We start from the raw sequence: 144,179 nt of genomic DNA, 5'->3' as shown, positions 1-144,179 counted from the left end.
ACAAGTTAATCAAATTATTAGTATACCGTATACTTGTCTTTCTTGTGTCCTCTGTCTAAAGAACTCACAGACAGTAGGAGTTATCTGCTTTTCTTTCAGATAAAAAAAAAACATTATCCAGCTCCACCTGCTATCCTCTTTATATTTCGCTGTGTGTTTTCCGTTAGAGATGCAATTTGTTAATCAGCCAGCAGTTGGCACTGGTGTATATACTGGTGCTTCTTAATAAATACTATGGGGGTGATGTAAGAATACAGGCTAAACGATTTGCGGGTGCAAAACTCCCATAATGCTGCTGTAAATCATGTTTAGCAGCCATAAAGTCTGATTTTACTGGCCGCTAAAAATGTGGTGTATACAGATAATGTTGCTCAAATAAAGAGCATGGAACTGGGCAGGATCTGGATACTAAGTGGGCACAAACATTATAATGTGATGTAAGGATTTTGTCTTGCATTTAAACAATTGCTGACCCTCCAAAAACTTTACACCTCTCCTTACAAGATGCAAACCATTGTAGCAGCGAGTAACTAAGAGCTGTGTAGAAGCACACACCTGCAGAGACCTGTCAGTGGCTTCAGGGTAGCTGCTGTGGTACACTTCCTGATGTGGCGACACTTGACTCTTGTTGAGAGACAGGAATATGTTCAGAGGAGAAGGACAAGATGAAGAAGACCTTGCATATTTATTCCCACTGTCACTTTGTTTGGGATGCTGGAAGATGCACTGTTAAAGTGTTATCGTCTCACTCCGCAGGTCATCTTTGACCTCATGGCTAAATTCAGGGATGAGCTAGACCCTAGAGTCAACCTAGGGAACATGTGAAGTGCTGTGTTCTCTGCAGTACTCAGCCTCTGGTTCCTTTCAGACCACCATTGAAATGTCTGGAGGGATAGCCCAATCCACCTTTCCCAGAGTGCTAGGCAAATTTCTAGATGGCATGCTAAAAAGGGCAGGACAATACGTATAATTTCCTAAGGTTACTAGCATCAAATGATGTTGGCTGAGGCTTTTCAAAACAACTCAGTTTCATGTTGAGTGACCTCAGCTGTAATGCGCCAAGAGGACTGTGCTGCCCTTCCTCTGACATTTCTGTTTGGTTTGTATTTTTGTGCTCCATTTAAGACACATCTATCATAAAGCCCTTAAGTTATGACTAGTAAAAAATGATGTCTCCCTAGGGTAGCTTTCAAATGCATGTCAAGTTATTTATCTACACAAGCATCATTATAAACACCTCTTAATATTATAGCTCTGCATTAATTCCAGGGGTGTTAAACATCTATTTTGAATTATAAGTAATAATTATTAAATGTATTTACTCAACTAATAGGCCTATAAATACATTTAGGCCATAATAGTATTCTACTCATGTAAAATAGGTTGGTGCTGAGCAAAAAATAAATAAAATACAAATAAAATTCTTCTGTCTGCAATCTCCTTAAGGCATTATTAAAAGATGAAAAAGGAACAGTTTGTTGAGTCAGATGGTGTGATGATTTATAACCCCCAGGCACATTTTGCATCACAGAGTACAGTATTTCTGCCAAACTCAAAACACATCTACAGCAATATTGTCTGTAATGCAAGGTCGTTGAGTCGAACTGGCAAGTATTTTTTTCTAAACATGACAAAAAAGTAAGAGAAACATCTTAGGATCAGCTTACCGGGATGGAAGCACAGAAATGAAGCTCTGGAGCTGCAAAAGGTGCCAAATGTCTCAGTTATGTTGTTGTCACTTTATTAACCTTACAAGTTTGCAATATTCTGTGAACACCTAACACAACTTGGCATTTATAAACCTTAACATGTCTTAACAATATAATAACCAATATTAAAAAAAAAAAAAAATCATTTTGTATCATTTTGTACTGGGTACCTTCTTTTTTCTTTATTTGTATTTTTAATATTTGAATTTCGTCATTTTGCTATTGGTAAATGTTGCTTCTGCTTCGTGGAACCTACAGTATTAATTAATGTGCAGGCTGTCCGTCACTTGTAAGATAGATGTAAGGGGGCACTTGCCCCCTCCCCCAATCTGAATTTACAAAAAAACAAAAAACATTAGTTGTACAGTGTTTTTCAGGAAAATTAATAGACTGATCTTTAGGTCTGTGTTGCATTTTTTTAAAAACGTATGTTCAGTTAACGTATGTTAAGTTGCATGACGAATCATTACAATTTTGCTAATTTGCACAGGTTTTGCGTCGTGTTTTGTAACGTTTACGGCAGTGCGCGTGAAGATCCCAGCGCCCAGAGTGAAAGTAAAGTTTGCTTCCACGTGTGTGTGTGAGTGTGTGTGTGTGTGTGTGTGTGTGTGTGTGTTGAGATAAATATCAAGCTAAAGTGTATGCACCACATGGACTCTGAGGTAATGGGCTGGCAGCTCACATAGCAGGGGTTGCTGTGCTGAACAGCTAAAAATATTTCCCTGTCTTCATGCTTTCTCTGCAATACTTTAACAGCGCTTGCAATAACATTTGCCATGCATCCTATAGCTGTCAAAATGCAGGGCTTCAAGAGGTTCATTTAGGTTGTTTGAAGGGATAGAGTTTGAAAGGGTCCAATTTTGTAAGACATTCTGGGGGCACGATAGTGATTTGAGATGCAAATATGTGATTGTATTTAAACACCTGTATTTTGTTGCCCTGTCCTCAGAAGGAAATACTAGAAACATTTTTTTTTTTTTTTTTTTTTTGTTCATATTTATTTTTATCCCCCAATTATACAAATAAAAATTAATGGCCAATCCTTTAGTGTAACTTTGCCCAATTTAACTTGACTGTTTTGGTTTCTATGTTAAATGTATGACCAGACACAGTCGTTTTGTATTGTGTGTCTTTCATTACATATGTGATGTCCAAAACCAAATGTGAAATTGAATACAATACAAAATGTAGAACATTCAATTGAAAAAAAAAAACTACATCTTGAATGATTGTGAGATCTGAAATAGGCTATACAAATATATTAAAAAACATATGCAAGTAACTTTTGTGCTCTATGCCCTTCAAGGTTTTGTATACACATAAAACATTTAATAACAGCGTTGTTGTTAAAATGTAAGCACTACCACTGCGACTGTATGACTTTGGCACAGTTATGCCATGCTGCTGTAGTTTATAAAAAGAGCTATGTTTGAATATCCATAAGGGAAATTAAACAGACACTAAAAAAAGCACTATCCATATGGCATCAAAACCTGTGACTGGTAAAATCTTTTCTACATAATTAAAACTGAAACATCAAAATCTGTGTTAGACATAAAAAAAAAAAAGTATTTACAAAACCATCTTTGATGTTGGGAATATTTAAATAAGTACTTTAAAGTCATAACATTCTAGCTTGATTATCTGATACTGCTTATGACTGGGAGGAAGCTGTGTGAAATGGAATCAGTTCATTTATGTGCCTTCATGCAAAGCAAACATTAGGGTTAATGAACTGGTGTTGCCGTACAGCTAGACATCAGTTTAGCAGATCTGTGCAAATCAGAAGCAAGGCCCTAAGATGTGAGATAATTGGCTTAAATGTAGTCGTGGAGACATCCCAGGGGAACAGATTCCCTTCAACATCATCTCAGCCCGTACACAGAACAAAAATATTGAAAGATGATTTTCTTAATATATTTCAGCAGAATTGGGGGGTATTTATTTAATTACTTTTCACAATTTTCTTTTACAATCTGCTTTTTTAAATTGAGCTAGATGTTGTGTATTAAACATCCATTAGGAGGCATTTGGTATACTTAAGCAATAGATTCCTTCCTGATCACAGATCAATACTATCTGCTAGTTGATTGCGTCAGGAAGGTAAGAGCAAGAACTATTGGCAAGGGCGCTACCCTGCAGACAAGATAAGCCCAATAATTATGGTTTTATTGCAATCAGTCATTGCTTTTATTGTTATTTTAAACATTATTGCTTCCCTCTTCTAAAGCTTATCATTCTATGTTGTTCAGCAGCCAACTCCCTTGTTATTGTATTCTGGCATGGCTCTTCCTGATTGGATGATGGAAGTTCTGAGGTTTCTTATTGGCTTAGTTCTGAGTGTGTTCTTTTGCAGGTCAGTGGTTAGGGAGGAAGATGTGTTTGCATGCATGTACGGTGTCCATATTAAGACATCTTCATACATCTGGCAAAAAAGGGTCATTATGTGCTCCCTCCTCTGTTACTCCCTCCTCCCTCCTCTAAAACTCATTGTGTGACCCCGAGCAAGTCATTTAACCTCCTGTGCTCCGTCTTTCAGGTGAGACGTTGTTATAAGTGACTCTGCAGCTGATGCATAGTTCACACACCCTAATCTCATATCCTGTGGTCCACTATGAAAGGCGCTATATACAAATAAAGATTATTATTATTATTATTATTATTATTATTATTATTATTATTATTATTGGCTGATCTCTTCAGACAAGCAAAAATGATTTGGAGAGAATAGGGAGCATGGAACATGACGGAGGGAGGAGGGAGTTTCAGAGGAGGGAGGACACAATGACTTTTTGCCTGATGTACGAAGATGTCCTAGTATGGACACTGTATGCATGTGTTTTGTGCAAATAAACTGTGTTACTCCAATGTAGCACAAGATCATATTGTATATAATAATACCGCACATCAGAATGCTTGATCGCATTTTATATATTAGTACCGCATATCAGAATGCTCGATCGTATTGTATATAATGATACCGCACATCACAATGCTTGATCGTTTTGTATATAATAATACCGCACATCAGAATGCTGGATCACATTGTACATAATAATAACACACATCAGAATGCTTGATCGCATTTTATATAATAATACCGCATATCAGAATGCTTGATCGCATTGTACCGCACATCGGAATGCTTGATCGCATTGTATATAATAATACTGCATATCAGAATGCTGGATCGCATTGTATATAATATTGTATACATTGTATATAATAATACCGCACATCATATACACTGCAGCGGTACTGATCCATTTGTATTATGCACTGGCTTTCTGCCTCAAGATTTATGTTTTTTTTATTTTTTTATTTGTAAGAGCTAGTGGAATTGTGGAGCAGGATTATGCTGCTGTCTGTAATAGGATTGTACTGTAGACTTCATGGACCGAACTGGCTGGTGTAGCAATAACGAGACCATTTGTATTCAGCATGTTCAGTGGTTCCTCTGGTAAAGTGGCACTGCTGCCTCAGTCGCGCTCCTTGCATTACAATGCTTCTCCCTGAAGCTTCATTGCACGTCAAAGGTTAGATTAGCCAAATAAAACTAATGGTATAAAAATAATCCTTACCTGGTTTAAAAATAATCGTGCACTTGTCAGTCACACACAGTGCTCATCAGCTGTGAGTGGATTGACATTACACTGCAAATGGCATGTTTTTACCTATTGTTTAAAAGTGTGCTTTCAGTGGTGGGGTGTTGTTCTGTGCAAAGCCATATGTCTGATATAATGCTGGCACCCTTCAAAAGACTGCCATTTACAAAAAGTGAGGTATCAAGTTAAGACCATTAAACTAATTTCTTTCTCGCTCTCTCTCTTGCTCTTTCATTATATACCTACATATATATATATATATATATATATATATATATATATATATATATATATATATATATATATATATATATATATATATATCATCATCATCATCGTCAGCCTTTTTCAGTCCACTGCTGGATGAAGTCCTCCCCAAGCTCTTCACGACCACCCAAGAAGACATTTTCAAATGTCACTGGATTGAGAAAATAAGGGGCTGAAGATCAATGGGGCCTACTTGAATCACCTAGGATTTGTTGACGACATCCTCATATTTACAACGTGCCCTCAAGAATTACAAACAAGAATACAAGAACTACACAAGGCTAGCATCAAAGCAGGTTTGAAAATGAACCTGAAGAAGACTCAAGTCATGTTTAATAAATATACCATTCCATAAGCAAGTGAAGTCAATGGGATCAAGCTTGAAGAAGTCAGTAACTACGTATACTTAGGACAGTTAGTTTTGGCAACGGAGAACCAAATGTGCGAAATCAACAGAAGAGCAAAAATGTGCTGGAGTGCCTTTGGAAGATTAAGCATGGTTCTGTAAGGGAAACTACCCTTATGACTCAAAAGGAAAGTCTTCAACCAATGCGTGCTGCCAGTGCTAACTTACAAATACATACATATGTACACACTGCTGTCTTAGACATTTTTGACATTTTGGAGGGGGGGGGAGGGGGGATTATACTACCATAAAATCAACCTGCTTTAATAATACTATAGAATCAACCCGCACCATCTACAAAACGTCATGTCACATATACATAAAAAAAATAAATAAATAATAATAAAAAAAAATGTTTATTTCCTTCTTATCACAGTCGAGGCTGACAGTTAACATTTACCAGGTCCAAGCTGTAGCTGCTTTGTAAAGATAGCGCTGTGCTTCAATATATTTTCTGTCATTCACACCAAATAATAGATTTATAAAGTATAACAATCCTTGCTCTCACCAGAAAATCTCATGCCATTTGATTAAAGTTTCAGAGTGGATGCGTTCTGTATGTTAGAGTGTGTGTGTGTGTGTGTGTGTGTGTGTGTGTGTGTGTGTGTGTGTGTTCCACCTTCCCTTATCAGATGCACTGTTCAACACAGTATTGGTGTTTTATGTTTTCAAGGCATTCTGAAATGCTGCAGTATCATAATTTTAAGTGCTAGATTAGTGTGAACGTTCAATGAGCAACTGGCCCCCATATCGTATATTAAGGTATTATTGGATCCAGGCTGCATGGAGCCCTAATAATCACCTTCATTGAAAGACACCCACATCCTTTCATGAATCATCAAATACTGCCCTTCAGGACAGCTAGTAATGAAATTGTAATGTGATTTTACTGGCTGCAGACAGAACGAAGCAGCCAGGATTATTATTGAATGTTTCATATCCTGTGGCTTCCTGTTGTCTGGTTTGTGGGGGATGCAGGTCCACAACCTGGAGACACCCCAGGAGAACTGATAACAAGCCCCCTTCTTGTTTATTGGTATGAAAGGTTTGCAAAATATTTTACTATCATATATGTCCATTTGATTCTATTCTCCAGGGGCTTCATGTTGGGAATAACACAAATAAATTAAGTGCTAAATTATGGCACATGAACAGTAGCATTTGCATCCTATATTTAGTTTCCAGGATGTCAGCTCTTCGATTTATTACGCTTCTATACTCATAATCAATATACAAGGCCAACATTGTTTTCCAAAAGTCTATAACAACCCCGATTGAATTGTACTTTTGCTGTGTTTTAGTATTGTTTTTTTTTTTCCAGAATAACACCTCATGCCCGGACAGCAAACAGCCCTGAATTGTATAAATCAAGCAAAGTTCTGGAATGAGAAATGTTATTGATCTGTTTGAACAATGTGAACATTACCCAGAGTTGAGAATCGCTCTTCTTTCGGCTTCCTAGTTTATTTCTTCTAGTTTCTTCTAGTCTCCAAAATAAAACAAAACTTGTTTTCAGAGAATTAAAGAGTTTTCATCTAGTCAAAGCCTTTGAATAATTTATGGCAGTGGCTTAATTGCCTAGACAAAAGTAATAGTTTTTATTTCCAAAATGTTTCACAAACATCATGGGATTTGGAACAGCAGACATGCATTTTTAAAGGCACTATTTTTGGGAATCAAACAAGCTCAGCTGTAACTCCAAAAAACACAAACCTTAAAAATTACATTTTTACAGTTTTTGATTACTTGTTACATGTCAAATCCCTTTTCTCATATTTTAGTTTCATTGAACTGAATCTAGAACAGGAGTGAATGTTCTTATTGTTTCTGTCTTTTTTTTGTGTTCCTAGTAGAGTCACCCAAGACATACACTAAAAACAAGATTAACTAAAGTGGTCAGAGCCATGCAGCACCACCCATTACAGATTGACTTAGTGTATCTGGTAATAACTCCAACGGTTTTCAATTTGAAATTGCACAGACAAATTATTTTCAGGGCTCCGTTTGAAAGACATTTCAGAAGTATGTCTTTTCTCCTTCTTGAATTAAACATGTCATGTGTGATTTCATCTTCAACACCATTATCACAGGAATCATTTTTCAGAATGCTTTTCCAGGTTGTTTGGTGCACTTAGCTTAGTTCTCACTGGCCATTAGAGTCATGTTTCAAAACCACCCCACATCTCAGCACAATTGGTTAATTTAGCAAAATAGGACTGAATAGCAGGGAGGATTCATGTGATCATTAATGTTTTTGGAAAGCTATCAGAAGAGGCTTTCATGATGTCTGCCAACACAATGCCGGGACCAAATATACATACTCTTTTTTCCATTGTTCTTTTTTTGCAGCGCTCAGAATCCCAGAGCCTACATACCCCTCAGGGCTGAATGTGATGCCGTTGTGTTCTTTTCTGTAGCAGATATTTGATGGGAACACCTTGTAGAACATCCCATAGCCACATTCTGTTTCCTGATACTGCTTACTGTACAGTATGTTCTGTTAGAGTGGCTGCTTATATACATATTCACTTAATCTGATTTTAAAAACAGTAGCTTATTATTCTGTATGACGCTTACACTGTACATGTAAAAATTGCTAATGCTGTCTGAAGGGAACAAAATGTGTACTCTTTCAGTAATGATATAAAGAGAGACATGAGGTGAAAGTCTAACTGTGTTATTATTAATTATCCAATGAAATGCAGGACACAAAAAAAGCAAGAATGCTTCCTGAATTAAAATGACTTTAGGAAATGTTCCAAAGGCTTCTGGTAAGAGAACAAGCATGAACATTCCACGCTTACTCACTTAGCATCCACAAAAATAAGATGTAATAACACATAGCAGGCAGGATGCTCTACTTGTGTCTGGATATTATCACTTGTGTGTTTATAGACCTCCATGTTTTCTTTTGGCATGCCATCAGAGTTTACAAATCTAGGAATAACGACTGCACCTTTTCAAATCATTTTATATTAGTGGCTTGCTATACTTTTTGGAAAGAGTCAAGCCAGGGATATATAGGGATTTCTAATTATTTTCAAAAATACTGCCTGATTATCAATATCATTCATAACACAGCCCAGACAACTACACCGATCTCTCATTTCAAGCCCAAATTTCTTCATTAGTAGTCTGTACTTCACAAAGAGGCAGCCACTGCAGTAGTCATTAATGTTTAAACTGAATAGTTCTCTTTACCATTGAGGTCCACAGAGTGATGAGGTAACAAAAGACTAACAAAGCAACAACACCAGCATATTTGGTTCAATTAAATTCAAACAACCAAATTATAAAAGGAAGAAAACAAACAATGCTAGATAATAAGATGTGGTAAAATAATAAACAAATACAAGCTGACAAACTTTTTGGAGAATGCGTTCATCAGCCAGTGATGGAAAGTACTTGTTTAGGTGAACAAAAACATCTAAAAATAGACAAAAAGAGTCTACGTCTTCCCTTCTAGGAAGAATCCTATTTTTTAAACAGGCCCTTGCACAGTCTGAGAGGGTAGAGGGCTAGTTTGCTGCTTGCTGCAGCACCACTTCGTTTGCACATATTTCTGTAATATTCATAAGAATTGAAGTATTCTTGCACCCGCTTGCAAAAGAGCATTTCATCGACTTCAATTAATTAGTTGAATTAAGTTTTTAGTTTTACTGGCAAAGACAGTAGTAAAGATATGTTTTAAGTATATTAGAAAGTTCCATTTAAAAGAGACCATAATGAATTTGAGCCCTGATTTCCAGAAATGAAAGACAAGAAAAGCTAACGAATGAGCCCCCTCTGCACCACCCAATTGCAAAATCAGACATGGCAGTGCAATCATGTGTGAATAGAATGGCACAGAATGATCAGAGCAATTCTAGGAAAACCATTCATTATCGAATAGGCATCACCCGGCATCTGTGGAAATGTGGATTTTATGATTTACTGAGAGAAGGCAACTGAGTTACTAAGTCCTTTATTAACCCAGCCAGATGTTCTGAGAGATAAAAACAATACAGAATTGCTTCAAACGGTTGTGAGGGTTCCATCCTCTGGAGCAGTGGTGTGTTTAACATAATCTTTGCAAGCATCCCTGGTACGAAAGCGAACTCTGGAATAGTACAAGTATGATCATTTTCCATGGCAATAAGAATCACATTTCTGTAACATACAGAAGAGAGAATATTAATGTCAAAAACAGTGAAACAGATACATCCAAAGAATACAGAACCTTCTCCAGGCAGTTACAGTAATCAAATTAGATTCGTTAAAAATGATCAGTACATAAATGCGAACCTCTCAGATTAATTCAATTTGTTTTCCAAAAACTGTTGCCACAACAGACTTTTAACAACAAATGTGTTTTTTTTTTTGGTTTTTTTTTACAGTGGATGTAATAGAGTGGGTTTAATATTGATTAAATACACATCAGCCTGCTGCTGCCTTTCAGCTAATAATTAGTTAGACGGGTTGCTAGAATGGATGAGCTGACCTTCCTTTCAAAACCATATTAATATTCGCACACTGTTGTACATAAAGCAGAAGGTTTGGAGGTCTGTAGATCTAATTGTTTTTTTAAATTAACAGTACTTGTTTGAAATGTTGACCTAAAAGAGACTTGACAGATAAGGGAGTTGTTTCATTTTAAAGATAGGTCAATGTCTATTGATGACTCTGATAGCAAACAGGTGTCTTTATGTTTGACTCATTATTTTTTTGGCAGCAATGATACCAGCATTAGTGAATCACTTTTAATAGACAACTTCCAGGCAGATGTAGAGGAAAGTACATTTTTATCTGATCTAAGGTAGTACATTAAACATGTTGACGTCTTGCAGGTAGGTATGCTCCAAATCGTTGCCAAAGAAATAATCGGAGAACTCCACAAAATATAAAAAAAGACTGTGTGACTAGGTTGCTAAGTCTTTAAAAAAATAAAAATAAAAAAATAAAACACTTTTAAAAACAAACCTGTGGAGTATTCAAAAGGTGCCCATTAAAATGTTTTAAATACACATAATAGGCTAGACCATCTGTACTATACATTCCAAGACCCAATTGACCCAATTGAGGTGATATATATATAATACTCATGCAATAAAAAGACAGTGGATTTGAATTCGTCATTACTGAATAAATTAATAAATACATACAATAATAACTGCTCAGCATTTGATTTAGCAGTATTTATATTTTCCTAAAAGGCTTTAACTGAACCTAGTTTTCATTTAGCCCCTTAAGAAAAGCAGGCTATGTAGTCCAGTGATTAAAGTCCAGAGGTTATAATCACAAGGTCACTGCTTTAAATCCCACCTCTGCCACTGATTCACTGTGTGACCCTGCGCAAGACACTTATGCTCCATCCTGTGAATGAGATGTTAAATCAATGTCCTATTGTAAGTGACTCTGCATAGTTCACAGCCTACCTCTGTAAAGAGCTTTGTGATGGTGGTCCACTATGAAAGGTGCTATATAAAGATTTTATTTATGAATGTTCTGCATTTCATTCTATGTTTTTTTTTTTTTTGTGATTTTGTTTTATTAGAATGTTTTAAATGTAGCTCTGGAGTATAAGCTCACTTAATTTAGAAGAACTGTTCCTGACCAATGACATTTAAATATCACAGAGAATCCTGTAACAGTGATTCATTCTTCACTTAGCTGAGCTACTGCTATTAATGTTGTGCTTTTTATAAACTGTAATAAACTGTAGGAGTGTCGCACATGTAGAGCACATGTATGGCACTGTCACTGTTCTTGTAAACATTGTATTATCACTCACTGCACTGACCCAGTATCTGACAAACTGCATGCAAACCTGTTAGGCTGCTGTGTTTACTCAGAACAGATTGACATCAAAGTTTTGTAACGGATCCTTTGAGCAAGCCTGGATAACCTTTTCAACTGTCTTTCCACAATTGACATGCACTGATGCCATGAGAAAGGTTAGCAAGTCTATCCTTTATGCATCAGTGACTTTTCAACTGGAACTGCTGTACAGTCAGGCTGTGTTTAAGTTCAAGCTAAAACAAACAACTACAGGCCCTGCAGACAGCTGCTAGTTATCTGTATTTCTGCCAGGCTCATGCGAAAACATTATGTTAGTCCATTCACAATGTATAAAGTATTCAGTTTTGCCACATTTGGCCGGCATATTTTAGAAGTTGTTAACAATACCAATAACAACTACCAAGTAATATCATTCAAGTTACATACCAAGAGTAAAATAACTACTTACGCATTTGTAGTAATTTTAAATAATATTATTTGAAATACTAAATTATCAAATTACTTACAAATTACTAGATTTATGTATTTGAACTGAGTAATCAGTAATCTCTTTCCTAGTCATATGTGTTATTTTCTTTATTTGATATTAGCAGCAGCTGCAAGTCAATTAAAATAAATGCATGCAATTTGTTGTCATTTTCAGTTGTTTGCATTACTTATTTTATTTATTTCCCTGTAGTCACTTTAAACCTTTTGCTGTAATTAAATCAGCAACCTAGAGAGGAAAAGCCAAATAAACCACTGCAAATCAACTTGGATCGTAAATTAGAATACTAATGTATAGGCTAATTGCTTTAGTTATATACACAGTTATAATGGAAACAGTAATGGAAACATAGAGGCACATCCTTTATGGGCCGGATTGAATAAAAAAACACAGGGTCACTATAGTATTTTCAGCGGATCAGATGAATGTGTATATAAGAGGCAAGCTGTTGAAAAGAATATTTATTTTGTACAATAAAGTTGCTCCTGAAATGCCTTTGTCATTCAACCTTTATTTCCAAAAGTAATTGACAGCACCTGTTATAAAGTCTTCAATAGGGCCTTTTTTAGAGAAGAGCACTTTGGTATGAACTGAAGTTCCAATATTAAGTGTTTTATGCATCTGCTAGCTTTTGATAATCTTGTAGTATTTATATTTGAGCTGAAAGGCAGCCTCTGCCTTATTCTGTCTAACAGGGCTTGAAGTTCATCTCATGTCCTTTGATAAGCCAGTTTGCTGTGCTTCTGTTTCTTACTGATAATGGCTGACAAAAAAAGGACAGTGTTGATATCTTACAGACGTACCTTTGTTTAGTTTTTTTTTTCTAAATTTGATTTGCTTTTTCAAACACAAGTGTTATACAAAGGTACCACAGTTTTTTTGCACTGCTATCCTGTTTCCAAAGCTGAGGAGTACAGTATGGTGGTGGATCAGCCTGAGAACCACTTCTTCAGGTCAACTCACTACCGAAGAAAGACATCCTAAGACCAGAGTCAGAAAATGGTCTACTCTAAACAGTTATTACAAAGTTATTGTACCACGATGATGAACATGGGCTCTTCAGGCGATTCGGGTGGGGAAATGTGCTCACATTGTACTTTTCAGTTTTGGTATCAAAAGCTCTACTTTTTATTTTTTTGTTTCTCATCAGAGGTAGAATTAATTGAATAGACTGACTCAGGGTTAGGATTTGGGATTCAGGGTTTAGTGTTAGGGTTAGGGTTGGGGTTAGGTAATCAATATTATGAGATAGATACGATGAAGTCTATAAAGCAATCCCACGCTAAATTCAGAAAGCGATTAATAAAAGCATAAAACTAAATAAAAAGGTTAAATGGGTTGTGTACAACATAATTAGGTTAGTATGCTGTAAGCCGTCTTAATTAACATTTACTTTATTATCAGTTCTTGCAGTTCAGTCTCTACCAGTCATAATAAACTAATCTTCAGTTTCATGCTGAGTGAAAATATATCTCATTTTTTCATTGCTTTACATAATATTAAGTATAATTGATCATGCACTGTAAGTTTGGTTGAATCTATTTCCTCGATGCAGGTTTCAGCACAGGTCACTGCATAATAATGAGGTCACATTATTCTAATCAGGCATACTAATTCACTGCACAGTCTGTCTTGAAATGCGCCAGTGAATGAATAAATGCATAATGAGGTAATGCAAGAGTGTTAATCTAAATACCTCCCCGAGGGACTGAGATGTACTGGTGATGCTGGCTTCCGTTTGGTCAAATGTCTAATACACTGAAAAGGTCAAATACACTAATGGCGGCCCTTAACCTGGAAATTCACATTACTACACATTGCCATTCACTAAACATTTACAATTAAACTAGATTGCTTTGTTATTATTTGAACAGCTTATTTAACAACATGTTGTAAGTTTCACAGACAGACAGACAGCCCCAGTATACCCACAGATTATTATGCACTTAATCAATGTTATGTAGTCAGCAAGTTTGATGATAATCGGACAGAGGGAAGCGTCTTGCTGTGTTGTCAAGTTTAACAAGCTTTAAACTGAGTTTAAAATCTCTATCACCATCTCTGTCATGATAAAACAGTTTTTCTGTCTCATGCTTAGCCAATACGAATATAATGATCCGGCAGATGTAAAGACTGTCTCAGCTGCTCAGACACCACAGGGGGATACCATCTGTTTTGCACAAGACTGTCGAAACACTGATTTCATACAGATTCTTTTTATAGCAAAAGACTGCAAAATGAAGCTGGGACTCATTTCAAGCCTGTTTTGTTCTGCATTTAATGGCAAAAAAGGGCCTTACTGTATGTGCAGCGTTTTTATGATCTGTTAAATTATAAATATTGTTTTAAAGCTCTGTTGTTATGGGGGAAGCATTTTTTTTTATATAATTATTATTAAACGCAAAACAAGACAAACAAAACCCTCCAATAAAACCCACCCACTCCACAGGGAACTGTACTACAGAGTATTCGAGTTCATAGTAATATTAAAGGAAAACAAACCTTCTACGCATGTACAGAAATACATGAACATATGTGTATAAATATGCACACACATACACATATATACATATGCACACACAAATATATATATATATATATCGGAACATTGTTAAGCATATTGTTAATTTTGTCTGATAGAATATGCCAAGGAACAATACGAGTTGAGAAGATATTTCCAACCATGCAACAAAGAATAAACAAGTGTGTAACAGAAGCAGTAACTATGAACTAGTAAATTACCTTCTGAGTCACCTCTCTTGATGCAATTGTATCCATAGCAACAAGCTCCATAGAATACAAATGGCCTCTCTTCTGTCACCCCTGTGACATCATTACCATCTTACACACCTGACCTGTGCTGCTCATACATTGTAGTTTTAATAAACAGACCTTTTCATTAATCATTCATCAAGTTCACTCAAGGCATTAGATTACTGCACTGCATTGTAGTCACAGGTATTAGAAGTAGTTGTGTTTTAAAAAATATTTCACAATTGGAAAGCATTGGAACAATTTCCTTTTGCTGTAGGTTAAAAACGATACCAGTGAATGGACTGAATTATAAACGTTGTATTAAGCACAGCTTGTCCTTTTCAAGATGTTTGGACTGTATGTAAACAGTTAACCAAACGAAGCAGTGACCCATGTTATATTTCACAAGGATATTTAACAGAAATAAAATTGCTTTTCAACAGAGTTACATTTCTATAGAAAATTTATGCTAGATGTATCTAACAGTTTCTGTGCTCCACATATGGAAAGGCATGGCAAGCTTCTTCCAGATACTGGATCTGTGTTTATAAATGTCATTTCAGATGGTTAATCAACGCCCCATTAAAGATAAATCTTTTCCCAAAGCTATGGATAAAAATCCCTATTTTAATCCACAGCTGGTCAAACTGTATAAATGATTTTCCTGCATGTTTTTGGTTATAAATCATTTTGGCTTTCATCTGTAAAATGTTGCCATAAAAATATCTCAACCATTTTACCTCAGCAATGTCTGTCAAAACGTGTCAGTCATTAGGGGAAGCAGCTGGTTGGCTAACGACAAGAAGAAAGCTTTGAAGGGATGAAGAACTCACATAATCAAGATTTGGCCATCTGTGTTTAATGTTAACATGATTTTTTTTTTTTTTTTTTTTATATTGTTGAGTTGAAACACTGTGGAATTGTGATTACTTGGGTCTTCGGATGTAATAGCAATCTGTTTAAGGAATATAATAATACAATGCTGAGTAAATTTCTTTAAACAACTGAGATGAATGATTAAATATACATGTAGAGTATGCAAACTGAACATAAGCATACTATAGAAAGTGTGTTGCATTTGAATCCAGTTTGATATATACTGGTAGAATCTAGTATCTCATTGTTGCATTCATCAATCAGATCTTGGGTCTCTTTTCAGAAAGCTATTGGTTTGAGGCTTACTTATAATCAATAATTAATAGATTAAATGGAGTTTATCTAGTTCAAAAAAGGAATATGATATTCAATGTGCTACAGACCCCACTATGTCTCTTGAACACAAATGGATTTTCGGCTGAATGGAAATACACAGCAAACTGCTCTCATTTTTCCTAGAAAATAAATATGTTGTTTTTGTTCTTTTTTCTATGAATGTTGATGAGGGTGCTACAGTGTTCTCACAGAATGTACTGTAAAAAGTCAGTAAACACTCCATAACTGGAAAACCTGCGGTAATTATAAATGCCTCTTTTATGCTGTGAAGTGCTGCTGATGGCTCATAATTCATAACCTTAATTTGGATTAGTATTGGCTCATTTTAAATTTGCTGTTTTCATGGGTCTTTTGACAGCCATTGGTTAATGAACGTGCTGTATGCTTGGCCCTTGTTACCGGTTTTGTCTAGCAACAAACAAGGAAAATAACAAATAGGTTATTTTTGATCCTGGAAAGCAGTCAAGCAAATAATAAGAACTTATGTGTACAAATAATAAAAACAGGCTGTGCTGAATTGTTTAATCCAATACCCAACACAATTATCTGCTTGTGTTTTTTTTTTTTTCTTTTTTTTTTTTTAATTTTCCCATATCTGTGTCTAAACTTTCAGATGCAGTAAATTTATTGGGAATTTAAACATTTACATCAGTGCAGCATTGGAACCCCTTTTGTAGAAATTAATAAGCATTATTAACAAACCACATGAGGGCTCTTGAATGAACACACTGAATTTTTTTTTTGCATCATTAGCAGTTTCTATTGCTCTATAGCCATTAGATGAATGATTTAGTTGTTCTAACCAACCTTTTCAGATAGGATTCAAAGCTGGACCATTTGAATGTTACACCAGACTTTCCAAATGGAAAGCTAGTTCTTGTCTTCACCACTTAAACTGTTAACAGACACCTCTGACCCCAAGAACAGCTCCAGTATTTTCAGTGTATACTCTGCTGAGTCACTGCTGGTCAAGTTAGATTAGAGCGTATCAAACACATTCACAGTGTGGACACTGAAACACATTCACCGTGTGAACACTGAGAGAAACACATTCACTGTGTGAACACTGAAACACATTCACCGTGTGAACACTGAGAGAAACACATTCACAGTGTGGACACTGAAACACATTCACCGTGTGAACACTGAGAGAAACACAGTTACAGTGTGGACACTGAAACACATTCACCGTGTGAACACTGAGAGAAACACATTCACAGTGTGGACACTGAAACACATTCACCGTGTGAACACTGAGAGAAACACATTCACAGTGTGGACACTGAAACACATTCACCGTGTGAACACTGAGAGAAACACATTCACAGTGTGGACACTGAAACACATTCACCGTGTGAACACTGAGAGAAACACATTCACAGTGTGGACACTGAAACACATTCACCGTGTGAACACTGAGAGAAACACATTCACTGTGTGGACACTGAAACACATTCACAGTGTGAACACTGAGAGAAACACATTCAGTGTGGACACTGAAACAAACACATTCAGTGTGGACACTGAGAGACACACATTCACAGTGTGAACACTGAGAGAAACACATTCACAGTGTGGACACTGAAACACATTCACTGTGTGAACACTGAGAGAAACACGTTCACAGTGTGGGCACTGAGAGACACACACATTCAGTGTGGAGACAGAGAAACACATTCACTGTGTGGACACTAAAACACATTCACAGTGTGGACACTGAAACACATTCACCATGAGAACGCTGAGAGAAACACATTCAGTGTGGACACTGGGAGAAAAACATTCACAGTGTGGACACTGAAACACATTCACAGTGTGGACACTGAGAGAAACACATTCACAGTGTGGACACTGAGAGAAACACATTCACAGTGTGGACACTGAGAGACACACATTCACAGTGTGGAAACTGAGAGAAACACATTCACAGTGTGGACACTGAGAGACACACATTCAGTGTGGAAACTGAAAGACACACATTCACACTGTGAACACTGAGAGACACACATTCACAGTATGGACACTGAGAGACACACATTCACCGTGTGAACACCGAGAGAAACACTTTCAGTGTGGACACTGAGAGAAACACATTCACAGTGTGGACACTGAGAGACACACATTCACAGTGTAGACTCTGAGAGACACACATTCACAGTGTGGACACTGAGAGAAACACATTCACAGTGTGGACACTGAGAGACACATATTCACACTGTGGAAACTGAGAGACACACATTCACAGTGTGGACACTGAGAGACACACATTTAGTGTGGAAACTGAGAGACACACATTCACACTGTGGACACTGAGAGACACACATTCACAGTATGGACACTGAGAGTAACACATTCACAGTGTGAACACTGAGAGACACACATTCACACTGTGGAAACTGAGAGAAACACATTCACAGTGTGGACACTAAGAGAAACATGTTCAGTGTGGAAAATGAGAGACACACATTCACTGTGTGGACACTGAGAGACACACATTCAGTGTGGAAACTGAGAGACACACATTCACACTGTGGACACTGAGAGACACACATTCACACTGTGGACACTGAGAGCAACACACTCACAGTGTGGACACTGAGAGACACACATTCTAAGTGTGGACACTGAGAAACATGTACAGGACAAGAGAACCACTTAGGGTGTTATAATAATTTTGAAAATGAGATCCGTGCAGCCATATGGTTATATGGTTACACGGCAAGGCCCTATTAACCTATATGCAAATTACACTATAGCGTAAGGCATGTGACAGAGAAAGAATGAATCTTGGTTATAGACCTGTGAGGGCGCTGTGTAAAGGGAACAGAGTGCCTCGGACTTGATGGTCATACAATTCATTCCAAGGGTTAGGTGGAAGTCGGACATCTAGAAAGGGGGTGGAGCTACGGTAGTCGGAGTCATCGCCCCAGAAGGGAAGCGTTGAGGCAACAGTGGATTGGAAGAGAAACGGTTGCACTCGCTAACCAAGGGGACGTGACTGACGGTACAAAAGGGGACATGGCTAGGTGATCTGTTTCTTTTGTTATGGTTAAGCTGAACCAAGAAAGGAGAACTGCGATTTAACAGTGAGTGTTTTGTTTGTTTGTTGTGTCTAAAAATTTACTTGTTTGTTCTTATTAGATGGCTAACACGATCAGGAGCTGTCACTCAAGGCCAGCACTAAACCCAGACAACACTGCACTACTGCACGAAAAAATGGTATATCACCATGAGCACTTTAGCACTCACTCGGGACTTGTGATCGTGTGAGTTGTCTTTGCGTGTGTTCTAATATGTTTATTCTTTCGAACTGTGTTTATAGACCGGGATTATAAAAATAAACAGCATTGGATTGTAAACTTTGTTGTCTGTCTTTTGTTTCGTAATCAGATCACCTCTACACCTGCACACTGCAAACCACTTTGCCACAAGCCCCCAGCAGAAATGGGGCCCACACGAGGTCACCGTTTCTCTGGGAGGCCAGACCCACACACACAGAAAGAGAGGTGCACAGAAGCTTGCTTTTGGTTAATTCTATTTTTTTATGATGGTTGGCATTTCTTTCTCAATTACAGCATACCTGGTCTCAGAGTCTCTCACGCAAGCAGCTTCCTGCTAATGTACAGTACCAAATGCCACAAGCCCTCTACCTCCTGGGAGATATATGTCCCTAGTTCTACATCAGAGGCATCATTCTGCAGGATAAAATGTATGAATCAGGCTCAATTTATGCATTCATTTATTACAGTTTTAGGGCCAATTTAAAAACATGTCCTGTCTTAGATATGCATGGTTTACATTCTTTTCTTTACATTTTCTAAAGTTTCCTTTTCAATTGGGGGTTGAAATTTTTGAAAAAAAGGCAGGTAAAGGTAAACATGTACAGTGTGGGAGGCTGAAGGAAATTCAAATGTGGATGTCTGCAGCTGGCAAGGGTTTAAGTCTATAGTGTTTATTTCTCTCCCTTTATAGCGATACCAAAAGTTTATATTTATATATATATATATATATATATATATATATATATATATATATATATATATATATATATATATATATATATATATATATATATATATATAATTCTGCTACTATTGTATATATGATAGCTGCTGGACTTTCTGGTAAACTAACAAAACTAGCACTTGCTAATGCTTTTGTACTTTACTGCCTGGGACTGAAGCTTTTTTTATGTCTGTGAACCATATTGCATCATTTTGTGTTCTATGTTCCCACAGGTGTTTGAATATTAATTAAAATGACCATCAACGACAGTGTGATTTAATTATTATCACTTGCATGTGATTTCTGTTGTATGGCACAAGGCAATAAAGGTGTACACAGTTTAACAAGCCTCATGCCTGGGGTACCCTGGTTGCTGTAGAAGAGTCGGTATGTAGCTGGCCCCCAGAATATGGCTTGGTATAGGTCTCCAACGCAAGGCCAGGTTAACCAATATGCCAATGACACCATTCGCCATAATATGCGTAGGGCCCCCATGTCCTTTAATCCCGCCCAGTTACTCGGGTCATGTCAAGGCGTGCTGGGATATAGCTTGTAAAAATGCTCACACTCACAGGCTTGGGTCAGGGTTGTGGTTTTGGTTAAATGAACATGAATTCCATGTCAATTTACTGTTTCATTCCTCACTGGAGTTTGCTGTCTCAATCATGTATTGACCTTTTTTAATAAGTCTAGTTTTCTTGTATTTTTGGGAAGTTCCAGTGCTGAAGGATTTAACTGGCACGTCCCCCAAGCTAGTCTCTTAACCATTGTACAAGATGTTCGCTTGGGGACAGTGAAGTGCATGGAAGTTACAACTGACGGACCCCCTAACTATTTAAATGTATTTATTTGTGGTCATTCCTTGTGTTAATTAGACATTCTCTTCATTAAAGCACTATCCTTGGCAGCCAAGTGTTTATAAGCTATTAAGTGTTTATAAGCTATAGCGTCCTTTCTGTTTGCAACATTGTTGTCTTGGAGGTAACCTAACCTGACCAGAAACCATTCACAAGCTTAGATCTAATGGCTGCATGCTGCTCTAGGAATGCTTTCATTCAAATTTCCAATACACATATAAATATCAAGACCTGGTTTTCTCCATACTCCCAAAGACAATTATATAAATACATTCTATTTGCCAGCTGAGCAGTGAAAAACACTTATTATATCATTTTAAAATATTCTGAAATATAAGTTGTTGTTACTATAAAATGGACCATTGATGAGTTCATGTATTAAGCATGTAATACTAACATCATACACGTTTTTATGACTGAACATTAAGCTTGTTTTTTACGTTCCCTTTTTCAAAGGTTGTCCTTTTTACGCAAACATAGTCTGATCCTATACAAAACAAACAAATCATAGGAAACCTGCCTCCGGACATTATATTCACGTCATGACTTCTCACATCCAGGACGGTGACAGATGTTAATGCATACAATGAACAGTCGTTCTTATTCTGGACGCATGCTCACTCCAAATGCGACCCCCCCCCCCCCCCCCCATTATTTTTTTAAAGACGATGAGAATTGGAGTCTATGGTCTTCACTGTAGGTTCTCGTCTCTCTCTCTCTCTCTCTCTCTCTCTCTCTCTCTCTCTCTCTCTCTCTCTCTCTCTCTCTCTCTGCAGGAAAGAAGTGCGGATTAGGATGATGAGATGGCAAGCACAATTCATGCTCCCCGTAAAAGGAAATACTAGCCTATGATCATATTTATATTAATTTGCTTGTTTTACTTCGGAAGCATCTCAGCTTAGTGTACAAAAAGGTGAGACTGGTTTATTTGTAATGCTCTAGTTCTACATTTAGCAGCCGATATAGTGCTGGGTGGTATTTGCAAAGATGCTAGACCTCATTAGAACAATATGGTATAGTGATGTGCAATTTTTATCTGGACAAAATGTAATTTGTAGCATTTTCATAATGAGGTACAGAGATGGACTTTTTTAAAATCACGAACACGAACCTATCACAAAAAAAAAAAAAAAAATTTGGTCAAATTGGTCAAATAACAGTTACGGTGTAACTCGTTTAAATAGTGCATTTGCAAATATAATAGCTATGTGTGTTTATGATTTATCAACACCGACGCGTGTGTGTACGAGAAAACAACTGTTTCAATAAAATACCAAGATAATAAATAGTTTTAGTTTCTCGTAGCCTAACAATTTGTGCAGGTATAGGATGTGATCGGAATGGAAATGGTTTGCAGTCAAATCAATTGCATCTAGAATGAGACATATGTAAGATACATTGATTCTTACGCAAGAGACATTCGTGTCAGCTTTTTATCTACCAATTGTATAGACCTCAGCCTACTTTGACACCTAATGCGAATTGAATTGCTTTTCTTTCTGTATACTGGCACATTATTGATTGGTATTGAATATACCTTGAGAGTTATGTGACCTCCACTGACGTCGAGAATTGCAATGGGAGTAAGTAGCCTATGGGGGAATTCTGGGTTTAGTATTTATTTTTTGTCATTAATAGAATATTTGTTATATTGTGTATAGAGTTTAATCATATGCATATATTATTGTAGCAATAACATCACATTTTTCACAACTCTTTTATAATAACACTGTTTTAAAACACGCAAAATATCTCCATAGGATATTTAAAATGACATTACTGTGATCCTCTTTAGATTTAGGTCATACAAACACTCGATCGAATTAGAGGAACGGATTTAGCTAAGAAACCTGTTTTACTGCCCCCTTGTGGCGTTTTATATGTTTAACTTTGTACGGCACTTACAAAAGCTGCATTTTGATTTTGATTAATTGCAGTGAGTGCCTGGAGTTGGATGTTAAAAAAATAAAAATAAAAAAAGCAATTAATATATAAAGTATTAGATGAAAAAAAAAATATATTTCAAATGATACGTTGGTCAAAAACAGAACATTTTATTCATAAATACAAGTGATCACATTTTTAGTATTTGATCAAATTTACAGTAACGATGTTTTTGTACTTGTAAAGGATTTCTTTTTTCTTATAGTTGGGATTAATATTGAGAGATTTACGAGAATTTGTTTTAGATCTGAACTATTATGCATTGCAAGATCTAAAAACATCCAATTAAATACTTAATTAAAGACTATCAATAAAAGAGTTTTCAGGTATATTCTTATGGTTGTTTTTGTCAGTTGTACTAATAATATATATAATCATTATATATATATATATATATATATATATAGATATAATTTAAAACAGTTTTTTTATAATAGGAAAAGTAGATTTCCATTTTCTTTGATTTTCTTTTGTCAGTAAGACAAGATATTACATAATAAGCCCTTGATGGCTATTTATAGCATTATGCAGTAGTTAAGGCTAATGGAAAACTGGGGTGCATTTATCTGTGAAATGAACCAAATTCCTCACTGTTGTGTAAAAACCCCAAGGCGCTGGCAAGAATTGTGTTCTGTACACAGGATTCCAGGATGTTCATTAAAGTACTGTACTTGATAGAATATGATCATTTGGTTATGGGCACACTTCTTATATATGTACTTATCTGGATACATTCCTTAAGTGTGGGGTAACTACGCTGGGTAAATCATTCCCTACAGTGCCCTTTGTATTGCAGTCTGTTAAATTCAAATTAAAACCTGTTTATCTCATTAATGCGTGTTTTTTTCACATGTAGGAAAATGGACATCTCCCCCTCCAAACAACAATCTGCTCCAAAAAAGAGAGTTAAAATTCACCCCAACACAGTTACTGTGAAGTACAGCTCCCACTACCCCCAGCCTGGAGACGAGGGATATGATGACTCCCCTTCTTCAGAAGACCATGGGCTTTTTGTAGATGAAACCCCAGGCAAGAAATTGCTCAGTGATGGCAAAGGACAAGCAAGAACTTTCTTTGGCACAATGGATGCACGCTCCAAGCCCCCAGATGAACCGAAAGACAATGGAGTCAGTCAGCAGCTGCAGAGCTTTGCTGATTCCTCAATATTCAACTCCAAGATGACTTGGGCTGCCCTTTTTGGAGCCGCCATGGCCCACGGATGTGTTGCACTGATCACTAGACTAGCGGCAGACCGCTCCAAAGTTCCATCCTTGGAACTGCTCTTCATTCGCTCTGTGATCCAAGTGCTGTCCATCATTATAGTCTATTACTACCAGGAGCCTCCTTTTGGCCCTACTGGATACAGGTTACGTCTCTTCTTCTATGGAGTGTGCAATGTCATATCTATCACATGCGCATACACCTCCTTCGCGATTGTGCCTCCTAGCAATGGGACTATAATGTGGAGGGCGACCACCACTGTTTTCAGTGCCGTTCTAGCTTTCCTCCTCATCGATGAAAGACTGGCTTACACAGACATCGCGACGGTGGTGAGCAGTGTCTTTGGGCTTTGTTTGGTCATGATCCCCAACATTGTGGATGAAGACAACTCCTTGCTTGGGTTTTGGAAGGAAGCCTTTGGGTACAGCATGACCGTTATGGCAGGGTTAACCGCTGCTCTCTCCATGATCATTTACAGAGCCATCAAGGAGAAGGTTAGCATGTGGACTGCCCTTTTCACCTTTGGCTGGACTGGTACGGTCTGGGGCGCATCCACTATGTTCATTCTTCAAGAACCAATCATACCCTTGGATGGCGAAACCTGGGGGTATCTCATTGGTATCTGCATATGCTCCACTGTAGCGTTCCTAGGTGTTTATTATGCTTTAAATAAGTTTCACCCAGCACTGGTCAGCACAGTCCAGCATTTGGAAATCGTGGTGGCTATGATCCTCCAGCTTTTAGTGTTACATATGATCCCTTCTGTTTACGATGTAATTGGTGGTTGTATAATTATTTTCAGTGTCTTTCTTCTTGCAGGTTATAAGCTTTTTTGGGTGGGGCGGGGAAGGAGGCAAGATTATGAAGAGATCCTAGACTCCCCTATTAAGTGAGAGCAACGTATGGTGCACAGTGTTCCCTAATGTGCAATTGAACAGTCTTATGAATGTTTGAATCAAGATATATTTATTTTGTATTGTGCCGTTGAAAGAGTGCCAACTGTGTAATGTCTTTGATAATTATCATGTGTGAAATAAAATGGTCAGCAAATTAACGCAATGGTTTCTCCCATTTCCTTTGGATGTGATGCTATTTTATTACCAATTGATACAGAAGTGTAATTTACAAGGAGATCCTGGAAAACAATAAAAAAGAAGACAATTCCGACATATAAAAAACTATTACAATGTACAAAAAACACAATAAAATCACGTGGTTCAAACATAATCAGTGGCATACAGAGATCAAAGAACAGAATACAAAAGACATACATCTATTTGTCAATGTGCACTGAAGGAGAAGCATTGACCTTGACTCAAGAGCTTTAAGACTGTGTGTGTCGTTTCAGTTTTGTAGGATTAGATTTGTGACAGCCTTTAGCATTGACCTTTGTGTGCAAATCAATAAAGCACACTGCTGTTGTTATCAGGGAGCAGACTGGACAAATGTGGTGAGATGGAAAGAAGCCCAGACTGTACACTCCTTGCCAGGCTGCTCCAACTGTATGCCTGTGCTTCTCCTGGAACAACATTAATGACTGCTGCATCGCTCCACTCTTCCTATCCACATAAACAGTTCTGCTTCCCTCATTCCAGCCCCAGACCTAAACTCAGTCCCGATTCTTCCACCAGAAAACAACAAACAATCTATCATTTAATGCGTAGCTTAAGATCAACAAGGCAGTGAACAGGTTACTCACACAAACTTTATTAACAGAAATTACACAAGAGCATTCATGATTTAAAAAAAATAAAAAAATAAAAAAAACCTAAGAGAAATGTCAACAGCAATACTAAAAAGGTAAGTATTTGCATCTGGAAGTAAGTTATTTAAGCAAGTTTTAAGCTAGTGTTGTCCCACCTTATGTTGAGACAGGAGAAAGTGTCAGGAAGGCAAGTTGAACTTCATTACAAACCACTTCTTTGTAATTTAGTATTATTTGTTATTATTTATTTATTTGGCAGATGCCTTTATCCAAGATGACTTACAGGTGTTATAGGGCAGTACATGGTTATAATGCAAGAGTAATATTAAATACAGTATAGTATTTAAGGTATATTTACAATGACACATTAGCAGTGCAATAGTGCAAGGACAGTGCAATAGTGCAAGGACAGTGCAATAGTGCAAGGGTAATGCAATAGTGCAAGGATAGTGCAATAGTGCAAGGGTAGTGCAATAGTGCAAGGATAGTGCAATAGTGCAAGGGTAGTGCAATAGTGCAAGGATCGTGCAATAGTGCAAGGGTAGTGCAAGGATAGTGCAATAGCGCAAGGATAGTGCAATAGCTGAGGACCCAGTAACGTGGTGTGTTGGTCAAGCAAGTCCAGTGCATAGAAGGAGGGGTATAGCAAGAGGTTTTGCATTGACAGACACTGCATTGAGAGTATTACATGTAAGGGATCAAACTATGAAATGTGTTTTTTAAACTGTATGAACACAGGACTGACGCTGCAGTTACTTCACACCCGCCAAGTACACTAGAGAGCAGTTCAGTGAGACTGAATGCGAACAGGGATTTCAAGGGTATCACTGGATGTCCCACCCTGGTTCACAATGCTAGGGCAGCGCTGCTCATTTGATTTGGCTTCCTTAATAAAACCAACCATAAAGAGGGGGCAGATATATGCAGTATATTCTGAGATACCAAAATAAATAGGTCACAATGGAGTAAGGTTGACAACAAAAAAGCACCACACGTTTCCATGAGCATAAGAATTCCGATATTTTTTCGGAAAACTAATTCCGATATTAAAAGTCATGTAAACACAGTTTTCGGAAAATGTATCGGAATATTCCTAAAGTCAGTTTTCGGAAAACAGCACCTAGAAATTTCCGATTCAATTCCGTAAACTAACAATATGTATGTAAACGCACTTCTCGGAAAACTTATTACCGATAGCGTACTGCACAGGTGCAAACTTTGACCTTCATTCCTGCACGTGTTTTTAGAAAACAGAGAAAATAATAATAATCTGTAGTCAGTCTGCATGCGTCCATTTGTCTAGTCAGGGATAAAGCAATACATTTGTTAAAGTGTTTCTAATTAGATTTTATATCCTTAATCGTGTAAACATAGACAAGTGACGTTTTAAGAAAATCTGTTTTCTGATTCGGTTTTGTGAAAACATTCGTTTTCAGAAAACGCCTGTTGTCATCACAATTTAACATTGTCACCACAGGGGGGCACTCTTGTTCTTTAAAGTATATCTTTTTAAAGTATATTTCTTTAAATGTATATCTCAAAGAAATCGCTTCACCTATCTGTTAAGTGCACATGCAACACTAATGGGATTTTTGAGATTAGATTAACACATCGGATTCATTGAGAGTTTACCAATCACAGCATTTAGTAGCATTGTTCTCAATCAGTGCCTAATATAACATACTACATTTAAATGTTCACGTCATCTTGATTTACCAGTGCTACGTGGACTATCTATAAAAAAAAAAAAAAAAAAAAAAAAAAAAAAAGGAATGCATAGGCCTCCTTATTGTGAAAGGTAAGGCCAGCTTTCCAAAGCATTTACACAAGTCTGTATATTATACATAGAAAAACCCACTATAGCCTGCAAAAAAAAAAGTCTTAAAGCTGAAGAACAATATTTTTAGTAGTATACTGTATATGTATTTACAGGGAAGAAATTGTATTTATACTTAAATTGTACTTATAAGCACTGAATCAATCTCTTTTAACTAGAGTAAAACAAATATTAAAAAGGGGAATAAGCTGTAAGTGATACATGTTGTCTTTTGTGCTGAACTGCTGACAAAAGGATTCCGTCTCTGCTAATACATAACCAATAATGACACTGTAGGGGTTTCAACACTTTGTTTAGTAAAGCTGCCACATGAAAGTGCACCACTCCCCCTCCCCCCATTGAAAAGAATGGGAAAGAAAACTTTCAATTCAGTTCTTATAAAGTGGCCAGGAGGCTGCTAACCAAACAAAGGAATATAACCATTATATATTTACTTTTGACCTTTTGACATCCTACAGAACTACTGTCTGGATCAGATCTTAAACATAACACGAAATAAACACCAGCAATAAGCAAGTTGTGTCAGAACACTGGATTTCACAAAAAGCTAGGTCCCTGTGTGAGTCACAGTAATTTTTATCCAGTTCACAGTTCCACTGTATTCATGTGTATTTATTTAGCTTGGCAGGTGTCACTTTAAAACTCAGTTTGTTAATATTCATATTTTGTACACTAGGGGGCAGAGTGATACTACTAACCTCTTACTGTTAACCTGTTTGTCTCTACCTCAGAATATCTACCTTAAAAAACAGATACAATAATTATTTTTACTGAAAATTCAGACAAATATGATTATAGCACACCTCTTGTTTACATAGTGGTTATTTTATGCATCTAATTTCTGCGCGCACACGCACACACACACACACAAACCCCGCTTACCATGATTTACCGTGGAAGAACCACTGCAAGAAAGTGCACAACATAGTAACTGGATAGTAAAACCATGGTAAAGCATTGGCAAGCATGGTAAATGCAAAGGAAAACGTGTAATAAGCTGCAAAATGGCTATGGTAAACTTCTATAAGGGAAGGCTACTTTTATGCAAATATGATAACCAGTTTATAAACACGAAAAATGTAAAAATGTTTGCAATCCCTAAACCTAAACCTAATGTTGGTCGGGTATTGCCAGTGGATCACCAGTTAATTCTCACTGGCTAATCACACGATGTTCAGTCTCGCCCATCCATCCCCCCCGACCCCTACCGTGTATCGTCACGTGGTAGCGGTGTTGGGAGTGAATGAAGCATGACGTAATTTAAGAATTGCGCACGCAGCACTACCCTTCGGGAGCTCCCTGAGCGCTGCGCGTGCGCAGATCTTCGTTCTGCAGCTGTATACTCTTGGTTCAAACGCATGGTCAATTCAGTTACTTGACGGTTCAGGTCTTGAACTGTTCAACGATTGGTAAACTCACGTGGTAAATTATTCAAATTCAAAGGAGTCGAATATGCAAAACACGTTTATCCAATCTATTTCTTTACCGATGAATTGAAAGACAAAGCCAATCTCTAGATGTGAAATTGTAAAGGCTTAACCTGAGACTGTTGGAACGCAGTAAAATCGTCTGAGAGTAATTTTGGTAACACTTTAAAATAAGTGTAACTAACATGATTCCTACCGATTTCAAATTAAATTCCTATTGAATTCAGAATTCACAAGCATGAGTTCATGACATCCTTTGATAACTTTATAACATTCCCTTTAATGCACATGAAATGATCCTATACATACTTATTATTATTATTATTATTTATTATTATTATTATTATTATTATTATTATTATTATTTCTTAGCAGACTTGCAATTGTTACAAAATATCACAGTAAAAAGCATGTTTGAAAATAAATAATTTGAGCTGAAAAAAATAAACCTGCGCTCTGGTTTTCAGCTCAAATGGCAGAGGGCATCACCGCAAGCTGTGTCAAAAAGAAAAGTCAAGGATAAGGGTGTGCATATTCCCTCAGTCCCTGGAGGGTGGTCGCACCAAGCCAAGCGTGCAGGACAACGAGGTTGCGCTATCCTGCAGAAAAGCACCATTCACGAGCTCCAAAGTTAATTGGAAAAGTAAATTTTGCAAGAATCATTCCCCAGTGAAATAATCATTACCAGCGGCGTGTGTATTGTATGTCTTATACACAAACTGTGTTTACATTCTTGGTGCTAGTGGTTACACACGAGTGCGTTTTCTTTTTAAAGTCTCGTTTTTTTCCTAACGTGGCAATTAGAAAGACGGAAACAGACCCTTTAATGACATGTGCATCTGAAAGAACAGGAAACAGATTGCATCCTGCAGACAAGCATGGCCATTCCTGAGAGTTACTGCACTGCAGCACTGTCACACAGGCGCCCTGTGTCACACAGGAAGAACGTCACCTCTCTTGCCTGTTAAAGGAATGTACCAAGAAACTGGAGGTATAACTGATGCGCAAAATCTCGTAATCAACCACCTTTGATGTTGGTGATAATGATGATGACAGCAGTTTGTGGTCTTACAGTTGTGTATAAGCAGTCTTTGGAAATGCATTTGAAATAAGCTATTAACACCTGTCATGATTATTACAGTTTAGACAACACCATGCCAATGGACTTTTACAGTTCATTGGGAATACATCTAGAACCCTGCGTGTACAAAAAACTGGAATCTGCTTTTTATTTATAGTTTTTATTTATGAGTGCCATGCGTTCCATGTAATCAATCATTAGGTATTCTATATAATAAAACACTGATAAGTAAACTCGGTGTGCTCAACCAAGCGCTCTTTAGTGCACACTGTTTCTGATAGCTTGGTCCTCATAAACAAGGTCATCCTCAGCAAAGGCATTAATATTTTAACTGGTTGCATTCCATAGAATAAATAACTTAGAGACCCTTTGTAGCAAATACATCAACATGGGGTTGTGCAAATATGACTTACCTGAGGTTGTTACCTATACACTGCGGCTAATCAAGCGTTGTCATAGTTTTTGATATTTGGTAATTCTTAACAGCCACTATAAAGATGACAGCGTCATTATTAAATTGACCCCTTTAATTGGAAAAAAAGGAAGAAGGCTGTCACATACAATACAATTTTATTAAATAATAATAATAATAATAATAAATAATAAATAATAATAATAATAATAATAATACCTGTAAGTAGAGTGGGCATATTTGACTTAATTCAAGCTGTTCATCAAAGGACCAGATGCAAGGGCTTACAAAGTTACCATTATAAATCTGGCCTGAATGCTTTTTATTTTATTTTTTATTATCCAGTAATTAATACTTTATGGGACAGACCTGTATATCCTCCATCAGTCTTGAAGCGTATATCTACATACACACTGCACGTAGTTTTGATGCATTGTATCCGGCGACTACCCCATTTAGTGGTAAAGATTAAAAAGAATGCTGTTTGACTTGCTGGATACCTTTACCGAGTTATTTTGATACGCTTCTTTGCTGCTCATGACATATTGTGAAATCAGCTGTCGAATGCAATACAAATACAAAAATAATGTACTGTAAAGGAAAACTCTTAAAAAAAAAATCCCCCTAATGGAATCAAACATTTTTGCGTGGTTTTTACAGCTCAACCTACTGTTGCAGGTCTGTCTGCAACACTAGCAGAAGCTAATGCCTAATACATTTGTATACATGGCTTCTCACACATTTTCCTCAAAATAAATGTTTAATGTTAATGGCTATGAAATCTATCCCAATGTCTATAAGTCCCTGAACAGTCACCGTTTATTTTTCAAGACAGTGTGCAGCTTTAATTCAATGAAGTGTGCGAAACTGTACGCGATATATATGCAAGCAAGGCGCTACGGGTGTGTATGACTGACGTGGTGGTTACAAAACGAAAATTGCATAATTTCGAGCGAACCACCAATTGGCGCACGAGAGGGCAGGACTTTGGAAGCAAGTTAGATTGTAGAGAAAAATTAAGTGTTACCAGGAGTTAGCTTACACACAGCGGGACGAGCTGTTTGAAGAAAACTGTTTCTCTGCAACCACTATTTTGTCATTTTTAAACGTTTGAGGATATTTGCGTTTCAATATTTCAAGGACGGTAACGCCTTTCGATATAGGTGCTAAGGTAGGAAAGCAACTAATATGGTTTTCTTTGTGTTTATTTTGCTTTAGGTAAGAATGGACTATGGAATGTGAGAAACCCGACTCACTGAAATTGACAACACTGCTAAGATTGAAACTTGTTAAAGTGCTATGTATTTTTGCATTTTAAAAATAGTATTTATGTCCATAATACAGTCCAGTATATTACATTTCATAACTATAATGTCCAGTTTTTTAAAATTTTATTTAGCGGTGTATTTCAGTGGGATTTGGCGTTGCCTCGTTTATTCTAATATTAATGGAATTAGGTTTGGCGATGATGTAGTGTGCACTAGTTAATTAACGTTAGCTTGGAGGATTTTCAAAAACTATGGGGTAGAACTGCTTTGTGCATATCTTTGTTAAACGGTAAACCTTCGAAAATGCTGAGAGGACAGAACAAAGGTCCCATTCAAAAGCACACTTTGCGATGTACTATATATATATATATATATATATATATATATATATATATATATATATATATATATTACTTGAACACGCCTTTTAATGAACGTCGAGAGCTGGAGATCAAACACAAGTTGTTAAGACGGAGGAAAAAGACAGTCATGCTTTTTCAATTTTTCTGTTTGTCCCTGTGAAATGTGTTAGCAGCAGAAGCTACCCCTCAACGACTAAACACACAGCCGATTCTCACCATCACACACAAGACTTATTCAGAAAGCTTAGAATCACACAAGTATAGCAAACACACAGGCAGACAAACACACGCACACACAGAGCAAGCATTGCCCCCCACCCCAAACAAAAAGTCGAATACAGTTTAATATTTGATAACCACTGTTATTTTTTGTTCTGTAGATTACTGTTTCTTGTATTGGTTTAATTGGTGTAGAACATCAAAAAAACAAGCCACGTTTCCAGAAACCATTGGGGAAACCTTGCCCAGCACAAAGCAAACAGGCACAACTGTAAAACCGATGGGGACCAAGGTTACCCCAGTGGTTTCATCTAACTTGTATACTTGTATCAAAAACACAAACTAAGTTAGTATAAACAACTGGGGTAACCTTGGCCCCCATCGGTTTTACAGTTGTGCCTGTTTGCTTTGTGCTGGGCAAAGTTTCCCCAATGGTTTCTTGAAACTTGGCTTGTGTTTTTGATATCTCTACTTTAAATGGCTGGGCACTTTTGATAACTTGGTGTTTTTTTTCATGTTTTTGTTTCAGATATCACTTCTTTTTTTCAAGCTCTCTCTCTCTCTCTCACACACACACACACACACACACCAATGTATTGCTGTTTGGATAGGGTAAATGTAAATAGTAGCCTAGTCTGTTGAAAGGGTGAAGATGTTAATCTGGGTAGAGTGGCAGTTATGTAGTTGGAGTGAAAGTATGACCAGTTAGGGTTCAAATCCTGCCCTTTTTATGTATGTATATGCATGTTAGTTATGTGTGTAAAAGTACATGTTCAATGAAAGTGTCATTCATATCGACATTTATTTCACATTAAAAACATGTGTGTTACATAAATAAAATAGTCTGATTTTGCAAACTGTCGTAATAAGCTTGATCCTTTCATTTAGTATATTGTAACGTTTTCATGTTTCGGAAGTAGTACTCTGGGGAGAAGGTGTTGAATTCTCCAAATGTTTGTTTTATTTGAAACTACAGAGAATTCCTCCCAGAAGCCGGAATTCACGACACCAAAATAATAACCCTACGTTTTAGTCTTGGCACTTTCGCTATCCAGTCACAGCTCACACGCTCACTCAGTCGCACCCAGTTTCTCATTCAAGTTCAACACTGGAGACTGTCTCTGGTCCTCGGGCACATGCGGTTTACTTGGTGCCATGACCAGGTGCTGCGATGTTTGGCTTTAGCAGTGGAAGACAAGCGTAACCTGACCAATAAGTTGCTGCCAGTTCCATCAAAGCATTAAACACAAAAGACAATATTTCTCCATCTAGGAAAGCAACCACCAAGAAAAGGTGTTAAAACCAAGCCTCGTCCAGGACAACTGGAAGCTGCTAGAGACTGGAAAATGCTGGCAGATGTTGGTCAACGGCTTATTTTTCCACCTGAGATTGCCACCACTAACCTTTGACCAGACATTGTCTTGTGGTCTGGATCAGCATGCCTTGTTCACCTGGTAGAGTTAACAGTGCCATGGGAGGATGCTGTGGATGAGGCGTATGAGAGGAAGAAACTTCGGTATGCTCAACTAGCTGCTGAAGCGGAACAGCGAGGATGGAGAGTCCGAGTTTACCCAGTGGAGGTGGGTTGTCGAGGATTTATGGCACACTCTACAACCCGGTTTCTCAGAGGTGTCGGGTTCAGTGGCCAAGACTTGCTTTGCACAGTGAATAACTTGTCTGAAGTAGCAGAAAGGAGCAGCAACTGGCTGTGGTTGAGACGAAAAGATTCTGGCTGGGGATCTCAAGCACAATAGGAAGAAAGCCAAGCTGAGCTGAGTGGGGGATGGAGGAGGGTGATGCAGGGACACCAGAATCACTGTTGAGCCCTCCTGAGGTGTCATGGGCTAGTCGATGGAACACCAAGGATGGAAGGTGCCCACTTGAAGACCCCAGAGATGTAGCCTACTTGGCTCAATCCAGACAGCTGTCATGTTGATGCGCTGGGGAGACTGCGCTGGGTTGATTCCTGGAGCCAGCATTACACTTCAGCCATCAACACCAGACAGAAGAATATTTACATCATCTGATGGAAAGCAACAGAAATGGATGGAGATGCAGATGGATCACATTAGTTTACTGTAAAGCTACATCTTAGTTGGTGCTTATCTTGGTGAGAGCCGAGTTCAAATCAGCATGAAGTTTTAACATCTACTCTCATGTAATGAAAATCATAAAAATAAATGCGTTCCCTAGTATATTTTACAAACAAGTTAATTGTCATTAAATTTGGATTCGCTGTAGTATACATATACTGGATAGAAGTGCCTGGTGTCTGCAAAAAAAGTATGTTGGGAGAAAGACATTTTTACCTTACTTTGACTTATTTCTCTTGCTGTATGACAGGTATTGACTTTTGTTTTCTACATTTCACTTAAGAGTGTTGGGAATATACAAATTAAAAGTGAAATGGTGCTTTTGGATGATTTAGTTTTGCTGCAATTATACAGTGAAAACGCGTAAACTAGCCTTGCTTTATGAGTCTGGCAGTTCTCGTGCTTCACTGATGATAACCTGGCTTGTGGAACTACCGTTCCTCTGTTTTGTAGACATATTGTTGTATAATTACTTGGATTTGTACTGTAAAAAAACACCACCACCATCACTGTAATATCATAGGTAGGCTTGAAAAAGCCTGGCAAAAATGTTACTGTACTTGAAAAAAATCACTGCTTTAAAGTTTATGCATTAACTAATTTAGCAGCCTACATTGACTGAAAGCTAAATACAGAGCATGTAGTCTAGATTCATTAAAAATGGGAAGTACAGTGCTGTGCTGTGGGCTTTGATTGCCTGAGGTAGGAAGCTGGTGGTGCTGTAAAGTGGTGAGCAGATTGCAGAACAACTGTGTTTTCTGTCTGAATCTGATTTAAAGGCACATTTGTATTTCCTAGTCAGTTCAGTGGGTATGGCCTCTATTCATTTTTAACCCTTTGAACCATACTGTTCAACCATTCTAAATGTATTTTCTAATTCAGTGTATACATGTTCTTGTTAAGACCAAGAAGTATTGTTTAAGAAGAGATTTGAAATGCATAAGGAAACCCAACTCCTAAAACTGATGGCTTCTATTAAGTCAGGGCATGAAGTTAAGATTCATGAAGAGCAAGGCAATGTTACCTTCATTGGGTGTGAAGATTCAGGGGCACCGGCAGTTCTAGGGGGCAAAACATAAATCTAACCCAAGGGGACAAGGCGATTTCATACTCGTTCATAAAACAACAATAAAGAAATACAAATAACCTTTTATGTTGAAATGTTAATTGAAGCAAACGCAGATCAATGTTTTCTCAGTGATTCACACTAATTGTTACAAAAGTAGAATAGGTCGTTTTTCCATTGTAAAAATAGTGGTATAAAAATATCGAATTTTAAAAACAACAAACAAAAAGAAATATTCAGGGTATTTTTTTTTTTTTTTTACTAAACTCGATCAGCCTGTTAACAATAGCTAAATATAGCTTTTGTCTGTGTCCTGTAATTAAAGCTTTTTTTAAAAACCCTCAATGCCACGTGTTTCAAAATTTAGGGAAAGCAAGTTCAGCTGGATTGCATATAGCATGTTGTCTGCTGGTGAAGCAAACTTTTAAATCAATGCATTTTTAAATGCTAAAAATAGTTTTCTTTCAGAAATCTTCACTGAGAATTGGATATTGTTATTTGCTGCACTGGTTCTGATTCATGAAAATCGTGAAATCAATTCTCGCCATGAAAAAATACAGCCTTAGTGATACAGCAGTACAAATAAGCAACGTCAGTGAAGGGAAAGTTTAAAAATAAATAAATAACAGGCAAACTGGCTGAAGATTTACCCGTGGCTGGAGTGTAATAACGATAGTGGTCAAATGAGTTGTTTGGTAGTTTGCTAACCACTGTAACCTGTACAAACAATGCGGCTTTGGGCAAAATAAATAAATAAATGAAAAAAAACTCGAAATACAAACTTGGTCAGGCAATGTGCTCTGCATCACAACGATGAACAGCTGGATGTACATAATTGTAGATGGTTACATTTGAGGGACTTTATAGTTTCACAGTTCTTGAAATTTATAGTTGCAAAGGATTTACAGTTTTGTTATGGTGCGTTGCTGGATACTCGATTCAGGAAAAAGGTATACTGTTTTAAAGCATACACATTGTAACCCCTATCGTGAAAGCACACGTTGTTCTAGTTTAAAAAGCAGAACTACATAAGGTAGTGAGAATGTATTATTACACAAGTATATGAAAACAGAAATCGATCTACTTCTCAAGATTGTGTTTCCTTCACTATTATCTCTCCTGCTCGGTTCATAATGCAGGGAGCTGCTACTTGAACCATGTCATACATAGCTACTTGCTTTTTTTTTTTTTTTTTTTTTTTTTTGTGTGTGTGTGTGTAGTTTTATTTTAAAAGGATTTAGGCAAAACTAGTAATTCTCCACCAAATTTGTGTCTTCGTTTTTAGCAATAACAGAGTTACAAAACAACAACGGTCATTGAAATGTCTATTTAAATGATCAGACATGAAAGAAGTTAGAATGTGTATTGCACTGTAGCATTTAAGTATTGCAATTAAGTATAGGTCTACATTATTTGAAGGATCTTCTCGTGTATGTGAAATAACGGACAGCAAAGCATCGAAAAGAAATTAAATTGCAGCTTCTAAAAAAATGGCCTGAAAACCCTCTGCTGTTTTGGATTTTTAGTTTTTGTGAAATGCCTAAATGATCCAAACACAGTGGATTGCAAACTGTACAAGTGGCTCTTAGCATATGAAAGCACAACCAATTTCTGCTGTACTTGATGTATGTTCACATTATTATTGTTGTTGTTGTTGTTGTTATTATTGTTGCTGTCGGGGACGAATTGTTGAAAAAAGCAGTTCTCTAGTTTATTTAACCTGTGATGTGTTAATGTTGGAAAAACAAAATTGCTGCGATATGAACAACACAAGAAAGGTAAAGTCATCTGTTCCTTTTAAACACTGCAGAGGGTTATGTAACACTGTTTAAACTATGGTACAGTCCCAGTATTCTTTTTTAATGTTTTTAAGTTAGCATGGAGCTCACAGACAAAATCAAATTGACACTGCCAGTGAATACATGTGATTGAAAATTCCTGGAGGTGCAGTCATATTGAGCTCAGTCTAACAGCGCCACTCCCTCTGTTTGCTGTTCATTAACCAAAGATAAAGTACATCTTGGGAGGTGCACAGTAAAAAGAATGGCAGCAGTAATACATTGATATTGAATCATTTTTTCGCAGGATGTGATTAGACTTAATTAAATTGAATTGTGACAGAAGGGTCAGCTGATGCTGAGCATATTTGTGAATGGGGGGTTATAGATCAGATGTGCTGGTGCTGAAGGACACTGGCGACAGTGACGGGCGGGCATACAGGTAGCTTTTGCTTTTAAGTTTTTTTTTTTTTTAAATTTGAGAGGCACTGCGGCAATTGCCGTCGGTTATTTTGCGTCCTGTTTAAGTCTCTCGCACACACTGAGGTTGCTCTTCCTCCTCTACTGTGTGTGTGGCATAACTGACAGTTCGGCCATCACCATGCACACAACCACTTTACATAGTGCTGATTGATTCACCTCCTTTTCTGGTCCTGCATTAGCTCGTATCATTGTCGTTTTTCTCCTCATTTTTTTTCCACTCATTATGACATTGTGAAATGTACTTTATGGCACAATGCCAGCTTGCCATCAGTATAAATGGTGGTTTCAAAGAATGACCCAGCAGTGTTGGTCATGCAGTTGCAGTGCACGGAAATCTAGTACCCTTTTATCAAGAGCTTCCAGGAGTGTTTTAGATGTATTGCAGTTTAATATGTGATGCCTTTGGATAGAAAGTTTCATGGGGCCTTAGGGAAGAAACTTCAGCGAGTAAACTTCTTAAGATAAAAATAGTAATTGTGAGGCCATGTAATGCTTGGTAACATGTGATAGGCTTCAGTCTCCCACCACACGTTCAAAGATTGTGTGTTGACGTTTGGGTTGTTAAAGTGAAGACTTGACAAAGTAGCATGGCATGTGGGTGCAAGGAGGGGGGGCATTCTGTGTTTTTATGTGAGTAATCTAATTAAAATTCTGTCGTTTCATTAGATAGCTACTTTAATGTAGGATGTAAAAGTGGGGGAGTTCACGTGTCAGATGCAAAAGTCTCTGACTCCAGTTGATTTTCTTCAGATTGTCTCTCCACTGTTGGTGTTATACATCCCTTTTTCAGCTTCAAACCAGCGCTTTTGTTCAAAAGTATGTCATTTTAAGGTTGAAATTGATCTCGTGTCTGATTTGACTTCTTACAAAAGCAACCCTCTTTTTAGTGGACTAGGACATTGCTGTGTCAGCTGAAAATAAAGGGAGCTGGGTGACTACATAACATAAATGCTCCCACACTTTTCCATTGCAAAAGTATTGTGCCCAGTCTTGAAAACTTCAATAAGAAAGTGTCATTTTATGTGCTTCAGGCATGCATTTGTTAATTAAGTCAACGTTTCCATCTGGCATATTAATGTCTTAGTAGTTTCGAGTTTGCCTTGTGAACCAATGGGTTCATCATTGCAAAGCAGATCTGCGCAGCAGCTGTTTCTTGGTGCCCAAGTTGGTGACATAACAGGGCAGCTGGTGCAGGTATCTGCGCAGCTGAATGGTGCAGATGCCCAAAAGAAGCTGCCACAGAATCTGTTGTAATGTAAACCATACCAAACATAGTTGCTGATTGAAGCACAATTGACAGGCAGTTCAGCGAAGGTTACCTTCCTGGTGTAACCAAAAGGAAGAAGAGCAAATATATATGCTGAAGCAGTTTCCTGTAATGATGATCCATAATCATTAATGTTTTATCAGGCCATTTATATGGAGCCAGGTAAATGTGTAAAATATGTGGAAAAATTTGACCCAGGCAGCTTAAACATTAACAGCACCTAACCACTTAATTGCACTTGCAATGATCATGCTTTAAATTATACAGCGTCACAATAAATCAAGTAATGAAAAATAATGATCAATATCCATATACTTTAAAAAAAAACAAATCTTTGTCTTTTGAACTACACACTAAACAACCCGATTTTGGCATGGTACCTGATAAACCCCTTAGAATCAGAAATGGTGTAGAAATATTGCATTGGCAAGCAGTTCTTTAACTACACAGTAGCAGCTGCCATTCTTTTTACGCTGTGATTTAACACCTCTGCTCCACGGTATTCGACTCAGTCAGCCCATTCTGGGTGAGCCCAGTCTCTTGGCATGCCATTGTGTTGTGAATAATAGCTGCATTTAAAGCTCTGACCAGAGTTTAACGTTTGAGTTTGTCAGCAGTTGTTACTTTATTTTATAACCTGTGATGAGCCTTGGACATAACACCTTACTGGAAAATTTCAGCAGTTACTGTGCACAGTACAGATCTCTGAAACTGCCTTTTTGATTGATTAACTTGAGGGAACAGTGGGAAATCTCTAGATAGCCAGACTACAGTATTTTTAAAATAAATAAACTGTACTTGGAAATTCAGTAATAGCCACCTTGTTTCCAAAGTTATAGCACGGCCAATGTCGGTGTCATTTGAATTATGCATTTATCTGACTTTTTGTAAAGCAGAGAATATTTTAAGATCAGGCTTCTATTCTTTCTTGTAAGGAGTTTGCTGTTCTTAACCTTTTTTTACTGACCTTCTACAGTAGCTGCCTGCAACCTAATTAAGCCAGTAGTCAAAATAGTTGCCATAAACTTGCAAAGTAAATTTGCAAGGGCGTGTATTTACTTCTGAAAATAAATTATGTTTCAACCTAATCATTGTCTTACATCCACATTTTTACCCCAAACCTTTTAAATAAATCCTAACCTTAATCACTGTTACAATGCTAATTTGCTATTCAGGCCCCTAGCAGGATGATTGCGATATTATTCTCTACAGCAAATGTTATTCAAAGTGTGGATTCCTGGAATGTGTAGTACTGGACCGACCAGCTGACAGCCTGCAACAGTGATGAGTCACTTCACTTTCAGTCACAGTGTATTTCTGTACTGTCTAGGCTGACAGAGGAAATTTATTTTATCATCTTTTTCTAAAACAATGAAACACTTCCTTAAGTGTTTTGTCTTCAACCTCAAAACACAGATACACATGGCTTTCGTTATGTGATGCTGCCCTGACATCTTGGTGTGTAGTCTCAAGATAACAGCTAGATAATGACTAATTACGTAACTAAAATGTTTACCTTTTTCTGTTTTAAATAAATAAGAGATTTCAAAAGATGAAAAATCTCAAGGTTTGCTGCTTGTTTTCCTTTAGTTAAGGTATAAAGCAGCTTGATGGATTAGATGTTTTGTTTTCTGGTACCTAATCACTGCTTGTGTTCTGTCTTCTATTTACACCAGTGGTAAAACTTTTTGTTGGGTCATTTGGAATAGAAATGCATTGTACAGTAGTTAACGTGTTCCAGAACACCCTGCGAAGTTTACAAGAAATGCATCGCATAATCTCTGTTGTGTCCCATGTTGTCTGTATTGCAACAGTATATTTTTAAACATACTGTTGACTACTCTCTTTATATTTTTAATCTATCATCACGGTTTATAAATCAACGTGGCAATATTTGTCAACATCTAGGCTGCAGTGTTTGCCAAGGGGTGGGGGGGTGGGGGGATCTTCTATGGTATGCAGTGTACCCAGATCACGCTCCCTCCTGCAACAATGCTGGTTTTATTTCCAACATTACTGCACTCATTTCAATCCGAGCAGTAGCATTGTTGCAGGAGGGAGTATGAACTGGATACACTGCAATGTTAAGAAGAAAATAAATTCTCTTGGCTAACATTCACAAGAAAGTTGAAAAAAGCAGTTCCCTAGTTTATTTAACCTGTGATGTGTTAATGTTGGAAAAACAAAATTGCTGTGATATGAACAACACAAGAAAGGTAAAGTCATATGTTCCTTTTAAACACTGCAGAGGGTTCTGTAACCCTGTTTAAACTATGGTACAGTACCAGTATTCAGTATGTCTGGACACCTGTACTAGATTATCATACTGTAGGTTTTCATGTTGTTGCACCATACTAAATCTTTTTTTTTTTTTTTTGTATTCGTTTGTGTGTGTGTGTAGATATTGAATATTTTCTATTAAATTCTTTGTACCTACATGTTGATTCATACTCATACTTCCAGTAATTCTGCATTGATTCACACCAGGACTGAGTAAAACTGAAAGTGATAAGCTCAGCATATTTTTTTATGATGATGTGGAGGAGTTTCTTTCTAGTAAAGGACTATAAAGGCGCCCTCTGCAGCATACAAATCAAGGCAGCTGTCTGACAAATGGTGAACTTTGATAGATGGTGCTGTTACATGGCACGAAAAAAACTGTTATACGATATGAACATTAACACCTCCAAGATGGATATGGTCATTCTTACTGTTCGACTGACCAGACCTTTTCAACGGTTTGGTGTCTTGGTGGGAGGGGAGTGCATTACTTATGGTAGAGTCTGAAATATGATTTGGAACTCATTTTGTTTGTGATGATGGGGGATCACATGCTAAGTCTCTTGAGCCCTTGAGTTTAAAGGACCCTTTTGTGAATGGCCGTTAATTTCCATTTCATTGGATAGATTTGTCAAGCAGCGGCCTCCATTTTTTAGCAAGTGCCTGATTTCTTCTTCTGTAAATTTGGCTGCAGGGAAATCTGTGCACCGAGCAGCCTTTGCTGAAATGCACCAGAATGCATTCAGTAATTAGTACTTCCCGTAACCTCGCCTTGTTCAGTGAACTGGTTCCTTGTTTAGATGGAATATGTGTTGCGCAGGACGGTGCGTCTAGCTGATAAAACGAGGAGATTTGCATAAACCTCGAGGTTACTTGTCATTTTAGAATACGAATATTTGAAACACTTGACTCCAAAGCACAATGAGAAGTTGCACAGAGCTGGATTTGCTCTGGGATGTTCAGACTGAGAGTCAATATTGTCTACTGCCAATTATGAAAGACTGTTTACTTAGAAGGGATAACTTATTGTGTAATTAAGAGTTAAGGCTTTCAGTTGGTTACTGTAGGGGTCTGAGGTTGTTGGCAAGTCTACCTCCACACACTGAATACCGAATTCCCAAAAGCATCCCTGCTTTGCTGAACACACGCTCGCTCGGGACCGATGTTGCAGGGATACTTATTATGCTCTTTGCCAAGGTTGTTAGGTTCGGAAAGCATGTCCTGGTTATTTTTTCACCAAATCAATAACTGGACATTTTAAATCTAGAAGTTGTTCAAATATATAATAAACTGTGTTCCACCTTGTTTGTATGTCCTTTTTATTAACTTGAGTGGTGCTTTTTCTGTGTTCAGCATTTCTGTTTGTTTGCTATTTAAAGCACTTGCTGCCATTTAAAATGTGCAACCACTCTCCTTGCTGCTGCCACTAACGTATGGACATGTCTTACATTCTCCAAGCTTTTCTGAATGAAGAGAGTTATATTGTGCCCTACACAGCTCACATTTGCCTTTCTCCCAAAAAGTGACACAGCACACTCGCTTGCAAAAAGCAAAGACATTGCTCTGCACACGCTGGCCGCGTTGTCATGAATGCAAGCTATTACTTTTGTAGCCACTTCAGACTGTGTTTTATCTGATTGATTGCTTCTGCTAAATTCACACTCTCTCGTGCAGTTTTTGTGACGCTATACTTTTGACTCAAGTTCCCAGTTTTGCTTAATGTAATGGCAGGTGACTGTTAAACACTTCTTGTGCCATGCTTGTCCATACATCGATAGTGACGGACGTTGAATTACATTCCTGACTTAAATCCTGTCAAAACTTTTCCTTTGCACATTCGTGATCCAGAGCAATGAATTTGGAGATTGTCTTTCGACGGGGCATTTCATAGCCCGCAGCAAGATTCACAATCAGATTTTTAAACGCAGCTCCCTCTACTACACTAACAGGTCTGATATCTTGTGTGACAACATCCACTATCAGGCCTGTTATTTCTTTTGCTGTGATGCTTTTTGATTCTGAAAGGCAGCCTACCTCTAGTCTCTTCTCTAGGTTTTTTTTTTTGTTTTTGTCACTTGTTCTGAAAACGTACCTGCTGCGTAGTGGGCAGGGAGGTGTTTTTATTATTATTATTATTATTATTATTGTTTAAAGGAACCAAAGGACAGGCAAGGAATAAGAATGTAGATTTACATTTTGCCGGTCCAATAAAAAACGGTCCTTTAATGAACTGATACTTTTTTTTTTATGGTTATTCCAACAAATCGATATATTGTCCCAGCCCTACTGCAAAGATAGCTATTTTTGTTAATGACTATGTGCCATAGAGTTCAAACGTTTATAAAAATGTACCAAAATGTACATCTCTGGAGTTTCTTAGCCTTTCTGTTAAAATGTGTATTTGATGGATGGGACACAAAATTTTGGGCATGTGTGTTCTGAGGAACGCATGAACAGAAAAGCTAGCGTGACCTCTGCTGTTTAGATCCAGTCATATTACTGCTACCAAGTCACTTGTGGATGACACAGGGATATCAGAGGATTGCATTAAATTTGACCTGTATTTAAATTTATATGTTTAAACCATCGTTATTCCCGATAGGTACTAAACTTAGACTTTCCTACCTTTAGCAAAATAGTTCAGGATTGGTTGCTTGTCAGGGCCTGTGAAGGCAGCATCCTGCTGTGTGTTTTAAAAAGAAACAAATGCAGTACTACAATGCTCTTGTTGGATTGCCTGATATACTGGCGATTTTATATCTGCACGGTTCCTTTTTATGTTTTCTTTTTCTGAGCAGAAAATTACATTCGCACAATAATTCAGCCTGGAAACCTACTTCACAGGTTACTCAAACCCCTGTAACTCAACAATTGCTGTTTGAAAATGACGCTTGATTGCTTGCTTTCAGCTCCAGTCAGTTGTGTGTGTGGGGGTGGGGTGGGGGAGGGGAATGTATTTTTGGAAAGGGCTACATCCTGGGATCCTTTGAGGAAAATTCTGTAGGTATGGAACCCGAGTGGTTAGCACTTGCGTTAGAGATGGAAATAACGATCCTTTTTTTCCATCCCTGAGGTATACTGTATAGACTTAGGTAAATTGGCTTAGTGGTGTAATAACGGATTTCATAGCATTTATGTGTTTGTTTCCAGCTTTGTTCACGAGGGAAATACACTTGGTGGTTTCATTCAGTTCCACTTCTAGGTCAGTTGTTTCCATGACAAAAAGAATCACGTTGTCCAGAACAACGTTAAGCAACTGGATGCCCAGCTTTGATCAAGGATTGACTATGTTTAACATGCATGGGCGCTGTTCTACCTTCGGAACTGCCCCCCGCCCCCTCCCTCCCAAATCTATTGAATGTTGGCTGTGTCCGTTCTGCATGCTGGATACCTTCGGATTCTTTGTTGATTTCTGTATTCTTTTTCTTTGTTTCAGTATTTGTTTCCATGCAGAACCTCATGCTGTAAAATATTCCAACACCACTGAAACAAGGAATGACACATTGTGTTAAAAACCTACCTGTCCTTTTCATAAACGCTGCAGTAAATTTTAGGGGACATTTTCCTAAACACAGGTCTTGAGTGAACCAGCTGTAATTGTAATGGGGGGGGCAGGCAGATGCAATTTATTTTTAGCCAGAATGTACCATTTATGCAGGATTCAGGAGATTACTGTGTGGAGTAATTTGCACTGTAGTCTGAGTCTTGCCTTGCAGCCTGTGAATCACAGGATTACACCCACCTGAATTTCTGTTGTGGTAAATAGGCTTTCTCTCTGTTGCACTGCTGTTCTTGTTCTTGTACAAGCATGTTCAGGATTAGAATCCCCTTGCCCAGACTCTGAATAATGGCCTAGAATTGTCCTTTTTTTTTTGGTTAATTACAGGGAGTTATCCACATACCTGTTTGTTAGTTGAGGCCCAATTCCCCACTTTGTGAACAGAAACTTCCTTATGGAAGCTTATGAGAAGTGTGTGTTTATGCTGGGCACAGAACAAATGAAACATGAGATTCACAATTAGGTTAGCTGTGTAAACCAGGCTGGTTTATTATTATATTATAATATTAAGTCTTTCCCATTGTTTTATGAAAAATTCCTTCACGCATGTTGAATCTTTCCATGAATTAAATCCAGGCTTCTACAGTATTTGTGTTTCCAATATTAAGCCTATAAACACTGTTAATGTGTCTGTGCCCTTGACTTCCAACTTAAAATAGAAGCCAGCTTTCGAATGAGTACAGGATTCTGACTGAATACATGAGTGAGTTTTTTTCTGGTCTGTGCAGATCTAGAATCCCAATTCTCACTGCCTCAGGATGAGAATATTTTGCTTTCCCTGGGCCTTTCCCTACTCTAGTTTGATTCCTGGTTGTGTAATTTAACACCTTTTTACAGGTTCTTCTTAAACTTAATTAGTCTCTGATAAAGCAGAGCTCTGTGAATGCTATAGACATTGATAATGAAGTCTAGAATATGTTATGTTTTCTGTTTTGGATGCTTAACAAAATGTTTGTGGTTTTTTACAGTTGGTAGACTTGGTCATTCCCTGTCAAATGAACTTTATTGTTTACGTTATGGGCCAATAATTGGAGAGTGCCCGTGATGGGTGAAAGTGAGCACTGCAAAGGGCCGTGTTTGAGAGGTCATATCTTTCAGCGCATTCAAGATATCTTCTTGATACTCGCTGGACACACAGATCTGGTTTTAATAATGTCAACATATTGCCTATTGGTGGCCATGAATGTTAGTGCGATGGAGGCAAATGTAGAAAAATGCCCCCAAAAAATGCTGTGTTGTACTTGTGAGAACTCCTGATCCTCTGTAGTTTATCACCTTCTCTGTGGTTTCTACAGGTAATCCAACAACAACTTCGACTGTATGGGCAATGTCAGTGTCACATGGTAAATGATTACTGAGTTATGAACCCGGGTCAGGTCAGAAATGGCATTCCTTCAGCACTCAAGAAGGATAGGTAGCAGATACACACTTGTGGTTTTAATGTGCATGTCATACTTTGTCCTTAAAAATTGCACACTTTTTGTTCTCACTGATGGTATTCAAGTTTTACATGCATCTAGACAGCTAGTAACTGCTAGAACAGGTAGCAAAATAAACTGTGGTGTGGTACCTACAGTGTTATATCCAACTCTTGAGCAGACTGCTCCTCTACCAAAAGGTCTTTCTCGGGCAGTTTGAGTCAGCCGTTTTATTTTTTTGAAATAATAAAGTAAGGTTCCAGCAGTGGTAACGTCAAGCCCCCGCTAATTATGCTGTGATCTGGTTCAGTTATATGGCTCATGGTTGCCTGGATCGGGGTGAGATTGATTTTTAGTTAGATAACCAATAAATCTAGTAATTTTAAAAGCAGATTTTGATTTGTTTTCATAACTATCGATCATTTTTAGGTTACTCATTGAAAAAATAACAAACTTTATGTTCTGATTACGTTTGTCCGTTTCTCTGCTGCAAAGTTTTGAAAATGGCCATGGAAAACTTTCTTTTTTTTAAATTGGATAACTTTTTATGAAGAACGAAACTTGCATGTGGGTTGCCAAAGATTTCCCGAGAAGTCGTTCTAATGCTCGTTCTTACCAGCCTTCTTTGCTGTCAAATCTGCATGTAAATTGTCTAGCAACAGCTGTTGAAGGATTTGGTCTTTGGTTTCCCACATTTCTTTAGGTGATGATATCTGTGAAAAGAGCATGCATTATAACTTTGACCTAAATATTGTGCAACACGTTTGAGTTTTGTTAGTATTGGTGTAAGCTTGAAGGTGAACGTCCATATAAATGACTAGTTTTTTATGTTCTGTGTAAATTAAAATATGATGGTGGATGTTAGTCTTTTCACTGATCTTTTATAATTTCAAATAGCGTGTCAGTTTTGTTTGATGATAAAAAAAAAAAAAGAAAAAAAATAGATGGAATTGACTTGACAAGTAGTGGAATAAGAGCTCTGCGTGTTGGTTTTGCTAATAACCTACACCTACAGTACGATGATACAGTTTTACTTCTTTTAGATGTCGCAGTTGGCATTTCTTTTTTGGTGCTTGTTGAAGTTTAAATATTTGACCCACTTCCCTTGAAATGTCTGTGCTTTGTGTATTTCTTTTTAGTGTTCTTATGATGTCGTTATCTGCCGGCATTGTCTGAGCTGCCCCCATACCAAACAAGCTGCAGCTCATCAGTGGTTAAAGCAAGCATTGGGGGTCCATCCTCCTGGTTGGAAGCCCTTCTAAGATAAAGCTACAGAATATTTTAATCTTGAACCGTAATGTTTGAAAGAGGCAGCAGTGAAAATGTTTGGCGGGGCTGGGGGCTGCATTGAACCTTATTCTAAAAATCCCAGCACATCAACTGAACTCCTTTCAGTCTGCGTGACGTGTGTCTGACTGGAAAGATTATCGAGTATTTTCACTAGACTGATACACAGGTGTTTTCTGCTGCAATTACAGTACTGAAGAGGGAGGGGGAAATAATAATAATAAATATAATAATAATAATAATAATAATAATAATAACTTTTTTCCAGAAGAAAACCTCCAGTAAACACATCTGCATTCCAGTATTGCCAGAGGGATGAACAAATTAATTTATCTGTCTTCAGAAGTGGCTGTTAGGAAAAGCTAAACTAAATATAAATCTGCCAGGAGAAGAAAAAAAAAGGATAATTGCTTTAGAATGTGAACACTCTTCATATTCCTTTCTTGTCAGCAGTAAATAAAAGGCGTTTCTATTGTTTTAAGTGTTGTAAGAATCTAGCTGCAAATTGTTTTGCTACTGCAGTCTTTAGGCCCTTGTGTGATTGTTTTAGAATAGGAAATAAAAATGTGAACTCTTTTTTTTTTTTTGATGTGATCAACAAAGATCATTCCTGGACTGAATGGGCAGTCCATTCACTGTTTAAAAACCTTTACTCACTTACCTGAGATCCTAATCCACACCACACACAAGCACACTATATATGTGCACAACAATTGAGCTGCAGTTGGTTGCTCTTCTCTTAAAGCCTGTAATTTTAGAATTCCATGATATTTTCACAGATGAAATGAGTTGCCATTGCAGTCTCTGCCTAGACCCTAGAGGGTGGTGGTGTATATCAAAAAATCCCCTTGCGGTCTAGCATGGCTGGCAGTTGTTGCTCGAGTTACTTAATTATGTATCTAACAGCCCTGGTTGCTGTGTACTGTAAGCTTTGGAGAGGAGACTCTGGGGGAAGTCCCTTTTTAGTAAAGCACTTTTCAGTATTAGAAAAAGTATGTCACAAATAGTACAGCCCACATGTTTTAACCTTTTATAAGCGCCATTGAACAGCCACAATCTTTTACATTTTTTTTTATCCATGTATTCACAGTTGATTGGGGGATTTCTCCTAATAAAATTCACTAGGACCTACAAATAAAATGATCTAAATTCACCTGTTACATTGCTATGTGTTTCTGGGTTTAAAAAAAAAAAGTCCCATTCAGTCCCTGTATTGTTGAAACCGAGAAAACAGCAAAGTGGTTGAGAGGGACTTTAATTAAAAAGCAGAAATGTGTGACAATGTGATGTTTTGAGCGGTGGGGGCAATAAGATTGCTTCAGCAGTGCATGCAGAGGTAACAATGGCCAATTCCAGATGTACAGTGGGGGGGGGGGGGTTGAGTCGGTTATGTGAACCAATAGTCTTTGAATAAGGTACGACAGGAATCATTTCACCTTTTAATTGTATATAAAAGAAAACAAAACATGTATGGGGGGGTAAAAATCTCTTGACCAAACTATTATCAGTTAAATCATTAAGGAAGAATATATACGGGCTACTGTCTGGCGTATGTTTTATTTTTTTATCTGTTTATTTTTTTTAAATCAAATATGGTGTCGTTTTAGTATGGGAGGGAACATCTCCTATAATCCAAGAACAACAAATATGTAAATCCAACATTCCTGCAAAGACTTTTATATAAAAAAAATCTTACTTCCTTTTGAACAGTTGAGCCTTGAACTGCCTGTAGGCTGCGTTTATCCCATGACCTTCCATTGCTTCAGCTTTAGCATCTGTGTCTGTGTGGCTTGTGTTAGCATTTAAAAAGAAAGAAAAAGATAGATAGCTGCTTTCAGAAAATTCCAGATGAGGATGAGGATGTTTCGGTTCACACAGTCAGGGCCAAATGGAGCAGTGATGACCGACTGGGGGTTGCTGTTGTTCAGTGAGTGAGTGACCTTCATATTGAAACTCTTTTCTTGAATTCCCACTGCACTCTCTCGCTGTGTTGTGGTACTTTCATTCTCTGCTTTAACACTAGTCTATGCTGCAAGCCAGAGAGACACTACAAAATGATCAGTTTTTACATTTGTGTCTTGGATACACTTCAAAACACAGATACATGAACTACACTTACACTGTAGATGCCATTTGGTAATGTATACAGATCTGTGATTGTGTGGTTATTTTCCTTATCTGTCTCTGTTGTAAGAGCATGTAATAGAGAGTAAATAATAGTTCTTCCTCACTCAAAAAAAAGAAAGATCCCCTCTATGATCTATATATTCGGTTACTAAGAGGTTGTGATTTCTTGGGTAATCCAGGTTACAAATGAATAAAACAAAATGCTGGTACTGGACTTGTGATTTTGCGATGCTAGCGATTTTGAATTCTCCAGTTATGGCAGTTTCCATAGCGACCATTAAGTGCTATACCTGCACTGGTTTGTGTGGGGGAGGGGAAAGGGCATTAACATGATAAATGCCTTGTTTCTATTCTGAATACAGATATTTGGTGTATTGGACTAACTCAACACACATTCAAGTTTGGTGTGGAGTTCTTTAGGCAGGAGCATATCTCTCTTGCCATTTAGGTATGGTGTTTTATATACTATTGAAGTTTTTTTTTTTTTTTTGATTAGTATAGAAAATGAACATTTCGCAAATATCAGTGTACGACAAGTATACAGTCCAGCCTACGCAAAGGGATCTCTCATTAGCATGCTGTTTGGGATACTGACAGCACAGGCATGGAGCTAGTCATTTTAGTGTATAGAAATGATGAGAACAATTCAAGCGGTATGACTTTGTATGGCATGTGTAAAAGGAAATTGCCCTCTGCACCTGTGAGATAAGATCCATTTTTTACATTGTTCTGGCATGCTGATAGGTTGTCAAGGAAACCACTGATTTTTTTTTTTTTTTTTTTTTGTTCATTGGGGGACACATTTCTTCTGTATTGTCTTGTGGACCTGCTTTCAAAGGGAAATTCATGAAATTCAAACGTGTTAAGGATTCTTGATAATGTCATGGACTGGGTTTGTTGCTGAGAATCTGAGATCACGGTTAGATGAAGATAAGGTGCAGTCTTCAATGCTTTTCTTATTGATACTTGGTAGAAGCACCCTTCAGTTTATTTAAAAATAAAATAAATAAACTTTAAATGCTGAACTTTAAGACTAAGACTTGATAGGTACTTTTTACTGTATTAATAAGTGTTTGTTTTGTAATTTTACCTTGGTTTGTAGTTTTATGTTAACATTTTTAAATGTGATTTCTGGCATTATGGCTCTACTTTATACTTTAAAGTAAGTACTACCACTACAGTACTACCAATAACAATAAAAACATATACAGGCCTTGATTTAAACAAAGGCCTATCTTTTTTACATGTTAATTTAGGTGATTAAGCTTTTTCCTGTAACAACTCGGTAGGTGTGCAGAAAAAGTTTATTTAGGATGTGGTTATAGCAGCATACGGCATTTGGCATTCAATATCTGCATTTGTTTCAAAGTCACATGCATAAATGTCATAGGTTTCTGGGAAAATTGTCCCCTTCACGTCGGTTCCCATGGATTGCTGCAGGCAGATGGTAAAACATTTAGACATTGCTTGACAGGTGTCCAACATCTCTGTACAGATGACGCCTGTGTGGTTTGCAATGCAGTCGTGTTGCTTTTCTTGCTGCATATTGCAGTAGTTGCAATGTAAATTATCAAGCCAAGCTTTTAACACGAACAAACCAGTTTAGTTTTTGTGTCTGCCATGTTTATTGACTATAAATGCATTCGGAGACTGCTTTGCAAGGAAATTGTACGTTTTAAAATTTAAAGTCTGTTTCAAGTTCATGGGGAAAACTGATCGTTTTACTACAGTGGTCCGTTTTCCCTTGGGGGGGTGGTGGTGGTTATGTTTTTAAAAGCTTCAACGTATTGTCTGTTGCAGAGCCAAAAATAGAAACCAAAAATCAGTTGCAAATGTGTTAATGTACAGTCTCTGTGATAATGGGGTAAAGACTGACAGAAAAAACCATTAGAACCTGGAACTTTTTGTTCTACCCTCATTTTATGATCTTTAAAAAAAAAAAAAAAAACAACAATCTGCTTGGTTGGTGTGAAATGTTGTTATATGGGAGTAAGTTAATGATTTTAGTATTAAAAGAATATTATTCTGTTTTAGTGACCAATGTTGCTTTTTACATTCTTCCACAGTGTAGCCTGCTACTGTATGCACTGTGTGTTCTCAGAAAGCTGGCACATGACATTCCCAAGAATCCCAAAGGTATTTTTTAGCTGTAGGGACACAGGCTCCTCCCTCCTGATATTTGCCTGCCTGTGTCCTTCTGTGAGTGTGAGGGTTATATCCTAAGCCAGTCCATCTAAGGGCATTTTATTCACCACAAAAGAACACTTTGCTTTTTTTAAAATCCATTCATCCTTCAGTGATTTTGGTTGCTGGGATCACGGCAGTGCCCACTTCCTCATTATTCCAGACTCCTTGTCCTTTTCTAAAAAGGCACAAGACCTGTTTGCTTGTAGAAACAAGTACTGATGTTGGTTGCAATGTTTTAGTACTACCTTGTGGTTGAAATGTATTGGTGTTGATTATATAATATATGCCTATAAACTAATCTTGCGGGGTTACTGAATTTATTTTATTTATTTATTTTTAAATAAATTAACTTTTTTCCCCAGCTAAACTTTAAATAATTGTGCACAAAATGTGTTTTGCCTTTTTAGTGCAAAACACATTTGAAAGCATTAATTCACTTATCAGATGTTTCAGAATTTTTTCAGTAAGCCCCCTGGTGGCCAAAGGCAAGTATAGAGCTGAGTAGTGGATTGACAATTACCTTAGATCAGGAGTACAACTTTTAGCCCCTCCAGTCCAGATATTCGTTCCAACATTATGCATTAAATTAACAAAATCAAATCATTTAAACCTCTGCCCTGGGCCCTTTTTCAGTATGTAATCAGAATTTCAATGATACCTGTTGGATCTGGAGAGGAATGGCCCTCTAGCTGATCACCCTTGCATTGGATTTGATTTTAGATTCAAGCGGTGAAGCACACTTGCATACAGTAAGCCCACTGCTTTCCTATGGTGTTACCGTACCTGCAAACCCGTTTTAAGTGATGCCAGCAATTAAATGAAGAAAGCTCATTGAAACCCTCTGGAAGCATGTATAGTGTTTATGTCTGCTTTGTTTTCGGTTTATGGTGCTATAAAAGATTAAGAAGAATAACAACAATCAGTAAATACCAACAATTGCACAAATGCACAAAGTAGGCTCAGGAAGGAATTTCAACCCTAAAGAATAATTGTATAGCACCGGCACTGAGCATGCAAGCAGCAGCCTTGTGTTCCACGCTTGTGTTCCACACTTGCTGTCTTAGTCTTTAACTAGACTGTCTATTTTGTATGCTTTTAATACCAGTAGTTTTGGTAGATCCATTCATATCCAATGGAAGAAAGCTGAAGCCCCCTAAATAATCACTTTGCCATTTGATCTTTCTCATCTGAGTCTTGGCTTCCTGATACTTAAAACAGTGTGTGTGTGTGTGTGTGTGTGTGTGTGTGTGTGTGTGTGTGTGTGTGTGTGTGTATATATATATATATATATATATATATATATATATATATATATATATATATATATATATATATATATATATATATTTATTTATTTATTTATTTTTTTTTATTAATGTGCAAAAATCCCTGTACTATTTTCAGTACCAGTAATATTGTTGCAGCTGTTGGCATATTTCATGTCCTTGCTGCTGTAATCTTCAATGTGCATTACTGTACGTTTTGAAAAGAGAAATCCAATCTAGGTTGACATGTTATTGGCTGCTTTTCTGGGAATCAAATCTTAGAAGTCAGGATTAAAAATACACATTTTAAGTGACACTGGGCGGCACTCATTTAATTAACAACTGCGGTGCATGTTACCTTTTGTTTTGAAAGACACAATTGCGTGTTGTAATTTGTGTCATTGTTATAGTATGCAAGTCCATTTGTACTTGTACCTCCCACTGGCCCTTTTTTAATTAGAGGATACTGGAGAACTCCCTGTGAATAGTCCATCTTGGAAACTGAATCATGAAGGCTGCCTCCCAATAACAAACTCTAGAATCTCTGAAGATGTATTTAACCCCCCCTCCCTGGACATGTGTATTCCCAGTGAGGGGGCAGGGGGGGATGGAATTTTAAAATATTACTTCAAAAATGGAATGTCATGCAGGGGATTGGAAGCAAAACATGGAAATAAAGGGTGGAAGGTCAGTACTTGTTTTTAACTGTTTGAACAATACTGCAGCTTTCTACAGTCATTACTGGTAAGTTAAATCCATAAACTCTTTCCTTCTATGTGCAATGTGGAAAAACTTGCAGTAAATTGTAACATTTTTGGCCTGTGCAGAATTGTGAAATGCTGACTGATGGGTGTTGGTGTGGGTGTGGATAAATTATAGTTTCCAGTACTCTTGTTGCTGGATTTGACCATATAGAACCAGGCTTGCTGCATGTTGTTTGTTAATATGCAAACATCTCGATAGTTAAAGGCATTAACAAGGAATACAATTGCATACGTTTATTATGCAGTTTCTCTTAGTGATAAGCAGACATGGGCGTGAAGAGTTACACACTTCATTCATAGGTAAGGAAGGCAAGCAGTGAACTATGTACAGTATTTCTGTGCCTTGCATTTGCACCATCATTAACTGTTTCTAAAGCATTCATACAAGCTGATTTCTCTCTTCCATAATGCTGATGGGTAAAACACATTACTGATATATAATTGCTTCCAGATGCCTTTAGTGTACATCCCCCTTGAATCATTGAGCCACCATCATTGTTCTTGTTCTTAATAAACTCCCACTGTTTGCTGATAGCAGAAAGGGATTATGATTGGGCTAAAACATAAAATTTCTCTGTTAACCATTGGCCAAGGTCATTCAGATTTACAGCTGGGTCTGCTGTATTCTTCCAAGGTGCAGAAGCATTTCCAAATGCTGAAAATAATTGCTGAGATCACTTTTAGATCTGTATCTCCTGACCTATAATTTGCATTCGTTATTTACTGTCGACCAATTTGCAGCTGTATATTACAGAATGTCAAAGCAAACGGAACTTGGTAAATGTGGGTTTTGGGTTTCCTTTGATCACAGAATTAAGTCTGATAGCTTTTACTTTGAGTTTATTATCTCCAGGGACAATTCACTAGTGATCTCATCATTGTCATAAAAACAGTTTTACAGTTTGACACACTCCTCATCAGTATGCATTTTAATTAGTACAATAAATGAAGAAGTAGCCTGTATGACCCCCCCCCCCCCCATTTTCTGAAATCTGATGCAGTTTCTCTATTGCATGTGGTTTTTGCCCACAGACACTATTGTTGCTTCAGTTTAGTATTTACTATATTAGAGGAGGGCTTGGAGTGTGATCAAAATTGTAATCAATCATTTTAAATGCATTAATTTCAGGAACAGTGTGCGTAACATTTTCACTCTGTGATAATAAAATGTCTTTTTTATTAATAACAATACATATTAAAATATTTGCCTCAAACTGAGGCATGTTTCAGAATTTTGAATTCTCTACTGGAGAACCTACAGATTTTGAGGTAAATCATAATCATAAAGTGAATGTATCAGGGACATCATAGGTTGTCCCCACCCACCCCTCCAGGGAGTGGGTCAAATTCGGTAGTTTAATTGAGGTTTTGAAAATGGCATTGGCCAAAACATTTAAATGCTTGACTTGGTTTCCAGTATGTTTTACTGCCTTGCCTAATTGACCACAGTCAAGAAAATCGGAATCAAATAGAAGTTGGGAGAACTTAGTCACAGGAATCTATTTCAATGCTGAAAGTCCCCAAATTAGGCTGATATTAAATGTTCTCTTTTTTCAGTTTGTAGAAATGTGATAAATTTTAAAACAAGCATGAAACAGCAAAACATGGATATTCCCCGTACCTTCTATAAATGCAGAAATTACAGGAAGTACTGTTTTTGAATTTTTTTTCTCTAGCTTGTGATTTAAAGTCACATTGTTCTCAATCTGTAATAGTTTTTAAAATATATTTTAACCATAGTATTCTAAAAAGTACTATTTTACTAAACCTGTAACTGAAAAAAGTCAAAATCCTGTTGTAAACCACTTAAGGTACATTTAAGAGAGCAAGTCGTTTTATATATTTGTCTAACTCGAACTGATCTCACAAACCTAAAAAAAAAAAAAAAAAAAAAACAAAGCAATGGGACACCTAAAATGTGTCTGATTTCATTTTGTGCCGCTTTCTTAGACTCCAGATTCTGACTGTCCGTCTTTCAAAATACTAACGATTTTAATGTTCATGTGCATTGTTTACATAACACAATCTATAATACGTTTATCTCTTTTCTTTTTAGGTCAGCATTGAGCAATACACCTTTTTGAAGTGGACAGCTTTGATGTGGCACAGGTGAGAGTATAACATTCTGTAATCATTGCAAAGACTGCTTTTGAGACAAATATAATCCAATCAAATGTCTTTCTGCTCTCGTAATGTCCGTGATCTACAGTACGCCCCCCCCCCCCCCCCCCCCCCCATTTTGATTGGTTCCTTGTATTGGTGGAGAGCCCTTTTGATTGATTTCTATAATTGAGGCTCATTTTAAGTATGCATACCAATCACAGTTCAGAGCAATACAAACAAACCACAGTACACATCAACAAAATGATGTACAGTACATTACCTGCTTGTACAAATCTGGCTTGCTTGATGTCTTTGTTAGTCAGTGAAGTGCCATGAGGAGGGATTCATCCAGCTTCCTCTGTTCACCTCTGGAATGTAATTGTTATCCTGTGACTCTTACAATGCTGGAGACTGATGCCCTCTCAAGGCTGCATATCATCTAATGCAGTTATCAGTCTCTCTCCTGTTTTCGTTCACTTTAAATGTGTGACGGACTTCGAGACAGACATTTGCCTTTCCCGAATTGTCTGAAGATAATGTTTGTGGCAGAAACGTAGATTTGAGATTTGCTAGTTCTGTGTTTTTTTTGAGATGGTGTAGTACCTACTCACTGTCTCTTTAAAAAACCACTGCACTCCCCAGGCTGATTAAGTGTTATGTTTGCTTGTGCTGTCCCTGCTTGGCTTCGTGCCACAACGTGGTCAGAAGATTAGGGGGCAAGCCAGTGAGTTTGTCCAGTTGCATTGGCAAATGTCAGACATGAGTCATTTAGCTAGAGTGCTCATTTTGTCTGAGGTTTCTTAGAAATGAAACAGTAATGATTTTGCTTAAACCCTATGGATTCTGTTATTGAAAACAACTGAAACTTTGAAGTACAGTACAGGGTCGATCACCTGGAACCCAGATTTGTCCATTCATCGTGATTGTTTTAGGTTTGCAGGCTACAAAGGTTCATAACCTGGCAAGATTTTGTTTTTAAAGCAGTTACTTTTCTTAATTACATTATTTCATGTGAAATGTATCCGCACTGGTTATGCTTGAAAGAGTGAAATTCAAATGATTACTGGTACTTATTTGTATTCTGCTTAAGTTAAAGTACATGTTAACATATTTACAGTATAATCGTAATTCTCGAAAAACTACTCACTTCTAAATCTTCTGTAGTCATTTTTTTATTACTTTAGTATAAATACATGTTAATTTGGATTCATATGTTGTTTTTTTCTGACTATGTGAACGAAAAGACACACATTTGCCCGTTTTTTCCCATTGGAAATAGTGATATTTTGAAATATCACTGTCCTGGTCACAAAAGGAAAGTGTGTGGGGAATAATAGCCATTTTCTATACTTTTGAGGCATAAGCAATTAGGAAATAACACTTACTACCCAGGTACAAAAATTGTGTTACATAGTGTTATCATTAAATTCAGCAAGACTATGTGCATATTCCCCTTTAGTATGATTGCTTGATGTTGTACCATGTCCTTTTATTTGCTGTATTGTCACCTTAGGAAGGCAGCCAAGTTCCTAAATCCAAATAATTGACTGAAAACTAAAAATGCCATGCCTGCCAAAACAGGCACCATAACTGACTGTTTTCCAGTATAATTTAAATTTGAGTACCAGCTCTGTCAATTAAGAATTGCATGTCATTTCAAAGTTAAATCAACTTATTTGAGTTTTTTTCCTTAATGACCTAACAAATTAGATGACCTAAAAGATCTTTTTTTTTTTTATCCTGCAATGCTGTGAATCACTTATTAGCAAGTGGGTGTTTTGATATGTAATTTTCAAGAACTATAGTGATTTTATTAAATATTTTGCTATGGCCATAGTGCTCAGAAAGTGTCCAGATATTAAGAAGTCTGTGCATAATGGAAATCCTTTACTGTCAACAGCATGACCTGCTGACCAGGAGTAGACCCTTGCATGGATGAAACCCAGAATATGCTAGTTTGATAGCAGAATTTTGGTTTGTTGCTGACAACACAGAAACTGCGCACTCTTTGTTCAAAGAGAGAATGTCCACATAAGAGGATAAAAAAGTACTGTATATATTTAAGCTTAATATTTGGTTTCACAGTGCAGCATGACTGCTTCCTCCAAGGAATCTGAAGCAATATGAGCAAGATATAAATATCTAGTCCAGGCTATGCTTTCAGCTGATAATCGCTCTGTTCAGTGGCAGAGGAATGCTGAAATGATTTCAAGTGTTCTGGGTAAAAAAATCCAAACAAGCTGCATTCAACATTGAAGGTTTTCTCTGCCATGCCAGTCACGCAGTGATACACAACCACCCAGAAAACCAGCGTGTGTCTTGATCCAAATTGTTTATGACAGCTAGGTCAGATGACGGCATAGACCCTTTGGGGAAACAATACAGGAAATGTCACAGCTAATCTGTTTGTAGCTGTATAGCAGGCAACTGACCTAAGGGGGGGTACAGACACCACCAGCCAAAGTTTGGGGGAGTGTGACTGAACAGGATGGGATCCACAAAAGATAAACGATCAGGGAAGATGATCAAGCATTTCGTCTTTTTTTAAACGTGTATTGTGGGTATTATTTTTCCCCCAAATGCCCCTTTGTTTTCTGAAAAGGATTCATTCAGTGTTTTCTTTGTATGCTGAAGTGTCTACGTCCTTTTAAAGGGTCCTAGAATCCTGTCCTTCATAGCTGGCAGTGAATAGATTTTGCAGTGCTCCATTGTGAAGATGAATGTATTCAATTGCAAAACTCCTGGGACAGCCATGTCAAATTTGCATGCCATTTGTTTTGATTAATATTGGTACATCCTGTCATACTCTTGGCATATGTGCAAATGTGTGACTCATGTTTACAACGTTTAATTAAAATTTTATTCATATTTTAACCCTATACTAACAAATTTAGTAATGCAACATTAAGTATGTTGCACTGTATATAAAACCAACATTCCAATTACGTGACCTGCTCTGTACTTCGATCTGAATGATACCTCACCAACAACTGTTTTATAATTTGGTCCTTAATTGATATCTGTACATGAACTGGTGACAAATGTGTTTGAAGCTAAAATGCTTGTATTCTGTTTTTATATTTGTACAAACCTCATAGGATTACTAAAATATACTGCTGTAGTTTTGAAAGCATTGGGGAATGTCGTCTTTATTCAGACTAGTACATTTAAGTCAGCAGCAGTGAAAACCATCATGTTTCCCATCAATGCTGGGAGATTATGCTGCGAGATACAATCCACTGTTAGCAATAAAATTTGAGGCTGTGCATGCAAAATCTGCAACCTTTTTCCTCTTAATATTTCCTCTTCAGTTTTTGGTCTCTGTCTCCTACAGCACTCTGTTTTACATTGCCATTTTGATACTAAGTAAAACCAGCAAGTGGAGTTTAGCATCCGTGTCAACCTGCTTGGCAAAATGTGGTATGAATTTGGTCTACTGTAAGCTCTAGGGGTAAACAAAAGAGAGGGAGTGGCCTGGGTGGTGCTTCACAAGCACTTCTGTCAAAATAAATGTCAGCATTTGTTATGGGCTGACTTCTATCTGAGGTTTTCAGTGTTTGACTTTCTGTTTCAAATGAAAGCAAACCAGTCACTTGTGGATTAGCAACACTAGTGTTTCATCACAACTGGTTGGATATCTAATATGTGGTTCAGTGGTGGTCCCTTTTGAGATAACTGTACAGTAACCAGGCTAAGGCAAAATACTAAGTAAATATATTTCAATACAAAAAGAGAATTGTATCAAAATACAAATTACTTTTGGTAAACTATTTTGAAATACCAAATATATTTGTATTTTGAAAATACCATATCAAAATACAAAATATCTTTAACAAAAAAAGTAAGATTTTTCAAAGGTCAACCAGAAATTTTTATTTTGCATTAAATGAACAAATACAAAGTTGACGCAGGTATGACGAATATACAAAATAACAGAAGTAGAACAATTTGCCTACAAAGCAGCGCTTTTTGTTAACTCGGTAACACATCCAGGTATTGTGGAGAGGCAACAAAAAGGGCTAACAGAATATATAAAGAAATGCTAAATTCAAAGTCAAAGGAGATGTTCAGTGCTGTACAATACACTAGCATGATAACATCTAGAATACTGTTTTAGTTCTGGTTAAAATGGAACAAACATATATTGCAGCACTACCAAGAGGCCATAAACATGCAAGAAGAATGATTCTAGATCTGAAAGACCTGATTTTTAAAGAATTAAAACTTTTTAGCCAGAAACGAGGATAGTTTTGAAGACGTGCAACATTCATAAAGGTATTTGACAATGTTGCCCAAAACCTTCAAATTAACACAGGCACCAAGATTAGACTATACCAATGTAAATGAAGTGCATTTAAATGTACTTGGAACAGGAGGCACTTGTTTACACAAAGGGTTGTGGGTGTATGGAACAAACTGACCACACATTTTGTGAACTGGCAGTTCTGTCTCCCAGGGGACTCCATGTGCACGCATTTGCAGAAAGTAAGCAAAGAAAAAGAGGTACCTGGCAAATTTATATTGTAAGTTTAAATTTTGGAATGTACAGAGGAAATTAATTTAATAATAGTCTTGGTTTTAAGTTCCTCCATCATGAAAATGCTTAAAACAATAAAAAAAACCTGGAGAAGGCCTGGTGAAATTCAAGCAGCACTACTTAATCCATCTGTTCAGACTGGCCCTATAATCTGTTCATCTCCCTCAGTCCTACAGTGTTGTGCTTTGCTGCTGTCCCAATTTCTGTATGGTTCATGGATACTTTTGCAAAAGTCTTTTGTATCTAATTTTATTATACTTCTGCGCTGTTAGACATGCACTGGTTACTGTATCTTTTACACTCTTTTACTGTTGGACACTAAATTAAAAAAAAAAAAAAAAAAAAAAATACAAAAATCTGTTAACCAAAACTCACGTTTTAATGAGAATCTCAATATTCAGTTGTAGTTTGTTATGAACATTTAAGCGTTACGAACAACCTCCATTCCCAAGGTGTTCCTAACTCTCTTCTGCTGTAGGAGTAATAATAATACATAATAATTCAACTGCAATATGCACCATACGTTTGTTACCAGCCGTGCTGAAATATCAACGTTTTCTTTTTTTATTGTCTGTGACATGGTAATTTGAATTTGAATTCAGTGGTTCAGTGGAAAAACCACCTGTGTATTTGGTGTGTTTTCGCTAATACAAAGTACTCTGAAATGTAGTGTTTTTGATACAAAATACTTACGATAGCCCTTGAAAATAAAATTACAAAATACATAATGTAATGAAAATAAAATATGTATTTCAAATACATGTATTTTTGATATTGCCCATCCCCAAGTAACTATAGTCACAGCTTCAATTCAGTAGAACAGTTGGGTTTCTTGAATTTACACCAGGTATTTTATAACAGCATTGACTAAACTGCCCTGGGCTTAGTAATATTACACATTAGTCTGTATTGTTCAGACACGACAAGCACACCCACACGTTACTGAGTAGGGCGGTATTATTCCTTTATTCAGTGGGGGGGGGGATCATAATTTGTGTAGAGTGTTTTTAGGATTGAAAAAATAAAATGCAAATAAATCTTCAGTTGGGTTTGTGAGTATCCCTTTTTCCTCGATTCTGTGTGAAAGGTGAGAGAAGTTCAAACGCGCGTCTCAATTTAGTTTTTAGCATATTCCCTTGTGGTTTGAAAAACTTGTGTATTTAATCTTGGGAGCAGAAAAAATTGTAAACCTATTTTTAAGGCTTTCCAGCTGCCAAGTGTGTTTTCATAGACTCCAAGGACCTTCTATGGCATCATGTGTGGAAATGTGCAAACTGAATTGTAGGTTAAAGGCTCAGCTGTTTCCAGCAGTGTCCCGTATTTACCATGGGATGACTTGCAGTTGATCCTGAAGCAGTACCGACCTGGAGGTCTATGTGCTGCAGGGGTTTCTCATTCTCTTTACTGTCCAGATGTAAGAATACGAGTGCTGATACAACCCAACCTTTTGGCTACATAGACTTGTGAGAAGCCCGGAGAATCGCACAGCCTTCAAATGATTTTTTTTTTTTTAATTCACACAATTCTGTTTTAAGTTTGTTTTAAAATGCTCTCTAATTAGAAATGCAGAATGTTGTGTGCTTCTGACAAGACAGTAAACATGGAATTTTAAAGTGAAATTTTAATATGACTGTAGACATATACTGTACGTAGGGCTTGTGATTTTTGGTTTTAACGGATTAACAACCCACCCCACCCAGATTATATATATATATATATATATATATATATATATATATATATATATATATATATGCTATATATATTATATATATATGATATATTGTATATGTGTATATATACCTGCTATATATTTACGATTATATATATAACACCGGAAGAAGATTGGAAATAGTTGCTCAATTCATGTTGACTTGATCCCTTTCCCTGTGAAATAAATAAATAAACCTACAAAAAAACAAGAAAACTTTCCCAGTGCAGTTGGGCAGTGTCCCTTCCTTCTGACTTGTATCTCGCATTGATTCCTTCTGAATACTTTAAAATTTAAACCCACCCCAACTGCTAAGTGGTAGCAAATTCCTACATTTCTATTGAGAGACTTGAAATGAGATTACAAACGAAGGATTGTTCTTGCTCACGAGATTTAAAGGAGAATTGCAAATTGTGTTGAAAAAATATGCCTAAACACAAGAATATGCCAATTTTGTTGTGGAAGACAGCAATGGAGAAGAGACAAGAAGAGACAATCGAAGTCCTGTCGAGTGTTTATATATGTGTATGTGTGTGTGTATATGTGTGTGTGTGTGTGTGTGTGTGTGTATATATATATATATATATATATATATATATATATATATATATATATATATATATATATATATATGTATGTATGTATGTTTTTACAATGTTTTACAAATAGATAAACTTACATCTGTGGTACTCTCTTCAGTCCAAAACCTTGTTACTTAAATTGTTCTTTATTATTGAACTGAGCAGCCCAGAGCCTTGTTCCTATCAGGTCTTTAATTGAATCTGGATGATCAATTAAGTAATTAAGGACATGAGAATATAATGGTCTGAGAGCCCCAAGTAAGAACAACTGGTAAAAAGTGTGTGTGTGTGTGTACACTGTAGAGGGATACTGAAGAAAATGAATGTTGCAATAAGTGTTAGTAACTGGAAACCCTAAGTCCCCTGTTTCCTGTGTTGGGTGGCCGGGGTATTGTAGCTTCATTTTTACACAAAGTAACAGGAAGGCTCATTTATCACGATCGGACTGTCTGACTGTGCTTGTTAATGACTAAAATAGAAATACATTTGATGGTTATGCAACTGTTGCGGTTTACAATGTAATGTTGTGCTGCATTACGAAAGAACAGTGTCTAAACAAAAGAAAATGAGAAGCCAACACTTGCAGTCTAGAGAGAAAGACTTATAGTCTTATCGTTTTGTCAAATATCTGTTGCAATAATACAAATCTTTCATTTCACCTGTAGTTCTCCTGCATTTTGTTATGTATTTTTTAATTTAAGTTCTTGTCTGCTCCACTACATCTTTCTCCTTTCCTTTTTCCTGTTGCCATGGTTTTAAATATTGTATTGACTGTAGTGAATTATTAATGACAAAAACAGTTAATGTTCTGTCTGTTGGACTCTACCTGCATCTTGTGTACAAACTGCTGACCAGGGATGCAGGGATGTAGTGTTTTAATTCAGTGTAGACCTGCTTCAGTAAACCGCTTTTTAATGTTGACCGCTCTTGTCTGAGCACTCCTGTTTTGGGACAACCAGCAGTGGTGCATTTTGTAGGGTTGTGTTCCAGTAATTATCCTCAAGTATGACTGCACAGCACTTTCACAACTCACTGCACCGGAAATAAAATACCTCTGAGCAGGCACTGGAAATATGAAATCCGTTTACATTTAATTCAAATGCTTCCTAATGAATGAGAATCTGAATTAAATTTGCAGTACATGTTGTTGTGTTTTTTTTTTTTTTTTTCCCCTTTCAGGGGTTTTCATTATTATAGTAGTAGTAGATAATAAAACATACTTGTATTATCTAATTATGGGTCATAGTGTCATTTTTTTAACATGAAAAATGGTGATTACTTCTGATTGGCAGACGTGTCCTATATGTGTACTGTAATTGTGTGCACTGTATTGTGCTGTCGCTAATGGTTTTCTGATTGCGCTCTCCTTTCTAACAGTGCTGAGGTCAGTTGAAGATGACGGAAGAGGTTGTTGTCATCGCTAAGTTTGACTACGTGGCCCAGCAGGATCAGGAGCTGGACATTAAGAAGAACGAGAGACTTTGGCTGCTTGACGACTCCAAGTCATGGTGGCGAGTTCGGAACTCCACAAACAAGACCGGCTTTGTGCCGTCAAATTACGTGGAACGGAAGAACAGTGCAAGAAAAGCTTCTATTGTAAAGAATTTAAAGGACACTTTAGGTAAGGTTTGCTTTAGGAAAAAAAACAACACACCACATCATTTGTGCAAATGTTTTATTTTTCTGCTTTGATTTGTTTTTCACCATGTTTCCCAGATACAAACTTATTGAGTGGAGAGGATGATAAAAATGTTCTGCATTTATGGATGCTCACGTTGTCCAAGTCCAAGCATTATATTTGAACAAATGCAAAATATTATGAGTAATCACTCCTTTAAGTGCAGTGAGACCCCAAGTATCATTCATTTACACCAATGCAGAGAATTATTATTACCTCATAATTGGTATCTGCAATGCTGACTGCCAGAATATTGCAGACCCCCATATTTCAAATGGTTGTCTAAGGTGGATCCAATTATTGGTTAATCTTCTGCACATAGTGTTTATAATATAATGTATTACAGTTTGCATTCAATTCTGCGTTTTTAAATGTCTGCTGCAAACTACAGAAGCAGGATTTGAGCTGGTTTTTATTTTGGTCTTTTTCAAATAAGCCATACATAGCCTAATACTAGTTGCTGATATTTTGAGCTGTTCATGCAACTGATGAGCTGGTGTGACACAGGAAGATGCAGAAAGTTAGGTGATCACTGCAGGATGGGGCTACTCACACAGTGCAGCTCCGTCTGTTCTGGTACAATTGTTTAATCAGAGGTCCTGAATGCTTTTCTCAAGAGGATTTGGATATTAATTTACAGTAATGTCATTTATTAGGAGAAGTATTAAAAAAGCTAACTTTGTGTCACTACGCCTCATCTGAAATACATAACTCTTCTTTGAGATAGCCTTCTCACCTCTGTATGCATGAGCAAGGAATGGTGCTCTGCACCCGCCTCCTCACAGTGCAGAAAACACCTGGAGTTTGTTTCTCTGGTTTTAATAAAATTAACAAGCGTTACACAATGGTGAAGACCTGATTCAGTATATTTCGCAGCATGCGCCTCTTGGTGTAAAAAGCAATGTGTCCAAATAGCGTAAGGTGCAACTGCTTCTAATTTTGGCACAACAGAATGTTTTCCGGTCACTCTGCGGCTCATTCAGTGAGACCCCATTGCAGTCAGTCCAGCTGATTTCTACTGAAGTCATAAAATCATCTAACAGTTTGAAAAAATCGTATGACTTTGTTGTCTTGTGCTCCTTGCAAAATAGTCATCTTTTATTCACTTATTCCACACATACCGAACATAGGCGAGTAAGTGGGACATTTTAGAAATGTCTGTGGATTCATCGCATGTATAGCAAAATCATTGTCATGCAGCCGATCAGTGCACTGCGAAACTATGTCTTCTGACATTAAAAGCGATCTGTCGTTTCAAAGTGTCATTTCACATTGGTATTTTTGCCAGTTCCTTGGCCTTTTGTTCTCAATTTCAATGTCACACGGCATTATCAACTCCTAAGTAATCGTATGTGATTTGTTTTGCTTTAGCAATTTTCTGCGTCACTGTGTACGATGACACTACAAGCTTTTTACCCGCAGTAGTTGTGGATTTCATTGTAGCTTTAGTACCAAGCAGTTCCTTAGCCTTTCGCTCAAAAAATGAATGTTGCTGGTTTTTAAATATTTCATGCTTGGTAATTAAATATCTCCTGTAATTTGGAGGGTTTCAGACATTAATTGGACAGTACTTGTGCACACTGCGGTTGAGGTATATCTCCACTTCCAGTACAAATAAAACCGAAATTCAGGTAGCTGTCTTTTTGTATGTCCTTAATTTTGCAGGGTTAATAACGGCTTTATGTTTTTTACTTGCAACACCACCACCTTCTTCAGCCCTTACGGTTGAAGTTGTTGAAGGAAGTTCTGTAACATCATTCTGTGGCTTTTGATGCTGATGGTCGAATAAACATATCCAGTGTTTATTTTTATGTGTTTACAACGATTTTCCTTCTGCCTTGTAATCTGTCGTGCTCCTGCTGAAATAGCTCTATTACACCATACATAACCCGAGAACATGTTACATAACCTGTTCATTTCAGTGCATGCTTGTGACATGCTGAAGCTAATCGGTTTCATTGTGTCATAAGCATGTAATGGAAAATAACGTTCTTTGGTTTATTTTTGGAGGTCCCTTGAAACTTCCTACAGGCCCACTAGGGGGGCTCGGACCCCTGGCGGGGAACCCCTGGTCTAGTTTATACTAGGATTAGCATTGTTATAAACAGCCTGCTATGACAGGTATTTGGAATTCAGGCGTCTTTTATTGCCAGGTTGATTTATCACAAAGGCAGCTTTTATAAAATGTGTTTCGTAACCTTTTTGTTATCTTAAGGATCAATTGGAAGTAAAAACAGCTTCTTTTTTTATAGGGAAATTGATTTCCCTCTAGCCCGACCCGCACTTGGTTTGCTTGTCTGTGGCTTTGAACTCCCCAGCACTGTTCAGCCAGGCTATTTATAGTTTAAAAACTGCTAATTAAAATGATCCAATGGAAATGCTACCTTTTTTTAAAAAAAATTTTTGTAAAAAATATACAGTCTATTTACATGGTGCTTTTAATGAATAGTTAATTCACAGAAAGTTACATTTTTGCTTCACTATATGTGTATTATAGAGAGGGAGTTATTTTATTTTCTATTTTAGTCCTAGCACCAGCCCAGCACTGTATTCAGAAAAGTAGCTTACATTTTGTTCGCTTTTATTTTTTTCTCCCAAAATATTTTACTTTTCATTTTTAAATGCCATTGTTTTTGTAACCTGATGGCTCGTGCTCCCCTTTTTAATCTTTACATTTGGTGTCACATGGGACTAGAGCTGTCATTCAGACATTTATTATCCCCTGCAGGGAATATAGTGGAGGTGTCTGCCTGTTCATTCTACATCACACTTGAGGTACACACTCACATTTTTACATACAACCTATCCAATTACAAGGAGACCTGTTATTGAGAGTATCAGGTGGTATATGAAAGCAACCTGCATTTCACGTACAGAAATACTGGTGGGTCTACCTTTTCATGTACAATCGCTGCTGTAATTCTGGATTTACATAGCGGTGAGAGGTGTAGAGTGTGATTGTGACTTGCATGTTTATCAAGGTCCAATGAGAACTGAGACCTTACTGTGTTTATTTCACTCTTCTGGCTTTGGTTAAAAATAGTTTCCTGTCATTGTCAGTGTTACCTGCACTTAAAAGCAGGGTTCTAGAGAAGTGCAATTTCCTGTTGTAGTTCTGTATTTTCTTTTATTAAGTGTGGACTTATACTTAAAAAAAAAAAAAAAAAAAAAAAATCCTGTGGTTGAAATTTCCTGTAAACTGGGGATTTAAGAGAATAAGGACTGTAACATGCATGCACAAGTAATCTATTGGTTTTATAGGACTGATTTGTTTTACAGCTGAACAATCTACTATTTGATCTTATTTTTATTGCTACAGTACTTATTCTTTTATTTTTTTATTTTGCATTATTGAATTTGCTGACTTGAGCACGGAAATGTTCTCTTTCATTTCTGCCAACCATTGTGTAAAAAAAAAAAATTGGGTCCGGACTACTGAACTGTAATGTTCCAAAGCCTGCGGGACTACCAGCGGCTTCTAAAGAGGTGTTTTTTTTTTTTTTTTTTTTTTTTTTTTTAAAAAAGCAGTTACATCAAAGGTCTTTATAGAAGATCTTTGGTTACTTTATACAAACAGACTGATAAACCAGCTCAGTTTACTTCCTGTTTAGTACACACCTACTCAGTTGAAATGGGCTACTATAGTAACCAACGAATCCAATCGTGATTGGTTCATGCCTTAAGATTCATGACATTCGATTTTTTTTAATTGTGCATTAGTTGCTTGCAAGATCAGTGACATGACAGATAAACCAATCAGAGTGGGGAATTTGCTTTATACTTTACTAGAATGGCGGCAGCTGTATATAGTGATTGCAAGTATACAGTAGGCTACTGTATCTTACAGGAGGGGTGTGTGTGAATATAAAAAATAAATTAATAAACTTGAGAGAACACAGTACACTCAGTGGCTATCACAGTGTTACAGAGAAGCAGGGACATTGCAGCTCGAGCACAGTAGAAAGTTAATAAAGGTGGGTTATTTTTTTATTTGTTTCCAACTAAACATAGCGTGCAGTGCATTTGTACTATTTTAAATGTATACCCAGATGTTGTTGTTTTTATGAAGTAAGCAGAAAGCCGGGCTCATGTTTATATTCTGTGAACACGTTTAGGCCACTAAGTTTATTTGTATAGTACTACTGAATGTTGATTGTATAATAATACATCTTGAAAACAAATGCAACACTTGCAGAGTTTAGTTACTGATAATTTGCACAGGGAAAAGTGAGTGCACAGGGAAAAGTGAGGGAGTGCACAGGGAAAGAAAAAAAAAAAACAACTAATCCTGAGGCTAGCTTCTATAAATGTCACAGGCGAGGAAAAATGAAAACAACACTACTACTGCAAGTGCATAATAATTCCCACAGTCCATTTAGGACCCAGAACGTGATTTATTTTAATTTGTTACGCAGTGAATATTTTAAAACTAATGATGGGATACTGTTTGGGTTAAAAACCCAAACTGTGAGTCCCCAGATCTGAAAGTCTGGGAAACCTATTATTAGCTTGTTGTTTTTGGTAGAAATATTAACAGAAACTAGGTTGTTAGCAAACTTTGTCAGTATCTGGTTATATATGGTAAAAACAAACCCAAAACAAACAAACAAAAAATATTAGTGGCCCTCAGAAGTGATGTCAGATTTCTTTTCTGAACCTTACAATTGTATCCATCTATTTTTATTTATTTTTTTTAATGGTATGCAGTGATAAATGGAAATGTTTACTGAAAAATGTGGGCTATCAAATTTGTGGTAGGCTACCATAGTTTTAACTTTTGGTAGCCCATCAGTCTACCACAGGTAATAGTGATTTGTCCACCCCTGATATACTGAATATGTAACTAGAATGAATAGGATATTATGGTTGAAACCTTAGCATTATTTGTATAGCAGATTGATTGTTTGTAAAGCAGACAGGAAAAATAACGAACGTCCCATTGTTCTGCTGTGCCTTTTGGATGACAAAGTTGGACATTCTAAGGCTTTGTGTGTGTGTGTGTGTGTGTGTGTGTGTGTGTGTGTGTGTGTATTACCATAAAAAGAGCACTGGATCTGTGCCGTCATGAAGCTCCAGCATCCACACGTTTTGAATGTGTTTGCAGTAGGAAGAACACTTCAGGAACACTTCTGTTACATGTGAGGATTGTGGGGCAGAGGTCTGTTCAAAGACAACCTGTTGCACGGCACATATGTAAACATATTTTAATGGTGAATGTAATATCAAGCTGTGTGGTCTCTAGGCTATAAAGCCTTGCATTTTATATGCAAGTTACATTTCCTTTATGAAAAAGTATCTTTAATATAGGTTATATCAACAGGTGCACTATAACTTTCTACAAACACGTTGGATACCAAATGTGTTGCAATCAAATGAACTGTGTTAGTAAAATAAACTATGTGTGATTTTAGCTTGTGTGCTTAACTTGCTGTTTGGTGGTATAGACTCATAACCACAGAGGCTTATTAAGCTTGTACTGTTGAGCTGCATCCTCCACTCTCGCTGCCTTCATGTGGGCAGTTGAAATGTTTTATATTTTGATGTGAAATGGCATTAAGCTGTGGTTGCTTACATAGAGCTTTAAGACTTGGCCTTGTAACAAACTTCTTGTTGCCTGATTTACCACATCGTTCCATGCAGTGATTCTTTTCAAACGCACCCAGGCAATCCTGCTATGACAAGTAGTCATAAAAATTAAAAAACAAGTTTGACATGGATTCATGAAGACAAATAATGAGCGCTAATCACTTGCTGGAAATAATAACTCCATACTTTGAACCGTGGCCATCTGGGAAGAGAGGCTGAGAATCATGCAAGTCTTTTCCACAGCCTATGCACAACAAAACATACCTGACTGTGATACTGGCTACATGCAATGTAGAAAATCACAAGCCATACTCTTTCCCATTGTGTTTACAGGGATATTCCATGCATTTAACCAAGAGGGATCCTAACAGCTGTGGAAAAGACTTGCGCAGGTTTTTATTTAAACCAGAACCGAACAGTTTTATTTTCTGACTGTACTGTATTTCAAATACCTGGGCTGAAATGTCCAGGTTTGAGAAATATAGTTTAGCAGGGAACATCAGTAATACCCATTTGCCAGACAGCTAGTGGATTATGGATTTATTCATTTTAGCACCGGTGCTTCCATTTTAGCACTAGCGTTCCAAAGTCTACAAAAACTGAAATAGTCTGAATTTAAAGAATATATCAATATCTGCTCCGCATTATTTGTGTGTGGTGTTTTTTTTTTTTTTAATTATTCCCGGGATGTGTCCCCTAACACAATGCTCCAACCCATTTGAAGAAGCCAAGGTCAAAATGGCATAACTGGCTACCACTGGATAATGTGTGACTCAGTGACTGATTACTAACTTTTACACAGTGAAATCGGCTGAACTGCACTTCTTACTTTGCTGTGCATGTTTCACTTGCCAGGTTGCCCGGCAGGGACATAGCTGTCTAACTCAGTACAGTATTAGCCTCCATCCAACAGAGCTGGTAAGCCAGTAACATCTCTGCAAAATGACAGCCTTGCCAAGATTGCTTTGAGATGCAAACATGCAAGGCCTCATATACAAGACACTGCTGAGACTTTCAGAAATAAATAACCTAAATATATCTTTGATAAAAGCATGTGCAGTACCAAGTTCTGACTGGGTCGACCTTTTGTATGTTACAGTCTGTATAAATAGTGCTTCTGCTGAAAAAGAATGTCTGTCTGCTTCTTACATTTGTTGCGTCTCAAAGTGTTTTTAATAAGCAGAGTGTTTCAAAGTGCGATTAAAAAATTTCCATTACACTTGGAAGTTGGCCCCATCGTTTGTTAGATCGAGGCTGGTGTACACCCCTCTCTGTAGCAATGGCTGTGTATTGTTACGTAACCCTGAACTCCTTGAATAAACAGCTTGATGCTAACCCTTTAATAGCTTGATACATGAAACTCTTACAGCTGTAGTTCACAATAGTATCTTACATTTTTAAGGTGGTTGTTACTTGAAAATACCTGTTCTGATTTGTCACCTCTTGTTGCAAACCATCTCTATGTCGCTCATTGTGATATAGCGACAAACGCCGAGGCTTTAAGACTGTTCAAGTTAAAACTGCCTGTGGGAAATGCAAATAAGTTGTCCAATTCGCAGTCTGCTTGTACAGAAAGCTAATTTTAAGAATGCAATAGCTAGTGGTGTGTGTGTGTGTGTGTGTGTGTGTGTATATATATATATATATATATATATATATATATATATATATATATATATATATATATATATATATATATAGATAGATAGATAGATAGATAGATAGATAGATAGATAGATAGATAGATAGATAGATAGATAGATAGATAGATAGATAGATAGATAGATAGATAGATAGATAGATAGATAGATAGATAGATAATATATATATAAATTTCACACAACATCTGACTAAACTGTCTGGAATTGGAACACATTCTAAAGATGTAAACCAGTACTTATAGCTATGTGTTTATTTTTTTTAGAATACTATATTTGTTATATAATGTGCCAGGCTTTGTGTAAGTAAACATACAACCCTCAATAGATCTGCTGGGTTTATATTAGAGATTTTTAACTTGTTATGTTGTATTGATATGAAATCGGGCCAACAGCTCTCAATGTCCCATACGTAAGTGAATGATACCAGTATTCCTAAAATAGCATTTACAAATAATAATCGAAAATGAATCTGGAAAATATTTTATCCAGCTTTTTCAATTATAAAATGAAAAGTTTGTTTAAAAAAATGTTTACAGCTTTACAGTCATTGCAAGCAGGGACGCGGGAAGTGGGGGTGCTGGGGATGCAGCCGCAACCCCACGTTCTGAGGGAGGGGTGAGGCCGCACCGGCAACTTTTCTTGTTAACTTTAGTTTATGAAATGAGCATTTACGCTGTCTGCAAGAAGGTCATGAATCAACTGTTTCAACCAATTAGTATTATCGTGTGCATGCTGGCATTTAGGGTTTCAACCAGTTGGCACTACGCATTGTTATCCAAAGCAGATGTTCATTGTTCCAACCTATCACTGATAGTATCAGCACCAAACACTGTCATGCGAGAGACAGCGTTTACTTGCAAATGTATCCTGACTAGGAGCTGGTTTCGATATGATAACTATGTGCTTAACCACATTTTTAAAACAGTAGAGAATAAAGGATATTTACCCGTTAACACTTGTAGAATTCTCAATAAACAAACCATAACCTCACTGCATTTCTTTTTACTAGTGGTAAAGACTAATCCACATTCTGCATGCCATTTACTTCAATTTGATTAAACCAAAGGAATCTTACTGTAACTCCTATATTTTTAGTGCTGCTGTCTTCCCTGTCATGTTTTATTTATTTATTTATTTAATTCACTATGCCCTTTTGTAACTGTTACTGCAGTAGCCTAGGCAAGTGAGGCATGATAATTTCCAGTAGTAGGCTCTTATTTGACCTTTAAGGTAATGGGAGAGTTCCAAATGACGTGTTTTGCATTGTTTTTAATACTGTAACAATCAGCCCAGGTCTGTGCGTCATATTTTGATGGTGAAATGCACACAAAATGACTATTTTGTATATATTTAAATATTGCCCGAAGGTCCGGTCCCCCCAGCCCCCCTCCACACCTTTTAATTTTCAGAACTCACAGTTTGAAATTCATTCCCGCGTCTCTGATTGCATGGGGAGCTTCTAATCAATCGTCCTTGATTTTAGTTACCCTGAACCATATCACCGTATGTTCATCCTACGTAGATCTGAACATTGTTTAGGAACAGACAGAGTTTTCTGAAGCCTGAACAGTTTCTTTCTTGAACCGCAGTAAATAATTAGCTCCCTAATTGCAGTGGTTTGGGTTCCGTCTCACTGTTTATTGATGCAGGTGTGAGCTGCTTGAGATGTTTTGGCTTCTCAGAGTCAGGGCCAGGGAAAGAAGAGGTTTCCGGGAGCAGGAATGGGAAAGCATGAGACCTCTTTCATATCTGTATCTATGAACTAGTTTGACATCTGATCCAACTCTGATCAGTACAGCCAGGTTGAGATTTTCAACGTGAAGAAATTGATATACCATTTTGGTCAGGCTGGCTGGTGGTGGTGCCGTCAGACCTGGAAGAACACACAGCACTGCGAGTGAAATGAAGAGACATCCACAGCAGATTGGGGAAATCTTGCAACTAACAAACAAGTATCGTGCTGGTGTTACGTTTTTATCTTTATTCTCTCCTGACTCGCCTGTTCTCTACTCACGAACACCCAACCCAGTGTGCGTGAAAACTAACTCTGTATATACAGCTGTGCTGAGATTCAATTACTAATTAATCATTCACTTGAATCCCAGCACATGAACTAATCTGTGCACTCCTCGTGTTCACATACTGTTACATACTTTATCAGCACGTGAAGTGACTGCCATCCCCGTGTCTAAATAAAACTATATATTTTAAATTACTCGTTCCACTTAGCCCTGTTCTATCCCATGTACCAACATTAACACACTACACGCAACATCAAACACAAATATGCACAGGGGTGGGGCACCCCCGCCACAACTATGCAGTGGATTGTATCTTGTTTTAGGTATTTTTATCTTAAACTCGAACACCCAGTAGGTCAAGAAAAAACAACCATTGTTCAGAAAGCATTGAAAAGATGTGATGGTATGCCCAGATGTCTGCGGCCGGTGGTTGATGTATACAGTTTGCTTGATTTTAGTGGTATTTTCAATAAAGTAAATTGGTGAATTAGTCTCTTAGGGGTATTATGTTAGACAGCATTGTAAACTACAAGCCTATAGCTGCAGTCATGCAGTCTTGTATAAATTCTGTTATGTGAACGAATAGAGACATGGTTACTTTTGCAGATAGGGTCATCGTTACTGTGGAACACATAGGAAGCAATGTGTGCCTCTTACAAAAATTACCTTGACCTTTCACCTCTCCTTAAGGTCAAATGTAAAACTTGCTTATAACTCCTTACATAGTGTAGATAGTCATGGTTAATGTCGAACACAGATAGGAACACATCTGCTCTGTCCAAAAATTACTTTCCGTGTGACCTTTGACTTCTCCGTAAGGTAAACTGTAAAACTAGCTTATAACTCGTTAGAGTGCAGATAGGTTAATGCTTACTATATAACACATATAGGAATCCATATATGCTGTATTCAAAAATGACCTTGATTGTGACCTTTGCAGTATATAGCAGTATTTAACTATGGTGCTTATTGTACAGTTCAAGAACTTACTATGTATAGGCCTATGAGGAGCTGTATCGTAGAGAATATGAAGGTCACATGGTTTGGCACCCATTTTGAATTTTGGACAATTTACAGAAATTCTTCTCTGAAACCACTTATAGCAGAGATGCCACACTTTGGGCATTGGCCCTTGGTCATTAATGCTAGAGAGCTAAATACAGAAATGAGGCTGCTTAAACAGCTGTAACTAGAAATAATTTTGTGACAAGTTTTAGTAGTCATTCTTCTGTAGATTTGTTATTATTTTAAAGGATCTTGCTGCATGGATAAACTAAGTGAATCGTGTGGCATGATTTTAATGTCACTAAATGTCAACGGAGCGGTATGTAAAGGGACAATTTATTGATTTAACCACATTTCCAAACTTCATTAGCAAAAATTCCATGTGTGGGTAGTTGTAGCTTTTACGTATGATCATGTGGTTAGGGTGCACAGCATTTTAATGTTTAAATTTGTAAGAATCGAACAGTATTGAAAGCACAAAGCTAATACAGAATGGAAGAATACAGTAGTTTAGTCCCCCCCCCCAATGATTTAAAGAGTATGTTTGTACAGGCAAGTTCACTGGGTGACTTTTTTTTTTAATTAAACACACGTACAGGAAGGTCATTTCCGGCAGTAAGTGATGAAATTCTGGTTGTCCTGACAACAGGCAATGACTTGTTTGACAGGTTCCTTCAGAACCCTACAGGAATGGGCCAGCCCGGCAGCTGGAAAGTTTCAGTGGAGGCCCCAGAGCTTTTCATTTGCTGGGCTGGTCACATGACTGGGTGGGGAGTTTCAGTGATAATTACAGAATGCTTTCTGGGAGTTCAAAGGGAATAACTCAACATTAGCTGGGGAGAAGACAGATGCAGGGAGCAAAAATGGATATGTCAAACCTCTTTAAACATTTCTTCAGTAAGTTTTTTTTTTTTTTGTTTTGTTTTCCTATTATATTAAACTTATTGCTTATAAGCTTGTCTTTGTGCTCAGTTGACCTGCATTTTTGAGTAACTTGTTTTTCTAGTTTTAATTGTGTTGAAGACTTCCGTGCGTAAATGTTCTTATTTCTTTTAGTTTTTTTTATTTTTTTGTACAAAAAACATTAAAAAAAAGGGGTAGGTTTAAGTTCTAAATTCTGACGTTGTTGTTGGTAATATTTGACTTCTACAAAGTTAATGCTTGTGACGGAATCACACTGAGAATTTAAAATGCAGAGATTCTTACAATCATTCATCTGTGTTGACCAGCTCCCTCCTATAATTAATATTGTGAGTTCTACAAGTTTGACCGAAATCTCTGCATGTTGCATAATACTAAGATATGTGTGTTTAAGAGCTTGTTGTGTAAGAATTCTAAATAGTCTCAAGGTACTAATAATGTTAGGATATTTCGTAGAAATACATCAGATGTATCTATTTTTAAATTCATTGGTACTGTGAAGTTTGGTTAACACTGACTTGTTTGTGTAATTTTTTGGTAGATTGTTTTTAGTATAACTAGCTGTGTGTGCCAGACATCAAAGGGCACTATTATTACTGAACTGCATGTATTTGCCAAACCTTTTTGGAGAAAAAATACACTCTGCTGTTACCAGTTTGTGAGCTTTACTAATGTATTGCAGTGCTACTTATTCTAAAGTGCATCCACTGAGCAATGTAATTCACTTTCATAGGCATGTTCACAGATTTGTTTCCACAAGCGGAAATCATATTTCTCAAGGCATACTCGTCTGAATCCAGCGAGAAATTGAGCTAAAGGAAGTGGGATGGGTTGGGGCTGCTGAATCATCTGTATTTGCTTCTCGGATCTGGCTGATATTTTTTGTGTTAGCAGAATAGCGGGAAGGGCATCCGTCTGTTGTAATTTGGCACAGACAGAAGCAGCATGTGGTGGGGGGGTGGTGGGGAGTTCCTGAGAACAAAAGTTTGTTAGTGTTGTGGTCAAAAGCATTACTGAAATCTTACGCAAGGCAGATATGATTGCATAAAAGAAAATTAAAATTATAGGCTATATATATATATATATATATATATATATATATATATATATATATATATATATATATATATAATGCACATCCAGATTCCTAGTATTTGCTACCGCAGCAATCTGGCAACCAGCAAACCCTGGCTGCAATGTACAAAACTTTGCACTGTGGGCATTGATGGTTTGCCTCGTGTTCATCTAAGCTATTTGCCCAGCAGCGGTGGTAATTATTTATTCCTGCACACTGACTATTATATAGCCAACACATTATTTACTGTAGATGTTTAAAGTTACACTATAAAGCAAACTGTTAACTAAGGGATCCAGTGAGGGGGAAACACACAGTGTCTTGGACACAGATGGTATGCCTTCTTTTTATACAATACCAGTATTTCTTGCTGAGAAAAACAGCAGATGCTTGGCCTACTCTACTTGGAGTTTAGAAAAGGACAAAAACTGGGGAGTCACCCCAAACTTCACATTCACAATGCAAACTGCGTGTAATGTACATCAACATAGTGTTGTGCAGGGTGGCTGTCTTCCAGTTTACTACGTGCATTACTATTATTATAATGTTATATGTGGAACACGTAGCACAGTATTTTAACTATGGCTCCCAACTATAATGAGAGAGTACAGGTATATATTTTTTGAATTGGTAATTTAAGGATTTAAAGTGTATACCTTGTCACCGCGCTTCAAGTTGACAGACCTGCATTCTTTCCTTGCAGTTTCTTTCAAACATACAGTCACATATCAGGTCACAATCACCTAGCAGGTTATTAAGTGTTTGTTTTTTTATGCAGTGCCTCTGATGGCATCTGTCTCGTCTGGCTGTGGGCTATCCTACATCAGTAGGTTTCTTAAAACAGAGGAGTTAAATTTTGAGTGTGGTGCAACAAGGTACCAGTTGAATTTGAAAGTGGATGTCTTCATGACCCTCTGAAGAGCACATTTGTGCTTGTTCTTGTTCAGCTGCAAGTGAGTTCATCAAGCTTAATGGGAAATTGTAAAGAATATATTTGAAACATCTCTGATACATCTGCAGATTCTATAACACGTTGTGACTGATATCGCATGTCACTGAGGGCTGTTTGTGGAATGTTTGCACACCTTGTATTTGTTTTGTGGTATTCCATAGAAGCATGCTGCTAGTTAATGGCGAGTGAGCTTTGAAGTCTACACACCCAGTTTTTCCCCACTGTCAAGCAGCAATGGTCATTAAGAACCTTGACTGTTTGCTCAGCTAGTTTGTTTTGTGATGTAATTTCTTAATTGATTCCAGTCGAAACAGAGAAGGAGAATGACTTGGTTATGTTTGCTTAGATAATTTAAACCCAGAGAGGCCAAAAAATAATATTCTGTTCACACAAGGTCTCAAACTGTTAAATCTTTCCTACACTTTCAAAAAGATGTGAGCGTTGCTGTGTGTTTTGAGTTTTATTTTCCCCCCATGTTTAATCTAATTTTAATTTAATATTTTATCAAAACTTACATAATAAATGTCGGTATCATCAAACACCCTCTGTAGTTACATTACTGGTTTGAACCTTCAATCGCCTTTATATTCAGAAAGGTAATAAAATGCTCTTAATAGTTATTATGAGAAACTGACTTGGATGCATTATAGATAGGGCTTTTGATTTTTGGTTTTAACCAGTAAAACACCCCGATACAAAAAAAATGAAATCTGTGTATAGCCAATTAACACCGAAAACACTGGAAATGGTAACTGAATTCACGGTGACTTAATCGCTTTCTTATTTAAAAAAAAATAAATAAATAAATCCTATGTCCAAAAAAAAAAAACTACCGTTTCGTGCAGCTGGGCAATGTCCATCCTTCCTGACTCGTATTCGTCACAGATTTATTCTGAATAGTTTTAAACCCACCCCAGCTACTGAGTGGCAGAACATTCTTCTATTCTATCTATTCTATTGGAGAATCCGCTTGCGAGATTTAAACAGAGATTACAATTACAATAGAAGGCTTGTTAATGGGATTTAAAGCTAGATATTACAGTTAGATAGTGAGAATTTAAAATAGAATTGCAGATAATCTCTCCTGAATGTTGCCAAGCAACTGAACGCTTAAGGCTAGGTCAAGACTGGCTGGTTTCCTCCTGGCCTGTCAGGGTGGCTGGGCAGTCAGGGTTGCTGAAGCACAGTGAGTTGTACTGCCCCTGGACAACTCTTCTCCCCAATTGTTGTGGCTGATGCTGCTTTCTGTCTTTTAGTTTCTAACTTATTTTATGAATGGTGACAGTGCATGATCTCATCATCCCCTGTCCAGCGTATTGTATTGACCACTTGAACATGGTGCCTGACTCATACTTTCCGTGATCCGGTATTAGCTGCTGACAGTTTTGTAATGTTGTGTGTGGGTCCTTCAATATCAGTACCGGGTCTGATCAGTGAGACGATGAAAAACTATTTCCTTTGGAAATAAGTTGACTGACGTTGGTTTGCTGTTCTGTCAAATGCCCATGGAACCTAATTGTTTCTCATCGTACAAAGATGATTCAGTGTTTTGAATCGCTGCTGTAAATTTTAACATTTTCCAATTACATTTTTAAATGTCTATTTTGATAAAACAGTGTTTATCTCCTAATAAGCGAAGAACATAAATTGCAGAAAAAAGTAAATTCTGATTTAACGTGGTGTTGCTATGCCTCCATAGTATTATTTTTGACAGAGCGTACTGTATCCTTATCACGAACAGAATTTAAGCAGTTCTGAGGGGTGCTGCAGTAGAGGCATGTTTGAGTGATTTAAAACTCAAAGCTGCTGCAAAAGTTGAGTACTAGCAATGCAAGTGTATAGAAGCTCCTAGGAGAATCACAGGCAGTGTTGGTCCACTCACAAGAAAGCTCCATCTAGAACTCAAATTAATGTCTGTAATGGTCTAAAACAAAATACGAAATGCAGCCCAAATGCTTGTTGTAGTAGCCCATAGAAACAGATTTAATACTTGGCAAAACATTCCTGAAAGATGTGAGAGGATTACTGTATACAGCAACTGTTTTATAACCGTTTTATAATTAAACTGCTTATTATACCCAACGGCAATAAAAAAAAGACTGTGTATTTTCGTTACAAGTGGAAAAGCCTTGTAGCATGAATCCTAATGCCATCAGCCTCAAATCTGCTTTCAGGTCGAATGTCTCTGGAATCAGAAATGAAAAAGTTTTCAATGTGAATGTAATCCTGATTTCTGTTATGGTTTGTTTGTTTTTTTAATTTTTTTTTTATATAAATGCTGTGTGGGTTTAAGGTATATGCATGTCAATGCCAAAGAGGAAATCAGGATGTTGATTTAGCTAAATACTAACACTTGGGCAATAAGAAAGAAGACAGGTTTGGAACATCTGGATAAAATGTGCCTTTCAAAACAGAGACATTGCTGGACAATGCAAGCTGTTTTGAAGTAAAAAAAAAAAAAAAGTTTTCTACAACTTATTTGTTTTTATAAGATCTATGCTATCAAGGTACTGTGCAACGTAATTTGAGTCTGCTTTGATATAATACATATGAAATGCATTTCAAGGATTATTGGTATACGCTTCACATATTAACTTTTAATATTGAGCAAATGCTGTTATTTTTTTTGGAGCAGTCCAGTTTGGCCTGGAGGCCTGCACCTGCCTCTGCTATCAACAGTATTTTCCAATTATCTGCTTCTACATTATAAAAAAAAATACAATAATAATAATAATAATAATAATAATAATAATAAATAATAATAATGAAAAGCTGTGTAAATGTTATTGTAGCAGGTCAGCAGCAGAGAGCCCTGCGCATTATTGAGACGGGGCAGGGCAAAGCCGTGTTTTGTTGTTTTGAAGGCGTAGCCAAATGTTTTTGTTTTGTACTGTTTGGTAGTGTGGATGGGAAGCCTCATCCGCTATTAAAAAAAAAAAAAAAAAAACTTGTGCAGGTGGCGGCCATCTCCCGAATTAGGTGATTTAATTTGTTGCTAATCGGGAAGTGATCAACTGTATATAAACCTGCGGAGCTCTGCACTCTGGGTGGGTATTCGGAAGAGGAACAGGAGAGCGAGAGGAGAGAGAAATTTAAAACGAAGCCCAGCCTTACCTATTGCTTAGTGTTTTGTGGTTTGTTTTATTTACACCTTTTCTTTTGTGCCCTGTGAGCAAGTGTTTTTCTGTTTTTAGATATTTATTTTTGTTTAAATAAACAGCGCCGCAGTGCTTTTTCACTGCAGTACTTGCCTGTGTGTTTGATTCCTGCCCCTGGCCTGATGTCGCCACACGCCATTCCTGTCACAGTTATCAATGTTCTTTATTCTAGTTCTTGGAATCCACAATTCTGACTGTTTCGGCACATGTTTTTACATTTCTCTCCACTGCACTTTGAGGGTTTGGTTGGTACCGTTGCTTTTGTGCTTTTTAAAGAAAACCGTACCCCAAACAAAACACGTGTTTAGTTGAATTGTGCACCTCACAGAAAGGAAGAATTGGTTTGGAATCTGCTCTCTGCTCTTTCATTGCACGTTGCAGTTTGCATCTGCCAGAAAAGTTTTGTAATTTGAGTCTTAAATAGATAAGAACTGTTTTTTTTTTTTTTTATACGAGTCAAATATTCATTCTGTCTTTAACCTTTACTACAGTAAGATGGAGGCAAATATTAGTAGTTCTTATGAAGTAATTAAAGTGAATCCACATTGTTCAGTTTTGTATGTTACCCATGTCTGTTAAGGATCTTTCTGGAACATATATAAAACTCTTTGATGTTTAGTTATTAATGCCTCAGGACAATATGACCCGAGATATTTATCCATGTAGCTTTGCATACATTTAGAAGGCTTTCAATTGGTCTTTTGTCTTTAAATTTGTATTACTACTGTTATCATTAACAGTATCTCCACAATAACAGCCTCTGATAATGTACCATAGTTATACATACTTCTGCACTATCCGCCAACTTATTTTTGTTTTATAAAATTGACAATTTTATGATGCAATTAAATACTATATACCTCAGTTTATTACTTTCTAATATTTCGCATATAAACATGCATACTGCATTGCATTACAATGGAGATTAAATTAATTGCATAGCTTGAAGATGAAAGTAAATGCAGGAATCTCATCTTGTAATTACATGTTTTTAATTGGTACTTTCCCGTTTAAGGTATATCTGACAGTCTAAAATGTGTTTTATTCCCCTTAAACTGTTGTTGGCCACAACCACACCACACCACCACCACCACCACCACCACCACTGAGATTTCATTGACTAATAAGTCTAGTTTAACAAACGCTGTTTATTACACTTAATAGATTAGTGAATAGCCGTCTTTCATATACAGGGTGTCAGTACTTAGTCTGCATGTCTTATGCACATGAAAATGTAGTTTAACATGGCAATGCGTGATGCAATAATGATGGCTGTGATGACACTCCCGAAAACCTTTTTAGAAGGCAAAATATATTAGTTCACATTTACAATAATAGAATTGCTTTATTTATAAATTCATTTAAGATTTGGAGTAATTTAGTTTGGCATGTAACTATTCACAAACCACCATTTGCAACCTCCTAAGAAGTATTTGGAGGTAGTGCTACAACAACGGTACCGTTAAAAATGTTTCTATTTATTTGAAATAAAATTTATTTAAGTAAAACAAAAATCACCAACCCTGTAAATGGGTCAATAAAATGTTGTAGACCTGTTTAGTGGCATTCTTTCTTCAATGCAAGGAGCCTGAGACCAGTGCTGAATGTGCAAGTCCAGTATCTTATTTAGGTCGCCTTGAAATCATAAAAAGAAAATTGACAGAACTGTGCCATGTAAGCCATCGGGAGACAAATCACACTGAACATTTCCATCAATGCGTTCCATAAGTTAACCAACTACAGCATTACCATTTTCTGTCAAATATTTACGATTTAAGGGGCGTTCACACCGAACGCAGCATGCAGGGGAAGAGATAAAAATAACTCAACTTTTGCCGCAGCACTTCGTGATGTACATTACCAACAGCCAATCAGAAGACAACAACGGACTCGCAGAGAATGAATGAACAGTTAATATGGAGTACTACCGCCAGCACTACTGATGGTTATGATCCACCTACACAATAATCAGACTTTGATTGGCCAACATAATCAGGTGATAAAGCGTTTGTGACAGAGAACCACATTAATGTCATTTGATCCTCTGATGTCCTTAACTTCTGCTGTATCCTAGGATACCGTGGGCTGCATATTACAATGTCAAAATATTGTGTATTTCCTAGAAAATAGTACCGGAAAATTATTGAATAATAGACAAAAATCTGGTATAAATCAGTAAAAACCGAAGTCTGTTAAATTTCTGTAAAATTCGGGAAAAAAAATGGAAACGTCGAACACTACTCGCACGACTTGGAATGTATTATTGTCCACAGTATATGCCCTGAGCCGTGACTGGAAGGCACTGTCGTGTGTACCTGCACTTGCCATTGACATAATCTTTCATGGCTAGCCAGACTAGAAAATAAATACCACTTGTACTGTGGAATGATAATTGTTGACCTGCTCTGCAATGTTAGACATGCGTGTTGACTCAACAGTTGTCTAATATTGCGTGTGTGACCTACTGAATATGTATGTTTGAGTATGGACTGTTTTATAACCTTCAGAGGATTGATAATTGTAATGTTTTTATCCCTGTCAAGGTGTTTTTTTAAATGTAAAGCTGATGGTGTTTTAGAGCTCCTGCCTTTTAAACTTGTACCTGCAGCCTGGTGAAAACTATTAGCCAGGAGATCTAATATTGAATCACAACGTTGCGACTAGCCATGCTTTTTGGAGTTCTTGGTGCTGTAGAGCCCGTAAAAAGGTGCACCCAAGTAGATTTCGAACTTCTTCACAAAGCACTAAAGCTGTGTTGGGTGTGCTTGCATTACAGCTGTAGTTACTTTCGTCACTGGGGTTCAGTGTAATTAAAGGCTGTCTTAATGTAGTTTGCTTGTGCAGCACATGCTTGATGTTTGAGTTTAAGGTGTGTAGGTCAAAACCAAATACACTAAATGTTTAGGATTAAAGCCTCCAATTTTATGTTTGGAATATTCACTTACTGTACATAAGTGCACATACATGTTTATTTTAGGTTCTGTTTTTATTTGATGCCGATTTAAGAGCAGAGGTTGCTGAGAAACAATAAGGGTGGCAATACTGTTCCATTCTGTGCTGGTTTTGGTATCCCAACCTACCCCTTTAATCTTCCACACTTTTTTCTTGAGAAATGTTGACCACAGTATCTGGTTGAATACACCTGCTCTCTTAGGATTGTGCCAGTGACCTGCCAACTGAGCTAGACACGCCTATTATTATTATTATTATTATTATTATTATTATTATTATTATTATTATTATTATTATTATTATTATTATTAGTTTATTTAGCAGATGCCTTTATCCTTACAGAGACTAGGGTGTGTGAACTATTCATCAGCTGCAGAGTCACTTAAAACATTTCACCCGAAAGACGGCGCACAAGAAGGTTAAGCGACTTGCTCGGAGTCACACAGTGTCAGTGAGTGAGCCAGGTTTTAAACCATCGGACCACACAGCCTCCAGGAAGTTTAAACATTTCAGCAATGAAGTATTCGTTACTAAGCACTCTAGACTTTTTGAGCAATTCACTGGAGGTCTGCGCATTTCTGTTTACGAACCTTTTCACACAGAATGTTGTGTGGTTCCAGTTGAATCTTTTTCCCCACCCAGTTGACAGTAAAAAACAAAGCCAGACAGATCTACTAAAACAAGCACACAAAAACCACACAGAGCCAAACTTGCGAAAGCAAACCTAACACGCTGTTGTTTTATTTATTTTACATGCAGAAGTGATGTCCCGAGCTGCAGGTGCTGACTCTACAGTCTGCTTAAGATGTTTACCCTGCACTGTTGCATGCTAAGCAAATATCTGGATTTGACTCTCTGTTAGGGATGAACTGCAAGGGAGTTTCCGGGGTGACATGATGCAAAGGGTTGAATCAGAGAGGATTTAGTAGCATTGCCAACAGTTGCTCGCTCGGGAATGATCTAGATTAAAAACTGACAGAAAAGTAATCCTTAACATCACGCTGTAACTTGCATTAATACTTCTTGAGATGCATGCATTTAAATAAAACTTTGGGTACAGATAGTTGAAATACATTACATTGTTTTCACAGTTAATCTCAGAGAGCACGTGCTGTATTGAGACAATACCAGCAAAATCGTTTCATTTGGCGTGATGGTATTTAGCTGTTCTTGCTTGGGTCTTGACAGACTATGCAAAAATTAATTTATGAAGGAAACTAAAAATCCTTGTCATCCCTGTGCATTGCTTTCTGGGTATGGTGATTTGGCAATTTTACACAACCACAACATACAGTTACACTTTGCTCTTTAGTCAATGGGGAAATGTATTGGTCCGTTTCCAACCATGTTGATTCGGAGCAAGTAAGCGATTCCTCCTGGTGTCATTATTGGTCAGGTCCAGTTTGTAAGACCAAAGCTGAATCTGTTGTTTAAATGATTGAAAACTCATTGTGAAGCCAAACTGGTGGGTGCATCTCATTACATTAAGATGGTATATCAGGCTACTTATGACCTAATGTTGCTGCAGTGTGTGGTCATGGGAATTTTTGGTTTTCAGATGACAAAAACCTAAAGCTTTGATTTTAGTTTCATGCTCGGTCGACGTAAACTGTTGTGTATAATTATTTGTCAAGTTTGATTTGTGAGTATTTTACAAGATAATGAACCCTTTTTTGGCAGTAATTTTTGCAGCTGCCACATTGATAATGCCTCATATAATGACTATATGTGGAGGATGATATAAAAAAACTAAATGTGGTGTTTTTTGTTTTTTTTATTTTTTTTAAATAGCTTGTAAAATGGTGTGAATAGTCATGCGAGTTGTAGCTAAGTAGGATTTTAAATATTTCTTGTTTTGTGTTCCTTTAAGTACCCCCTTTGCATAATTCTATGCATTCCATCATACAAGCAATCGTACAAAAGAAACAGCGCTAACTATATCCTTATTATCTATTCCAGGAATTGGGAAAGTGAAGCGGAAAACCAGCATGAGGGACACGGCTTCAAACGCAGACGCCGACTTTTACTCGGACAACGGCGAGCGCCTCTATGACCTCAGCCTGCCAGCGCTGGTCAAGTTCAGCTACGCGGCCGAGCGGGAGGACGAGCTTTCACTGGTCAAGGGGACGAAGGTCATAGTCATGGAGAAGTGCAGCGATGGCTGGTGGAGGGGCGGCTACAATGGGCACGTGGGGTGGTTCCCTTCCAACTACGTGGTGGAGGGTTCAGACGGCTCGTCTGCAGACCCTGTGAGCTCACTGACTGAAAAGCTGGCTGCCGTGGTGCATAATGCCAACAGCAGCCGTGTGTTACACGTGGTGCAAGCCCTCTACCCCTTCAGCTCCTCCAACGACGAGGAGCTCAACTTCGAGAAGGGCGAGATCATGGATGTTGTTGAAAAGCCAGAGAATGACCCAGAGTGGTGGAAGTGCAGGAAAAGCGATGGCCAAGTGGGGCTGGTGCCAAAGAACTATGTGAACGTGATGCCGAATTCTCAGAACTCTCCAAATAGCGCCGGCCCCCCCCCACCGGACTGTGATTACATAGTGCCGGCCACCAGAGGGAAGTTTGCAGGCAGACCCTGGTACTATGGGAAAGTAACAAGACATCAGGCGGAAATGGCTTTGAATGAGAGGGGGGGAGAAGGAGATTTCCTCATTCGAGACAGCGAGTCCTCGGTAAGCTGAATGAGTGGGCTTTAACGTTATTTAGAGACAGTTGTAGGTCAGTTAAAAATGGTTAAGAGGAGCAGGGTTGCAGCATGATATTTTCAGCTATCAGCTGTTTTTTTTAATGTTTGAGTGAAATGCCAAGGTGTCTGATACGGCTTCTGGCTGGCCTGGTGAACCCATGCCTCACATGATACAGTGGTCAGTGTGTTTAACCAAATAAGTAATACAGTTGCTCCCATAGAGTGGAACCACAATGGTTAAGTTTTATAACAAAAAAAAAAAAAAAAAAATTACTCTGGAAAAACCTGCTCATGTAATAGATCTTGTATATGAAGTACATAAGCTACACATTCACAAGTCTAAACGTGAATGAAGTTACATAACACAATCTGAATACATTGTTATTTAAGTGTAAATGGACAATGATATCCTTCTTAAAGAATGTGCTTTTACAGAAATGGTTCCAGCCATAGCTGATTTAGAGGAATACTGTTATAAATAGATGGGTCAATTTGGCGTTCAATGTAAAATCAACTAGTTCTGAGACGATTGCAGTGATGGGTTCTGTGAATGTCTGTACTAAATGGACGAAGGTGTAAAATAAATTAGAAGCAGTATAGTGAGCAGTGTTAGCATAGTCAGGGACAAGGTCTTGAACTGATCAGCCACTTTTTTTTTCCAGGGAGGTTTTGCCAGGGTGGTGGTATGAATTTTGGTCATTGAAGAGAAGGGTTTTTTGACAGTTCTATGCTGTAGAATTGTACTTGGTTCGGAGAAGAACTGTACTTGGGTGGTGTCAGAGGAAAAGTAAATTGAATCTATTGGTGTGCTTTTGGGATCCCTGGCACAAACCTTCTGCAATGTGTGCATGACATATACCCATTCTTATGTTTGGTTAAAAGCGATGAAGGGATAACATATTCACTGTGTACACATTTTCTTTCATGTGCTTTTTGAACTGTGTATTAAGGATTACATCACCCTTTCTTACGAATTCCATGTCTTTTGATCACTGGCTGAATGCTTCTCATACCACCACCATGGTTTGAACTAACCCAAGCATGTTGAAAGAGGCAAGCCATGGAAATGTTATCTCAAAGGCATAAAGAAACTTGTCAAACCTTTTAACTCTCCTTTTTAGATAAAGAACAGAAGTTTATTTTTAAACAGTGATTGTCTCACTCCAGTTACACTTGTAATTCTGTGTCCATGGTAACTATAACTACAGTATTTTGTCTTTTTTTTTAATTTAATGTTCTTTCTTTCTTTTCCAGCCAAATGACTTCTCAATCTCCTTGAAAGCACAAGGCAAAAATAAGCATTTCAAGGTGCAGCTAAAGGATGGCCTCTATTGCATTGGACAGCGCAAGTTCGATTCTATGGAAGAGCTGGTGGAACATTACAAAAAGGCACCAATTTTTACCAGTGAACAGGGAGATAAACTGTACCTCATTAAGGCCTTGTCTTGATCACCAGAAAAAAAACAAAAAAACAACAACCAAAAAAAAAACTTGAATACTTTATTGCGACCAGCTGGTGGTAAAGAACAAAATGGCTGGACGCTATGTAACAAAGACGGATAATGTTCAGTTCATGTTTTTAGGTCATAGGTATGTATCTATATTGACTACAACAGTTATTTAGCTTATACCAATGTTTTATGTTATTATCTTCCTATTTTAAAACGCTCCTTTTCCGATGTGATTCTCTGGCTCTGAAAAGCCAGTTTATGATAGTTCCATGGTGTCATTTTAAAGCTATAGTACATTTTGATTAATTTCCACAGATGGAAGATACAATTTCAATTTGGTATTTCAACAAACCTACATCTGTAAATGATCAATAATCAATAATAAAGAAGTCTTGAGTGTAATTGTGGCCTGATCCCTCCTGTGCTTAACCTTGACAAGCCTGCCTTTTCTTGTGGTGTTGTTTTTAGTTTTGCTGACAATTTGTTTATTTTAATTGTAAAGGCAAGAAATGATGTGAGAATTGAATTCAATTAGAAGTACAGTACACTAAACCAGTTTGCAGACTGGAACATGCCAAAAAAGAAAGAACCTTTGTGTTTGCCTCAGTAACATAAAGATGGCATTGCTAAAATGCGGTGTACAATTATGTAGTGTGTGCTTTTATTTATATACAGGCTATCACTTCACAATTTAAGGTGCAAGAAAGGAAGGAACCAAAAAGTATAACTGTACAAACAGACCACCCTATGACAACAAATTAAATTGTTTGTCTTGTATTGAAAAGTAAATACAGATGTACAGATATAAATATTTATATTTGTTTAGTTTATTAGTCAGCTGTTTTGTGTGAAGGTGTCTTTCTTAGCTGTGCATACAGATCTGCAATGTTGAAAGAGTACTAACGAAGAGCATTAAACTGCTGTACCAGTGTTTGCTATAATCCAGCATTCGTGGATACATGGAAAAGTAAATCTGAAAACAATCTGTTTTGAGGTGCAACTGCAACAGCGCTCTATCACATCTGCTTCTGCATGTAGACTGCAGATGGACTATTTTACATGGGACTGCTTCACAAGAGAACATCTTTTCACAAGGCAGAAATGGACGACAATGTTCTGAGTTGCTGGATGGGTTTAAGAACAGCTTCATTTATTGCAACCATATGCTGATCTGTTTAAATAAGGTTCAAAGAACTGAACATTTTAGTTGAGCTAAACTGTATATTCTGTAAAGTGGGCTTGTCTCCCCAGTTTGAATTGGCAGCATGCATCACAGCAATTGTAGCAAGTGTCCCTTTTGAGAAGGTTGATTAGAGATGTTAAGCTTGTGTAATAGTAGTAGCAGTACTACTGGTAGTATTTATCCTTTTATTGCATATATACTTTATAATATTATAATCTAATTCTTCTAATCTAAGTTGTCTTTAACTTTCTAGATATATGCAACCACTCCTCCCCTCCTGCAGTTTCGCTGGAATCAATTTTACCCAAGGTGACATGGTTAGCTGAGATAGTATCATAGCCAAGATGGCTATCTTGGGTAGTAGCATGATACATAGGAGATTTATAAAAGCTGGACTTTTTGTTTTTAAAATATGTTTTGGGTGATAGGAAATAAATCCAAACAACAATATAGAAACTAGTAGCATATTCTACAGCAAGGAGACAAAACAAGCTGTTCTTTAAGACTGTACACCAAAGCATATTATTTATTTCTTCTTAGCATTTAATTCACTTATGTTTTGGTATCACATACATAGCCCCCATGTTTACATATTGATATCTGTTAACTTGACAAGCCTTTCTGGGTTCATGTCAAAAAAGCTATACTGATTGTCAGTTATGAGGAAGGATTTGTATGCAGTCAAAGGAGATTAATGTGCCAGTCCTCAAGGTCTTATATAATATTTGTATCATATGCACATTAACTGTCTTAGCTGGAAAACCTTCATTATATAAATATTGAATCAGACAGATTTTGTTTTTTAATGGGGGGTGAATAAATTTGAAAGGTTGTGTACATTTTGTTTGTCAGGAAGTTGCCAATAAGTTGGACTTCTTGACATGGGGACCCAGGGTTTATGCCCTGGCATATTATGTATGGGTATGTGAAGATAGATGAGAATGGAAACTCTAAACAAGAAATGGTACAGTCCCTGGAACTGAGTGAGAGAGTTGTATTGCAACTAGGATTCCTTTAAATGTCTTAACAGTAGCTGCTGGAGTTTGTCACCTCTAAAATGAAAAAAAATAAAATAATAATAAATAAATTTAAATGATGAATTGAAAGGGGCTTATATTTGCTTGTATGTCTTTTTCTCTTTCTGGATTATACTAAAATTGAACCAAAAAGAGTTGGTGTCTGCTCTCAGTGGCCAGATAATGTGAGAATGCCCAGGCTGTTTTAAACATGTGCCTTAGGTGTGAGAAACCAAAGTTTGCAGGGGTGCCTTATACCATCTACATGTTCCTTATTTGTTTTGCAGCCTCTTTTAATATCTTAATACATATGTTTTGAATGATTTGATTTTTCTGTTTAAATCAGTATTTGCCTTGCTTGCTGTTCCAGCAAAAAAAAAAAAAATAAAATAAAAAAATTAAAAAAAACCTGAAAAGACTCCTCGAGGGTTATTATCGAGGTGCAGAAGCATATCGATCCTGCACAGGTTTCAGTGCACAATGCTTTTCATTTTCAATCTTCACAAGCTATTGCAGATAATTATCAAAGAAGAAACCATAGAGAATCCCAGAGCACACTCTTAATAGAATATTAAGAAATGAGATGGGAGTATGTAGGTTTTATAAATCCATGGTGCTGGCAGCATTTGCAATGTTTCTGCTGAACTCCTTATTTGAGAGCATGTGTCTTCTATTGTGTGTGTGGCTGTGTATGCTTTGCTGGGGCTTTTTAAATTCTTTTGTTTTGTTACTGCTATTTTATTGTGTGTCTTGGTGCATTTAAATAGTTAAGTGCATGTGTTTTTAATACCTGTTGCAGTATCACTATTGTGACTGATATTCCTTGTTTTAAAGGTTGTTACTTTTATTTTATCTTAGTCTAGGGGACATTGATGTTTGATTTACCTTTTAAAGGTTAGCTGTTGTGATAGAATCAAGTGACACTTCGTTTAGATTTATTTTCTGCTGTGTATTTCCTTAGACAATTCTGTTATTTACTGTCTCAGCCGTGATTGTTGTATAAACAAGGGATTGCTAATAATGTTTATATAATGTTTAATAATGTTTATCTTAATAATAATGTCCCTGATGTAGAGGGTGATTTTATTACAGACATGATGTGCCACACATCTCCAATTAATCGAGGTCAAGAATGTGTCACCTCAGAAGCTCATGTTTACATCTTAATGGATTAACCAGAAGTCAGCCAGCTTCTATAACGCAGAAAGAGTAATCTACTGTACACATTCAACACAACATATTCACTTTAGGAGAACAGTCTCTTCTTTTTCAAATATCTTTGCCAAATTCAGAAAAATATCTTGGACAACTAAAAGGATTATTAAGTGTAGTATCTTAACATTGCAAGTGTCATTTAAATGTAGAATATTCATCTTGTGCAATGGAGTGATGTGGCCTATACTGTGAAATTAATGTATTGTATTCTTGCTGTTAAAGGAGGGGAATAAACTTCACTTGTGATTTTTTTTACAAAAAAGTTTGTTAGACATGTAAAGAACATAATAAAATCATTAACTCTGTTTTGTTTCTTGGTGTTTTTTCTATAGCGACGAGTCACCTCCAGAATTATTGGCACCCTTGATAGATTTTATGTTCAAATACGGGAAAACTGTAGTCTTTTATACTAATACAATTGCTCAGAGAAAATGTTTATTTTTTAACAAGTATTCTTTTTTTTTTTTTTTTCTCAGACAGGTGTCAATTATTGGCACCCTTAAAGATTCTTATAAATAAAATCAAACAAAATTAAATCTGCATTAACATTCCACTTTAAGTACATATCAGTCTTAAGGAACTGTATTGTAGCCTTCCATGGCTTCCTGTTTCACTGGGGTATAAAAATGAGGTAACACGCATGTAAAATCCATTTGTCATCCATCACCATGGGGACAGTCAAAGAACTCACAAATGAAAAGAGACAGATGGTTGTTGACCTTCATAAATCGGACAATGGGTACAAAAAAATAGCTAAAAACCTAAATGTACCACTTACCACTATTAGGGCAATAATTAAGAAATTCACAACCAGTGGAACAGTGGTAAATCTGCCTGGTAGAGGACGCAAGTGCATCTTGCCCCCACGCACAGTGAGGAAGATGGTTCAGGAGGCAAAGAAGATTCCAAGGGCCACAGTTGGAGAATTACAGAACTTGGTTGCATCTTGGGGTCTCCAAATCTACAATTAGACACTATCTCCATGCCAATAGTCTATTTGGAAGGGTTGTCAGAAAAAAGCCTTTATTGACAGCAACCAACAAATGTAAGCACCTGGAGTTTGCTAAACGGCACTGGCACTTAGATTGTAACAGGGTGCTATGGTCAGACGAGACGAAAATAGAGCTCTTTGGCCACGCACACCAGTGGTGGGTTTTGCGTCGAAGGAAGGATGCGTATGCAGAAAAGAACCTCATACCTACTGTAAAATTGTGGCGGATCTTTGATGTTATGGGGCTGTTGTGCTTCCACTGGTCCTGGGGCCCTTGTTAAGGTCAAAGGCATCAAGAACTCTACCAGGTACCAGGACATTTTAGCCAAAAACCTGGTTGCCTCTGCCAGGAGGCTGAAACTTTGCCGCAAGTGAATCTTCCAGCAAGACAATGACACCAAGCACACATCAAAATTCACAAAGAAATGGTTAATTGTCCACAAAATCAATATTTTGCAATGGCCATCTCAGTCTCCGGACTTGAATCCCATTGAAAACCTGTGGTTAGAATTGAAGAGGGCAGTCCATAAGCACAGACTGAAGGATATCAAGGATCTGGAAAGATTCTGTATGGAGGAATGGTCCAAAATCCCTTCCAGTGTGTTCTCCAATCTCATAAAAAATTATAGAAAAAGGCTATCCTTGCAAGAGGAAGGTGCACAAAGTACTGAAAACAAGGTGGCCAATAATTGAGACACTTAAATTTTTTGGACATAGATTTATAATTTGAGAAATGTGTAATTTTGGTTGATTCCCTTGAATTATTAATAAAGCACAATATATTCCACATGTTGGAAAATTACAATATAGCTCATTACCTGTGTTGTTTATTTTATACAGCCTTTTTTGCTCATCTTTATCAAGGCTGCCAATAATTTTGGAGGTGACTGTATATGTATAATTATTCTTTTATATGATGGCCAAATATCATGTAAATGTTAATCAAAATGAAAGCTTCCTCAAAATAGATAATTGCACCCATAAATTGCATGCAGTAAGTCTAATTTATTGCTTAAAACCCTTTAACTAAAGCATTACATTCCAGAATGTTTTGTAGATTACGTATTCGCAATCTAACTATCTTAGAAAACATCTAAGTTGCAGCGTACACCGTTAGTCGAATGGGGATCTTCCACATAAAATCGGGGACAGCTTACCACTAAGCAAACACCCTATAGACACTAATAATGGGGATGCGTTGCTGGGAGTTGACAAATATAACAACTACGAGTTAATTTACACATTCGAACCCGATTGGACCATCTAAATTTGAGGGCAATCTTTTCAAAATTATATTTTATATATATATATATATATATATATATATATATATATATATATATATATTTATCAATATCAATATAAGTTCTAAAAAATCTATCAAATCTGAAGTGTTATAAAGTGATCAGTAATCCCTGATAACCTGCTGAAGATCAGAATGTACACACATTAGGGGTGTGTGTATTTTGTATTGTACAGTGTATTGTATAGTAGAGGGGGTCTGAATTAGATACCCTCTTTTTCATTATTTACAATGTATTTTCTTAGCATCAATTATAATGTATCAGAAATATAAAAACAAACTATTTTTTTATATCACATTCTTTATTGTTGTTGCCATATAATTGCAATAACACATCCTGTTTTGGAATACTTAACTACAAATAGTGTACTGCAAAAATCTAGTCCTATAATCTTTGTGTAATATACTGTTTGCTTGTAGCATGTATATATGCTACATGTCATTTTCTATTATAAATTCAATGTTCCATATAAAGCGGGTTAAGTATTTGCTCAAAGGGAGCTTGCAGACACTATACTGTACATACAGTTTTCAACTGTGTGGGGAATGTGTCCTTTATTCATGAGCCATGAAGAGGTAACTATGCAACACAGTGGAAAGCATACGGGTATCTTGGCATACGACTGGCAACGTTTTATTCTGTACCGAGCCCAGATTCTGTGTTGGTATCCAGGGTATGACTGCAGATTTGTTTCAGGGGACAGGATTATAAATCGCCACCCATCTGCTTCTATACCCTACCCCTGACCATTCTGTTCCATTCGTAGTTGGATTACTAATCCAGATATCTTGCTCATCCTTGAGTTGCATGTGGATTCCTCCATGCATAAAACAAATGTAATATTTTTGACTCAAGTAAATGCTTCGTAATGAACAGTGACCTCTAGTGGCCAATTCAGACATAGTGTTCTATGTTATGCCGTATATCATACTAGATTGTAAAATTCAATTTCAGCATGTTTATTTATTTATTTAATTCTGATTGATGCAGGTATTACAAAGACTGCAATTTAGGTGGTTTTTACCTGTAAGGAGTGGTTTGGGCACACACAAAATTGTGACCCTGAGCATAATACACATACAAGTGTCTTCTTTGAACAGACACGTCGTACGGTTTAGTTGCTGAATGATGTCACGCACGTATTGCCGCAGTCATTTTTGATATTCAAAGAATTATCTGTTGAAACTCAGTATCTGTAAAGAATTCCTAAAATTTGCGTTTCTTTAAATTACAAATAAACCTACACTAAAACAAAAAGGCCTGTGAAATGTAAACAAATATACATGTATTTTTGGACCATGCTTTTGGGTGCATATATGAATGAGATAGCTGGGTTGTCTTGGTGATAGATTTGAAAAAAAATATGGACTGCAAGAGTGAGTATGTGATTACTGCTACAGCAGGGGTTGCAAATATGGAACAGTGTTGGATATTCTTCCAAATCAAAGACAGGAACAGCCTCTAATTCCCAGAAGCTCAAAAGCAGACTGCTTTCAAGTCGCAGGGTATGACAACTACATGGGCAGATAAATGGGTGTTTATTGTTAGGCAGCTGTGTATTTCAGTGATTTGCATGAGTTCAAACTTAAGAATCATATTGTTTAAAATGTATCTAACAGACAAAATTAACAGGACTATGTTATAGATTTGAGAAAAAGAAACTGTTAATTACTTTAGCGTTCTAAAACCTATTAACACTGTTTCTTTTATCTTACAGTTCCTTGGTAATCGCAATGCGGTCGATTTACCACTCACAAATAACAGCATTCAAGTCATTGCTGTGCTGTGTTCCTTGGAAAAAGTCAGGTTGCATTAGAAATTACTAGTTACTGGCTCAACAGATACTGAAAGCAGCAGGAAAACGCCATCACTGGAGGAAGGGTGCCTTCCCTTGACAGGATGTATGCCTCAGAAATTAGCAACAGATTTCATTTCTATTAAATGTGGGTTCTTGCTCAGGGTGGCCTAGGGCTTTAAATCCTTATTTCATTCTTCTAAATGCAATATTATTGTCTTTTGGTGTTTAGATCTCCAATCCAGGGCTTGTACAGACGTGGTACAGAAGAACCATTTTTAACCACTTCTGTTATAGCAATACAGGAGATTGGGAGTGACAAAACATGCCAATGTGTTACAAGTTCCAATTTTGTTTCAGACAGGAGAAAAACACAATTTTATGTACCCATTACAGTTACTGCTGTTCTAGATATTATCAACCCAGAAGCACATGCAACATTTATTTTACTGTTTTAACGCAGTGAACTGTATAAAACAATTTTATTTTGTATTTTTTTCAGTAATTGCACTTACAGCATATCATCGGATCAATCCAAACAAAAAATAAATACAAAAATAAAAAATGCGTGCTTAATGTTCCATTTGAGCATCAGAATTCCAGAACAGTAAATATTGTAATGAGAACATAGGATTTTCGCTTATAGGTCTTTTGTTTTGTTTCATAGTGCCCTGTTAATAACAGCATCATGAACAGAAGCAGTAATGCTTAAAAAACAGAGACTTGCCAGAAATGACAGGCCCTTTCATGCCATAGTGGTCATTTTGGGAAATCCTGATGTGGTGGATTGTTTTTCCTATTTTCCTTTCAAAAGTACTGTCCTTTTGGTGTATGGTGTATTGTCAGACCACAGAGCTCTGTTGTGAAGTCCCTCCAGAGCCAGTAGCCAGCTGCCCAAAAATCCCACCAGATCTACTCTTACCTAAAAACTACAAGAACAACTATAATAGTATACAGGTGATTATAGATCCAGTATGTCCGCTACAAAACATCACGTTCTTAACTCTTACCGTATAATATCAGTGAAAAAGGGGGGGTTTGTAAATTTGTAAATATATATTATATATATATAATATGTATCGATATTTTATAATGATTTCAGATTTAAAGTCTAAATTTCGATTTTTTTTCAGTACTAAAAAAAAAGCAAGCTTTATTATTTATTATTATTATTATTATTATTATTATTATTATTATTATTAATATTAAATTACTGTTTCAATGACAAACTTTCCAATAAGTTTGAACCACAGCTCAGGTCTGCTTCAGGTCACCTGACCCCAATATTCCAATAATGCCATTAAAAGGGTTTTGGTGTGTCATAAAAAATGTGCAGATTTGGCATGAAAGTTGGTCACACTTGGCTCGAACTGTGAACTTACTTAGTACTAAGCTGCACTACACTTTACTGATGCAAAACTTACACAGCCAACAGTTGTAGTCAGTGTTCAGATCGTTCTGCTTCATGCTAACCCACACAGCACGGTCTTTGTCTTGAGTCCTGCGATTATGGATTAAGCATTCAGGAAATCTGTAACTTAGGTTTTGTAGTACAGCTCTGGCCAAAAGTTTAGCATCACCCTATAGAATGAATTCATTTTGCTTCATAAAGTCGAATGAAACCATCTGAATAGTGTTATGTTAACATATTGAATTACATACTGCTTTGTTGTTTTCCATATACTTAAAGAAAAACTGAGAAAAATTTAAAAATCTAACATGAATTTCTGTACTAATACTATGGCTTCCGATAGAATTTTGCACTATTATTTTGTAGTTTCTTTGATTACATGATATCAATTAAAAGATCTAAATTATGTTCATTTAGTGTTAAAAAATATATTGTTAAAATATATATAGATCTCAATCCTAAAATCCTAGGTGATGCAAAACATTTGGCCATAGCTGTAGATATTACCAAAGTCATTGTCATTATAAATCACCAGCCTATGTAAGACCATATTAATGCTGTTTTGTTTTGTCAAGTAGGTCCAGCTTGTCATGTAACTATAGCATTGGGTCCTTTAGCTGAATAAAAGAAAGCTTTGTTCAGACATATTTTCTGCCATCTGTAATTAAGCATGAGGTTTGTCAGAAACATTATTTCTGAGATTATCTGAGGTATACCTTATGTTGCCCAAGACAGGTTTTACCTAGATACAGAGCTGCAGTCAGGTCTGGTTTTTACATCTAGGACCTGAAATCTTAAACCATGATATTCATTCATTCTGCCTTTTCCTGACCTCAAAAATAATCTCAGAAATAATGTTTCTGACAAGCCTCATGCTTACTTATAGATCTGAACTACAGCATACACTAAATAACAAAACTTGCTTTTATTTCTTCATCTGAAGGACAAGATGTTTGCTTCTGCAACAAGGTATGAACTCCATTGACAATTAGTTTTAATTAACATGTTTTCATTCTTTAAAGTGATTATGGAAAAGGCTGTTATAGAATCACCAATAGAATTTCACAAAAAGCACCAATTATTAATCACCATCTATGCAGATTACCTGAGCGGATTATAAATAATAATTTCCACACATCACATTGTTAGAAAAGTTTGAATCACACAGTAGTACCATCTGCTTTAACAGGATAAGTTAGGTTATAATGCTTGTTCAATTTGTCAAGCAGTAAAACAGATTTCCTATGTTCAAGGTCTACACATTTTAAAAAGCCTTAATGATCAGACTTGTATGGACTAAAGAACAGCCTGGAGATTAAACCCTGAAAATGTGTATTAATTTCTCACCAGGTCTTTATCCAGAAAAACCTTGAATTTCTACAGATGTGTGAAGAAATCTCAATAGTGCGGATTGAATCACGTCACCTTAACAATACAAATACAAAACATTACTAGAGCATAAACACAATGTTATGTGCATATTTTGACTGTTTTTAAGAGATTGTCTCATCAATAAAGTACTGATAACCCGGTCACACTCAAGTTAATAAATAGGGCCTGTCTGTGATGGCAGCAGGAAGATGAGTCATCATCTGTAACCTGATCAATAGGCATCTGTCGGGTTGTAGCATATGTATGGGTAGCAGGAAGTGACTGCCTCTGTGATGTCCTTTATAACAACTGCTACGTCTCTCAGCCCACTGTTGCGATAGGACTTCAAGACTGAAACATGGCGGTCGAAGCATGCTCTTCCATAGTCGTCTTGGACAATCTGGGGGGTCTCTTTCCCCAGTTTGTCCGCTGTTTCCATGACAATGTCACATGTCAGGATCCCTGTGGCAGCAATGAAGTTTCCCGTCTTGATGATGCTGACTAACTCCCTAGCGACGCATCTCGTACCTCAGGCAGTCCGAAAAGGCCTCCACACCAAAGCAAAACAAAGAACAACTGTTGAGTCTTAATAGAAACCTGGTCCTTACGGAGAGACAGACAGAGAGGGCAAAGAAAATGCACAAATAGAGAATGCTGTTAAAAGTGAAGTGGTCTTTATAGCAAGTCGATTACCAAGAGGGGGTGTTGATGTATTTTAATAAGTAATTGAGCCCAATTTTACCGACAAGAAATAACTAATTTAAGTTGTTCAAGCAGTCTTAACTGTACTAAAGTGGTTTCTTATTAGCTGGCACATGTCGTTAAATCAATGGAGAGTGGGGGGGGGGGGGGGGGGGGGGGGGGGGGGGGGGTTTAAGTGGGGGGGGGGGGGTATTTTATGTACAGAAAATAAACACTGCATGAACTAGTTTTTTTGTATCAAATTTTTGTTCTCGTCTTTATAGCACTTTAGTCCAACGCCCAAAGACCTGGAGAGATCATGAACAATACCAAACTTAATTTAATTCATAATAAAGCTTTGTGGATATGATTAGCCCTGCAAGAACATGATAACACATAGTACAAGTAGAAACAGCTACCAGCTCTCCTGCTCCCACCAAACTCCTTTACTGATGTTATTCCTCCTCCATTCTCTTATCTGTTGTGTCAACACGCATCCCAGAGAACAATGAGGCACTGTAAATGCTTTACTGAGGAAACAGTTATCAAAAGGTAACCTTTGGTTTCATTACCAGTGATGAAAATTGTATAATTTTCAGATGTCTCCCATCCAACAGAAGCAAATGCCACAAATTTAACAGCAGGTGGCAGCAATGAGTTATTAAAAGTAGAAGCATCATTAAAACTCACAAAAAAGTAAACAAATACTGGTTAGGGAAGTTACAAGAATTTCACGAAATTATTAGTTTCCCCTGTATTAATATCTTTACTCACATTACTTTTCTCAGGACACAGGGAATATGTAAAACTAATCATTTGGATGTTTCTACGCTTTAGAAAAATTTTAAGCAACACTAGTTTCTATTGTCTGTGTTTCTGCTGGTTGGTGTGTTTGACTAGGGTCATTTTCAACGGTAAATGAACAAATGTACATATGATGGGAAAAAAATGCAATACATACCATGAGCTCCTAATTATTATAATTATTTTAAAACTTTGTTTCTTGTTTCTGTTGCTAGTACATTAAGTAACGTACCTCTAATGGAAACATAGAGCCAGACAACCTGGTGAATGCTGCCTGGTAATGGAAGGTGGTGTGTTCAGAAACATGCGCTCCCTTTCCTGTAAGTGGTTCCTCATCCACCCCCTCTTCACTGCACACGTTCAGCTGCACAACCTTCATCCTGTCCGATTTCATGCTTTCCAGCTCATGTACCCCGGTCCTTACTTCGCCTGCCAAAGAAACAAAAAACAACAACCTGGCTAACTACATTTAGCTTTAGAAGGAGGAAAACTAGCAATGCGACAAGTTCTATTTTTTTAGTTTCTGTGCACTCCCCCCACACACCCTTCTGGTGCTCCAATTGCACTTTCCAAGTTGGAGTGTTGTGCATGTCACAAACCACCCACTGAATTTGGGATCTAATGGATCAGAATGAAGACTGAAACCTCCTTTCTTTTATGGAGCAGATAGTTATAATGGTCAATCATTAGCATATATGTAATGAAAACGGCCTTTCCTTCTGCTTAAGAAAACCCAGCAATTAAAAGATCATCTATGGTAATAGTTTCCATGGGGGAGTGCAACTAAAGAGTTTAAAGCTACATTGAAGAAAAACAGTCAGGACAGGTCATCCACACACAACCAAGCATTAATAATGTGCTCTCTTATCTAAGAAACGATGTCGTGCAGCAAACTTGGTGCCTTTCCAACAATTACATGGGAAATAAAGCATTGCAGTTTGTTCCCACGGATTTGACAGTGGAAAAAATCATGGGCCACATAGAATTCAAAGCCAAGGAATGCACCAGAAACACAGTGGCTGCTGACTGCCTTGATGTGCAACCAGTATTACTATAACATGACCCCTACATAAAAGCTTACTGTCCCACAGTTACATTTTACAGCTTGTTTTTTCTTTTTTAAAGTTATAACTTGGCATCACTACATTACCAGTATTATCTTTGTTAATTTTATAGATTGCCAATCTAACTACATTCCTGTTTTTACCTGAAAGATGACAGAATGTGACATACAGTGTAATAAAGTTCTAGGGGGAGAGGGGTGTACGTGAGGGTTGCTCTCGGGAGGAAGTCTCAGGCACACCGGTGTGTCACGTCTTTAGCTACCTGGTTGTAAGAAGTTCTAGTAGTTTAACTAGCAGTATTACTTCAAGTACAATAGTACAATATTTTGGAAATTCACTAAGTTTGTAATCCTGTAGACCTACTACTCCTGTGTGCACAGTACTAATTCTGCAAATATATTCAGTCGAATATTAAATTGAAATCGATCAAAGATATTCTGTCAAATGCTGTACTTTGCAAACTGTTCAAATGCAAATGCGGTGTATATTTATTTCTTGATTGCATTTGAATGCAAATGCACTTGAACCCAACCCTGGTACTGGTATACAGGAAGGAAGCAATGTCTTAACAGTAGTTTAATACACCTCTGTACCTATTCCAGTCTGCAGTGTTCAAATAGTTAGAGCTGAGACAACCAGAAACAAAGTTACTCAATATTATTTACTTTGCTATATCCCAGATTTCATTTAAAACCACATTACCCGAAGTGTGCCCTTTTCATGCAGTTGCAAAACCATGTTGCAGTCAATAACACTGAAAGTTGCTAACACAGTTTGAAAACTCCTTTTTGCAAGGTTTAATGCTGGAAGTTAACAGCCTGTAACTTCCTAATTACTTTCGCTACTAGATCCCTGCATTTAAATAAATCCAAGAATCCTAAAATGTTGTCGTTTCAGAAGAAAAAACCTTCATTGATTATATTTACAAAGAAAGATATAGAGGAATTAACATGACATAATATCGGAATTCATAAGGGTAGAAATACATGTACATTGCCCTAGTGCATATATCTGTTTTAAACAAAACGTTTTCACAATATATTATTGTTAGGATCTAATCTTAGCTGCTAATACAATCGCACATGCAATAGAATAAATATAAAAATAAATAACTTATAATAATTTAATCAAACAGAGCAGTGGAGATTGTCTTCTAATAACGATTTCAGAGAAAGCGAGATAAGACGATGTTGAAATACGTGGCTTTTAAAGAGAACAAATTATTACAGTATATTGAAAAACAGCTCCCCCCCCCAGAGTTGACATGTGCTACTGCAGTTCAAAAGGGAACTTCGTGAAAGGCAGTCAGGAAGGCAGGCGGTGGAACTGGCACGGATAGTTCAGTGATGATGACACAATGACACACACGCAAACTTTTAAAAAACAAAACGCACTAAAATGGTCCAATATGCTTATTGCGCGATTACGTTACACAGCACGTCTTTGTATATTTCCAGCCCTGTGAATTTGATTGGAGGAACGTAACCTTTATGCGGCTTTGACAACACACCCTTGTTCTACACGGATTGGTTTATATTGTCTTGCGTTGTTTTCGATTGGCTTTATCAAATATCAATCAGTGTTTATCGATTCGCGGGTATCATATCATAATAATAACTTGACTGGTTTAGTTCCTGCATACATATTTCGCAGGGCCTGCCGCCCATTTCATAACAACAAACTCAGAATTATTATTATTATTTTTTTGTTACTGAAAGTGCCTAACGAATTTGCCCGTTTTTTTTTATTTTTTTTTATCTTCAGTTCAAACCATATCTGGAGCGGTTCTCCTTCGCTCTAAATAAAATAAAAGAAGATAATTTTGAATCATCTTTCTGGGGTAAGCAATTATAAATGCAACTGTATTGTAAACATGGAGTATTGTGGAAATCGATTTCAGTAAAGCTTAATCAATGTAAAATAATGTGTTAAGTATAACCAGATTACAGTATACAATTTAACATCACCCATGTTGTGTCATCGTTTCATACAGCTAGAGAAACATGCACGCCCCGCTACGAAGAAGATTTTACGTCGCTGGCTCGTCTCAGTTGACTACTTTTGATTTCCTCTCGGTTCCTGACCAAACAGAAACCTTGTTCCAGTCCTTAAACCGCCAGTCTGCTGACGATTTAACAGTCGGAGATGATGATCACGATGCAAACACGCTGTTTGGAACCTTGCGTGGAAATGTGGTGGGGTTACGTTATTATAGTGGCGTGGTATGTAAGCTCTTATGACGTAATGTACTGTCGCTAGTGCAATATGACATCTTTCTGACTTTTGAGGAGAGCATTAGTGTTAATGTCTAATGCTCGATTTAACACATCGACAGTTGTGTCCTAAAAATCTGACCCATTCCAGACATTGCAGTCTGACCTATTTCAGGTTTTCCTATGAGCTTGATTAACCACAGTGTACAGATAAACTCAATAGTGTCTTATTAGACATAGTAAATCTAGGACTGGCTCAAACTGCTATGCAACAGGAGTCTTATTTCCACCCCTGCAGCTTGAATCGATTTGTCTGGTTTGACTAAATGCAGACACATTCCCCAAATGTTGGGCATGGAGCTATTACTAACATGAAGGCCTTTCCATGAACAATATCTCTGAAATGGTTACACATTACTGAAAAAAAGTGCTTTCAGTAAATGCATAATTATTACCCTGCGTACATTTCAAAATATTATGCATAGATAATACATGTATACTTTTTTCCGTGTAGGTCAACAAAAATGAAATGGTCTCCCTTGTGAGGCAGCCTGATAACCCATATGACAGAAATGCAGTTCAGGTGAACAATGTGTATGGGGACCAGGTAGGACATATTAAAAAAGAACTGGCTCTACCCATGGCATACATCATAGACAATAAGCTGGCAAAGGTTGAGGGGTGAGTAATGTGTTTGAATTCATCTCGCACATTGTGCACTAGTAATCCTTGTTGTATTACAAAGTTCTTTCTTATTGCAATGGCACATACCACTTGATTTTATAAGGGTGATTTTAACAGGGTCAACATAAAACTTGGACTATATTCCAGTGCAAATCAATGTATGCAAATTGTACTAGTTTACAAAAAATAAATAAAAATACAAATACAAGCTAGTTATTTTTTGTATTCTTTGTCTTTGAAAGCTGAGTTCTGTTATACAGAACACCATATTTGCAGTTTTTGCTTCACACATTTTAAAGGTGTTTCTGCAAAGAACTGCACTGCATCTAAAACCTATTTATAAAGTAAACTATGGAAGTGCTGCAGAAATGTTTTAAGTGTGTTTGTTTTCAACAGGATTGTCCCATTTGGCACCACAAATGCCTTTTCTATGCCTGTTCAGCTCAATTTCTGGGGTAAAGAGGAACACAAAGCTTCTGTGGTTGAGAGGCTCAGTCGATCCGGATTTAAACTATGCCCACCTTCAAAGAGTACAGGTATCTCACAGCTGTGCCTGCAGGAAAGGGGAGAGTTTCTGCTATTCAAGTGTTAAGCTCTGACTGGTTTAATCTTTTCAGGTTTTGAGACCAGTAGTTGGGGAGTAGGATCGATGTCGATGCCTAAAAGTTTCAGACTTGCATCTGGCTGTCTTCCTGTAGTCCAGATGACGGCTGATCAGGTGCAGTATCTCATTGAATACAGTGTTCCTATGTATTCTACCTATTTGTACTATTACTGGAATGATTACTGATTACTGGGACAATACTATACACCATATATTTTGTATAGGAAACATTAAAATACATTTGAGCAATGTACTGTCTTCTTGAACTTGCTTCCTGTACTGTATGTGTTAGTCATTGAATGAAAACTACATTTTGTGATTCCCAGCTGAAGAATGAGTTTGACAAATTGTTTGAAGATGTGGTGGACACCAAAGGACGGATGATGGAACCAGCTGAAGTAGGCAAAATATTTTTTTTTAACTTAATATGCCTTTATGTAAAAAGAAAAAAAAAAGGAAATGTTATAGATGTCAGTGCTAGGACAAATATCCGAATATTCAAACGTATATTTTTTGACATGTGTGGATGAGATGTTAAATCAGTGTCCTATTGTAAGTGATTCTGCATATAATGCACAGTTCACAGCCTAACTCTGTAAAGCGCTTTGTGATGGTGGTCCACTATGAAAGGCACTTTATAAAAATAAACATATTATCATTATTCTAACACAGCACTAATAGATATACATGTTAGTATGTTCGATTAGTTTAGAGCTCTGAAGGTTTGAATTCTGTATCCTAGTCACATATACAGGTCTGCATGTTGAACGAATTCCACAGAGAGTGTAATGTGAAGACACAAAGGTGTCTGTAAACTGAACCTCTTTGTGATGTTTTAGGCTGTTGGCACTGCGCTGCTTGCACACCAAAAGCAGGCGTTGGCATGGATGGTATCTCAGGAAAACAACAATGACCTGCCACCGTTTTGGGAGCAGAAAAACGACATATACTACAATCTGCTTACGAACTTTGGAGTTAAAGAAAGACCCGAGAAAGTTCTTGGAGGGATCTTGAGTGATGACATGGGGCTGGTAAGAGTCAAGCAAGTGCATCAGCATAGCCTTGGAAAATGAATTAACATTGATAGGTGACCAGTTTGATTCTGCCACAGACCTGTATTAATTGGGTGGAATCAGTGTCATCCGTGGTTGTTGCGGTTTAAGCTCAGATCAATATCCAAAAGTTCCTTTTTTAAGCATGAAAATGAATTCCATAATTCTAAATGCTTTTTTTTAAATGTCTTTTGTGGAAAGATCATACTAAAGCAAGTCTATAATACTGTATCATATATCATCTTAAACACAGAATATTTATTTTTTCCCTATTACTCTGCATATGTGGTGATAAAGTCTTCTATATTAGTGTTAATATTATTATGTTATATTAGAGTGACATTTGTGTATTATGTGTTTACTTGCTTGTACTTTATTGTAGGCAGCTCAGTTATCCCTGTAAATATTTCCAAATGTGTACAGATTTCCTGCAGTATGATTTGCTTTTGATCCTTTGGGTTTTGTTTTCTTAGGGGAAGACTCTGTCCATGATTGCGCTGATTCTTACAAACTTTCATAAAGGAATGCCTCTTCCCCTTGAGAAGATTGATGAAGAGGAGACTGCAGAAGTACAGCCATTTTATTCTCATTGTATTTTGAAATGTCAACCTAGTGGTTTGCAGGAAGATGATGTTGATGCTGCTACAATTCCAATGAACTTCAGTTGATTACACGTTTGGAGGTTAAACTTATGAGAAACCTAGGGCTCAGTATTATTTACCTAAACCACCCAGGGATAAAACTTATCCCAGCTGGGTATTGATTGATCAAATGCCCAAAGTCACATGGACAAACATTTTGGTTACTGTTTCCGTGTACAAGTACAATGTTTTGAAGTTTTACCTCACATTTCAATTCACTACACTTTTCGCCTCATGCCTCCAAATGAGTTAAAACCCAAATAACAAAGAACATAACTGCATTTCCAAAGGTGATGTAAAAATAATAAGTAAACCGAGCATGAGTAAGGAATACAGGCCTAATGTAGCTAATCAGTGTGAGATGCTAATGAGTGTGTGATGGATGCAAGAGGCACAGGATGATGCATTTTCTTCTCTGTTTTTTCTTTCTTTAGGATGATATTCCTCTGTCTGTAGCAACTCTCGGAGGAATACAAAAGAAGACTACAGGTGCAAAACTTTGTCAGTGCTGTGTGACACACTTGCTTTGTATGTGGCAGGAAAAAACGTATTCCCTTGAAATTGGCATTTGTGTGTGTCTTTGAGGTCAAACTTTTTTTTTAGGTTTCCAGTCCGTGTGTGTGTGTGTGTGTGTGTGTGTGTGTGTGTGTGTGTGTGTGTATAGTATATATATATATATATATATACAGCTCTGGAAAAAATTCAGAGACCACTGCAAAATTATCAGTTTCTCTGGTTTTACTATTATAGGTATGTGTTTGGGTAAAATGAACATTTTCGTTTTATTCTATAAACTATTGACAACATGTCTCCCAAATTCCAAATAAAAATATTGTCATTTAGAGCATTTATTTGCAGACAGTGACAACTGGTCAAAATAACAAAAAAGATGCAGTGTTGTCAGACCTCGAATAATGCAAAGAAAATAAGTTCATATTCATTTTTAAACAACACAATACTAATGTTTTAACTTAGGAAGAGTTCAGAAATCAATATTTGGTGGAATAACCCCGATTTTCAATCACAGCTTTCATGCGTCTTGGCATGCTCTCCACCAGTCTTTCACATTGATGTTGGGTGACTTTATGCCACTCCTGGCGCAAAAATTCAAGCAGCTCGGCTTTGTTTGATGGCTTGTGACCATCCATCTTCCTCTTGATCACATTCCAGAGGTTTTCAATGGGGTTCAGGTCTGGAGATTGGGCTGGCCATGACAGGGCCTTGATCTAGTGGTCCTCCATCCACACCTTGATTGACCTGGCTGTGTGGCATGGAGCATTGTCCTGCTGGAAAAAGTTGGGGAACATTGTCAGAGCAGAAGCTTGGCTTGATTCATGCGTCCTTCACAAAGACAAATCTGCCCGATTCCAGCCTTGCTGAAGCACCCCCAGATGATAATTTTGCAGTGGTCTCTTAATTTTTTCCAGAGCTCTATATATATATATATAATATATATATATATATATATATATATATATATATATATATATATATATAGGTTCCCAAAGGTGGAAAATCTAGGGGAAATCTTGTCATAAAAACATCACAGGTCTTCACTATATCCCTATATATGTCAAATATCCACAGAAGGTGGATAAATCCTATTTAGGATAGAACAGTATTTTTGTTAGTGTCCAGTAAGTGAATCACAGAGGCCCCTTAAATAAGCAGCCGTCTGTCTGAAATACCCATACATGTCCAAACCCCTTTGGCGAGCAGTTAACTTAGGTTTTACTGTATTTCTAATTAAATGGTTTAGGTTGATATTGCAGTGAGTGAATTCCTTTTCATTTTAGAGGCTTCAGTTACTGACAGAGGGCTTGCCTTTTTGGTGAATAGTTGCTATATTTTAAGGACATGCATTTTCACCACCACTTGTGATAGGGTTTTCAGATAGGAATACATAATTATAATTTTTTTCTGCAATTTTAAATCTGCTTGCGTCTCTTACTTATTGTCTTTTTCAGAGGAACCGAATGAAAATGTTAAAACAGATGAAGCTGTGAAGAGTACAGAGGTTTCTGCTGGTGGTTCTCGTTCAAAAAGGTGAAACAAAACACACACACACAAAAAAAAAAAAAACCACACACACACACACACACACACACACACACACACACACACACACACATAGAAAACAAGTAGAAAGCTGTTTTAGGACACCCCACTCTGAGTGGCCTAGAAACTCAAGAAAGAAAAGTACTTCCCTCAGTTAAAGTACAGTAAACAAGAGGCACTGGTCAGTGCTGATGCAGGCTTGACTGTAGATATAAATACAGTAAGATGACCATATTGTGAAATGTAATTATGTACACATTTTGGATGATGCTAGTGTTACTGTAAATATTATCACAGAGCCAGAAGTGAAGTTAACCTGAATGCTGTTAAACTCTTTAGTTCAAGTTTGACTGGTGTTTTGCTTTATTTGAAAAAAAAAATGTTCACAAAGGCAAAAAGCGAAGGTGACGTACATTTACAGCAGTGACTCTGAGGGCTCGAGAGATGAGGAATCTCCTAAAAAGAAAAGTGAGCTTGAGTGGAAATTATTCTTTTTTTCTCTTCATTTATTTATTTATTTATTAATAATTGAATAATTCCTGAAATTGTTTCTTTTTTTTTTTTCAGGTAAAGTAGAGCGAAAACAGGGAAAGGACAAAGGAGGTTCAAGCAAAGGTATGTCCTGGGATTTTTTTTGCTTGTGTGTCTATCTACTTTTCCAATTTTATTGGGCTTAGCGCACATTTTCTAAACAAATGTAGCCTTTTTTTTGTTGGCAGCTCAGCAATTGTCCCGCGTAACACTCAAGCAAGTTTTACTTTTTGTACTGCTTGCAGGCATTCAAGGAAAGCAGAAGAAGCCAGTTTTACTTCGTCAATGACAGTGAATTACCACAACACCAATATGTTGACATCAGAAGCACAATGTTCTCGGTCACCTTCAATAATATTGTTATTCTGACTGGCTGTGATCGACAAGTTCTTGAAAACTGCTTACGCCAATCCAAGTTGGCGCATGTAGTTTCACTTCTTTGGCCTATATGGGTTTTGTTTTGTTTTGTAGGGCGTGTTTCTTCCCCGATGGAGTGTTTTGATTTTGCTGCTGCCCTTGAAACGTCAGCTGCTGCAAGCACCTCCAAAAGGAAAGTCAAGAAAAAAGGTTAGAAGAACATTCCAATTCCAGCATCTTACCTGTGTGTGTGTGTGTGTGTGTGTGTGTGTGTGTGTGTGTGTGTGTGAGGGAATTCATTTAAGGACTGATTGATTGCTAGATACAGTACTATACATCTTATCAAACAAAACACATGCTGGTGTTGTATATCTGCTGTCCTTTTTTAACTGCAAGAATGCAATAAATGGTGCTTGTTGTTTCCTTTTGTAGGTGCTGTTGCTAGTGCTGAAATGAAGGGAAGAGCTACCCTTATTATTTGCCCTCTGTCTGTTCTTAGTAACTGGATTGTAAGTGATACTGGTGAACTACAATAATTATTTGTCAGATTTAATAAACTGTGAGGAAATGGACACCATAAAGGGACTCCTAATAAACATTTGAATTGTAAAAATATAGAATGTCATCACAGTGTGCAATCAGACATATTACTACTGTCAACAAAGTTGAATCTTAAAATTGGATGTCTTTCAGGACCAGTTTGAGCAACATGTGCGCCCCAATGTAAAGCTGAGTGTTTATCTTTACTATGGCTCTGACCGGAGCAGGGATCCGTTATTCCTTTCTTCACAAGACATTGTGGTGACGACCTACAATGTGCTAGCAGCAGATTTTGGGGTAAGAGAAAGTCACTTGCTTGGTGTTCTATCATTTGGTGTAAAACATGACATATTTTACAATGCCGAGTGGTGGTGTGTTGAACACGTCCCATTCTGAAGTTTTTAAATCGTGACAATGGAGCCCTTATTCAGTTTATGCCATGTGAAGTTGGGTACAGTGCACATGTAGTCCTGTATGTAGCACAGTGTGTATTTGATACATTCCCACGGTTCTGCATTCCTCTCATTTGGTAATTACCAGAATAAGAATGACAGCCCGCTCCACAAAGTAGACTGGCTTCGAGTGGTGCTGGATGAAGGACACACTATACGAAACCCCAACGCACTCCAGACAAAGGCTGTCTTGGATTTAAAAGCAGAGAGAAGATGGATCTTAACAGGTACGTCACTAGTAATGCTGAACCTTCACAAGAGGGTGCATGTAAACCTGCTCTAAAATTTAGATTAGAGAACAGTCAAGTAGCAATCTTTGGTTTGGCATTAAAGGCAGGACTGAAATTGTTTGTTTGTTGTGTTGTTTGTAGGCACCCCAATCCAAAACTCGTTGAAGGATCTCTGGACTCTCATTTCCTTCCTGAAGCTGAAACCCTTTACCACGAAGGAGTGGTGGAACAGGACAATTCAACGGCCAGCCATGATGGGGGATCCAGAAGGGTTTAGGCAAGTACCTGGAGGATTCATTTCTGTAGCTGGCTTGATATTTTGTGGAAATGTGATCGATGGGGATATGGCAAGCAAACCAATAACTGGGATTACATCTACTGAAATCACACCAATGCACTGAGTTTTATAGTTAAAATACTGAATAAACTTAAGTTATTGTTGCAGGCGGCTGCAGGCCTTAATCAAAAGCATTACATTAAGAAGGACAAAAGCAAGCAAAATAAATGGCAGGCCAGTGGTGGAGTTACCAGAGCGGAAGGTATTTATTCAGCACATTACGCTGTCCGAGGAGGAGAAGCAGCTTTACGAGTCTGTCAGGAAAGAAGGCAGAACTGTTATTGGCAGGTAAGGGAACAACATGCTCCATATTCTGAAAGGGGTCCTGTGGATTACGGGTTTGCTTGCTATGCAGTGGTCTCCCACGTCACTGACCATGTAATCTGATTTCCTGCAGGTACTTCAGTGAAGGAAGTGTTCTGACAAACTATGCCGACGTTTTAGCTATCCTGGTGAGGCTCAGACAGTTATGCTGTCACCCACGTTTGTTTGGAAGCTCTGCTTTGACTGTGGATTCGAAAGGTTTGTTTGGCCACTCCAGCTCAGGCAAAAGGTGTACAATTATGAATGTTCGTGGGTAATTTTAAACAATTGCATTATTTACAACTAAAGAGATTGCAGTAGATTAAACCATGCACTTCTGGTGTTTTGTTTTTGGAATGTTTATGTGACACCCTGCACTTCGTGAAATTCTGTTATTCCTGAATAAAAGGGTTTATTATTATTTCTTGAAAGTCATAAGATAGACTGGAACGTTGGATAATGTGCACTGGGAATTAATTAATTCTAGAAATTGTGTTTTTTTTTTCCTATACACTGTATCAGAAATTAACCTACAGACAGGGACAATTTTGAGTATAATTGTAGCCTAGAAAAGAGATTTGAAAAGGCATTGCTCCCAATAGATTTGTGGCACAGTAATCTTCAGCTGCGTATTTAAGGTATTTCATAATGCAAGAATACACAATGTTAGTTTCTTCTATATTATTGTCAGTGATTCTAAAAGGGGTTGCATAATTACTGAGCTTTTTAATTTTAATAAGAGGAAACGTGGTTCCAGCCTTTAATTTAGCTTCCCTGTAGAATGAGTGAATTCAGAGCACTCCGCAGTTGAAGGCATTAGCTCTGTAGGTGTTTCTTGTAAACATCAGTATACAAAAACACCACCAAAGTAAACAAAAGAAGAAAAACAAGAGATTCCTCACTTTTCTCTTTGGTTTACATTTTATTTTTTATTTTAATGAGCCATTGCAGGTAGTAACAGGAGGCTGGATGTTTAGTTGGAAGCTTGCTGCTGGACAGAATGTAGACTTTGGACACATGAAAGACAGATAACGCCTTTTAAATTAATAAATGGTGCATGCAATAGCAACCCATACTGTTAGTATTAAACTATACATTTTGAAGGCTTTATCCTTATAACTAATAATTAATATAATGTATCTTTTATACAAGATGATGCTACACCCAGTGAGCTACGGGAGATGCTAATAAACAAAATGAATCTTGTGCTGGGTTCGGGGTCAGATGAAGAATGTGCCATTTGTCTGGACTCGCTGAGATCTCCAGTGATTACCTACTGTGCACATGTCTACTGTAAGCCCTGTATCTGTCAGGTTATCCGTGCTGAACAGGTTTGTGCTCAACACAGTTTAAAAAAGTTCAGATTTTAATTAGCAGACTGTGTAGACAGGAAATTATCTCTGGAGTTGTATAAATCGTCAAGTGTTCATGATTTTTATCGGAAAAGTGTAAAAATAGTTTTTATTATCCTGTTAGTCACTAAAATATATCATTTAGCATATAGAGATGTTGGATCACATTTAAACCCTGTTACTGGGACACTGTTTTTTATTGATAATCTGTACACCATAGACCACCATTTTTGCTCCTTTTGTATCAGAATGCCAAATGCCCTCTGTGTCGGGCAGAGATCAAAGGGGATCAGCTGGTTGAGTACCCTGAAGAGAAGAACACGTCAGAATCTCTGGAGACTAAAGACAAGTGGCTTCCTAGTTCAAAGGTAGGCACATGGTCGTTGTTTTGCTTCACGAAGTACAGTAGATGCTGGTTATTAGCAACACTGATAAAGACAACTTTTGGTTATTAACAACATTTTCACGGGAACCAGTTACATCCCATAGACTTTAACGTTAATGGATTTCGGATATTAGCAACTATATGCCGCTTAATGACAACTTTTTTTTTTTTTCTTTTTTTTACAATCTCTATGGCTACGGCATGCACACAAATACACACATCGCAGCGTCTATCAGTTTTCGGAACGCAGCTGTGCATTTTTTGAGTCTGATGTGTTGTTTGCTGTTTTTAAGGATATTGCTAGTACGTTGTTGTAGTACTATGTGTACAATACTGTGTATACTTTTTCACACATCTGTGTAGTATTATTAAACAGCTGTTTATTCTGATGTTTGGTGTTTTTTTCATGTTTATTTTAACACTGTAATGAACCAAGATGTGTATTTCAGTGCGCTGAAACAACTGTAGTATACATCCTTTTTTTCATATACAGACACTTGAAAATGTGGCGTTTCAATCTGTTAAAGACTTTGCTGGGATCCTAGAGTTTACTAATAAGCAGCATCTACTGTATTTGAATTTTCCTCTTGTACAGTAGTTTGAGAATTTCTTGTGGTTTTTCAGGTAGATGCCCTGATGCATGAATTACTCAAACTACGGGAGGAAGACTCCAGTGTCAAGAGTTTGGTTGTTTCTCAGTTCACAAAGTTTCTGTCTCTGATTGAAATCCCTCTAAGGTCAGATTTCTTTTTCTCATATTTACAATACAAAAAGGTAGTCTGTTTAGTAATCAACTATCAAGTTATTTGAGTTAAACTGTGGACGGATATTATAGCGGTACCAAGGAAGAGATGTTGTATGTGTAAGGTATAGGCTGAACACACAATATCAAGCTTTCGTCTAAAATTGAACACAATTGCTTTTTAATAAGGTCTCCGGGGTGAATGGAAGTGGTGTTCTGTGGCTTGATGAACCCTATCAATCCTTGCAGTCTTGTTTTTTTTTTTTTTTATGGGTTCAACAGAAAAATAAAAACGAATGTGCCGATTTAGAATCTTCCTGCTCTTTTTTCTTTGGACAGAGAAGCAGGGTTTTCATTTGCACGCCTTGATGGGTCCATGAGCCAGAAGAAGAGGGCATCTGCCATACAGGCTTTTCAGAACAGTGAGCAGGGGACTCCCACCATCATGCTGCTTTCACTGAAGGCTGGTGGGGTCGGCCTTAATCTCACAGCAGCTTCAAGGGTTTTCCTGATGGATCCGGTAGGTTTCTGACATTGCAAGTGAACAACAACGAAAGCTAAATATCACACACATGAAAACCTCAGATTTGCTCGCCACATTTTTTTTTTTTTTTTTTTTACCAAACAACAAAGAACAAAGTGCAGGTATTAGTTATGTTCTAATTGGAGCCAAAGCCGTCAGTTATTACTTGAAGTTGATTCTTACAAACCGCTTTTCAGTGCATGTTGATATGTCTTCATAGGCTTGGAATCCTGCAGCAGAGGACCAGTGCTTTGATAGATGCCATAGGCTCGGCCAGACAAGAGATGTGATCATCACCAAGGTGAGCTCATTATTTTGGCATCATCACTCTTAATGTAGAAGGGTGTTGCTCTCTTTACCAAGCATTCACCCATAGCAAGGTGTGGTGATTAATCTTAAACAATAAGCTAATTACAAAATTTTCTTTTTTAAATCTAGTTCATTGTGAAGGATTCTGTAGAAGAAAATATGACAAGAATACAGAAGAAAAAGAGAGATCTGGCAAAAAGAGCTTTTGAAAGCAAGAATACCAATGCGATGAAACAAGCAAGGATTGACGAGATCAGAACCCTAATGGAGATCTGAAAACAGCTGCAAATGAGCCAGATTATATTTTAATTCTATGCTGTTCTTTTTGGTCATTATTTCATAAGTACTCTAGTGCAACAACTCCCCATGGTCCATAAAGGGGTAAAAATTATATTTTACAGTTTAATTAAGCCTAGTTTCAACACTGTTTCATCCCTGAGAAGAGGAATGTGTAACTTAGAGATTCCATTTATCTTTATACAAAATCCTAGATAGACTACAGGACATCTAAATATTGTTTGTAAGACAAATTATTATGTAACAGACTTCAATAATTAAATTTAAAAGCTTTTCTTTGAAAAATAAAAACTGACAATACTGGCTCTTAAACTGGCAAAAGCATATTGTATGACTTTGCTATGTATGCAGCTGTCAGTTTGTCTGAAGTTGTTTCGATACTGTATGTTCACAACACCACCACCATCTAACCATTTCTTCAAAGTTAAAAGCAGCATTTTTAAACACTGCATAACAAAAGACACCCCATGAATCAATTCAGCTACATTACATAGTTTCACAGCACTAGCTTTATTTTGCAGATAAAGTGCCATTGTACAGGAAACATAGCAGTTCAGTTGTAACGCCAGTGGATTTTGATAAACTTCATAATGGCCGCTTTCACTTCAGTGCCAGTATACATACATCAGTGAACACTTAAGACTCCTGACAAATTTATGACAGCCTTAAGCAAACATATTTGGAAATCTGAGTGTTTTGCAAGTTAAAAGGTCCATGCAATACTGGATATTCATTTGAACAATGCAGAAGGTAAGAATTGTTAAATGTTCAATGGCTATACCTCACTTGACCCTATGTCAGTGCAGTAGTAAAGCATCTTTAACAAACGGTAGATTAAGCCAAAGCAGCAGGAAAGTTTGTTAAGGCTTGCATATTTCACTGGTAAGCCACCAGGATTTACCAATGTCAAATACTAAAAAGCTGCTTTACCTGAATAGTCAAGTCTGTCAAACCATCTTAAACATGCAAAATATTTACAAAAGTAGACTTAACAGCAAGTTCCAATTTAACATTAATGCTGAAGACATCATGGCAGTTGTTACCAAATTTGAGGTCTGAAACAGCCAGATTAGTATCAATTAATCTAAGATTAAAAGCCACCTTATTCCCTTTTGTAGTATAGGTGATCCAAAGATCATAGTTAATTACTATTTAATTACTATTCTGAAACACTAGCTTATCTGAATAAGATTTTAGATACACAATATGAGGCGTTTATACTGAATAAGAGAGATCAGGTTGACAATTACCAATAAAAAAAAAAAAGTAAAGTCACTGGCGCATAAATTAACAGAAAGTTACTGATTTGTCAAAAAACTTGTTTTCTGGCAAGTTGCGTTTCCAAAGTTGATTAATTCTTTGCTGCCTGCTACAACTAACAGTTGTGAAAAACTACCTTTTCAGGTGAAATTAACCTTTAAAAATTCTACTTTAAAAAAGGCATTAGTTTGATTCTACCATGTCTAAATGTGTTTGGAACACTGGAAAAAACAGGCTTAAAAAAATCCACACAGTCTGTCCAGTTGTACTTACAGTAACTCGGTAAACAAAAATATCAGTCCTGGACTAGAAGCATATAGACCGTAATTCCGTAGATTTAATACATTTTGGAATAGTTTCCTGTAGAGCTGCAAATTCACCAAGTTTATGAAAAAAATAAATACATTTCACTTTAGATAGGCATCAAGCTTCTTCTGAATATTGTCGAAGGAGTCGGCTCCCATGTAATCTGCTTGTCCCTGTTCCCACTTCTGCTTGCGTTCTGCAGAGGACATGGGAGGGGGAGGTGAGGGTGGGGGTGCACCTACGTGGATGCGAGACACTGCTTCAGTAGCTTCATCCTGAAATTATTGCAGAAAACAAGGATGATATACCAAAAGAGGAGTAATTACAACAAAAAGCACAGAAATCAAATAAGTGGACAGTCAAACTCGTTACAAAATACAAGACATAAAATAAGTGTTCAAACTGGTGGATCTGCATCTACAGAATCATCCCACATCTGCTCATTGAAGGCAGCACAAGCATAAGTTGTAGTATTTGCCAATGTCCCTGGACTTAATTGCCACATTAGGCTTTAAAAGATATAAGCGGTCGTGCAATACAAGGGGCACACAGGCAGAGTTGGTGAAAGATGACAAAGCCTTAAAATAAGACATGAAAAAGCTACAAGAATGAACAAAGCAGAGGCTGGCCTAGGTTTAAGTCTGCATACCTCACTAGAGATGCCACAAGACAATGCCAGTGTAGAGACCAAACTGGAGAGCTGAAACGGTTTTGTCAGAGGTATGGAAAGGAAGGAAGGAAGGATGATGAATTGTTAGTGTAGCAAGTGTGCCACAACTCCCATTTACATATTTAAAATAAAAAATAAATAAAAAACCACCACAAACCAACTGCAACTACTCTAGTTTGGTCACAAGACCATACTAAATTATTTTAATTGTGTGATGCACTACGGTTGTAAAATTAGGACCCCTACAGGGCTTACAACACAAACATACGTACCGATTGGCACCCAGGTTCTGAATGGCTCACCACTCCATGTTCTGCAAGCAGAGGCTGCATGGACATAGAGAAGATGTCCCACCACATGTTCAGGAATTCTGGATGAAGCATGGACAGATCCTGGCTGTCTCCAGTCACACTCTTTGTTTTTGAGTCGTACCTGCAATTCCATGGCTTGACTCTTCCCAGGAAGTGGACCACCTTGGTTTCTGCACCATATCTGTACAAGACAAGGCTGATTAGTCAGAAAACCAAAAAAAAAAAAAAAAAAAAAAAAAAAATCTAATTCCTTGTCCAGAGTTACCTACGCCCAGAAATGACAATTCATGCTTGTAGAAAAATTGCTTTGCTCAACAATTGCTAGGATTTTCAGTACTTCCTAAAAAAATAGTACCTGCACATCAAAGCACAGAACATTATAGAATACACATGCAATTTAGGTTTACTAGGTATATATAAAGCCCTGTGAAATCGCGGAATTCTGTTTAAAATTCACAACAGTTTCACGGGTAGTATTGTACTTTGCGGAATGTGCACGGAAATGTTATAAATTAAGTGTACAGATTTAAAAAAATAAATAAATAAAATAAAATATACAGATATATGCACATACATCACAATTAGCAGTTATTGAAGCACTTTGCAGTAGCTTGTGAAATGGTGTTGTAATTAACAGCCTGTAGGTAAAGTGTATCTGCAAGGACAGCTTTCAGTTTTACAATGTGTAACCCATACTGATCTTGTGCATCAGTCAACTCGTCAGTGTGACCACTGACAAGCAACCAGATTTTACCAATTCCAGAATGTCTTGCTTGTGATACTCTGCAACTTTAGGTAAGTATTCACGTCTCGGCTGGGCTGTCCAATCGCTCCACCATTTGCTACACTGTCTGCAATTTCCGTAACTTTTGGTTGTCCAATTTTTCAAAAAAGATATTTGTGCAAACAAATGCCTCTGTCAGGTCAAAACTTAACAAGTGGACTTTTGGAATATGGAAGTCACCATTTTTTGTTTCTTTGCAAGTAAAAGCAGGTCACAGTACTGCTCTGGATTTCCGCCTTGCTCTTCAGGTGAATACTTGCTGTCAGACTAATTTCAGTAGTGATCTACAGTAACGTTGCAGGATGTACAGAAGACCTTACCTCCATGGCTGTGTAAACTCCTGCTGGATTGCTTTATGTGAGCTGTGCAGACACATTTTTAGAGACATCCATTTTCTTGTTTACAGTGTGAAGTATTTTAAAATTTCCCACTTAGATTGCAGTCACATGACAATCACTGCACAGCACTGTGTGCATGGCAAATAGTACACACAGGCACACAGCAGAGCTGTACAGTTTTGCTCAAAAAAAAAAAACCCACAAAAAAAAAACACACATGTATAGGGCTAATTTCACAATTTCAGCGCAGCCTGTGAAATCGTGATTCACAGGGCCCTAGGCATATATGCTGAACACAATGTTAAATTTCACGTACAATTACCATGACTTCTTGCAAGTCACAATTTTAAAAGTTGACTTATAAATATAATTAATTAAACGGTGACTACGAATACAGCATATATATATATAAACCAAGAAGGATTAAAATGCATCTAGTGTGGAGTCATAGTTTTTGTGAGCAGACACGTTTAAATTGAGAGGACAAAACAAGGCGGCTGTAGAGCGGCAGTAGAGGTTCAGTTCTATTTTACATTTCAGCTATGCAGAAGTCTTTAAAATAAACTAGCCTATTTTTAGTCATTGGTATCCGTGAGGCCCATGTTGGATCACCAAGCACTGACAGGCAGCCAGCGCTGGTAATGCTTATGCTAGCTATTGCTCCAGTCTACAGTAACCCGAGATCATACCATAGTAGGACTAGGAAATGTCACGTGACTGTATATCCTCATGCAGTTACTTACATTTGAACTATGGCTCCAGATCATGGTTATACCCATCTTGGAGAAGGTACTGCCCTTCTAGCAGTAGTGACCACCAGATGTTTTGATAGTTACCCACACCCCACAAGAGAACACCTTACCCACTGTGCAAAAGGGTCTGGCTCGTCTGAATTCCTGGTTTTAAAGCTTCTAACCCGATCTCACGACAGGGGGCAGTCAGTTACAGCAATGTACCACACAACACTGTACGTTAGGAGTACTTTTATAGTTAAGACTAAACATGCACAGATTTCTGCAGAACTGCCAAACCTTTGAGAACATTACACTGCAGTTCACAAAATAGGTTTTTATTTGAGACTTGTAGCATGAAGCTTTAACTATATTCCGATCAGATGGATAGTTATCAGGTAGAAGTTAAGCACAGATCTTGATTTAGATGCCAACGATGAATGGTTTAGGTGTGTTAGGGCTATACGAAAATCTTCATTAAGCAGTTTAAAAGTTCATCTAAATTTATAAAACACTTTAGTATAAAGTACTTACTGTTTAAATGCTGGCAAGTAGGAGTAAATGGCTACACTGCTTAGGTTGTAAATAAACGGCAGATGTTTTTGTATGTCTGTTGTTGCCCAGTTGCTGAAGAAACTGTTCAGAATCCCCTGATCCCCGCCTGACAAAAAATAAAAAAAATATAAAATCTGTTTTGTTAGTTCCCCCCTCCCCCCCCAACTTTTTACAGATTAAGTAGTAGAGGTTACAGCTACTGTTAATATCCTCAATCCTATTACACAAATCCTAAATAGATTTCTATACCACCGTAAATCTTATTAGGAACACAGCACATTGTAAATTAAAGCTTTATACAAAAAGATAACACCACCCAAAAGACCAGAGCTGTATGCAAGACCCACAAATACGTGGATATTTGGTCTACACCTACATGTTATAACTGACCAAAAGGTTATGATTCAGAGTCATTAAACAGTATGACAGCTCAGTGAGCCAGAACACCTGCAACTCCCTCACTAATTGTTCTGGCCTACTTTACTTGGCCCACTGCTAGAGACTGCCCCAAAGCCACACTAGGCAGACAAAGTGAATGCCAATGATATTCTAAAAACAATTCTTGAGAATTGAAGCCTGCATTACTGCTGGATGAATGTGTATTTAGAACCAATCAAGCATAATTGTGTGAACCATTCTGAACTTAACCTGCCAAAAAAACAAACAAAAAACAGCTCCATACTGAAGGGGGAGTGTCTTAAATCGCAACAGAAGTGGATTCTCTCACAGTTTCAAGGTTCCATTGCTCACTTTTAAACTGTTACGTGTCCCAGTACAAATTTAGCAAGAAGAGCATTTAAAACATAAGTTACCACTATTGTCAAGATGGATGATATGAATACATTTCAGCTTGAATGCGTGCAAAGGGTCACCCATCTGAGCATGAAATGAGAGGAAAGCAAGCCATGCCTCTATGCAGATTTATTGGAATGGAAGTAAAGTAAAATTGGTCAATTTAATGCTTCAACATTGTACAACCCGAGTAGTTTGGTAAGCAGTCTATCAAATATTAAGTTGAGCAGATGTTGGAATTTGACAATCACAAAATAGAGATCTGTACTGAGGGGTGCTGCCTCTTGTACAAATGCAAATTTGTTACTTGCAGCAACTGCTAAACTGTGCAAGGATTCATTTTTAATCATTGTTCAAGTCACCAAATTAAGCATCCCAGAAGTAATATACATTTGTGAGTTCAATAACCCAAGCAATCTTGGGCCTGTGCCATCATTGGACAACTCCCTGGTTTTAAAATAAGCATGATGTCTGTAAAGTAAAGTTTTGCGGAACAAAATCGCTCTGGGCTTCCTTAATGCTAGCCATTTTATAACAGCAATTGTTTTAAAGCCGTCTCATTTCCAAGAGAAGATTTGACACTTAGAAAGAAATTTATCTTGGCATCATATTAAACCAAGGAGCTTGTGGCATTCAGATATCCATCACCAAAATGCCATTTTGATTACAACAAAGGAAAGGAGAAAAAAATTGTTATTTTTCTCCAGTACCAGTACGCTAGGATACAGAGTTTAATAAATACATACAATATGCAGCTAGAGGCAGCAAAGCTAATCCATAACCAAGCCATGTAATCCATGCTGTAGCCTGCAAAGTCTGAAAGTTAGAGGGGGCATTTCAAAATTAGTTTACACAAGCAAGTAGTGTGTTCAGAAAGGTCTTAAGTTCAAAGTTTCACATAAGAAAAAATAATGAAGCACCACTTCTGTTGGCATTATACCAACCAATAATGCAACAGGATTGTCAAATGGGGGTAAAAACACTAGTTAGAAAGGCAGGACTCCAAAAAGGGCCATTCTCTACAGCAGCAGGAAGCAAGTCCCAATAAAAGGTCAAGCACAAAGCTAAATAAATCTAACCCCGAATGATGTACCTCTAGTGGATTTACTGGGTAAATTTATGTACAAAAGAGGGTATGAATTTAAGCATAGTGCACAGCAAGGACAAGGGCAGAACGAGCCTTGGGCACATTATTGTTGTTTATAGATTTCCCATATTTATCCTAAATGGTCACAGCAGGGCAAGACAACATGCAGTTAAGTGCAGACAGCAGTCCCATTATTTTGTAGACCCCCAGTAACAGACTTCAAAATGTAACAAATCCATAAAGTATTTAAACTGGCCTTAATTTACAAATTTAACTGCGTCAAGTTTGTGGAGACATTTATAACATCTTGTTGCTACTGGAACTACTGTAACAATGCAGAAATGCATGTAAAATTTGAAATTCCCAGAATTAAAAACAGATTACTAAATACAAACATCTGGTCTACTCTCATTGAAAATGTGTGTAGATTGTTTTAGATTAAACCTTCGGTGTAAGCCAATGCTTACTGTTTAAACAAATGTACACCCTTAGGTTTTAGAAATGGATTGGGGGCAAGGAACCTACCATCAAAACTTCCATTTTCTGCAGAAAACTGTAGGAGTTTATTGTAGGTTTCATTGGAAGGTCGAAATACAAATAATCCAGAGTTAAAGCAGTCTGGCCAGCCGGGGTCTGGTGCAGCCGATAACTCTTCTCGCTCAAACAGATCGTCAATATTTGACAAAACCTAGAATGGTAGAGGACAGAGATTTATCAAAATTCCTAAAACAGAAAATGACTGGTTTTGTTTAACATGCATTTGTGCTTTACATATGCATGCCAGGTTTAGTACTTGTACTGTAGGATTTGTTAATTATAGTATTTTTTATATTTTCTTCCTCCTTTTGTTACATTTAAAATGCAGTAAAATACCTTTTTATTTAGTGGAGTAGTTCATGTGTGCATTATCCCCATCACCCAGGAACGTGCTCGACACGTTTTTGCTTTATCCAGCCAGACCATAATAACATTTGAATCACTTTCAGGTTCTACAAAAGGATGACCCACTTTATCTTTCTAGTTCTGCATAGTCCAAGATACTGTATTGGAGCGCCACGCTGTCCGATAAGAGACTGGACATGTGACATTTTAAAATCAGGGATGGGTTTTTGCAATCAGTCACCTATTGACCTGGTGGTGATTGGGTTTTATAATAAATCATATACATGAACTTTGAGCAATACACAACTGTATAAAGTTTTACACAAGAATTAACTCTGCAATTGAGAGCTTGGTTATCCCTATTGATCCACTCACCCAGAATCCAAGACTTAAAATCGCTGCACACCTGGATGATTTCACATGGAACATAAGTCACCCAAGGTATGTTTAACTGTTCAATATCTAAAGAAACACAACAAAAAAAATGTCTAATGGATAAAACAGGAGTTACTTACCATTGTGTCTGCATCCATAAATACACATTTGGAGTAGTGTGTTAGAGTCCAACAGTGAAGTTTAGTTAATGTAACACCGAGCTCAGGTCTCTGCATTAGGGCCAAGTGTGCAGAATCCTCACTGTCCAATACATCCACTAGCCTTACTTCATCAAAGATCTTCTGAAGCACTGCCCTAATGGGAGGTTGAGAAATGTTTTTTTTTTTGTGTGTGTAATAATAAATAATAATAATAATAATAATAATAATAATAATAATAATAATAATAAAATGGGAAATAAAAGTAGGAAAATATAAAAGCAATGATGCAACCATGCTTCCATTTTACCTCATGGGCAAAGAGACCTGGGGAGAAACCATTATCACCAGCTTTCTTGAAGTTCTATGGTTCCGCAGTGACATGCCAAGCACCAATGCTCCCTTCCCATAAGCATCATTTGTGGCTAGTGTGACAAAGGCTTGGTCTATAAACAAGAAAGCACATAGGATGCCTCGCATACACATACTATACAATTTATCTGGATAGACATGCACACAAGTAACACACGCCTGGCTGGACATTGTTACTAGAACATGCCAACACCTCAGGTTGTCTTTGAGGTTAATGATTGAGTGGCATGAACAACTACCTGCCACTGGAACTTAACTAGCAACCTGAAGGTAAATAAACAGCACACCTTCAAATAGCACCACCCAAATTACCTAAACCCCTTGGTCAAATTGGCTTCAAAATTTATATTTTGTTTATTATGAAAATTATTTTTAAAAATGACCATATGTACGTTGCTACGGCTTCATATTTGTGCTCAATCTATTATACTGGTTATCTTGACAAACTTTGGAACAACCGAGTACAGTACAGGGTTCTAGAAGCACTACCCATCTGACATTAAAAAAAAAAAAAAAAAAAAAAAAAATAGCGATCTTAGAAATAAAGGTTACTTTTATATTTCGAGCAAACGGGACTTTGACCTGCTAGCGTAGCATGCTGAAATATTAAATAGAGTGTGTAACCTAAGGGTTTAGGGTTAGAGGTTACCAGGCTCGGTTTAAGTATAATTTCCGCTTTATACTGTTGCATGCGCGTCTGTACGTAGCATCTAATTACATCTTTATTTTACCATTTTCTGGCAGAAAGGTTACGATATTCTTTTCGAAAACGAAATAGTACTACAGTTACCTTGTTGGAGTCTGTGTAGAAGGGCATTCTTAACGTATTCCTTAGATAGGCCTACTGGACTACACGTATTTTATTGGTAAGTTTGTCTCACGATCGAGAAACAAGCACGTAACAGGAGTTCGTGGTTTCTATGGCGGCCAGATTACCAGGGGGTTTATTTGAGCTTAGTCTGGTCAAACATCATGACGATCTGTTTATCGCAAATATTTAAAAAAATACATAGTTTATACCTATTTTCAGTATGCTGCTCAATCTGGCTGTTAACATTACGGTACACACTGTGGCGGTATACGAGCTCGCAATATATTCTAACTGAGCCAAGTTCACAGACATTTGTTCAAATCATAATAATAATAATATTAATAATAATAATAATAATAATAATTTGTGTAATACCCCTACCTGTCATTGTGTTTGTATCTCTGTAGCAATGCTACTGCAAACAGCCAAACGCAAGCAAATTACTGCCGAGAGGAAACTGCAGCAGTGTTTTGTAATATAATGCTGTTTCTTTTTTTATAAGCTAGAACTGTCACGTGATCTTCACTCTGGCTTCATTCTACACATGCGAGGAAAACATTTGAATGGAGAAAATAATGTGTTAATTTACGTTATTTTTCGAGTTTTATTTTAAAGTCATTGTAGGAATTGCTCTATGAACTGTAAAGATATGTATATTTAATATTTAAATATTTTATCGTCAAATATACCGCTACAAGAATATCTTGGGATTGCTACAAGTGTTTGTTGTGCTACACAGGTGTATTTTATATGTAGTTATACTCTAACACTGCTGCGTATTCAGATCGAAGCAAATTGAGAAGTTACTGTGTACAAAATACTGCACACCACCCCCCAATGTTTTGATAACTTTTTACAGCAAATACAGTTATTATATTTTCAACACAAATTCCTAAGGTAACACACAATATGATCAACTATAAATCTATCAAATAAACAATAAATCCTTATAGGTAAGGAGCAGAATTGTGTAGTCAGCCCGATACCTCACAAGGGATCCAGTGCAGTTTACACAGCACAGGTGTTGTGTGCTCACAAGAAGAGGTATGAGTTCAAACCCGGGCTGCAGAATTCTGCACATACTGAAGCTTATTTAATACTTTAGCAGAAACCACAGTCAAAAGAGCATTGCAGTAGTCCAATCTCGAGGAGATGAATGCATGAATTAATTTCTCGGCAGAAGATGAGGACAAAAATGATCTTAACCGCTCAACATTACGCAGATGAAAGAATTACACTTTAGTTATATTTGTAACATGAGCTTCAAACGATAAGGTGGAATCGAAAATAATACCCAAGTTTTGCACTTGAGGTGAAGCTCTAATGTCAGTGCCTTCCACAGTCAAACTAAAATCAATGACCTTGCACAGCAGTTGATGGCAATCAATTAGCAGGATCCCAGTCTTGTCACACTGTGGTTCTTCACTTTTCTTTTTACTTTAATCAAGGTTTTGCAAGTATTTTACTTAGAAAGCTGCTGTATATTAACTGCTGAATGCTGGCACCTCTGCTATAGGTCAGATGGTCTGATTTCAGCAAGTGAGTTTGAACTATAACACATTAGGAGATCACCAAGAAGCAGCCACTTCTTAAAACACCAGTTTGGCCAGTCTTTTCCTTCGTTTTCTACATGCACATTTGACCAGTTTTCTAAAATGGCCAGAGTAGAATCTAGACATGTACACTGCAGTGCTGAAGTCTGGTGATGAGATCTCATCTTGTGAGTTTCCCAGCCATTGACAGTCAGTTGATAATGGTTCTTGATTGGGCCTTGCCTCAAGCAGCGACGTGACAGTTTTTAATTTCCTTTGAAGTAAATGATCGTGAGCTTTATTAAATGGGCGTGCAACACACATTTCTTATGGAGCTTACTCTTGAATCAGACATTTCTCATCCAGCACTGACGGCAAGTAATGTGTGCAAGGAGGGGAAAAGCCATGAAGACAGAAAGCGCGAATAGTCTGTTCTTTGCAAGAAACTGAAAATCGCCCATCGACTGTTACTTAGAAACCTCATCTTACTCATTCGATTAACAGAAATAAAATCCCCACATCAGTCCCCCAAAACACGTCAAACCAACAAACTCCATAGTGAATTATTTTATTGTCAACATATAAATGACATCAATTAAGACTGAATCACAAATTAAAAGATTAACTCATTTGATATGATGAGTCGTGACACAGCTGTAATTTCAAAATTAGAGCTATCACCATTCATGTGACAAAAAATGAAATTAATGAGATTGATGCGTATCAACAGTAGTCAACTGCAGGCAGAACATAATAAAATAAGACAATGCAAATTGAATAAGTGGTATTTAATGACATTACTTAAACAAAATACTTAAGCAATACACGTTACAATCTGCTAACCTTTGTGTCATGCATTACATCTATTTTGAATTACCTTACATATGTTCGTACCTGCAATGTTATTTTTTTATTTGGTTAAGCAGCACAATTGCAAAGAAACAGATATATAATTTCAATTTGGTTCAACTGGCACTTAAACAGAAAGCAGGCGCTATGTTATAATGATCTAAAACAGGGGTCTCCATCCTTGGTTCTGTAGAGCTACTGTGGCACTAAGGACTCCTATAAAACCTGCTGGATAGGGGCTCTCCAGGATCAGGGCTGGAGACCCCTGACCTAAAACAATGTCAGATCTTAATACCTCTGAGTTTAAGGGCACCTATATTTGCATTGTCAATTACAGGTTTTATATGAACAAGATGATACAGAATGTGTTTTCTCGCCCCTGTTCAATCATAACGCAGTATTTCTGCTTGCAGGCACACTTTCAGTGGGTTAATTTAATGCCTACGTATATCTGTACAGACGTATGCCATGTCTGTACAGATGACCAGTCTTCCTTTTTATTACATCCAGGCTGGGAATACATTTTTACTAGCATAATGTATACTGTAGAGTAAAGTAAATAGGTTCACTGAGGCAAACAAGAGGAACACAGACTCAATAATATTATCATGCGTTTTATTGGTTCTGTTTTATTTTACTCTGTACAAATCATTTCAGTAAAGGTTATCCTGAACATGTTTGGCAATATATTTGACTGCCAGCATTGTTTCTTGGCAAGTTGGCCTGATCTGCGACTCTGGAAGCAGGAATCCATATCTGCCAGTATCACGAAGTTCAAAGGTGAAAGAGTACTTGACACCCAAGTCATAGGCCCAGTCATCAGAACCACCAGCAGCAGGGTCTAGAGACATAAAACATTGAATTGATTAATTTGATATATTATTAGAAAGAGGCAAGCTAACACTGTTTATGAACTACATGCCTCTAAGAGATTATTTTAAGAGGCTATCCTACATGCCCCGATGGCATTGGGGAGCTTTCTTTTCATGGTAATGTCGAGGGGATTTGTACTGTACCTTGTATTTCAGGTCAGGCTGCAGGTTCCAAATCTTTTGGTAGCTATAGATCATAAACAGCATATTTTCCCCTCTACCAGGATTAAATTGAGTGTATCTCTACCTGTATAATACTTGATTTAGTGTCAAGAACATAAATTGTTAACGTACAGATTGTGACTGCTCCAGGGCCACTAGTGTAACGTGTACCATAAAGTGTGGCTAAAGCATCTGCAGCTCCTTGTGCAACGCCAAGCTAAAAAAGAAAAAAGAGCAAATATTATAAGAAAATGACACTGATTATGACTTCCTGTAAATATAAGGCTTACAATCATGTATATTCTGTTTATATATAGACAGTTGATAGAGGGCCTATTGATGTGATACTGCTACCATATAGCTTAGTTTGTGTGAGACAGAAGTGTTGTCACATAAAGACCACTCCTGGCAAAGTCTCTAGTGGGCAGTCACACCTATCTCTCGTGGATGGATATCAGCTTGTATCGTACCGCATCCTGTGCAATATCATATACATATACACGTGTACACACACACCTGTAACATTGTAAAGTTACAAGGCAGACTCCCGTACAGTACATACCAGTTCAGTGTGGTGAGCCGCCAGTGCAGTAGTGTAAGAGTATGGGAACAGGAGCAACTGAGAGTAGGAATGTATGGTTAGGTAGGCTTTGATGATGGAACGGTTTGCACGGATGAAGTTGGCAACAGCTTTGACTTCGATCTCAGATTCAGCTTTGGATCCACAATACGTGTCACTGCATGGTTTATTTGAAGCTCCAATAGCTGCATTAAAAAATATAGAAAAGTTGTATTAGAACCTGTTACCTACTATCAACTGAAAACCATTTCAAAGTTAACCTACAGCCTGACTGCTTTTCTCATGTACAAAACTCTGACTACAGCACTTGTATGATTGCTCTGTTTTCTATTGACATTCAATCAAGCTTGTTGTACCATATACAGTATGTTTCTTAGATTTAGGGCTTGAATGATTACATACATTTGTGACTCGTCAGTGGTGTGGTGTGGAGTCATCCTATATATACCATAGTTTGACTAACAAATACTTACTGCACCAGCCTGCATTAAAGTTTCTGTTGGGGTCAGTACCAATGCAGGTGGTACCAGAGTTCGTAGAACGAGTTTTCCTCCACATTCTGTCCTAGAGTGCACAATACAAAACAAAACACTGAGATCCACAGTGCCTTTTTTTTTTTTTTTGTAGAGTTTATTTAAACTAAGGATATGATAATTCACAAATCCGATGGTCATAAAAAAAAGGTGCTGAATTAGCAGCACTGGAGCCTGAAGACTGAATAGCGATAATGCAAAAAGATGCATTGTGACCTTATCCACAACTACAGCAAAAATGTTTTGGGTATTCCCTGGTCTCAATGCCAGTTCAAAGGTGCCCACTACCCAGCACCAATTGTGCTCAGTTGTGTGGTAAACTTCTGGCCACTGAGGGCTTGAGAGGTTGACTAGAGAGACTACTTCATCCTTTTACCTTGCTCCAGGTGTATGCATAGCCATCAACATTGAAAACTGGCAGAACAAAGACATCCATGCTGTCCAAGAGACGGGTCATTTCAGCATCAGACCCATATGTCGTGACAGCCTGAGATGAAGAGACATTGAAACGTTTCAGTCATGACTAATGAAATAGTTTGATATTTATGACACTTCTGCTGACAACAGTCTAGAACGGCTTCATTTATTTAATCAAAACAAAAGTAACTTATCTAATTATTGCATCAATATAATTCTTAATCTTTATGGAAATATTCTAAATTTCAAATATGTCTTCTTTTCCGTTTTCTCTTTGTAGCTACTACTAAAGCAATCAAGCAACATGTCTTTGCTCTGGCCTTGTGTAAAAAACTGAACTGAAAAATGGCATTTACAATGCACAATTTGAAATTATGTCATCTTCAAGAATGCAGGTGTGAAGGATGTATACACGTTATGTACTGACCTCCTTCACAAACCACTGGCAGAAAGCAGGGGAGATCCACTCCCTAGCATGGATGCCACAGTCCACAAAGATAGCGGGCTTTGATGAGCCGGTTCTCTTGCCCAACTGTAAAAAATAAAGTCACACATTTTATAGGAAGTAATAAAGGAATCAGCTTGTTTTTTGTTTTACTGAAAATGTATTATAAATGATATCCTTGAAAACGAATGGCATACAAATAGTACATTTGCACATAAATGTTTGCTTGCTATATACTATGATTAGGGTGGTGAACCATACCTTTTAGAAGGCTTGACTTCTCTATAATTTTTGATGCTGGCCTGTGGTTTCAGTATTCTGTATTACACTTTGTTATGAATATATATGATGGTATACAGTACTGCGTTAAACTTTTATAATGGTAGTTCCTCTACGTTATCTTTTTTATCTAAAGAAGTATAATGTGACTGGTATGCATTTAGATGCTCTTTTAATTGAGCAGCATACATTAACCCCAGGCTTTAAAGAGACAGGTGTGAAATTAATGACAGCTACGCTAGTTACTGTTTGCCAGTTAGAGCAGAATTTGTAAAACAATATATATATTTTATTGCATTTTCTTTGACTGCTTTCTCAGGGACTAGCTGGATAAGAGGTGTACTTAGTCATTATAATTTCCGTTACTCTGTCATTTACCATTAACGTTTTTTATTGCTTTATTCATATATGCACGTCTGCTTGCGACACAGAATTCCAACCACTGTTACTGTCTAGCTTTTTATCTGTAATATGGAACAATACTACTTACTGTTCTACACAGAAACAAGATAATAAACCATGAATTTCTAGGATAACATACTTATCCGGTCTCAGAGGAGGAATTGCATAGGAGTATTCATTTATAACATAGGAAGTATGGAACATCACTGGTTTTTAAGTGTAATGCATGTTTCATGGAAACATTATTATTGTTTATTTTTTATTTTGATGTATTAACCCCTTATAACCCCTTCAGTCACTGTGTGCACAATTGTATCATGCTACATTTTCCTAAATATGTATCTATTTTATAATGCATATATGTTTTTTTTTCTTTCTTTTTTTATGGCAGGGCAACTTCTAAAACTTCATAGAGTTCACACAAACTGTTTTAAAAATTACATTAAAAATGTGTGCTTGCAGGGGATAGGTTGGGAGTAATTGACTGTAGTGATAATATGTAATATATTGAAAAAGAAAACAGTATCTGTTTAATTAACCTTAGTTAGTTAATTCATTTATTAGTCTTCTTTTGTCTTAAGATGAATTTGTGAAGTGAACTGCGTTGGTACCACATCTTAAGACTTTTGGATGAACTTATTTATTAATGTCTAGGTGCAGAAAATTGTGATTTGCTTTTCCCTTCAAGAAAAAGAGATTGCAATATAATTTTTCCCACTAGGTGGCATTTTTTTACAGAAAAAAAAAAGAATTCTTAAAAAACACATGCATAGGAACCAAAGTGAAACTGGCCTTTGGATGCAAGCTGATGGTGTTTTTTTTTTTTTGACGAACACGCTGCATGGAGGCCTCTTAGCATATTGAATACTAGTTATCCCTTTAAATCCCAGCGTTGAACTTGAACAACATTTTCTTTTATAAATGAATGCATTTTTGTACATAACTAACTAAAAAACAAAAAACATCCCCAAAAAAACATAATCAGATTTTCTCTGGTTTTCTATAATTTGAGCACCAAAGGGTTATGCAGACTTTACACTACCCTAAAAAAAAAATCATTGAAATTAGATGACAGGTGTTTCGAACTGAATCTTAATCTTAATCTCTTAATCTTTCTTAATCTGTTCAACATTTTGAGAAATACATGTCTTTTAGTATTTAGAAATTTACCAGTGTTGTGTGCGTTTTATAGTTATGCCTGAAATACCTTGAGAAGGTACATAGGGCGTCCTTCAAAGGAACTTCCAATCTGGGATCTGGTGACAAGATTGGGGTTTTCAGCAGTGATACTGGCAGTCCAGGCTTCAATCTGAAAAATATAGAATGGAGAGTCTTTTAGTTCTCCTGAAATTAAAGGGAAGGACCTGTTCATGACTGCTACAGTAAACAAGAATCAACATACTTTCTCCAAGGTGTTGTATTTTTCATAGTTGTATCTAGTGGTTGAACGCTCTTTGTTGTCAAATTGGTTTTTCATGGCAGTCTGGAGGTCGTCAATCAGCACTCTACACAATGATAGAAAACAAACAAACATTTGAACACTGTTGCTTGCCAGTCATTTCAACCCATAGTGTAAACATGAAGGACATACTCATGCTCCATTCCGGTCTGCTGTAAAAGGGTTTCCAAAAGTGGAGCCTGTTCTGCACTGACATGGATATCCACATCTGTGTGTGCAGCAACCAGCTCCGGATTGTCAGGGTTCCAGAAATCAACCTGAAAGAGAGAACTTCAGTTCAGTCGTTCATGAGCATCTCCACACACTGAACAAGGGCTGGTCTTCCTGCTGCCATTTATATCATTAAAATATTACTATTTCAAGGTTATAACAGCTATAATATTGAATGAGTTTTGTTTTGTGTATAACAGCACACATACCTCCATGGACCTTGTTTCAATATTTATATTTCAGTGTTTTGATCCACATTAGATATATTGAACAGGGGTTTGTGGGGTCAAAACCAAATGATAGGACTGCAATATCCAGTGGATAGGAGGTATTTTGTCTTTGTGAAAGCTTGCCAAAGAGAAAACAACCCATACCTTTATGCTGCTTTCCAAGTTCTTAATTGCTTCGACATGACCCTCATATTGAGGCTTCAGCCGATAAACCTTTGCCCTGTAAAAGTAACAACAACTCTGTATGACCACATACGTTTAAATTAGAAGCAGGATAAAATGAAACTGTTCTAGAGCCATACTGTTCCGTCTTACAATCTATTTAATCAATTTCTTATTTAATATATTCCCCTAAACTAGACTGTGGTTCTTGGCCACCCATATAAGAAATAAATAAATCAATGAATGAATGTATGTTTTAATTACCCATCAAACACTGAGGGTCCAGCAGCCAGCGCTGTGGCAATAAAGCCCAAGAGTAGAAGTACCTTCATGTTGCCTGTGCTTTCCATCTGAATTACAAGTTCTTTTATACTCCTTTCAGTCCGAATCAGTCCTTTACCAAATGTCCTCGGCATTATTTTTAATACGTCTCTAACACCTGTTGGGTTCTGATGAAGTATTTTTTTTTTCCCATCATTGTCCCATTTAAGAAATAAAACACAGGGTCATTCAAATGGCTCTGAATCTATTTTTAGGAAGACAAACATTACGTGGTAAAATGAACACAAGCTGTATTTGGTTAAAGATGGCACAGTTTCAGTGAATTGGGGGGGGGGGGGGGGGGATAAAAAATTCTTAAATCCAGCAGGAACCAAATCAGTTGTAGGTAGAAGCAGTTCAAAGACTGTATTGTCCTGAATAATTTCTTCTATTAATTATTTAATAGGTAATGCTCAGTAACCATGTCAAGTAGACTCAGTTTTGTCTGGTGCTGGATTTTTGGTCAATTTGTACGCAAGGAAAGAACCATCTCGTCTACTTGACTTGGTTTCATATAGTTTTACATTTTATGGATGATCACCATTGTTCTCATTTAAATAGTTTTTTTTCACACAAAATTTTAAATATATATTTTCTTGCTTTAATTAATTGAAATAAATTATACAGGGAGTTTTGTCACATATTATTCTAAACATTACTTCTTAATACATGGAAATCATTTTCTGAGAAAGCAGGTGGTCACAGAATGTGCAGTTCCCAAGCATCTGCTGTCCTACTAGATCAGTCTGTCCAACGATCTGGTGAAAATGATTTCTATGATGAGTCTCAAGTCCTACTTTATGAAAAGTTTGAAAACCATTTGACTCCTCTGGATAAATGGACATATTTATTAAAGGCACCATTCCATATGAAACTGTACACACACAAAAACATGTTCACAACTTTTTAAAAGTATAAATATTGTACAATTGTAATGCTTTATTGACATACACAATAAATACAGAAGCAAGAAAGAGAGAACATTGCAGTAAAAAGAACATCAATGCCAGCAGAGCACACAGCCAGACTGTCCTGGCTGATAGCTGACACATGTGTAAGATTAAATCAGTGTGTTTATAGGACACTTCAACAGTGATGACTAGTGGGGCTCTGCCTGCTGGGACAGCAACCTTACACTGACATTAAATAACATTTATCTGCAGCGTCACAATGTCTGGGTGCACACAGTGGGGTCAGGCAACTGTGTTTTTCCACTTGTATCATGCATTTTCCCGTGGTTAGGCTAAGCATTTAAAAAGCTTGCCCTGGTTTGCCATGTCTATTTAATATGCTTTACAAAAACTGCTGCTGGTTTACAGTGCAGAAGTGTTATCATGTACCCAAGTGCAGACACATCCCCTTTATTTTGCAAGTAACTAAAGGACACAGCTTTTGCTTTACCTTGGCCTGTTTTCCACTGATTGTGAAGAATGTTTTTAGCCAGCACTAAACCATAATGATGACGCTACTTAAAGCCCAGAATCCAAATCCCAATATACTGTATGTAGGGACAGCAAGTCAGGTTTTCTTTGTATCACCTTGCTAACAATATACATACACTTACATTTCAAATCACACAGCTGGGATGAAAGACTGCAGGTTCTTACACTGACCTAGCTTTTTAGTTTAACCAAATAGTTATGCACATTTAATTTACAGCCATCCTTAAAAAAGACTTTTTATTAACAGTACAACACAGTGCTGTGCATAACATATATCATCTATTTACAAAACATGATACATTCTAAAAGTTTGTTTTAGCATTCTGGTTCTAACCATATGTTCCCCCAATACAGTAAATGTATATAAAAGCAGGTTTAATTATACCATAACGTTTGTAATAATAGCCCACCCCCAATAAAAGCCCAGTTTGGACTGTGGTACCTAATAAGCGGGCTGTGGCCCAGTGAAGACCTGGTTTTAACAAAGCAGTTGTTTAGCTTCCCTGAACTGCAGTAACGACTTCCTTCATTACTTCATCATTAGCAACATCGCTAGCAAGCCTAGCTGCTCTTTGGGAATTTAGAATAATAATCCTATATTATATATGAAGTGGCAAGCAGATTATATGAATACCTCATACAAAAGTACAACATATTTATATACATACAATAAACCTATAATCATTATTTACTACACTACAATCTTACGAGCCTTAAGCAAAGCGCAGAGAGTTTAAAATCACACTTCATTTGATACCATGTCTGTTCTAGCAGGAAAGTACTGTACTTGAGATTATGTATCTTTTTTGTTTTCCAGAAATGCAGTCTAAAGGGTTTAGAGGTATCTCTGTAACAATTGTTTATGTCTGCAAATGATGACCAGTTGAGAACTCAAAATCTCATCTACTACATGTACTGTAAAGCCTCATTCGAGGAGACTGGTGCAAAAAAATAAAACCCCATAGAATATGGTTGAAACCTATTTATTAGTGATTATTTTTTCACCTCACCCCTACATACTGTAGCAAGATACAACAGTTATGACCAAAAGTTTATCATAATCGTAACCAAAGACACTACAAAATGATATTGCAAAACTCTACCAGAAGCCATAATAGTAATACAGTATTTTACGTTAGATTTCGAAATGTCACATCTTTCAATTTGTGTCAGTTTTTCTAAAGCATATGGAAAACTTCAAAGTGGTATGTAATTAAATATGTTCACTATGTTAATGTAATATTATTCAGCAGGTTTCATTCGACTTTATGAAGCAAAATTTATTAATTCTATAGGGTGCGGCAAAACTTTTGGCCATAGCTGTATGCTCTAACATAAGCAACATACTAGAAGTATGTCCTGTAAAACTGAATGCAGGTTTATTTAGCTGCTTAGCTAGCACTCAGAATGACCTTTATCGCTTTAAGATAATGTGGACTTAATAGCATAATTATAAAATGTAAGAATAAGATGGTCTTAATAGTTTTAGAGCATTTCAGACATCTACAGTGAATGATATAGTTTAAGTTGGATTAACATCAGCTAAAATTTAAGGGATTTTTATAAATAGATTATTAAAAAAAAAAAGAAAAATAGAACACTCCTCCACACTGTATTTTGCCAAATCTCCCCCTTTTTTTATTCGTTAAAAGAAAATAGAAGCTAACATCTTACGACCAAAACGCAAAAAAGCAAAAAAGGTTAGATTTGTCAAAATCCAGGGTGCGGGAGAGTTCTATTTTTCATTCTGACATGCGGTCGCCTATGCACCTGTGATGAGACTAATCAGGAGGGCAGATGTTTCATTTATTTTTGAATAGATTGTAAAATAACAAGTCATTTTAAGATTATGTTGTTTTAAGAAAACCATCTTTTATAAATGGCACAGTATATAATGATGTTGTTTTTTTTAATGCAGTGCCATTTGCTATGTTTGTCTGTTTATTTAACATCACACAAGGGAATAGGCTTGTTAGCCGTTAAGTGCACATTTTCTGATCCCCGATATGAAATGGAACTCATTTTGGTAGACAGACTTGGGTGGGCTTTTAAAGGGGAGGCACATTTGAGGAGCTGTATTAATTTTTTCCTAAAATGTTTTCCCACAAACCCGTAAAGGATAGGATTCAGACAGCTGTTAAAATACGCTATGCAGATTGTAAAAGGCAAAGCTGTGTCAACAACATCAATTAACTTACAGGTCTTTATAACTTTCAACTGAACAAGTATGTCCATAAAGTGAAATATCTGATGCGGAACCCAGCAAATGAAAAAGGAAGCCACTACTGCGGCAAGCATTTTCAGAACTTCGTCATTTCGGGCTTTGCTTTTTTGGACCTGGTAGGCACCCAGCAGGGTCTTGCCAATCAGACAGTAGCAAGTGATAATGATCACAAAAGGAATGAGGAAACCCAAAATGCTTTTCATGAAGCCCATCCCAACCAAAAAGCTATTCAAGTTGGCATCCTGGTATAAAAAAGCACACACAGATATGTTCGGGTTGGCAATTAAGATGACGTCACGGAAACACATTGTCGGCACGCTCAGTATAAAAGCAAAGACCCAGATGATGATGCAGGTGATGCGGGAATAGACCAATGTACGTCTTGGGCGTGATCTCACTGGATGGACTATGGCCAGGTAACGGTCAATGCTGAGGCAGGTTAGAAGGAATATGGTGGCATATAGATTGAAGGTTACCAAACCAGTGCTCAGTTTGCATAGGAATCCCCCAAAATGCCAATTATAGCCCAGTGCTGTGTTAGCAGCCCACAGTGGTAACGTGATCAGAAAGGTGAGGTCAGCCAGTGCCAGGTTCAGCATGAAGACATTAGCAACTGTTTTTAATTTCATGTAGGAGTAAATTACAGCCACCACCATGCTGTTCCCAAAAACACCAACAACAAATATGAAACTATAAACAATTGGGATCATAGTAAAGATATAGTTATGCATTCCAGAGCTAATGCAGTTTAATGGGACTCTGGGGTCTTCTGTAGGTCTTGCTGTAGAATTCTTCATCTTTAAGAGTGCCTGTAAAGTCCAGGTGATTTGTACTTGTAAGCTCTTGCTTGAATAAACGGCTGCTGCCTAAAAAGATGAAAACAAAAAAAAAAGGTTGAAATTTTGTAATCAATCACAATGGTCACAATGCTTTTCCACATTAATAAACATATATTAGCATTATCCATTGTGCTGGCAGTATATACATTATCGTCAGAACAAACATCATAAAAATAGTATACTACAGTTCCAGCTAGTTGTGTGGTGATGTAACATCAGACGTTTCCAAACTAAGATAACTGAAATACACATTAAAAATACAACGGGGGATCATTATTTAATATACATATATGCATTAGATACTGAAAATATAAACAGAGAGGTTCCATATCACATGCCCATTAGCAATTGATGAACCCGAGAAAGTCTGATTAGAGAACACCTAAATAAATAGCACTGCTGAACTATTTGTTCAGTGTCTGTGATGTCATTACATAAGTCTGAGAATGTGCAACCTGTCACAGTGCATGGTTCTAATGAGATTAGCTGGGTTTATACATTCAATGGGACACAAGTATCCCACTGAATGTATAAACTACCCAAGGTTTATTAAAAAATGTGTGTGGGAATTTTCACTTCAAGCAGCACAAATGTTTTTGTAAAAAAGTTATATTATATTAAACGCACAACTTTGCCTAAGTTAACCAGTGTGTTTAAAAAAAAAATAAAAATAAAAATCTGTTTGTAGTATTTTATGATGCATGGATATATGCTTTTATCACAAATAGGAAAATGTACTTAAGATCGCAACACTATGGCAAATAGTATCAGATGCATTTCTCTCTCTCTCTCTCTAAAGCAACAGAATATAGTATCACTCATAATTATTGTAAACATTATGCAAAATCTATTAATCACATCAGAAGGGGCTTACAGTATTATTGTGACTGTAAGTGCTTTTTCCTGGGAGCGAAAATTCTTATATTCAGCTGTAAGTGATGATAAAAGTGTACATATAAGAGATTATGATTGGAAAAGGGTGTTCCTGAAAGGATGAAGACAAAGGATTTGTATTTTTTATACCTGTAGTATGAAGTATGTATTTTTGATATTTCTGTTCAGTTGATACTACATAATCAATAGTAAGTTAGTTATGTTCAATTTGTTTGTATGTTTTAAAGGATTTTTTGTTTTATTTCTAATAACTACTGGTAAAATGTTAATCGTTCATGAATGGGTAATTTATTTTCTTTTACAAAATGCTAATTGAAAAAAAGTCTTAAATTACCCCACCTGTCTAACCCTGAAGGCAAACGCCATTATTTTTTTAAAGTGAATTCACTTGCTGTACTATGCATATATTACAGTGTTTGATTACCACCATAAGGGTGTAACATGTACTGTCTGCTTTATACCACAAGGTGTCACTATTTTTCTATACTTGACAGATAGAGGATTGTGCTGGACACATGGCTGAGGTCTCTCGTGGGAAATTAACCATCCCTAACAAGATTTTCCAAGTAATTTCATTATCTGGTATTACATTATCACTAACTAAGCAACGTTTTCTTTAATATTAGACAACTGGGTCTAAGCGAATTCATTTTTTTTTTGTTTGTGAGGGTAGTTTACTAAAAAAATAAAATAAAATAAAATAAAAAATAACAAAATTATATATAACTGAAACTCCTCAGAAATCCTTAGGAACAAAAAAAACTGTATATATATATATATATATATATATATATATATATATATATATAGGTCAAAGATTCTTGTGAATAAGGATTGTGAACAGTATTATTATTATTATTATTATTATTATTATGTTTTTTGTTATGTTTTTTTTTTTTTTTTTTTTTTGTTTGTTTTGTTTCTTATGTTCCGGTAGTCTGGATTTGAATTTAGGTCCTTGCATGTGGGACAGATCCTGTTCAGTATGAATGACAGAGGACCACAATCTCTAGCGCTGTCAATGTTGAAGTGCCGTTCACTAAATGAAACAAACAATAAATATTTGATTATCCACGAGTCATTATAAGATCTGGATTAACTGTTTATTGTCTGTTGTAATTGTGCGCTTTGACAAAAGCACAGGGATAACACATTTACTGCAACAGGACAGAATGTGCCGGTGCTTTAGAAAAACAAGAAATCAATTCCAATAATAATACTGTGAAAGGCTTTGTTGCCATGACTACTCGTTCTATCACCTCAAATATTATTAATACCACACACACACAAAACTCATTCAGCAGATTAAATGGAAGATAATCATTTCATACTTGGCATTCACTCCGGACGTGTACAGCAAAGAGATTTCAGTGTGTATGTACCATGTGGTAGATTACACGGTTAATTCATTGTGTAAAACAAAACAAAAAAACAAAACAAAACAAAACAAAAAAACTGTCTCCATCAACTGTCAATGACATTTGCTGCAGATTTATGGATTAGGGCAGCAAATGATATGATGATGCCAAGATCGACCGAATCACGAATTATCACTCAACTGGGTTTCCTCTGAAATCTGGTCCGCAATAAATAAATGACACAGATGCCACTAATGATAATTGACTTAATGATAATTAAAACAGAGCCGGATTGCAAATGCTTTTGGTTATTTATTTGATGCTGTGTATTCTGATTTGAATCTTTGATATATGAGACCAGTTGTAAATGTGATATAATTTCCATTGCCTGTACTGTTTCCTGAACACACAGAAGGCATTCTTTATATTGTAATTATTTACGAAAGTAGTAAACAAGACATTGGTTGTAAGTGAAATGTATCTCCAGAGCTGTGTTGTCAAACCCTGCTTAAAGGTCAAGAAAAAACAAACAACCGGAAAAAAACTGCTCACAAATGTACAACAATGTATCCCACTAAGGCATATTTTGGGAAGCTTAATAGTCAGAATCTTGGATTACAAAACCTTTATTGGGTAATGTGATGCCAAATTGGCTACAAAAGCAAGCTGCAGGGGGAGGGAGCATTTGGAAGTTGGCTTTGGAGGATAATTTGTATTGATGTAAACATATAGGAGGAAACTACTGGTGCAACATCATCCATTTGGAGTTTTCATGGAACTTTGTGTACTTGTACAGGATATGGTGAGATATATGGTACATATGGACTGGAGAGGAGGGCTATAGTGGAAAGTTATTGCCCTGGGGGAAGACTATTGTTACCCACAGGGGGTTATAATGCCTGAACCCTGGAGGTAACAATAGTCTTCCTGGGGGGCATTTCCACTGTAGCTGTGTCTGCAGTACATATTTAATATATGAATCAGTCAAGAAAATAAGTGAGGCAAGGCTGGATTGTAAATACAACTTTATATATTTTGGTTAAATATAGCTGATACATCATAAGTAAATAAATGAAAAAAATAACAGAAATAACGGAAAATGTTTTTGAACTTCATGTCATATAGTTATCAAAGTGTTTTTGGTGTACAGCTGTCCGTCTGGCTTGCTCACTGCTGCATAATCCAGTGTTCATATCCTAGCCGTCTTATTTGTTTACCTTGTCATGATGAATTTGTTTGAATTTCAGAAAATCAGAAAACATGATATTTTAATCACAATGTTATTGTTTGGAGCGACTTTCTTTTGTAGTATGTTTTGTAATTCATTTTCTGTTAAGTCACAGTTTTTTCATGTAGCCATTTTCTGTTCTTGTGAGGAGTGGAGATGAAAGGCAAGGGGCAGGACTGACAGTGATGTGAACCAATCACATGACACATGACTACTGCGCGTGGTGTAAGGATATGATGGCAATAGTTCAATCTATATTATATATTTTCAACAACCGATTCACGCACGCGCACACACACACACACACACACACACACACACACACACACACACACACACACACACACACACACACACACACACACACACAGGAATTGACCCCGTCCCTGCTAACCACCACCAAGACACAAACACCACCCAAGACAAGGTTTTAAGGCTAAACTTATTATTTGTTTAAGCCTTCATAAACGCTTTAATAACGATGCTGTCAGCCACAGCTCACACTTCTACAAGTCAGCGCTCTCTCTCTCTCTCTCTCTCTCTCTCTCTTTACTCTATTCTCCTTTTCTCAGTCTGACCAGGGGTCCAGCTCTCAGCTCCTTTTATAGGAGAGTTGGAGGGAGGCGGTACCCGTTCCAAGCAATCCAGAAGGGACATATCAGCCTGCTGGAAGGTTCCAGAATTACAGCTGTATGGAAATCCCCCAGCCCAGGTGCCTCAGTCTGGGGGGTCTGGGGATCTGAACATTCTAGATGAAAGGTGGCCGGGTCCCAGCCTGACTTCTTGCCCCGCCCATCTCACCAGCCCGCCTCCGGACCTGCAGTCACTGCATGTGTGTACGTACACTATATCTATATATATATATAATATATATATATATATATATATATATATATCTATATATATATATCATATATATATATATATATATAATGTACGGATATACCTGATTTGCCTTTATGTGTTCATTTAATGAAGGCTGCTTTTGAATTGCCATCATCATCAGCTATGATGGTTTCAGATTGTTGACGTCATAGTTCTGGAGTTTTGAATTTGTGAATGCTCTGCCTTATAAATAAAGCATCTGGATAATGAGTCACTGACCCCTTGATAATGCGTAAAGCATTTTGAAATGGTTGTTGCCTGACAGAGCCTGTGTATCTCTGCTTTAATAGCTATAAAATACAATCACCAGACAGCAGGCCAAAATTTAAAAGGTAGTAATACAGCATTACTGGAACCAGGACCCTAGAGAAGAGCTGGACGACACAAAAAAAATCACAAAACATGCCTGCTTCTCATGAGCAGGTTCCCATTTGAGCTGTAACAGAATATAATACTTTATAACGTCTGTGAAATGATGCTGTGTTGCAAACATTTTAAATATATATTACACCCTGGTATTAGTGTCATACAGCCATCTGAACTGTATTTGCATCAGATGCAGTAGTTTGTATTAAATTCCATCACATTTAAATTAGTATTACTGTTTAATCATATATCATAAACGAAATATAGCATAGGGTTCAGTGTCAGATACAAGGCAAAGCCACCTATGGGTAGCTGCATTAGCAGCATTTTCAACCATGCTGGGATTTACTACAAGCTTGATTAGCCACAGCGTATAGGTAACAAGCTCAGGTGTGTCTTATTGCAAAACCAGGACTGTATCGGCTTGTGCCGTACAGCACCCTATATGATGTTCTGTAATATATTTTATTCTGTAGTTCATTAATATCGGAACAGCAGATGTCTGCATATTGTATACATCTTCAACTGCAGACTTAACAAGTATGTATACAACACATAAAATTTGCTATAGATTATAGCTCTGCCTTTCTCTGCTTTTTTTCCTGTTTGTAAGAGCTTTTGGGTGCTCCAATAAACTAGTCCTCAACCCTCATGACCCTCCAGCAGATTGTCATTTAAGGAGTACAGTTCAACAGGCTTCAACTATGGAGCTTTTCCCAAGGATGAAAATTGATTTTCCCATATAAAAAAAAAAAAAAAAAAAAAAAGCAATATATTACAGCTGAAGCAATGCACAGGAAGGAAATCACAGTCTGTTTTTTGGCTGAGGAGAGAATGATCAATCTGCAAAAGCTGTGTCCATTTGCTATTGCTTTGAATCTTAGACACCAAACTCTGTTGCGATTCAGTCTGTCAGTTTAGATGGTCCTGGTCGATATTGACATCATCATCATATGATGACAAGATAAGCTTGGTTAATAACTCATTGGCGTGGTATTTTAGACTGTGATTTACTGTGTATCAACAGGATTCACGATGTGTACATTTAATGATCCTAAATATTGCACCCCCAGAATGATTTGAATTAAATTTAAGTTACCCTTTATTTGTATGACATTGTGACGTTGCTAGAATGTTATGTTTATTCTCTAAAACAGGCTTTTCCATAGGGACTACCCAAAGATTAGGAGGATCGATTCAACCTTTCACCGAGTAGCAAGCGCAATGCAAGACTTGAGATGTAGTGAAAAGATGACATCAACACATTGGGATTTTCAACATTAAACATCTGCTTGCATGGTCTGTGTCTTCGCCCAGTTCAAACACAATCTAATATGTGTAATGGGTTGAGTTTGGATAGACAATGCCAAAACAAGTATGTTAAACATACTTTTTCTATAAAGGTTTTTATCGTGTTGGGAATCTTTCAGTTAGTTCATTTCAGTTGTAGCAAGTACTTTCTAGTGCAGTCCAAAGACACTTATTGCCCTATAAGCACATTGAAGGGCTTCTTTCTACTATTTCCTGTTGCAACCATCAAAATATCCATTTAACAAGACTACACTGCACCCAGTTTACAAAATCCGAATTCAATCACATAATATAGAGCTGTTTCTAGAATATCATTAAAGATTTATCAGCCGATGTAGTTGCAAAAGAAAAGGACTACCTATACTTATAACATCTCTATTTTTTAAGGTTTTTAGTTTTACAAAAATAACAACAACCTTCCAAACTTCTATGTGATATCATCCTTATATAAATGTGTAATCCTGCAACATATTAAAAGAAAATCATTTAAAGTCTGTGTTCTCAAGTTAAATGATAGTTAATGCATATACACAGATTTATTACGAAATATTCAGCATAGAAAGTAACTTGAGAAACCTAATAATGCAATCCGGGCAAGTTCACAAAATCTAACTTGGGGTTCATTATTTTCCTTGACATAACACAGGAAATCATCCAGGACATACATTAATTCAAACTGCGATGTGCTGAATTAATGTAAATATGTCTAAACAGTAAGTCATGAAATCGGTTTTGTTATAGAGATCAATCAGATTCTTAAATAGTTTCCCTTTTTCTTTTAATCAAAATATTTGGCGAATCACACCCATAAAACCTATTTTGCTCCAGAAATGTTGCCGACATGCTGAAATATACAAAGTATGTATTTTTAGTGGAATTTAATATTTGTGCCAAACATCTTTGTTGTTTTTTTCATACATGAAAAACGCATATAAAGGCTTGCAAATATTTATGACTTTACAATATTTAAAGATGTTTTAATGACAGCTATATCTTAAATGTGGACAGCACTGTTTACACTTGCAAAAAAGGGGTTCTCAATTCATATAAAAAAATAACAATAAAGTTGTCATACTGATCTCAATAAC

At 37.1% G+C, this 144,179-nt stretch overlaps 6 protein-coding genes across 8 annotated transcripts in view; 3 read left to right on the top strand and 3 right to left on the bottom strand.

The window, feature by feature from the left end:
* The first annotated feature begins 21,784 nt into the window (after nt 1–21,784).
* On the top strand, nt 21,785–25,299 carry LOC121326503 (solute carrier family 35 member G2-like). The gene is made up of 2 exons (XM_041269808.1): nt 21,785–21,993; nt 23,881–25,299. The coding sequence occupies exon 2, from the start codon at nt 23,885–23,887 to the stop codon at nt 25,136–25,138; it is 1,254 nt and encodes a 417-aa protein (XP_041125742.1). The 5' UTR covers nt 21,785–21,993; nt 23,881–23,884; the 3' UTR covers nt 25,139–25,299.
* Nucleotides 25,300–31,741: 6,442 nt separating this feature from the next.
* Nucleotides 31,742–91,695, top strand: LOC121326724 (cytoplasmic protein NCK1-like). Of its 2 annotated transcripts, XM_041270144.1 has the most exons (5): nt 31,742–31,878; nt 56,187–56,239; nt 64,440–64,683; nt 86,031–86,749; nt 88,018–91,695. In XM_041270144.1, exons 3-5 carry the CDS (start codon nt 64,458–64,460, stop codon nt 88,210–88,212), a joined length of 1,140 nt encoding a protein of 379 aa, XP_041126078.1. In that variant the 5' UTR covers nt 31,742–31,878; nt 56,187–56,239; nt 64,440–64,457; the 3' UTR covers nt 88,213–91,695. The 2 variants fall into 2 exon arrangements, with proteins under 2 accessions (XP_041126078.1, XP_041126079.1); XM_041270145.1 differs by lacking the exons at nt 31,742–31,878; nt 56,187–56,239; nt 64,440–64,683 and adding an exon at nt 75,766–75,910.
* Nucleotides 91,696–102,339: 10,644 nt separating this feature from the next.
* Nucleotides 102,340–114,971, top strand: hltf (helicase-like transcription factor). Its single transcript, XM_041270042.1, has 25 exons — nt 102,340–102,889; nt 103,043–103,271; nt 103,777–103,943; nt 104,343–104,482; nt 104,564–104,664; nt 104,877–104,948; nt 105,390–105,581; nt 106,076–106,171; nt 106,678–106,732; nt 108,211–108,289; nt 108,693–108,769; nt 108,869–108,916; nt 109,304–109,399; nt 109,622–109,698; nt 109,883–110,026; nt 110,270–110,408; nt 110,553–110,688; nt 110,857–111,036; nt 111,146–111,270; nt 112,204–112,382; nt 112,652–112,771; nt 113,413–113,525; nt 113,870–114,050; nt 114,274–114,354; nt 114,492–114,971. The coding sequence occupies exons 2-25, from the start codon at nt 103,053–103,055 to the stop codon at nt 114,636–114,638; spliced, it is 2,964 nt and encodes a 987-aa protein (XP_041125976.1). The 5' UTR covers nt 102,340–102,889; nt 103,043–103,052; the 3' UTR covers nt 114,639–114,971.
* Nucleotides 114,972–115,924: 953 nt separating this feature from the next.
* Nucleotides 115,925–124,587, bottom strand: LOC121326682 (glycogenin-1-like). Of its 2 annotated transcripts, XM_041270044.1 has the most exons (8): nt 124,473–124,587; nt 123,219–123,354; nt 122,891–123,065; nt 122,019–122,181; nt 119,594–119,720; nt 117,168–117,387; nt 116,875–116,925; nt 115,925–116,500 (listed from the first exon to the last, which is right to left on the bottom strand). In XM_041270044.1, the coding sequence occupies exons 1-8, from the start codon at nt 124,477–124,479 to the stop codon at nt 116,327–116,329; spliced, it is 1,053 nt and encodes a 350-aa protein (XP_041125978.1). In that variant the 5' UTR covers nt 124,480–124,587; the 3' UTR covers nt 115,925–116,326. The 2 variants fall into 2 exon arrangements, with proteins under 2 accessions (XP_041125978.1, XP_041125979.1); XM_041270045.1 differs by lacking the exon at nt 116,875–116,925.
* Nucleotides 124,588–126,989: 2,402 nt separating this feature from the next.
* Nucleotides 126,990–133,111, bottom strand: cpb1 (carboxypeptidase B1 (tissue)). The gene is made up of 11 exons (XM_041270043.1): nt 132,488–133,111; nt 132,206–132,281; nt 131,754–131,878; nt 131,565–131,667; nt 131,370–131,471; nt 129,464–129,568; nt 128,996–129,106; nt 128,560–128,650; nt 128,069–128,271; nt 127,639–127,723; nt 126,990–127,313 (listed from the first exon to the last, which is right to left on the bottom strand). The coding sequence occupies exons 1-11, from the start codon at nt 132,637–132,639 to the stop codon at nt 127,126–127,128; spliced, it is 1,341 nt and encodes a 446-aa protein (XP_041125977.1). The 5' UTR covers nt 132,640–133,111; the 3' UTR covers nt 126,990–127,125.
* A 2,128-nt stretch (nt 133,112–135,239) lies between these two features.
* Nucleotides 135,240–144,179, bottom strand: part of LOC121326489 (type-1 angiotensin II receptor-like) — an 11,315-nt gene continuing 2,375 nt past the window's right edge. Inside the window, exon 2 of the mRNA XM_041269772.1 lies at nt 135,240–137,076. Coding sequence (XP_041125706.1) covers nt 135,928–137,007 — 1,080 coding nt within the window. The 5' untranslated portion in view covers nt 137,008–137,076 and the 3' untranslated portion in view covers nt 135,240–135,927. The remainder of the gene's footprint in view (nt 137,077–144,179) is intronic.

This window comes from Polyodon spathula, chromosome 14 (assembly GCF_017654505.1).
Source record: "Polyodon spathula isolate WHYD16114869_AA chromosome 14, ASM1765450v1, whole genome shotgun sequence".
NCBI lineage: Eukaryota > Metazoa > Chordata > Actinopteri > Acipenseriformes > Polyodontidae > Polyodon > Polyodon spathula.
Note: the sequence above shows the minus strand (reverse complement) of the source record. Positions and strands in the feature narration are given on the sequence as shown.

What these genes read in the sequence shown, in the direction of transcription:
- LOC121326503 (XM_041269808.1), top strand. Translation starts at nt 23,885, where the DNA reads ATGGACATCTCCCCCTCCAAACAACAATCTGCTCCAAAAAAGAGAGTT.
- LOC121326724 (XM_041270144.1), top strand. Translation starts at nt 64,458, where the DNA reads ATGACGGAAGAGGTTGTTGTCATCGCTAAGTTTGACTACGTGGCCCAG. An exon ending in GAATTTAAAGGACACTTTAG is followed by an intron (nt 64,684 to 86,030) that starts GTAAGGTTTGCT and finishes TATCTATTCCAG; the next exon opens with GAATTGGGAAAGTGAAGCGG. An exon ending in TTCGAGACAGCGAGTCCTCG is followed by an intron (nt 86,750 to 88,017) that starts GTAAGCTGAATG and finishes TTTCTTTTCCAG; the next exon opens with CCAAATGACTTCTCAATCTC.
- hltf (XM_041270042.1), top strand. Translation starts at nt 103,053, where the DNA reads ATGCACGCCCCGCTACGAAGAAGATTTTACGTCGCTGGCTCGTCTCAG. An exon ending in TACGTTATTATAGTGGCGTG is followed by an intron (nt 103,272 to 103,776) that starts GTATGTAAGCTC and finishes TTTTCCGTGTAG; the next exon opens with GTCAACAAAAATGAAATGGT. An exon ending in CTGTTCTTAGTAACTGGATT is followed by an intron (nt 109,699 to 109,882) that starts GTAAGTGATACT and finishes GATGTCTTTCAG; the next exon opens with GACCAGTTTGAGCAACATGT.
- LOC121326682 (XM_041270044.1), bottom strand. An exon ending in CAGGTCTCTTTGCCCATGAG is followed by an intron (nt 123,066 to 123,218) that starts GTAAAATGGAAG and finishes ACCTCCCATTAG; the next exon opens with GGCAGTGCTTCAGAAGATCT. An exon ending in CAGAACCTGGGTGCCAATCG is followed by an intron (nt 116,926 to 117,167) that starts GTACGTATGTTT and finishes AAACCGTTTCAG; the next exon opens with CTCTCCAGTTTGGTCTCTAC.
- cpb1 (XM_041270043.1), bottom strand. Translation starts at nt 132,639, where the DNA reads ATGCCGAGGACATTTGGTAAAGGACTGATTCGGACTGAAAGGAGTATA. An exon ending in ACTTGGAAAGCAGCATAAAG is followed by an intron (nt 131,879 to 132,205) that starts GTATGGGTTGTT and finishes TCTCTCTTTCAG; the next exon opens with GTTGATTTCTGGAACCCTGA. An exon ending in CCCTGGAGCAGTCACAATCT is followed by an intron (nt 127,314 to 127,638) that starts GTACGTTAACAA and finishes TTATGTCTCTAG; the next exon opens with ACCCTGCTGCTGGTGGTTCT.